The sequence below is a fragment of the Primulina huaijiensis genome, chromosome 3, assembly GCF_012295235.1.
Source record: "Primulina huaijiensis isolate GDHJ02 chromosome 3, ASM1229523v2, whole genome shotgun sequence".
Classification (NCBI taxonomy): Eukaryota; Viridiplantae; Streptophyta; class Magnoliopsida; order Lamiales; family Gesneriaceae; genus Primulina; species Primulina huaijiensis.
The window spans coordinates 5,649,412-5,774,812 of NC_133308.1; the positions used below are offsets into that span (position 1 = coordinate 5,649,412).

At 35.3% G+C, this 125,401-nt stretch overlaps 8 protein-coding genes and 1 non-coding gene across 17 annotated transcripts in view; 6 read left to right on the top strand and 3 right to left on the bottom strand.

The window, feature by feature from the left end:
* Nucleotides 1-1,255, top strand: part of LOC140973339 (uncharacterized) — a 5,830-nt gene extending 4,575 nt beyond the window's left edge. For 3 of the 4 annotated variants that reach the window (XM_073436045.1, XM_073436046.1, XM_073436047.1), the window contains 3 exons: nt 345-417; nt 534-714; nt 857-1,255. In XM_073436045.1, the coding sequence (XP_073292146.1) occupies nt 345-417; nt 534-714; nt 857-942 (340 nt within the window). In that variant the 3' untranslated portion in view covers nt 943-1,255. Of the gene's footprint in view, nt 418-533; nt 715-856 lie in introns of those variants that run through there. The other variant, XM_073436048.1, reaches the window with a different exon arrangement.
* A 25,135-nt stretch (nt 1,256-26,390) lies between these two features.
* LOC140973341 (autophagy-related protein 18a) lies at nt 26,391-31,606 on the top strand. Its single transcript, XM_073436053.1, has 4 exons — nt 26,391-27,301; nt 30,329-30,533; nt 31,093-31,219; nt 31,294-31,606. The coding sequence occupies exons 1-4, from the start codon at nt 26,417-26,419 to the stop codon at nt 31,382-31,384; spliced, it is 1,308 nt and encodes a 435-aa protein (XP_073292154.1). The 5' UTR covers nt 26,391-26,416; the 3' UTR covers nt 31,385-31,606.
* Nucleotides 31,607-32,913: 1,307 nt separating this feature from the next.
* On the top strand, nt 32,914-33,996 carry LOC140973343 (glutathione S-transferase-like). Its single transcript, XM_073436055.1, has 3 exons — nt 32,914-33,060; nt 33,158-33,206; nt 33,471-33,996. Exons 1-3 carry the CDS (start codon nt 32,914-32,916, stop codon nt 33,914-33,916), a joined length of 642 nt encoding a protein of 213 aa, XP_073292156.1. The 3' UTR covers nt 33,917-33,996.
* A 138-nt stretch (nt 33,997-34,134) lies between these two features.
* Nucleotides 34,135-35,748, top strand: LOC140973342 (bifunctional protein FolD 2-like). Of its 2 annotated transcripts, XR_012174619.1 has the most exons (6): nt 34,135-34,380; nt 34,535-34,718; nt 34,795-34,952; nt 35,054-35,266; nt 35,355-35,644; nt 35,680-35,696. XR_012174619.1 is itself a non-coding variant. In XM_073436054.1 (5 exons), exons 1-5 carry the CDS (start codon nt 34,276-34,278, stop codon nt 35,583-35,585), a joined length of 891 nt encoding a protein of 296 aa, XP_073292155.1. In that variant the 5' UTR covers nt 34,135-34,275; the 3' UTR covers nt 35,586-35,748. The 2 variants fall into 2 exon arrangements, 1 of the variants encoding a protein (XP_073292155.1); XM_073436054.1 differs by having other exon boundaries at nt 35,355-35,748.
* Nucleotides 35,749-54,532: 18,784 nt separating this feature from the next.
* LOC140973344 (cysteine-tryptophan domain-containing zinc finger protein 7-like) lies at nt 54,533-62,937 on the bottom strand. Of its 2 annotated transcripts, XM_073436058.1 has the most exons (13): nt 62,643-62,937; nt 62,386-62,514; nt 61,788-61,860; nt 61,571-61,701; nt 61,081-61,455; nt 59,702-60,975; nt 59,243-59,439; nt 57,557-59,106; nt 57,322-57,476; nt 56,883-57,043; nt 55,887-56,035; nt 55,286-55,777; nt 54,533-55,198 (listed from the first exon to the last, which is right to left on the bottom strand). In XM_073436058.1, exons 2-12 carry the CDS (start codon nt 62,485-62,487, stop codon nt 55,583-55,585), a joined length of 4,362 nt encoding a protein of 1,453 aa, XP_073292159.1. In that variant the 5' UTR covers nt 62,488-62,514; nt 62,643-62,937; the 3' UTR covers nt 54,533-55,198; nt 55,286-55,582. The 2 variants fall into 2 exon arrangements, with proteins under 2 accessions (XP_073292159.1, XP_073292157.1); XM_073436056.1 differs by having other exon boundaries at nt 62,386-62,937.
* A 6,631-nt stretch (nt 62,938-69,568) lies between these two features.
* On the bottom strand, nt 69,569-78,230 carry LOC140973345 (peroxisomal ATPase PEX6). 4 transcript variants are annotated; one of them, XM_073436060.1, is made up of 16 exons: nt 77,830-78,230; nt 76,971-77,603; nt 76,621-76,864; nt 76,349-76,490; nt 75,963-76,101; nt 75,222-75,413; nt 74,616-74,888; nt 74,296-74,367; nt 73,861-73,947; nt 73,627-73,749; nt 73,414-73,524; nt 70,728-70,766; nt 70,480-70,601; nt 70,255-70,399; nt 69,936-70,013; nt 69,569-69,830 (listed from the first exon to the last, which is right to left on the bottom strand). In XM_073436060.1, exons 1-16 carry the CDS (start codon nt 78,100-78,102, stop codon nt 69,735-69,737), a joined length of 2,769 nt encoding a protein of 922 aa, XP_073292161.1. In that variant the 5' UTR covers nt 78,103-78,230; the 3' UTR covers nt 69,569-69,734. The 4 variants fall into 4 exon arrangements, 2 of the variants coding, with proteins under 2 accessions (XP_073292161.1, XP_073292160.1); XM_073436059.1 differs by having other exon boundaries at nt 75,963-76,146; nt 77,830-78,229; XR_012174620.1 differs by lacking the exons at nt 69,569-69,830; nt 69,936-70,013 and having other exon boundaries at nt 70,480-70,585; nt 75,963-76,146.
* Nucleotides 78,231-97,040: 18,810 nt separating this feature from the next.
* LOC140974697 (small nucleolar RNA R71) lies at nt 97,041-97,147 on the top strand. The gene has a single exon (XR_012174853.1). It is a non-coding gene; the product is annotated as a small nucleolar RNA R71 (small nucleolar RNA).
* A 13,309-nt stretch (nt 97,148-110,456) lies between these two features.
* On the bottom strand, nt 110,457-115,751 carry LOC140973346 (uncharacterized). The gene is made up of 15 exons (XM_073436061.1): nt 115,375-115,751; nt 114,959-115,031; nt 114,757-114,778; nt 114,562-114,640; nt 114,447-114,479; nt 114,124-114,272; nt 113,806-113,962; nt 113,396-113,636; nt 112,889-113,130; nt 112,508-112,771; nt 112,307-112,417; nt 111,779-112,003; nt 111,509-111,709; nt 111,057-111,233; nt 110,457-110,965 (listed from the first exon to the last, which is right to left on the bottom strand). Exons 1-15 carry the CDS (start codon nt 115,648-115,650, stop codon nt 110,768-110,770), a joined length of 2,448 nt encoding a protein of 815 aa, XP_073292162.1. The 5' UTR covers nt 115,651-115,751; the 3' UTR covers nt 110,457-110,767.
* A 2,272-nt stretch (nt 115,752-118,023) lies between these two features.
* On the top strand, nt 118,024-120,469 carry LOC140972076 (uncharacterized). The gene is made up of 7 exons (XM_073434546.1): nt 118,024-118,347; nt 118,418-118,561; nt 118,652-119,233; nt 119,368-119,531; nt 119,606-119,774; nt 119,862-120,131; nt 120,209-120,469. The coding sequence occupies exons 1-7, from the start codon at nt 118,345-118,347 to the stop codon at nt 120,467-120,469; spliced, it is 1,593 nt and encodes a 530-aa protein (XP_073290647.1). The 5' UTR covers nt 118,024-118,344.
* The last annotated feature ends 4,932 nt before the right edge of the window (nt 120,470-125,401 follow it).

Below are 125,401 nucleotides of genomic sequence, written 5' to 3' on the forward strand. Positions count from 1 at the left end.
CTATGGGTTTAATGATAGGGGAACACTATATGGTGTCCGAGAGGGGGAGAGGAAGAGGGTTTTAGGGTATATCCGTGTTAATCCTTCTTTCTATTGCCAGAGTACATCCTTAGAGTTCTGTCTAATAATGATCTTGATCAATCAAAAAATTAGAACTAACCAATTGAGAATCAATTTCGTTTTCATTTGGATTCCCATCCAAAAAGTCCATCTTTATTTAGATAGCAGCTTTTCCTGTAAATATTAATTACATCATCTTGTTGATTCGGTGCTTTGTAGCCATTTCTTATGAAATAGGAAGGCTTAGTGTGTTATACTTATTTTTCAGTTTGACTTTTCTCTAGGGATGACGCTGATCTAGACAGAATGCTGAAGGAAAGAGTTAGATGGGGTGATCCTATGGCACATTTGGTGACGGTAGGTTGTATATCATTTATACTTTGTTTTCATAAAATGGGTACTTATATTCTCTGAACTACACTGTTATCAACCCAACTGGTTCTTGGCTTACTCGAATTGATTTGCTCTTACAGAGGAAGCACTCTCTGCCAGTTCTTCCAGACCTTGGCGAGAGTGAGAAGATGAAAGAATCTGGATTTATAATTCCCCAGGAAATCCCGAGTCACAGCTGGATAAAGAGAAGACTTGAAGCTGCTCCAAACCGGTATGGAATCAAACCAGGAAGACACTGGGATGGTGTAGACCGCAGTAATGGTGAGCTCTTTGCCACCGTTTCACCTATCCACGCTCCTTTTCTAGAAATTTTAATAAATAAGAATGCGGTATGTAATGTGCGTTGAATATATATGAAAATGGATGGAAGTTTATAATGTCTTTTGCCGCTTCTGTTGTGTAGGATATGAGAAAGAAATGTTTAAAAGGACGAATGAAAAACGAGCTACAGAGATGGAAGCATATATGTGGTCTGTTTCTGAGATGTGATCTTTATTAGAAGAACGCAATTGCTGCCCATCCAAATTGAGTTGGGCAGATTCTGAGAGATTTAATACTTCTGGTACACGGGTTTTAATGTTGTAAAGAACTATACCTTTTTCCCCTCATTGCTAAGCTCGATCTGATTCGAGACAGCTTTCATCCACCATAGCTTCTGTTTTGGCAGGACTGATTCTATGTTGTCATATTTTTTGTTGAATTACTTGTGATATTCGCACAATACCCTGTTTTTCGCATGTAATTAAAATTTGGTTGGATTTGAATTTGGCATTTAAGAAACTAGTTGCCATTGGCTTCTTTTGTTGGTCACTTTTTTTCTTGTTGATTCTGAATTTCTGCATATATTTTCAAATCCAATTCTTTCAATCTAAAAGAACCCTAAAGGTGCACTTGAGAAGATAGATTTAAAATTTTTTAATTTTGATTATTATTTCATAGTAATGAAATAATAAATCAAATTTTAAATTCACAAATTAATTATTTACACATTAATAATATAAATATAATGTGTTTCAAATACTCATTATTGAGTGAACTTGAAATACATCTTAATTAATATGAAATACTATATAAATATATAAGATATGTATTTCAAGTTTACTCAATCTTTTGTGAAAAGTTTCATATGCTTGTCATTCATATCCTTTTCCACTTAATGTTGTATAATTTTGGCTCGGTCTATAGGTATTTATAAGCATATAATGTTACGTGACGAATCATACCTACAATAAAATATAGGTAATTCAAAAATTATAGAAGTTATTTTTTTCGATATAACGCGCTCCCATCTCTAATTCTCCTATTTTATTGAATTTTCATCAATTTTCACATTCAAACTTCCTCCACAAATAAATATTTTTCCTCTTGAAATATTGGAGTTTTTGCAACCTTTAAGCTCACAAAAATTACTTCCCTCAAAATTTGGCAGGAATAGTTTATAAGTTTGTAAAGTTAGATAGTTGATGTGATATTTCGAAAAATTTAAAAGCAGGGGATAATTTGTGACCATTTGATAAACTCCACTCGATTTTCAACTTAGGCTCAAAGGGCAATCTAAGGGTAAAAGAATTGATGTATTTGATTGCTTCGAAAGGCTCAAACGGATAAAAATCGCCTAAATCATTCATAAGACATCACCATCCATATTTTCGTCTAATTAGGAAAGTTCTAAATTATTTCACCTCTCTTTCAATGTTAGATAAGCTCACATCTCTCATTTATGGTGTATACATATTCCGATTCACAATTGATTCATATGCATTGACCTAACTCTTAAGTGCATGCAATTTATTTCAATATCTTGACCCAAAACAGTAAACACCATGTATCTATCACTAACGTGGATTTACGTTTGTTAATGCCATGATTCCCACCAATTTGTGTTTCCATCCACCATCACTTTGAGTCCAAGTCCTTTATTATCATCATTTCTCCACCCCATTATGAATATAATCTGTTAGGAATTATGTTGTTTGACAGTTATTAATAAATACGTAAACAGCAATTAAAATAGCAACTCTGTGTTTTATCAGAATTAGGTGTTGTGCCAGATGTTACAACATCTCGGACAACATGCAGCGGAATATTAATTTTTATAGTACAAATCGACTTTAAATAAATAAATGGACAAGATTAAATATGCACAAGTATAAATACCTGTGTGGTGCCTTGTGGCAAAAATTAATCACTAGAAAACCAAATCGTTTACAAAAACATATCACTAGTGATTAAGACTAAAATCAATTTCCTCAACAAGTTGAGAAAACAAATGCTTTCTAAAAACAAGTAATCAAAATAAAAACTAAAACAAGAAAGCCAAAGCGTGATGCCAAAAAGAGAATCCACGAAAACGATCTTCAGCCAACTTCTTCACAGATGTTGTCTACAGATGTTCCCAACATTCAAGGCAACACGCGATATCTGCACTCTTCAAAACAACATGATCCTTGACAAATTATTTCTTTTATATTCTCGACATGCACAAGTGTGTGTATGACTGTTCTCAATGAAGAAGCCGAGAAAGGAGAGAGCCCAACGATGCCCTTAGTCTCTTATTTATAGATGTAAACTTTTATCTCCACAAGGAAACCTATAACATAAGGAAAGTAAGAGTTTTATTATAAATAAACTCTATTTAACCAGAGATATCATATCTCTATAAATCATTCCAATAAATAACATATATAGACTACTTTTGAATGATTATCTCTTTATCTAAGAAATGCAAAATCACATAAAATAATCTACTCAATCAAATCAACAAGGAAAAATAATTTTAGAGAAATACTTACAGATCTAGGGAATTATAACAATTAAAGTCGAGAATATTATTTCCCTTCAATCTCCTCTTTTTTGCCTTTCTTGGACAAAAATGAGATCAAACCCTTTTATCTTTGATTTAGCTCAAATACACTTCCCCTGAGTTAGTAAGCTTTTCTCCCCCTGAATAAAATGTTGTTAGTAAGAGTGTTGTTAGTAATGTTGGCAACATTCGAGACAACACATGCAACAGTTTCATTAACAGTTTATAAGACGACTACATCTGAGGAGAGTTAACAACCTAGACCGAGATATTAGCAAAATAAGAACACAAAACAAAAACACAAAAAAAAAAATCTACACATCATCATCTTCATCACTACCGTCCTCTTCCTCATCATCATCCTTAGTCCCTGACGGACCAATACCCGTTTGAGCATCTCCCCTTTTTTGTCCGAGAAAGACACTTACGTCCAAGAGAAACCTGAGGTCAGCAACCAAATCCTCATAATACGCCAAGTCTGCCTTAAGCTGGGATATCTTTTTAATAGCATGGTCGAGATGGGCCTGAACTCCAGCTACAGGAATCGTCACAAAATCAGCAGTTGGTGTATGAGAGGTGGAACCTTGAGAAGGTCCAGAAGCAGGAGGTGCTGTGGTAGGGTCTATCCAGGGAAGGTCAATCTTGCGGTTCTCTTTGAAGAAGACAGGGGCAATTTTGATTGTTTCAATGGATTCAGACAGTCCCTCACTCACATCTCGAACAAATCCCTGAGATACCAGTATCCCATAGATCAAACTGGGAAACGGCAGCTTGGATGACTTCAATCCTCCATTCGCATACTGTATGACAGTATAAAAGATGAGACGCCCAAGGTCTAAAGTGCAGTTGTCAATTGCAAACAGAGTCAGTGCCTGGGATTTAGTGACCACCGTAGTGTTGGTGGTTGGTGTCCAGTTTCGGATGGCAATCTTGTGCAGCACCGAGTATAGGGACGTGAGATTTGAAGCGGAGACCTTATGTGGATGAGCAGGGAATGTGCTAAGCACGCCACTAGTGAGAACAGAGATTACCTCATCAAGGTCCTGTTGTGGACCTACAACAATTTCAGGTGTACTGGAATAAGTATTGATGACATGAGGGTCAAAATTATACAACCTGTTGTGTACAAACACATGACCAAATTTCACCGAGCTCGCATTACCAACACCCGACGAGAGGTTGCCATAGAATTCAAGCACATCTTTGGGGCAATAAGGCTGTACAGAGGAGATGGTGGAGAACAGTCCGCGAGACTTGAGAAAATCTATCAGATTGTTTCGAGAGAAGGTTTCCATATCAGCATTGGGTTCTTCAATAAATCTCCGGTTGGTGTAAAGATCCCAGTTGGAGAATGATGTCTCAGTATAGAACTTGGTATTGAAGCTGCTGTCTAGATCATAGTCACTGAGGTCAGTGTCGTCTGAGGTGTCCTCAACATCCAACACAACATTTGTAGCAGCAAGTGCATCTTCAACTCTTGTAGCATCAGAGACAATGTCCTCATCAGGGGCTCCCGCTGAGTGATGAGAGTGTGTACCTGAGTCTTCACTGTCAGATAGGGTGGTGGTAGTTTCAGTCTTCTTCTCAGACACATGCTGGATTGGAGAGACATGTGCAGGAGAGGCAGGGGCAGTCTTTTTTGCCTTTTTCAAATCAGCTAACACCTGGGCCAAAGATACTTCATCCTCATCAGACGAGGAGTGTTCCTTAGGTGCATCCTGTGTGGCATGAACAGGGGGTGCGAGTCTTTCGTGGATGACGAGGAAGACTTGGCATCAACCCGTGGTGCGGGCTTTTTGCGGGCAACTAACTCGTAGTCTCCGTCATTGGAATCATCTCCCGACGTCTCTGCCGGATCAATGAGTGAAGGGCGAGTAGAGGGTTGTCCTTTATAGCGAAATCGCTTGCCTGGTGTGAGATCAGGGTTATCCGGCCTGCCTTTTTGAGCGTCTTTTTGGAGGAGAGGGTGGATCGAAAACCTTGATGATAGGTGGGTTATCAATGTCCAGAGCATTTCCGGGCTCACCAGGCGTAATAATCTCCAGGGGTTCTGGCGTGAGAGCAGCGGAGATGATCTGTAAGTTGGAACCCGTGGGTGTTGCATCGAATGTTGCCGGAGATGGGGCAACATCCTCTGTGTGACCCATTTCACTACGGATATCTTGAGGATCAAAACCCTTTCCTGCCATTTTTTAGATTGTTAGAAACAAAAATTTGCCCAAAACGAAGAGTAGAAGAGAAATTTGCGAGCAAGAAAATTCAAGAAACAATTAGGTAAGTAATGATAATTTAAGCTATGTAAATCAAGAGGATAAACATGAACCTACAATGCAACGGTAACATGCCATATCAGTGATTGACTCAGTCCAATGGTAAAAAGAAACGGCATACAAAATTTAACCGTTGTTATCTTCAAAAATAATCTCGACAATTATGTGCAATTACTTTTCAAAATAAGTCCAGAAATAAAACCCACATCGAATTTTAGCTCCACTTAACATTAAAGAGCACATGATTTCGATTTCCTGCAAAAATTGGTTTTGGATAGAATTTTTCTTTGTTTTCATACGAATATCCTTATGACATGACAAAATTCACCATGTTATGTTTATGCATGACTTTTGGATGCCTAATAACAGAATGCAATAGAAACATGAGAGCAAATATGAGATATGTGTACAGATGAGGGGTTGTCCCAAATGTTGGCAACATCTTCTGACAACACCTACAATCCCAGAGACAATTTTCAGGTTTTCTTCACACTAACTTGTAAACTTTCTGAACATAGAAGTGGCAGCTCACACACTAGAAGAACAGTCTTCAATGGACTCTTCTAGGTAGCTTTTTCCATTTTCTTCTATTTTTGTGTTAACATTTAGAAGGGGTAGCTCCCGCACTAAAAGTCCAGCCTTCATTGGGCTACTTTAGGCAGCTTTTTCCATCTTTCCTTCTAATCACAGATCCAAAATTTTAATCACAAATTTTCAAATTCTTCTTGGATTACTTGTCACATTGGTTAAGGTCAAATGACTATTCTTCAATTCTTTTGTGACCAAATTCGCATGTAAAGGTGTGAAGTTTTAATAGGTAACTAGGAATTGTAAGTGCATCAGAAAGTTATGCTACATAGTTTAAACACAACATATCACAATATGTAATGCAGTATGTCTAAGTCCTAAAGATGCAAATGCATGGTAGATGTTGTCCGAGATGTTGTAACATCTGAGACAACATCCACGAATGATTAGACAGAACACATGCTGAGAGATTTCCTAAGGTTGGAGAACCTCTCAAAATCTAATACTTTGGTGAATATGTCGGCTAGTTGGTTATTTGTATCAACAAATTCCATTCGAATCAATCTTTTTTCTACAAGATCTCGAATAAAATGATGTCTTATGTCAATGTGCTTAGTTCGAGAGTGTTGTACTGGATTTTTTGAAATGTTAATCGCACTAGAGTTGTCACAATACAAAACCAAAGGTTCACTCTTTAATCCATAATCTTCTATCATTTGATTCATCCACAAAAGTTGAGTGCAACCACTTCCAGCTGCCACATATTCAGATTCAGCGGTTGAAAGTGACACACAGTTCTGTTTTCTACTATGCCATGAGATCAAATTATTCCCAAGGTAGAAACAACCACCAGAAGTACTCTTTCTATCGTCTAAATCCCCAGCCCAATCAGCATCTGAAAACCCAACTAGATTTGAGTTGGTTTCGTGTGTATACCATAATCCTAAGTCAATGGTTCCGGCTTTGTATCGTAAGATACGTTTTACGGATTTTAAGTGAGAAATCTTAGGATTAGATTGGTATCTAGCACATAAACAAACACTAAAATTAAGTCAGGGCGGCTAGCTGTCAAGTACAATAGACTTCCTATGATGCTGCGATATAGGGTGTTGTCAACATTTTCGACAGCATCGTCTTTGGATAATTTTTCATTTGATCCCATAGGTGTCTTCATGTGCTTGGTGTTTTCATTAGCAAATTTCTTTATCAGATTTTTGGCGTACTTACTTAGACACAAAAAGATGTCATCATGCATTTGTTTGATTTGTAAGCCAAGAAAGAAATGTAATTCACCAACCATACTCATTTCAAATGTAGTAGACATGCATTCAACAAAATCATTAGCATGCTTTTGAGATGAAGAACCGAAAACGATATCATCAACATAGACTTGGTAAATAAAGATCTCACCTTTGGATTTTTGAATAAACAAAGTCTTATCTACCTCACCTCTTTTGAATCCAATTTCGAGTAGGTATTCAGTCAGTCTGCCATACCACGCACGGGGTGCTTGCTTCAAGCCATAGAGAGCCTTTTTTAACTTGTACACATGATCAAGATTATGTGGATCTTCGAATCCTTTAGGCTGTCTAACATATACTTCTTCACACAAGATACCATTCAAAAATGCACTTTTAACATCCATTTGAATCAATTTGATTTTCATAAAGCATGCAATGGCTAGCAGAAGTCGGATTGACTCAATGCGGGCAACAGGTGCAAAGGTCTCATCAAAATCAACCCCTTCAACCTGTGTGTACCCTTGAGCATCCAACCTTGCTTTGTTTCGAATGATGTTCCCTGACTCATCAGTTTTTTTTTTAAAAAATCCATTTTGTTCCAATTATATTGCCATGATCAGGGGGTGGAACCAAAGTCCAAACATCATTTCGAATAAACTCTTCAAGTTCATCATGCATAGCATTGATCCAGAACTCATCTTTTAGTGTTTCATCTGCATTTTTGGGTTCAAGTTGAGATACAAAGCATGAAAATCTAACCTGTGAGTACATGGTACTCATGGACACTAGTCCAACCATTTTTCGATAGTCAACTTTGTCTTTCTTTCAGGTTTGAACTTCTTCACGCATCCCTCCAATGATTTGAGATGATGGATGGTTCTTTTGGATTTTGCTTGGAATACTTGGTCCATCATCTACTGTATCATCATCGCTGTGAGCATCTTCTTGTAATTCGGTGACTTCAGTGTCACATGTTGTACCAGATGTTGCAGTATCTGGGGCAACATCTGTATTTTCCACTGGTATTTGATTTTCCAGAAGGTCTTCAACATCATCTTCAACAGTTTTCTTCTTGAGATCTGCACAATCATCAAAAATAACATTAATAGATTCCACAATAGTCCTAGTTCGTAAATTAAACATGCGATAAGCTCGACTATTAGTGGCATATCCCAAAAACAAACACTTATCACTCTTTGAATCGAACTTAGCGAGTTGATCCCTGTCATTCAAAGTGTAACACACACAACCAAAAACATGAAAATATTTAAGGTTAGGCTTTCTTCCCATGATTATTTCATAAGAATTCATGGTTAATCCACTTCTTAAATAGACCCTATTCGAAATATGGCATGCTGTGTTAAGGCTTCTGCCCAAAAACGCTTTGAGATATTCTTTGAAGCTAGCATCACCCTTGCCATTTCTTGCAACGTTCTGTTCTTACGTTCGGCAATGCCATTTTGTTGTGGTGTTTTTGGTGCTGAAAATTCGTGTGAAATACCTTTCCTGCTACAGAAGGATGAAAATGAAGTGTTTTCAAATTCTTTCCCGTGATCAGTTATGATCTTTCTTACCTTCAAATTGTGGAAGTTGGTGATTCTTTTGATCAGGTTTTTGAATACATCGAAAGTATCTGATTTCTCTCTAATAAATCTAACCCATGAAAAACGTGAGAAATCATCAACACACACAAAGGAATATTTCTTACCTCCGAGGCTTTCAACTTCCATAGGACCCATTAGGTCCATGTGCAGTAACTCCAGATAGCGTGTTGTCCCAGATGTTGGCAACACTGGATGCGACACGCGAATCTGTTTACCTTTTTGGCAATCTCCGCACACATATGGTATACCAGAAGAGAGATTAGGCATACCTCTAACAGCATCATACTTACTCAAGTTTTTTAAGGTTTTAAAGTTTGCATGACCGAGTTTTCGATGCCAAAGATCGAGTTCAGTGATTTGTGCATGTTTGCATGAAAGTTCTTCACTTATTTGATAGCAATTATCTGAAGACCTTGTACCTGTCATAATGCATATATTAGCTTCATCAAAAACTTCACAAGTATGTTTATCAAACTTCACATGCAAATTATCATCACACAATTGACTTATGCTTATAAGATTTGAATTTAATCCTTCAACATGAAGCACATTGTGGAACCTTGGTAGTCCTTCAACATTCAATGTTCTCTTTCCAACAATTTTTCCTTTAGCTCCCCTTCCATAGGTTACTCTACCACATTTTTGTTCAACATAATCGATGAGATATTCTCGTGATCTCGTCATGTGGCGTGAGCTTCCACTATCAAAGTACCAATGACCTGCAATGTTAGTTTTCAGTGAAGTATAGACAACATTACAGTGAGTTTTTACCTTTGGTACCCAAATTTGTCTTACTGTAGGTCGATGGTTGGAGGTGTTGCGGGAAATGTTGGACAACATTCGGCTCGACTTTCGATTCATGCAGTCATCGAAGGGCTTAAAACAATAGGGCCTGATATGACCAGGCTTGAAGCAGTAATGACAAACATACCTGCGCTTTCTCTTCTTAGGAACAGGTGCAGCAGGTTGTCTTTTCGGTGGAGAGCTTCTGATTTGTGACCTGGGTTGTGGTTGTGGAGATGTATCAGCCTTTCCCTTCACAAAAACAGTCGACTTGGAAGATTCACCAATTTCAAACACACTGTCTTTGAAGCCTAAGCCTTTCTTGTCATCTCTTCCCATCAAAAGTTTGGATTCAAGTTTTGATGTGCTCTTATTGAACTTGGACAAGGTTTCAGTTGCCTTTTGAAGCTCATCCTTAGTCTTGCATAGCTCCAAATCCTTTTTACTCAGAATTACTTCAAGTTTGGCAACCACAGTTTTTAGATCAGTGTTTTCCTTCATAAGAGTAGAATTCAGCTTGTTTCTTTTGGTCCAATCTTCAAACAGCTCTTCATATAGCTTTTGTACACTCTCAAGCGTGATTTCTTCATCATCAGCCTCCAAGTCATCATCCGCACTTGAGTTTCCAGAAGTTGTGGATTTTAAACAGATTGATTTTTCGCAGATGTTGCGGCCAGGTGTGGCAACACCTATAGGATTCACCTGCAGCCAGCGTCTTTCTGTCAATAATGCAGTCAGAGAGGTATGATTTTCTTCCTCAGTAGTTTTCTCCTCTGCATCAGATTCTTCATCGCTTAGGGAAACATTGTAGCATTTATTTTTTCGCAATCTGTTGGCACATTCATTGGCATAGTGACCGAAGCCTTTACATTCCCTACACTGCACTGAATCATACCTTTTTGAATTGTATTGTCCCTTGCCTTCATCCCTTGGTTGAAACTGTTGCTTCGCATGGAGCTTTTGTGACCTTTCAGGTGCAGGAAGACTTGGAAATTTTGAGGATTGTCCAGCTTTCTTATCTCTGATTTTTTTCAAATAATCCCCAAATTTCTTTGTGATATAAGCGATGGAACCCTCACAAAGGTCGGATTCGTTAACTTCTTTGGATATTTGAAGAAGGTCATCATAGGAGTCGTTAGAGACTTGAAATGCTATAGTTTTTCCCTTGTCTTTCTTCTGCATGTCCATGTTCATTTCAAAGGTGCGGAGTGAACTCATCAATTCTTCCAGTGCCATTGAAGTTGTGTCTTTAGCTTCATCAATTGCACATATTTTTATGTTAAACCTCTCGTGCAGAGATCGGAGAACTTTGCTGACCAACCTTTCATTCGATATGGGATCACCTAGACTGAAAGCTTCATTCGCAATCTCCTTGAGACGTCAATCATAATCTGTTATAGTTTCGGTCTCTTCCATTCTCAGGTTCTCGAACCTTGAGGTGAGCATTCTCAACTTTGTCCTCCTCACACTTTCCGAGCCTTCACAATGCTTTTGAAGAGTTTCCCATGCATCCTTGGCAGAAGTGCAGTTCGTAATCAAGGTGAACATGTTCATGTCCACAGAAGAGAAGATCGCATTCAGTGCTTTTGAGTTGTGATTCGAACTTTGTACTTCATCAGCAGTCCAGTCATTTTCTAGTTTTATCAGGCTGTCTCCGTCTTCGTCTTGCTTCTTGGGTGGAGTCCATCCATTGATGACACGTTGCCATGCTCGTTCATCTATGGATTTTATGTAGTACCTTATTTTTACCTTCCATAAGCCGTAGTTAGTTCCATCGAGGACCGGTGGTCGAAGTACTGCATTGACAAGTGATGTGTCCATTTGAATATGTCTTTCAAACAAAACAAAAACCAGAATCAGCACTTAGTATATCAAGAGTAGGCTCTGATACCACTTGTTAGGAATTATGTTGTTTGACAGTTATTAATAAATACGTAAACAACAATTAAAATAGCAACTCTGTGTTTTATCAAAATTAGGTGTTGTGCCAGATGTTACAACATCTCGGACAACATGCAGCGGAATATTAATTTTTATAGCACAAATCAACTTTAAATAAATAAATGGACAAGATTAAATATGCACAAGTATAAATACTTGTGCGGTGTCTTATGGCAAAAATTAATCACTAGAAAACCAAATCGTTTATAAAAACCTATAACTATTGATTAAGACTAAAATCAATTTCCTCAACAAGTTGAGAAAACAAATGCTTTCTAAAAACAAGTAATCAAAATAAAAACTAAAACAAGAAAGCCAAAGCGTGCTGCCAAAAGGAGAATCCACGAAAACAATCTTCAGCCAACTTCTTCACAAATGTTGTCTGCAGATGTTCCCAACATTCAAGGCAACACGCGATATCTGCACTCTTCAAAACAACACGATCCTTGACAAATTATTTCTTTTATATTTATATTCTCGGCATGCACAAGTGTGTGTATGACTGTTCTCAATGAAGAAGCCGAGAGAGGAGAGAGCCCAACGATGTCCTTAGTCTCTTATTTATAGATGTAGACTTTTATCTCCACAAAGAAACCTATAACATAAGGAAAGTAAGAGTTTTATTATAAATAAACTCTATTTAACCATTGATATCATATCTCTATAAATCATTCCAATAAATAACATATCTAGACTACTTTTGAATGATTATCTCCTTATCTAAGAAAGGCAAAATCACATAAAATAATCTACTCAATCAAATCAACAAGGAAAAATAATTTTAGAGAAATACTTAAAGATCTAGGGAATTATAACAATTAAAGTCGAGAATATTATTTCACTTCATAATCACTTAAGATTTCTCGCTAGTTTTGTATCCTCTTACCTGTTAAAGGTGATAAAACTATTACATGCATATTTGAATCATCTACCATACAATAATTCAAATAAGAAAGAAAGAATTTAGATTTAAGTGTAGTAGGCTCTTTGACAAAAAAGTAGTGGATTTTGTGGCTTTGTAACCAATCCTTCCATCTTCAACGAGAGTGAATCGGTGACATCTCTTACTTGTACACTTTCACCAACACAAACATCAATAACATCAACGTGTAAGCAAGATTTTCAAAAATGAAGTATCTTTGACCTACTAAAACATATTAAACATCACTTGATCATAATTCATCATCAAGACCAATTTTCGTTTTTACACGCACATCGATTAACACCCTACTCGTGGCTAGAAAAGGGCGTCCTAAGATCAAAGGAACCTCGCAATCCTCATACATCTCAAAAATAACAAAATCAACTGGAAATATGAGTTTGTCCACTTTAACTAAGACATTTTTCGCTATCCCTCTAAAATATTTTATTGATGGATCTGCAAGCTTAAGAGACAGAGTGGTCTGTTCAAAAGATTCTACAATTAATTTCATAGCAAGTGAATAAGGTAATTAATTGATACACAAAATTAAATCACATAACACCTTATAAATGAAATATTTCCAATATCACAAGGTATAGAGAAACTCTCTTGATCTTAAAACTTTGGTGGTTGTTTTGGAACATTCTTAATTAGAGTCACCTTCTCAAGATCATTCAATTTTCTTTTGTTTGTCAATATTTCCTTCAAGAAACTATCATAAATCAGCATTTGAGCTAAGGCATTAGAATCTAAACACTTACCTTTTTAAACTGCAGTCGAGGATTTTGCAGAGCTGGGCTTTCCTTTGAATCTTCAAGCTTTGGCTTCACTGCATCCTTTCTCTTGGCAGTCTCTTCCTACTCCTCCTTTAGTGGTTGTGTCACTAACATGATAGCATTTACATACCTAAGATTCTTTTCTTTGTTTCTAGGCAATGATCTTGATACTCGTGTGGCTAGCTGGTTGGCTAATTGGCCCAAATGAGTTTCCAACTTATGCAGTATCACGTCCTGATTCTGTATCTTTGTTTCAGTCCCAACTACATATTTCATCATAACATCTTCAAAACTCAGCTTTTCACTCCTCTTGCTTGAATCATTGAGGTGTAGCAGGTACCATTGCTCCATAATGTTGTTTTGCTGGTGGTGGTGCAGGGGAGTTGTGGTAGTCTTGACTGCATTCGGGGTTGGAGCTGGTTTAGCATATTCTCCGTAGAATTCCAAGAAAAATTTGGATGATTTATCCCGGATTATAGATGTTTCCATAAGGATTGTATTGTTGTTGTCCCTAATTCCCCACAATTTTTTTTTTCGGTGTCAAACATTGCTTGCTCCTCTATGAATACTCCTTGAACTTGGTTCACTCGATTTGACTGCAGCTGAGACAAATGGCGAGTCAAAACATCAATCTTATGTGTGAGCGCTATCAAAGCAACCATTTTAAGTACTCCAGCCTTTTTTTTTTCTCGCTTAGCATCTAGCCAACTCACATTACTTTGGCCATATTCGAAATTATCTCCCAAGCTGGTGTTGGAGTCTTTCTGAACAAGCTGCCATTTGATGTTGCATCTAAAGAACGTACAGATGACTCAGGTCCATAGTAGAAGGTCTGGACTTGTTGGCATACTGAAAGGCCATGTTGCGGACACATCCCCAACATTTTTTTTGAATCTTGCCTAAGATGAATTTAGAGTCTCCCCATCCTTGTGCTTAAAGATATAATATCAAGAAGTAACTATGCCATCTTGGTCGGTGGGAAGAGCCCTCAGTCAAAATAAATTACTCCATAAATTTCGAAATAAAGAAATAAGTCCATGAAAATAATATTCAAGAAAAAAAAGATTGAAAATCTCAGCGTGATTGACATAAATGTTCCTTAAGTTGTCCTTCCTTTCTTCCAAACTCTAGCCGTCAATACGAAGTGTCAAAAGTGATTCTCCGTTTTTTAGGCTTTTTTATTTATATCTTCTTCAAAAAGCCCCAAAAAATATCTCAAAATAGAGCCATAATATATTTGAAAAGAAGAATATAGAGTTCCAATAGGTAAAGATTCAAAAATCTGATTTTTTTTCCTTATTTCGCGCACGTGCAGGGTATCCCACACTCGGAGGCATGCTCGCGTGCGTGCGTGATAGTGGCAGAATTTTCTCATTCAACTTCCTCATAAACCCACGCTCGCATACGCGCTCGTGTGGGTGCGTGCGTGATGTGACATAATTTCTCAACTTCATAAATCTCTAATCAGCGGCTAAAACACGTACGCAGGAGTTCTTTTTTGGCCTTTGGCTCAACTTCGACCACTGTTCTCCTTTTTTCCAGCACTCATTCGAGGGTCTTGCTTACATGACATCCAGTTGTTGACTTTTTCACAAAATTTCTTCATCTTTTCGAACTTTCATCAACACTACACGATAGATATAATTCAAATGAATAACTGTAAAAATAGGATGCACACAAGCCAAATAAGGAAAAAAACATCGTGTAGGAAAATAGGATGCACCCTTTAATGATTTTTGTGTAAGAAAATTGGCTCATACCATAGGAAGAAAAAACGTGTGGGAAATGACGACGGTCAATGCCTATAACTTTTGACAAAAAATGCGTACGTCGCCTCAACTTCAGAAAATTAAGGCATACAAGCGTCTCTTCTTTTTACAATAAGGCTTCTGCAATAACTCATAGATAGTATGATATGTCTATAAATATCAGCGATTGAGGTCCCTAAGCACACACCTCATAAGAAAAAAATACATTATCTATAGAGAGTGTGAAGTGCTTAGAAGGCTTCAATCGGAGGAAAATCAGAAGAATTACAAATTATTCAATGGCCAAAGGTAATGATCGATCTATTTACGCATATTATTTATCATGTTCATATATGCATAGAAACATGGTTTTTGAGAAAAGTTCTAACATTTGGTATCAGAGCCGTGATACCTCTGTCTTGAAAATTTGTTTTCATTTTTCCGATATCATAAAGTTTTTGAAAATTTTGTTTCTGGAAATTTTCATAAGAAACATGAAAATTGAAGATCGGATAAAATAACTTACCTGAGAATTTTGTTCTCGGTTGCACTTTGAAACTCTTCCTTGAAGTCTTGAAGATGATAATTGATTCTTGAATTTTTCATATGAAATGAGAAAAATGTTTAGAGAGCAAATCTTTTGGGACGAAAAGTTGCAGAAGAAGAACATTTTCATAAAGAAGAAACGAAATGTTTTGCATTCAATAATTTCAATGCATACATCTGAATATCTGATGTATGCATTGAAATTATTGAAAATTAAAGACCTACAATATTAAAGACACTTGAAACATTGTGGGTTGAAAACTTCAATTATTTATTATTATTATTATTTTTAAATTATTATTTTAAAATAATAATTTAAAAATAATTATTATTATTATTATTATTATTTTAAAATAATAATTTAATAATAATTATTATTATTATTATTATTATTATTATTATTATTATTTTAAAATAATAATTTAATAATAATTATTATTATTATTATTATTATTTTAAAATAATAATAATAATAATAATAATTATTTTTAAATTATTATTTTTAAATAATAATAATAATAATAATAATTGGTACATCAATATTCATATTATGTTCATATTAAATTATATTAAGTTGTTTATAATTTGAAATGAACATATCAAGTAAGATTTGAATATAATATTATAAAATAAAATATTTCAAATGTTCACAAATGAACAAATAATACTCACTTTATCACTACTCTGATAAAAGAGAAAACTGATGAGGAGCCCACATTTTCACGTAAATGTGATCCTCACTTTTATCACTACTTTGATTGAAGAGAAAAACTGATGGGAAATGTATTTGTTCATATTAAATAAAAATGTGAATAAAAAGTTATTTAATGAAAAATTTTTCTTATAAAGATTCACATAAATGTGGATAATTAAGTTGAATAATAATAAGGTGACGTAAGAAAACATGATCACTACTACAAAAACGGCAAACGACAACGGATTTTTCAACGACAACGTTTTTTATCCGTTATGGAAGACATTTAAAAACTGTTGTAACTGAGGGTGTTGTTGAAAGTCCGTTCAACGACAACGGTTTTTATCCGTTGTGGAAGATCAAATTTGCCGTCGCAAATAAAAATAGTGACGGTCGTTATTTCTACCCGTCGCTAATTTTAAATTAGCGACGATTACATTAACCGTCGCTATTTAAATCAGCGACGGTTATATAAACCGTAACCGTCGCTAATTTAACATTAGCGACGGTAGCAATCACGACCGTCACTATTTTTAGCGACGGTCATCTTTCAAGAGTTCTGTCGCTAATTTGTTTCGAAAAATAAAAAAAAATACTTTTAATAATTTAATAAATCTAAAAGAAACTAATAATCCAAACTTAAATCGTGTAAAAGAAAAATAATTTAAGTGTTGTGAAGTAGTAAAATCGTGTAAAAGAGAACAATTTTAAATGTTATAAAGTGGTTAGAAAAATTTTACGTGTTGTGTGAAAGTGATAAAATTGTGTAAGATAAAAAAATTTTAAGTGTTGTGTGAAGTGATGAAATGGTGTAAGAGAGAAAAATTTTAAGTGTTATGAAGTGGTGAAAAAAAATTTAAGTGTTGTGTGAAGTGATAAAATGGTGTAAAAGAGAAAAATTTTAAGTGTTGTGAAGTGTTGTGGAGGAAAATGGAACGAAAATGGAGATATTTATAGACAGTTTGCGACGGGTTTTGGTTAATAGCGACGGTAAATTATAAACTGTCGCATATTTTTATTTGGCAACGGTTTGGATTTAAACTGTCGCTAAAATTAGCGACGGTTTCAATACAATGTCGCTAAATTTAGCGACGGTTAATTCAAAACCGTCGCTAATTTAAACTTAGCGACGGTTTTGACAAACCTGTCGCTAAATTAGCGACGGTTAATTTAAATAATCGTCGCTACATATCGCAACGTTTTTCAAAACCGTTGTTGTTTGTCAAAAAAACCACGCTAAAATTAGCGACGGTTATGTTAAAACCGTCGCTACTTTAAACGTAGCGACGGTTTTTTTTGACAAACCGTCGCTCAAATTAGCGACGGTTTTTGAATTAACTGTCGCTAAATATTGCAATGTTTTCCAAAACCGTTGTTGTTTATAAAAAAAACCACGCTAAAATTAGCGACGGTTATTTTAAAACTGTCGCCAATTTAAACGTAGCGACGGTTTTGAGAAATTGTCGCTAAAATTAGCGACGGTTTTTGAATTAACCGTCGCTAAATATTACAACGTTTAATAAAACCGTTGTTGTTTGTCCAAAAAAACACGCTAAAATTAGCGACGGTTATTTTAAAACCGTCGCGAATTTAAAAGTAGCGATGGTTAGCGACGGGTTTTGAATTAACCGTCGCTAAATATTGCAACGTTTTCCAAAACCATTGTTGTTTGTCCAAAAAACACGCTAATCGACAACAGTTCATAGAACCGTTGTCGTTGACCCAAAAAAAAACGCTCAAAGACAACGGTTGGCCCCAAAAAGACAACAGTTTTTAAAAACCGTTGTCTTTGACCCCCCAAAGACAACGGTTTTTTTAAAACCGTTGTCTTTGCCCCCCAAAAGACAACGGTTTTCGATAAAACCGTTGTTAAAAAACATACGACAACGGTTTTTGTGAAAAACCGTTGTCGTATGTGCGTTGTTGTATGTAGAATTTCTTGTAGTGGATCTGAGGGAGTTCTTTATAGATCGGTTTAAACTGCCTTGACTTGCCACTGATCTCACTGAGGAATGTTGATGTGACTAGGAGTTAGGTATTTAAAGGGCCTTCGCACTACCTATCTTTTCTGGGAGTACTCTTGGAAAATGTTGATTATGTTACTAAATAATTATTATATAAAGTATTAAAGTAAAGCCAAAATTTTGTCCCGTGAACTGTATAATTTTAAATAATTGAGGAATAACCACAACATCCTTAATTATGAAAATTATGCATTAAGTTGATTTGGATCACATAATGGACATCAATTATAATTAATTATATAAACATAATAAATTTTACCCCACATGGATTTTTATTATATTTATATAACTAATTAGGATAAAATATCAAATTATATTTTTCTTAATTTACCCACAGCAGTTAAAGAAAATATATTTTGATAGTTTTATCATAAAATTACAGAAAAATCTTATTGAATTAAAATTTTATCTCACATGCAAATTTTATGTCACTAGATTTTTAAAACATGAATTACATAGCCTTCAGTAATTCTGTTATTTTGTGCAGTTATGCAACCTGCGAGTTTTTTTAATATGAAATGTGACATTTCGAAACTAAAGGGCGATAACTATAAAATATGGAAAGAAAGAGTTCTTCTTCAATTAGGGTGGATGTATATTGATTATGCTATACGGAAAGACAAACCATCTGCTATTACTGAAAACAGCATTCCGGATGCTGTTGATCTTTATGAAAAATGAGAGCGATCTAATCGACTCTGCATAATGTTCATAAAGACCAAAATCTCTGCTAATATGCATGGTTTTGTCGATCAGCATAATAATATCAGAGAATTACTGAAGGCTATTGATGACCAATTTCAGTCTTCAGATAAGGCACTTGCTAGCACCTTAATTATGAAATTCCCTTCATTAAGGCTCACTAGTGTGAGAGGTGTGCGAGAACACATCATGAAGATGCGGGACATAGCGGCTCAACTAAAGACACTTGAAGTGGAAATGTCTGAGACTTTTCTTGTGCATTATATTTTATGCACTCTTCCACAGCAATATGGGCCCTTCAAATTTTCCTACAATACACATAAGGATAAATGATCAATTAATGAATTAATGATCATGTGTGTTCAAGAGGAAGGAAGACTGTTGATAGAAACAAGTGATAATGTCTTTATGACTACACAAGGAAATTTGATAAACAAGCCAAAGTCAAGGGAAAAGAGAAATGAATAATTCCACCACAACCTGACGTCAAGAAAGAATCCAAGTGTTTCTTCTGTAAAAAGAGGATACATGAAGAAGGATTGCATTAAATTTAATGGTTGGCTTGAAAAGAAAGGTATTCCTATTTCATTTGTCTGTTATGAATCTAATATGGTTGATATGATTTATAACATATGATAGATTGATTCTTGTTCTACAATCCATGTTACAAATACCTTGCAGGGTATGCAAAACCTAATGAAGCCAATACAAAATGAGCGAAGCATCTATTCAGGAAACAAGATGTCTTCGCATGTAGAGGCTATTGGGACTTGCTGCCTTATATTGGATAGTGATTTTATTTTAAAATTGGAAAAGACATTTTATGTTCTTAGTTTTTCTAGGAATTTAATTTTGGTTTCAAATCTTGTACCTCTTGGTTATTCCTTTCAGTTTTTGGATAAATCAATAAATTTGTTTTATAAATCAAATTTTATTGGAAATGGTACAATGGTTGATGGTCTTTTCTCTATTTCTTTACAAAATAATAACATCACTATGCATGTCCAGGGAGGTATTAAAAGATGTATTATAAATGAAGATTCCTCTATACCATGGCATCGGAGATTGTGACACATCTCCATAGAGAGAATTAAAAGATTAGTAAATGATGGAGTACTCAGTACTTTAGATTTTACTTATTTTGAGACTTGTGTGGACTGCATTAACGGAAAGAAGACCAATAGGTCTAAAAAGGGAGCCAAGATGAATACAGAAATATTAGAAATCATACATTCATATATTTGTTGTCCAGATATAGACATGCAAAGTCCGAAATACTTCATCTCCTTCATTGATGATTAATCACGATACATGTATATCTACATGCTTCATAATAAAAACGAAGCACTTGAAGCCTTTAAGGTTTTTAAGGCTGAAGTGGAAAAGCAATGTGATAAACAAATTAAGATCGTGAGAACTGATAGAGGTTGAGAATATTACGGTAGATACACTAAGAATGGACAAGCACCTGGTCCGTTTGCGAAGTTTCTCCAAGAATATGAGATTGTTGCCCAATATACTATGCCTGGTTCTCCGGATCAAAATGGTGTAGCTGAGAGGAGAAACCGAACATTATTGGACATGGTGAGGAGTATGTTTAGTAGCTCTAAACTTCCTAAATCCTTGTGGATTGAAACTTTTAAGACAACGGTATATATATTAAACCGAGTTCCAACTAAGGCTGTCTCAAAGACGCCATTTGAATTGTTTAAAGGTCGGAAACCGAGTTTACAACATATACGCATTTGGAGTTGTCCTTCAGAAATAAAAGTTTACAACCCACATGAAAAGAAATTGGACCCAAGAACTATAAGTGGATATTTCATCGGGTATGTCAAAAATCCAAATGGTACAAATTCTATTGTCCATCTCACAACACTAGAATTGTGGAATCAAGAAATGCAAAATTTCTTGAAAATGACTTGATTAGTGAGAGTGTCATGACATAGTTTTTGAGAATGATCACATTAATTCACATCCCTCTTATTCAAATGACAGATTGGTCGTTATTCACATTGAAGTTCCACAAATCTCTGATGAAAATCCAGTAGATCAAGTTGTTAATGAAGAACAACAAGAAATTGTTGATCAACCAAACAACCTAAGGAGATCTACTAGAATAAGAAGATCGGCTATATCTAGTGATTATGTTGTGTATTTACAAGAATCGGACTTTAACATTGGAGCCGAAAATGATCCTGAAACGATTTCACAAGCCATGAGTTGTAATGAGTCAAAACTATGGTTTAATGCTCTGAAAAAAGAGATGAATTCTATGGCATTTAATGGAGTCTGGGATCTTGTTCAGTTGCCTGATGGTGTAAAAGCCATTGGATGTAAATGGGTTTTCAAAATAAAGAAAGACTCATTAGGCAACATTGAAATATATAAAACAAGACTCGTTGCTAAAGGATTCACTCAGCAGGAAGAAATCGATTATAAGGAGACTTTTTCTCCTGTGTCTTAAAAAAAGACTCTCTTCGTATCATTCTAGTATTGGTTGCACATTTTGACTTAGATTTGCAACAAATGGATGTGAAAACAGCTTTTCTCAATAGAAAACTAGAGGAAGATGTTTATATGAAACAACCTGAATGATTCTTCTCTAGTAATGGTGAGCAATTGATACGTAAGCTTAAGAAATCTATATATGGATTGAAACAAGCTTCCCGTCAATGGTATTTAAAATTTCATGATGTTATCTCTTCATTCGAATTCGTTGAGAACCACATGGATCAATGTATATACCAGAAGGTCAGTAGGAGCAAGATTTGTTTCCTTATTCTATATGTGGATGATATATTAATTGCAACCAATGATAAGAGTTTGTTATATGAGGTAAAACAATTTCTGTCTAAAAAATTTGATATGAAGGATATGGGTGATGCATCTTATGTCATTGACATTAAGATACATAGAGACCATATTTGAGGTATTCTAGGTTTGTCTCAAGAAACTTATATCATAAAAGTTTTAGAGAGATATCAAATTAAAGATTGTTTACCAAGTATAGCTCCCGTTGTGAAAGGCGATAAATTCAATTTGAGTCAATGCCCAAAGAATGATCTAGAGCGGGAACAAATGAAAAACATTCTTTATGCTTATGCTATCGGAAGCTTGATGTATGCTCAGATTTGCATTAGACCTGACATTGCATTTGTTGTTGGGATGTTGAGAAGATATCAGAGTAATCCAGGTTTAGCCCATTGGAAAGCTGCAAAGAAAGTGATGAGGTACCTTCAAGGGACCAAAGATTATAGGCTTATGCTCAGACGAACTGAGAATTTGGAAGTAATTAGCTACTCTGATTTAGACTACGCTGGCTGCATTGATTCACGAAATCCACTTCATGATATATTTTTATGCTAGCTGGTGGAGCTGTATCTTGGAGAAGTGCAAAGCAGACATTGACTGCTACTTCCACTATGGAAGCTGAGTTCATGGCTTGTTTTGAGGCAACCTCACATGGTGTATGGTTGAAAAGTTTCATTTTGAGGCTTAAAATTATGGATTTTATATCTAGAGCATTAAGAATATATTGTGACAATTCAGCTGCTGTTTTTATGGTTAAAAATAACAAAAGTGGTAGTCGAAGCAAGCACATCGACATTAAGTATTTAGCCATACGAGAACATATTAAAGATAAGAAGTTACTTATCGAGCACATTAGTACTGAATTGATGATTGCGGATCCTTTGACTAAAGGCATGCCACAATTAAAATTTAAGGATCATACAAAAAAATGGGACTTGGTTCCTTTATGTAATTTTTTTGTAAGAACAAATTAATGAAATTTTGATGTGATATTTTCTCATAATTTTTGTGCACACATTCATTGATTCGAGAAATATCAATAAAGTTGTACCTCGAATAAACATAAGTTTATTCATTAAGTTATACAGATTGAGATATATAATGCATTGTAATACATGGAAGATAATATTCTTTTTAAGATGACGTATCACCATGATTAATGTGTTTTGATTTCTCATATGGTAAATGATATATATGAGTCAAGTGGGAGAATGTAAGAAAATTGGCTCATATCAAATGAAGAAAAAACGTGTAGAAAATGACGATGACCATTGCCTACAACTTTTGACAAAAGATGCGTATGCCGCCTCAACTTCAGAAAATTGAGGCACACATGCGCCTCTTCCTTTGACAATAAGGCTCCTGCAATAACTCATCGATGGTATGAGATGCCTATAAATATCAGCGATCGAGGTCCCTAAGCACACACTTCATAAGAAAAAATACACCATCTATAAAGAGTGTGAAGTGCTTAGAAGGCTTCAATCGGAGGAAAATCAGAAAAATTACAAATTATTCAATGGGCAGAGATAACGCTTGATCTATTTCTGCATATTGTTTATCATGTTCATATATACGTAGAAACATGATTTTTGAGAAAAATTCTAACATTTGTAGATTTTAAAAGTCTGGATGTATTCAATTAAGACTTTTACATATTCTATAGAAGTTTAGTGGTATTCAAAATAGACTTTCATAGAGTTTTAAAAAATCAAGTGGTATTCAACATTGACTTTTAAAAACTCTATAAAAGTCTATAGGTATTCAAATTTTCAATAGACTTTTAATAACTTCATAGAATTCATTAGCATACAAACATTAAAGCCTAAGGTACAACTATAAATTGTTAAAAATTATATTTGGTTCAAACCAAAGATTTAGATGGATTTTTAAAACTTCTAACTCATACACAATCTATTTATTTCTCTCTCTGTCGCTTCACATCACTTCTCTTCTTATTTTTTCTCCTCTCATCTATCTCTATCACTCTCTCAAATTTTCGAAGTATACCTCTATATATATTTTTATCTTTCCTTTTCAAAATTTTTATTTTTTGGCTGATTGTTCATTTAATAATTTTTTATTTTAATATCATAGAAAATTTTGAATTCTAAAATTTATTTTGTGATTTTTAATTTATGATTTATACAAATTAATGTAATACTCAATAATAATAAAAGATGATCCAAAAAATGTCTTTTAATTCTTAATAATTGAATAGCTTCGCAACAAGCATGATTTTTAAAATTCTTTTTAGTATTTTCAATTAATATGTAAGCTATGATATTTTTATAAAAAATTATATCCACACAATGGTAACTAATATTCTTTTCACCTGTATATTATCAATTCAAAAATNCATACAAAAAAATGGGACTTGGTTCCTTTATGTAATTTTTTTGTAAGAACAAATTAATGAAATTTTGATGTGATATTTTCTCATAATTTTTGTGCACACATTCATTGATTCGAGAAATATCAATAAAGTTGTACCTCGAATAAACATAAGTTTATTCATTAAGTTATACAGATTGAGATATATAATGCATTGTAATACATGGAAGATAATATTCTTTTTAAGATGACGTATCACCATGATTAATGTGTTTTGATTTCTCATATGGTAAATGATATATATGAGTCAAGTGGGAGAATGTAAGAAAATTGGCTCATATCAAATGAAGAAAAAACGTGTAGAAAATGACGATGACCATTGCCTACAACTTTTGACAAAAGATGCGTATGCCGCCTCAACTTCAGAAAATTGAGGCACACATGCGCCTCTTCCTTTGACAATAAGGCTCCTGCAATAACTCATCGATGGTATGAGATGCCTATAAATATCAGCGATCGAGGTCCCTAAGCACACACTTCATAAGAAAAAATACACCATCTATAAAGAGTGTGAAGTGCTTAGAAGGCTTCAATCGGAGGAAAATCAGAAAAATTACAAATTATTCAATGGGCAGAGATAACGCTTGATCTATTTCTGCATATTGTTTATCATGTTCATATATACGTAGAAACATGATTTTTGAGAAAAATTCTAACATTTGTAGATTTTAAAAGTCTGGATGTATTCAATTAAGACTTTTACATATTCTATAGAAGTTTAGTGGTATTCAAAATAGACTTTCATAGAGTTTTAAAAAATCAAGTGGTATTCAACATTGACTTTTAAAAACTCTATAAAAGTCTATAGGTATTCAAATTTTCAATAGACTTTTAATAACTTCATAGAATTCATTAGCATACAAACATTAAAGCCTAAGGTACAACTATAAATTGTTAAAAATTATATTTGGTTCAAACCAAAGATTTAGATGGATTTTTAAAACTTCTAACTCATACACAATCTATTTATTTCTCTCTCTGTCGCTTCACATCACTTCTCTTCTTATTTTTTCTCCTCTCATCTATCTCTATCACTCTCTCAAATTTTCGAAGTATACCTCTATATATATTTTTATCTTTCCTTTTCAAAATTTTTATTTTTTGGCTGATTGTTCATTTAATAATTTTTTATTTTAATATCATAGAAAATTTTGAATTCTAAAATTTATTTTGTGATTTTTAATTTATGATTTATACAAATTAATGTAATACTCAATAATAATAAAAGATGATCCAAAAAATGTCTTTTAATTCTTAATAATTGAATAGCTTCGCAACAAGCATGATTTTTAAAATTCTTTTTAGTATTTTCAATTAATATGTAAGCTATGATATTTTTATAAAAAATTATATCCACACAATGGTAACTAATATTCTTTTCACCTGTATATTATCAATTCAAAAATAAGGTTACAGATTAATCAATTGATGTATTTTAAAAAATTTACAAACATGCATACAAACCCACATATATACACATGTAATGATTAAATGCTTTAACTTTTAAATAAATAAATTTATTTATTAATATAAATATTGAAAAATTATTTCAAACTGAATATGTTATATATGTCAATTAATTATTGGTTCAAAGATGTTAATAAAAAATAATATGTTATAATTAAGTACAGAATTTATAAAATTCTATAAAAAAATTCATAAAATTCTATAAAAATCTTGCAAAAAAGTTTATATGAATCAACATAAATCTGTTTATAAATCCGTGAGATTCTGTAAAAATCAATAAAAATCTATCAAATCCATAAAAGTATATTATTTGAAAAAATCATTAAAAGTTATCAAAACTCTGGATTGAATACACCCACTAAGTGTTCACATTCGTTTTGTTTTTAAAAATTAAAATTTTCACTTTTTTGCACAAGTTTGTGCATTTGCATTTTGCAACACACCTACACTAATTTGTGCAAACTGTAAATAATATTCAATATTTAAATAAAGAAAAGTTAGATCTTAAATTACTTGTCTTCCAATCAACGCACCAAAAGAAAGATTAAACCCAATTAATTAGAGTTTGGGACAAATCTGCGTTCAATCCCGTTAAATTACAATTTGACCCTCCATCCCTATTTTATTATTATAAATTGCCTAATCGCAGGCCCCCTGATATATATAAAAAAGTTATTCAATTAAATTTTCCTTCTACTTCAATCTAATGGCCACTCTTTCCAGCTTCTCCTCCCACCCAAACCCGAACCCGGATCCGAGTTTCATCTCGCCCATGCTCCAGCCGTACCTCGAACAGCAGCAGCAGCGGATTCAACCAGACCCGGCGCCGGAGGAAGAGAGCCCCTATAACGCCGTTTCCGATGCCCAAGTCCGCGATTCTCCTGCTAATGACAGTAGTTCCACTTTCCCAAACCCTAACCCTATTTCTCACGCTAAGTCGGTCCCTGCCCCTTGCCCAATTAAACTCCTCCACGTTTCGTTCAACCAGGACTACGGATGCTTCGCCTCCGGAACCGAACGTGGGTTCCGAATTTATAATTGTGATCCCTTCCGTGAGATATTTAGACGCGATTTCGAAGGTAACGGTGGCGTGGGCTCTGTTGAGATGCTGTTCCGGTGCAACATCCTGGCTTTTGTAGGTGGAGGCGATTCACCGCACTATCCATTGAATAAAGTTATGATTTGGGACGATCATCAAGGCCGTTGCATTGGGGAATTGTCCTTTCGGTCAGAAGTGCGTGGTGTTCGATTAAGGAGGGATCGAATTGTGGTTGTTCTCGAACAGAAGATTTTTGTGTACAATTTTGCGGATTTGAAGCTCTTGCATCAGATTGAAACGATTGCAAACCCGAAGGGACTATGCGCAGTGTCACAGATTACGGGCTCCTTTGTATTGGTTTGTCCAGGGTTGCAGAAGGGACAGGTCAGAGTGGAGCATTATGCGTCCAAGAGGACTAAGTTTATCATGGCTCATGATTCCAGGATTGCATGCTTCACGCTGTCACAGGATGGGAATTTGCTGGCAACTGCGAGCAGTAAAGGGACGCTGGTCAGAATTTTTAACACCCATGATGGGAGTTTACTACAGGAGGTACTTTATTGTGTGTTGTATATATTTGAGATGACGAGGCACAACCTTCACCAAAACCAAATTACCTCTTTTGGCTTGAAATTGGTATTTTTTGAAAAAAAATTAACTTCACAGTCCCCTTTGAGTTTTACTATTTTTAACCTTGTCTCAGAACTTAAGGTGATTGATATGCTAATGTTAGATTGTGATCAAGGTGTGTTGGATATTTGGGAAGCAAAATAAAATAATAACAAGAGAAGAACAAATTGAGATTGCAAAGATCATTATTTTATTAAGCAACCAATTAGTTATTTATATAACTTAACAAAGACAGAGTCCTAATCAAACTAGAATTATAGAAAGAGTATATTACTAGTTGTAGATACCAACTAGAATCCTAAAGATATAATAAAGATATTAAAATCCTAGAATAATAATATATAACATTAATCAGCTTCTTGAGTCATTCTAATTAACACTCATGGGTTCTGAAGATGCATACTTCATCCGCTTTCCAATGTTGAAGCCATCAAAGAATGCATAGGCTCGCTTTTGTTTGTGCATGATATATTGATGATGTCAGGAGGTTTGTTCTGGTTGGCTACAATTAAATTTGTGCCCTTAGCATATCTAGGAATTTTTTTCACCAAAAGATGTTGGCCTTCCCATTTGAAGCGGAGAAGGAGACCTCACATAGATCTACCTGGCCTCGCCAGCCAGATGAATTTCACTAGCGCAATGCATATGCTTTGTCCGCTTCATAGCACCATTTTGTTGACGAGTGTCTGAAACTTTCTTTCGTCCTCCTACATTTGTGTGGATCAATTATAGCTTTTGTGTAGACCTACAGATCTTGTTTTGTTGAAATAAAAGCCTTGTTTGTTTCACATATTGATTAGGCGACATATTTTGGGAGCTCCTCCTTCCATTTAACTGAACTTTTCACCAAATTGTTTTTATTCATGAAAGGTGCATCAACATGTTCCTCCATTAAATCTAAGACAAAAGTTTTGCCTTGCACTTTGACTTTAAATATCTCCATGCCTTTGACATCTATGATCACTCAATTTTTGTCTTCAAACAACACCTTATAGCCTTTTCCAACAACCGAGTAACACTCAAAAGGTTTTGATTGAGTTTAGGAACATATAAAACATCATAAATTAATTTCAAATTTGAGTGTCCTTCAATTGCTATAGCTCCTTTGTTTTTTTACTTCAATATATTGTCCGTTTCCAATCCTAACTTTAGAAAAAACTATCTAGTTAAGTTCTTTGAAAAGATCTCAATTATAAGTCATGTGATTTGTACAACCACTATCGACCAAAAAAATTTTTGTCGAGTTATTCAATGCAAAACATGATGCCACAAACAATTCCTCCGCTCTAGATTGATCTTCAGTAACTTTTCCTTCACCTTGTTGTGGAGTCATGCAATCCTCTCCACGTGTCCTAACCGGCCACACTTCTGACATCTTGCTTCAACACTCCACCAACATTTATTTTGTGAATGATTGGTTTTTTGCAGTAGAGGCAAGGTGGAAAGACTTAAGTGCTATCATAATTTTTCTTGTTCTTGTCATTAAAATTGTTATGTGATTTGGCTCGAAAAGCATCCTCCGTAGATGATTCCCACCTCATTAGTCTTCTTTGTTCTTTTGCCTGCAGTGCATTTAACATTATGCCAAGGTAATATTTGACATATTTTTGAATTTTCCAAGGTTGAGATTGTGGCTTCAAACTTTTCCGGAATTGTGACCAAGATATTTTGTACAATTCTAGAACCTGAAAAATTGGTATCGAGAAGTCCGATCTTGTTGACTGAGAAGTTTTTCAGAATATTTCTTGATCATTTCTAATTCCTTCATCCTTTGCATCTCAAATTCTCGAATTAAATTCAGCACTTGCATTCCTTTAATCATTTCACATCCATCATATTCTTTTTTTTTCAAAAAATCTCAGATTTTCTTGGTTTTTTTCAGTGTCATAATTCTGGTAAAGACAGAGGATGAGACTTGTGAACAAGATTTCTTTTGCTTTTCTTATTTTGCTTTTCTTATTTTGATTTGGCCAACCATTGGATTGTCAGGCAGATTTGGAATTTCATATTCTTGTTCAACAGCTTCCCACAAATCATTAGCATCCATATATTCTTTCATTTTAATACATCGCACTTGATAATTTGTTTTTCATCAAACAATGAAGGTGCAATTGTGGTGAAAGAACTTTCTGAATTCATTCTGAAAATTTTGAAATCTGTCAGATCTCTCAAGAACATGTCTATGATACCAATTTATTGGTTATTTGGGAAGCAAAATAAAAGAATAACAAGAGAAGAACAAATTGAGAATGCAAATATTATTATTTTATTAAGCAACCAATTAGTTATTTATATAACTTAACCAAGATAGAGTTCCAATCAACTAAAATTATAGAAAAAGTCTACTACTAGTTGTAGATACCAAGTAAAATCCTTTTAATAAATATATTATAAAGATATTAAAATCCTCGAATAATAATAGATAATGTTAAATCAATTTCTTGAGTCATCCAAATCAACAGTGTGGTTCTAGAGTCCAAACTCCAAATTGCGTGATTATGCCCCTCATTATAGCATAAGAGTTGAAGTTTGAGCTACATGAGCAAAGAAACAAGCCAAGCTGAGAATTGGTTTAGTTCAAGTTTCAATTTGGCTCGTCTAGGATCTAAATGAACCTTCACAATCTGCTAGAATCTTCCTGATTATTTTTTTCTTTTGGGGCTTGGGTTTGGATTAATGATGCTTCATTTAAGTTTCAGTTTTAGTAGGATAGTCCCTCATGATAACGACCTGGTTCCTGGACTATATGTGAACGAGAAAACTTTTCCTGAATCCCGAACTGGTTGGGATTGACTATATGTAGAAACTATGAGGATATGGATACTTTTGACCACAGTAATCCACCACTATAAAACTTATCAAGCCATGTGCAATGACGGATTATTTATTCAAACCAAGCATTTATTAAACAACAAATATATGAAGGGAACACTTTAAAATATGACACAGGTAAGGCGGGGTGCAGACAGAGCAGAAATATATAGCTTGGCTTTCTCGCCTACTTCCCAGTGGCTGGCAGTCTCAAGCGATAAGGGTACTGTTCATGTTTTTAGCCTGAAGGCTACTGCAAATGTTGGAATTGATCAGGCCAATAGCTCTTCAGATTCGAACCCTTCCGGTGTAATACCGAGTTCTTCACTTTCTTTCATTAAAGGTAAATAATTGGATTAAGTTGTTTTTCATGTTTCTTTTGATATTGTATTGCAAAATGATTATTTTTCTTCATGATTAACAACAAATGAAATGATGCTACTGATCAGATTGTAGTTGAATATTTTAAAAGAAGATATCAATCTTCTGATAGATTAAGGATTTGTAAAACTGGTTGGTTGGATTTATCTCAGTTGTGCCTGTAGTCCAGCTACCGGTAAACCAACAACAATTTAGGCACCCAAATATATGCGAGTACTAATTCCAGAAGTAAAGTATCACACTAATTTTCAAAATTCTTTTACCAAATACAATTTGGAAATAAACTATCGAGATCTTTGAGCTGGACTTATTCACGACATTGCTTTGATTGTGATGTATGTTGTGCTGCAAAAATATGGCATTTTGTTCCTCCAGATATTCTATTATGTTTTTTTGTTTTGCTAGTAATAGATGTAAGCAATTAAAGCTTGATATGCATAACCCTTTCTCTCAGAGGACGAGTAGTTGGCATGTAGGACCTTTTGTGGGATTTTCGGCTTTAGTTGAATTTCATTTTGTAGGAGTGCTGCCCAAATATTTCAGTTCGGAATGGTCGGTGGCTCAGTTTCGCCTGCCTGAAGGATCACAATATATTGTTGCTTTTGGACACCAAAAGAATACAGTGGCAATTCTTGGATTGGATGGAAGGTCAGTTAACGAAACCGTCTCTCCTTTTATGGTGTATAAATATCATACCCTGATTTTACTGAAATTACCTGCAGTTTTTATCAATGTAAGTTTGACCCAGCCACTGGTGGGGAAATGACACAATTGGAGTATCACAATTTCCTCAAGCCTGAAGAAGCTTTTTAGAATATACATATATGGTGGGTATATATATGTGCATAAGTATTCCCATGTTTCTTCTACTCTTTATTTTCTTCTTCTTTAAATTTCTTGCCTCGTCATGATGTAAAAAATTTCTGAGTGCGGACGTATCCAACTGTTGGAAAACTAGTTAATCTTTTATTTTTATTTTTAATAAAGAAACCTTTACAATCCTTAAAATAAGGAAAAGTTTACTGTTTCTTTGCATGCCATTTGTCCATATGTAAGTGGCCACTATCATATTTTTATACACAGCACTGATTTTTCTTTTGCAAAAAAAAAAAAATTTGATATACGTGAAAGCTTAGTCTAAAATCGTTAGTCGGTTTGGTTATTCTGATGTACGGAGCTTAGAAATGTCCAATTAAATTTAAATTGTTTGGTGTGGTTTTAAAAATAACTGAAGTTATCATGCTTATATAGAGAAACCGAAACGAGTTTAATATTTTTTGATAGAGAAGTTGGAAAGCCTCGTATTTTTGGGTTTCTGGTATTGGTATTTATAAAGGTTATATAAAGGTATTGATGTAAATTTTATTTTAGAAATAAGTACAAAAACAAATTTGTCGTATAATATTGATGTAAATTTTATTTTAGAAAAAAGTACAAAAACAAATTTGTCGTATAATGCTGACTAATTTATAGAACTGCCAAAAGTCATTTCTATTAATAAAAAAATTTCTATGTAAACACGCTGCGTCTTCATGAGCTAGTTCTAATTATTCTACTGGTTATTAATTTGTCGGGAATCCCAAGCGACAGATAACTATTGCGCACGAAATAATTTCAAAGTCTAGTGGTGATACTCTAGGTTTTTTGTGAGACGATCTCACGAATCTTTATCTGTGAGACGGGTCAACTCTACCGATATTCACAATAAAAAGTAATACTCTTAGCATAAAAAATAATAATTTTTCATGGATGACCCATATAAGAGATCTGTTTCACAAAATACGACCCGTGAGATCGTCTCACACAAGTTTTTGCCTTCCGGAGAGATCTCATAATTTTCATAACCCGATCGATGAAATTATCCACGCATCTCACACTTATTTTTACTCGGTCACATCATCTAGATTTTGACAAATAACAATTTTCATTTAAAGAATATATATTGTGGATATAAATGAGAGCATTTAGTGAATATAAAATCTGAATAATGTTGATTGTGCTATTATCCGTTGACTGTGGGGTAACAAATAAGACCAGATTCGAATTTTGAAAAAGAATAAGAAATATAACAGAACAAAATTGAATTACTCACGACAAAGAAACATAATGACTTCAAAATCAAATTATAAATGCGAGAGAATCACCAAAATTGATTCACAGATATGAAAAATCATAACTTGATTTTATTAACAATTTTGGCAACTTGTACCAGATTTAAAATCCAGTGATGGTTGATGTGCAAAATCAAATGCCATTCCCATGTTATTAATACACCATAAATCATCTTTCACATCCATTCTCAATCATCCAAAACTTTTCTTGATTTTAGTTTTCAAGTAGTTATGGCAATCAAGGTATACGGGCATCCATATTCTCCAGCAACACAGAGAGTTCTTCTCTGCCTGACAGAGAAAAATCTTGAATATGAGTTTGTGTTTGTTGATTTAACAACTGCTGAGCAGAAGAACCAGCCCTTTATTTCAATCAATGTAAAAACAAATCCCATAAATCGATACCATGATGATAAACTTGCGATTTTCGACTAATTCAATGGTTTCTGACATCTGTATGTTCATATCTTGACAGCCATTTGGTCAAGTACCAAGTTTAGAAGATGGGGATTTAAAGCTCTTTGGTAAAGTTCTTTCAGTCCCCAAAACCATGCAACCCAAGATTTTAGTTCGCAGTGTGTGGCACCTATTTGTACTTTGTTTGGGTGAAATTTATATTTTTAAAAACATTGCGCATAAAATTTGATTTTTTTTTAAAAAATTTGAATAGCAACATATCATGATTCTTGTCCTTTGGGATTTGCCAATGGCCAAAAATGCAATGTTTAACCTCATAGTTTCGAATAAACTATCTTAACAACCTTTTGACATTTTTGAACGCATTACAGAATCAAGAGCAGTAACACAATACATTGCACACCAATATGCTGACAAGGGAACCCCGCTGATACATCAAGATCCAAAGAAGATGGCAATAATCTCAGTATGGCTAGAAGTTGAAGCACAGAAATTCGATGTGTTTGCTTCGAAGCTAAGCACCGAGACTCTAATGAAGCCACTCAAAGGCATGACTGCAGATGAAGCTGCAGTGGAGCAACTGCAGAGTCAATTAGCTCCAATTCTTGATGTTTACGAAGCCCGGCTAGCCGAATCAAAATACTTGGGAGGAGACAGCTTCACATTGGCTGATTTGCATCATGTTCCTATCATTAATTACTTGATGAAAACCAAAGCTAAGACTTTGTTTGATCAGCGGAGGCACGTGAGCGCATGGTGTGCTGATATATTGGCCAGGCTTGCTTGTTCGAAAGTTCTTCAAGGGGTCAAGATTTGAGTCCGAAATGACATGTTTAAGGAAATCTACTTACATTTAAATAAAAATCGAGGATTTTACTAATACGGCACATGTCACAATCATCTGATATAAATGTAAATTCTCAAAACGAAAGCGAAACCATCCATGAAACTCAATTATTGAAAAGGTATATGGACATCCAAATAAGTTATCAATTTAAAAAACCCGTGAAACATACACAATCAATAAAAATAGTTATTGATTGAGAGAAGTAAACTAAAACAAACGTTAATTGTAGGGGACAAAACAAAAGAAAAACCAAATGCAGCCTCCATCAGCACCATATCCATTCCACCATCGTCCCCTTGCTAACTAGAGTATTCCGTCGTCACGACACTATGTCAGATCATAAAGCCACAATCATTGATGGTAAACTAATAGCCCAGATAATACAGTCTGAAATCTCCGCTGAAGTGCGCCATCTCTCTCAGACTTATGGCAAAGTATATGATCTTTGCGCCTGTGAAATCCAGTCATCGATCGATCATTTCTGCTTTTTGTTCTTTTAACTGCTCGCTATGTTTCTTGCATAAAATACCGTATACACAAGAGTTGGATATTTTTTGTGTTGTAGTTTTTGAGTCTAGATAATTTCAGGTGCCCGGATTAGCTGTGGTGGTTGTTGGGCAAGGGAAGAATTCACAAAGCTATGTGGATATGAAAAGGAGGGCTTGCGATGAAGTTGGAATCAGGTCCATAGTATTGAATCTGCCAGAGGAAGTACCCGAGGCAGAACTAATCAGCAAAGTCCATGAATTGAATGCGGATCCTGATGTTCATGGTTGGTAGTTTTCCCAGCTTGTGTATTCATTTCTTTGTTTAGTTAGATGATTTTTCTTCTTGTGTGATTGTTGAAGGTATAATGCTGCAGCTTCCTATGCCTAAACATATCAGTGAAGGGAAAATTTTGAGCGAAATATCCCTTGACAAAGACGTCGATGGATTTCATCCTTCGCATATTGGCAAGTTAGCGATGAAAGGCATAGATCCTTTGTTCGTCCCTTGCACCCCAAAGGTAGTCCCATCCATGTATTCACATGACATCACACAGGCACCCTACACGCGCAGACAGGTAATTCTAACATCTTGCGAGAGTTTGTGTTCCTGAGGAAACAGGTTTGCCTAGAGCTTCTATCGCGGAGTGGCATCTCCGTCAGAGGAAAGAAGGCTGTAGTCGTGGGTCGAAGTAACATAGTTGGCTTACCAGTTTCCCTGCTACTTCTGAAAGAAGATGCCACTGTTACCGTGGTTCACTCCCGCACCAAGGAACCAGAGCGTATAATTCGTGAAGCTGACATTATCATTGCTGCAGCAGGGCAAGCAACTATGGTATAACCAGACTAATCAACTTACCTTTCTGCAAGTTTCTTTCAGTGTTGCTAGCCTTTTTCCTTTCATTCTTGCCCATAATTTTCAGATAAAGGGCAGCTGGATCAAGCCAGGTGCTGCGGTTATCGACGTTGGGAGAAATGCTGTGGATGACCCAAGTAAAAAGTCCGGTTACAGGCTCGTGGGAGACGTGGACTTCCACGAAGCGTGCAAGGTAGCTGGATGCATTACGCCGGTTCCAGGTGGCGTTGGACCGGTGACCTTCGCGTTGCTGCTGAAGAATACCTTGGACGGAGCCAAGCGGCTTATTGAGCTCTGATTTTGCATCTTTTTTGTTCCAGAAACAAATATAATATACATCTGAAATATCTCGTGTGTGTAATTATTACCAGACCTGATTGGTATAATAACAGCTACGAGACATTTGCCAACTGTGGATTACATTTTAATTTAATGTGTGTTTTATTAAGATTAGGACAAACAACCGGTCCGAACTAGTCATTGACTAGTCTTTCTTTCTTTGGTTTTCCTCGTTTGAATCTCTTTGGTGTTCCGGATGCTATTTTTCCATCAACTCTTGGTCTTCCGTATTTTATTTTCCCCATTTGAATCTGATGCGATTCGGGTGAATTGGGTGAGCGAGGTCGAGATAATCCACCGGATACGATAAGAGTTGTGTTTAAGAAAAATGAGCAAGAGATATGGCTTCAAACGTAACCTGCAAACAAGAAAGTGAACTCGGAAATGGGCGTCGGAGAGGTATCCGGTGTAGCCACTCCGATGTTTAAGTCAGAAGGTGAAAGATGAAGAAGAAAAGTTGTATATCTATTATTTATTATATATATAAATATGTGACTTTATATGTGAATTTCCATTTGTCTCCTTATTAATTGTTTGCTTTACATTAATTGCTTATTTTAAGTGTGTCTTTTCATTCTCTTTATTCATATTTTAAATATATGTGATTATTAATATTTAATTTTTTATGTCTACTCACATTATAACGTATTATTTTTATCCAATGATATCTTTTCATTATGTAAATTAATATTTGGTTTTTTTTATGCATACCCACATATAATATGTTATTTTTAATCCAATGATTTAGATTTTTTATTTATCTTTTCATTATGTAAATTAAATTAAATAAAGTTTAGAAATAACTCATTATCGAATTGTGAATTTTCTTTGGTATCTTATTAATTTTTTTCACGTCCTCATGTGACAGTTTGCTAGAATTTATGTGTTTAAATTAAATTTTTTTGCAACCGAAATTTTTTTGCGGTTTATATTTATAAATTATTTAAATAAAACACGGCAAAAGATCGTTGTCGTTTGAGCCATCAATTTGGGTTGAGTCTGTCGGTTTGGCATACACCGCCAAACAGTTTAAGTGAGTTGGGTTGAAATTTTGTCGACTCATTAAAGGTGAGCCTAAATGAGCTCGCACGAGTTTATATTAAATATTTATATATATAATATCATCAATTTTCAATCATTATTCTTGATATAAAATGAAAAATATCAGTTTGATTTCAAAATTGTGATGTTACTGTCTTGTCCAAAAGTTGTGGGTTTTTGAGACATTTTGACAGTCACTCAAAATTGAGTGTCAAAGTTGACATTTGAGTTGTATTTTTGGATTCCTGACAATATGTTCGTCAAAATATTATTTTTAAGTTAGTTTTATCAGTATTGTGAGGGGAAAATATGTTTATTACAATATATAAATATTATCATCTCTTTAAATTAATATTCACTTTTATGTTTGACATATTATGGATCTTGGTAAAATGAGGAATAATAAATTCAAACAAACGAATACACAAAAATCTGGAGCGAAACCAGAATTATATGGTAGCGGAAATTAATATATAAATTTTTAGTGAATTTATCGATGTTAAGATGTATAACAAATCTTATATCGTAATATATAAAATTTCAACCTTATAAATGAAATAAATCAAGAATATATANTATTATTTATTATATATATAAATATGTGACTTTATATGTGAATTTTCATTTGTCTCCTTATTAATTGTTTGCTTTACATTAATTGCTTATTTTAAGTGTGTCTTTTCATTCTATTTATTCATATTTTAAATATATGTGATTATTAATATTTAATTTTTTATGTCTACTCACATTATAACGTATTATTTTTATCCAATGATATCTTTTCATTATGTAAATTAGTATTTGGTTTTTTATGCATACCCACATATAATATGTTATTTTTAATCCAATGATTTAGATTTTTTATTTATCTTTTCATTATGTAAATTAAATTAAATAAAGTTTAGAAATAACTCATTATCGAATTGTGAATTTTCTTTGGTATCTTATTAATTTTTTTCATGTCCTCATGTGAAAGTTTGCTAGAATTTATGTGTTTAAATTAACTTTTTTGCAATCGAAATTTTTTTGCGGTTTATATTTATAAATTATTTAAATAAAACACGGTAAAAGATCGTTGTCATTCGAGCCATCAATTTGGGTTGGGTCTGTCGGTTTGGCTTACACCGCCAAACAGTTTAAGTGAGTTGGGTTGAAATTTTGTCGACTCATTAAAGGTGAGCCTAAATGAGCTCGCACGAGTTTATATTAAATATCTATATATATAATATTATCAATTTTCAATCATGAATTCTTGATATAAAATGGAAAATATCAGTTTGATTTCAAAATTGTGATGTTACTGTCTTGTCCAAAAGTTGTGGGTTTTTGAGACATTTTGACAGTCACTCATAATTAAGTGTCAAAGTTGACATTTGAGTTGTATTTTTGGATTCCTGACAATTTGTTCGTCAAAATATTATTTTTAAGTTAATTTTATCAGTATTGTGAGGGGTAAATATGTTTATTACAATATATAAATATTATCATCTCTTTAAATTAATATTCACTTTTATGTTTAACATATTATGGGTCTTGGTAAAATGAGGAATAATAAATTCAAACAAACGAATACACAAAAATCTGGAGCGAAACCAGAATTATATGGTAGCGGAAATTAATATATAAATTTTTAGTGAATTTATCGATGTTAAGATGTATAACAAATCTTATATCATAATATATAAAATTTCAACCTTATAAATGAAATAAATCAAACATATACAAAATATACAAAATTTTATTACATATACGATCAAGTAATTTATTATAATTGTATTTTATTCTACAAGAATTCTTGTCAAACTCAGTGATTGTGGATTTAACATCTATTAAATCAGCAAACTAAAGAGCGTGTCTGTGGGGACCCGGACGCTAATCATCTTCTTAATCGTCATTGGGATAAATGGATCAATTAATTAATCTGGGTCTAATTTTTTTAAAAAAAACAATTGCGGAACGTAATGTAATTCAATCTAATATACATATCAGTATAAAAGTACAGGTCTTTTACAACAAACATCAAACTCAAACTAAGGTTCAACAACTAAATGTCAAGTGCGGAATCCTATATACAGTAAGGTCAAAGTCCGTATTCTCCACTCTAATCACGATCTCTCATCATCTCCTCGACCCTGATCCTGTCCCACCTGTTGCCATGCACACATACAAACACGACAACAGCCGGATAACTCCGGTGAGATATACATCCAAGTATAAATCAACGAAACATGCAATCATATAAACAACGTAAAAGCATGTAACAGATATCAGTCATATGTATCAACTCTGAAAACATAATCAATATAAAACTGTCAATCAACTCATGACTCCATATCTCATACTAGACTCATTCCTAGTCTAGGGATCCCGGTTTCCAGACGTTGGCATTCCTATATCGAATAACAGTAATAGAAGAAACTCCAATTCTATCCACTTCGATATAACCAAACATCCGGTGTCTTGACCTATCCGTCACAGACTATGGCATTTTCATCAATATACTATCCTGTGACAATGTGCAATGTGCCAGTGACGATTCCATCACTATTCGACACTACTGTCACAAGATCGCTCGTCTAATACTCGTCTAATACATGCTTTCTATAAATCAATAGAACAAGCATATCAATGTCAAACAATTGCAATAAAATAAAGTATGTGGTTTTAGGGAAACTAGAGTCCAATCTGACTCAAGTTAATCTCCCGGATAACGTCGACTTATACCTTTCGTTCGTAGTCTCGGTCTGAGGATTTGGAAGTTCTGAATTCAAGACTGCCTCTGTCAATATGAAATGATATATCGAGAATAGCAATATCAACATTCCATTCACAATTCGATACCGAATCTGATCAATCTGAATTTAATTCAAAATCAACGGCATAACGGTACCATCCCGATATTCCCGTCAATACCATATCAACATATATCAATTACCAATCATAACCCATATCCAATACAATATGTAATTAATCCATAATCCAAATCTATTCAATTTCAATCAATATAATATGCAAAAATCATAACAATTCCATAATCAATCTGTTCTTCGATTTGAGTTCGATTCTACGATGTCTAACATATCCAGAACACTATATAACGATCAAATAATAATTCCTCCAATATCACAATTTCAAATGATAACAGAACTCAATGAAACTTACGTCCTGTAGTAGCAGTTGACGAGAGGATCTCAGAATTGTCTTCAGATCGAAATTCTGATAGCCGAATCTTGAATAATCAAATTTCTAAAGGATGGAAAAGCATTGAAAATTCTCGGGAGCTCTCTGTTCTTCTTCTGAACATTTGTAATTGAAATGAAAGATTCCACTTTATATTTGCATGACAAGTGTCATATTCAAGTTTTAATATTGCAATTTAGCCTCTGAAATCTTCACTATTTGCAATTTGGTCCTCACAACTCTTTTTAATTCTATTTCAATCCTAATTAATTACAAAAACCATGGAATCTAATTCAACATTCCAAAATTCATAAATTAAATAATCTCGGATTAAAATGATAAAATCTCGGGCCTTACAATTCTCTCCCTCTGAGACATGATTTCGTCCTCGAAATCGTAGGCAGTCAAATCAGATCAGATAAGAAGATATAACAGAAGCTTAAAATAAAAGACTCACATCAGTGAAATAACTCTGGGAATTTCTGTCTCATATCTGATTTAGTCTCCCAGATAGCTTCTTCAATGCCGTGACAAGTCCACTGCACTTTCACCAGTGGGATAGTCTTCGTTCTGAGTTGCTTTTCTTTACGATCAATAATCTGAACCAGTTTCTCAATATAACTCAGAGACTCGTCAAAGCTCAGCCTCGTCTGGCTGGATAATATGGGAATCATCGGGGAGATATTTCCGTAACATAGATACATGAAAGACATCATGTATTCCAGATAGAGAAGGCGGTAATGCAAGGCGATAGGCACGATCTCCTATCTTCTCAAGAATCTTATACGGCCCAATAAAACGTGGAGACAACTTTCCTTTCTTGCCAAATCTGACAACTCCTTTGAAAGATGAAATCTTCAGAAATACTTTGTCTCCTGCCTCAAATACCAATGGTCTGCGTCGAACATTGGCATATTTGGCCTGTCTATCTTGAGCTGTCTTCATTCTCTTATGAATCAGTTTCACTTTCTCAGTCATATCTATGATCATATCAGGGCCAATCTCAGGTACCTCAGAGACATCGTCCCAATACAAAGGGGATCTGCATTTCTTGCCGTACAATGCTTCAAACGGTGCCATCTCAATACTCGTCTGATAGCTGTTGTTGTACGAAAACTCATAAGGTGGCAATACCTCTTGCCATCCAGTGCTAAAATCAAGCACTACAGCTCTTAGCATATCCTCCAGTGTCTGGATAGTCCGCTCTGACTGTCCATCAGTCTGTGGATGATATGCGGTACTTAGATGTAACTTCGTACCTAGAGCCTGCTGCAAACTCTGCCAAAAGTGCAAAGTAAACCGAGGATCACGGTCTGATACAATCGACTTCGGCACTCCGTGCAATCTGACCACTTCTCTGACATAAATTTCTGTCATCTGGTCATATCTGTACGTCATCTGATACGGAATAAAGCATGTTGATTTGGTCAATCGGTTAATCACTACCCAAATCGCATCACACCCTCGGGAGGATCTCGGTAACTGCGTCACAAAATCCATGAAAATGTGATCCCATTTCCATTCAGGAATAGACAAACTCTGCAGTAGACCTCCTGGTTTCTTTCTTTCTGCTTTCACCTGCTGGCAATTCAGACATCTGGATACAAACTCTGCAATATCAGCTTTCATTTGTTTTCACCAGAACTGTCTTTTCAAGTCATTATACATCTTTCTGCCACCAGGATGAATACTGAATCGACTGCTATGCGCTTCTGACAATATCTGTTGTCTCAACTCTGAAACATCTGGCACAACCAATCGATTATTCACATACAGTACATCCTCACGTACATGATATTCTGATCGATGCCCTGCTCTGACCATCGATATCAAGTTCTGTACATTCTGATCAACTTTCTGAGCCGCTTTAATCATCAAAATCAGCTCTGGTTCAGCTTGAATAGCATAGAGTCGCAATGGTCTACAATCTGTCTCAAATACCAATCCAGACAAACCGCAATTTTCAATCAAATTGGAAACACCTATCGTCGATAAGGATAAAGAACATACCTTACGACTCAGTGCATCAGCTGCTGCATTCGATTTTCCTGGATAGTACTTGATTTCACAATCAAAATCTTTAAGCAAATCAAGCCATCTTTGCTGTCTCATATTCAACTCAGACTGTGAAAACAGATATTTCAAGCTTTTATGATCAGAATAAATTTTAAATTTCTCACCGTAGATGTAGTGTCGCCATATCTTCAAAGCAAATACAATTGCTGCCAATTCAAGATCATGAATTGGGTAGCGAGTCTCATGTGGCTTCAGCTGTCTCGAGGCATAAGCAATCACATGCCCTCGTTGCATCAACACACAACCCAAACCTCTGTGAGAAGCGTCACAATAAACAACAAATCCACCAGTACCTGAGGGGATAGTCAGTATCGGTGCACTGGTCAATCTTTTCTTCAACTCAAGGAAACTTGTCTCACACTCCTCAGACCACACAAACGGAGCATTCTTCTGAGTCAACTGTGTAATCGGTTTGGCAATGCTCGATAAATCTTTAATGAATCGTCTGTAATATCCTGCCAAACCCAAAAAGCTGCGTATTTCTGGTACAGATGTCGGTCTCGGCCAACTGATCACGGCTTCAACCTTGCTGGGATTAACTGATATACCATCTCCGGATATGATATGACCCAGAAATACTACATGTCTCAACCAGAACTCACATTTCGACAGTTTAGCATACAGTTTCTCAGTTCTCAGAATTCTCAAAAAAATCCTCAAATGCTCAGCATGCTCAATCATATTCTTTGAATAAATCAAAATATCATCAATGAATATGATAACAAAATCATCCAAATATTTCTGAAACACACGGTTCATCAAACCCATAAATATAGCTGGAGCGTTAGTCAAACCAAATGGCATGACAATAAACTCGTAGTGTCCATACCTGGTTCTGAACGCTGTCTTCGAGATATCAGAATCCCTGACTCTCAGCTGATGATATCCAGATCTCAGATCAATCTTGGAATATACAGAAGATCCCTGCAACTGATCAAATTAATCATCTATACGAGGCAATGGATATTTATTCTTTACCGTTGCTTTGTTCAGTTGCCGGTAGTCAATGCAGAGTATCATTGAACCGTCTTTCTTTCGCACAAATAACACTGGAGCACCCCAAGGAGATACACTTGGTCTGATATATCCCTTGGCCAGTAAATCCTCCAACTGTTCTTTCAACTCTTTCAACTCAATCGGTGCCATTCTGTACGGAGCTCTGGAAATCGGAACTGTACCTGGCATCAACTCAATGCTGAAGTCTATCTCTCGAATCGGAGGCAAACTAGGAATCTCATCTGGGAAGACATCAGCAAACTCGCAAACCACTGGAAAATCCACCAATGATGGACTCGATTTCAGTAAATCAACTGAATAGACAAGGAATCCATCCGCTCCTTTCTGCAATAATCGAGTCATATTCATAGCAGATATCAAAGGAATTCGGGCTCGAGAACCCTTACCGTAAAATTTCCATTCCTCAGCCATCTCAGGTCTGAATCGTACAATCTTGTGGAAACAATCAACTGTAGCTCTGTACTTGGTCAGCATATCAATACCGATAATACAGTCAAAATCAGACAACCCAAGTACAATACAGTCTAGCTCAATCTCATGTCCGTCATACTGTAGCACACAAGATCTAACCGAAGTCACGGATATCAAACCTTTCCCCAAAGGAGAAGAAACAGATACTACAGTAGATAGGGACTCAACAGGCAATGCATGCATCAATGCAAATCTCTCAGAAATAAATGTATGCGATGCACCAGTATCAATCAATACATATGCAGGATAACCAGAAATAAAACAGTTACCTGCAACAACGTCATCAGGTGCGTCCTGTGCCTGCTCCTCAGTCAAAGCGAACACCCTGGCCTGCTGTCTAGGAGGCTGGCTCACTGTCTGGCTTCCTCTTGGCCTCTGCTGTGACTGGGTAGATGGTGTTGGCTAGAAAGAATGAACAGCTGAGGGTCGTCTCCCTGTCTGAGCCACTGATCCAGATGACTCTGCTCCCTGGGATCCCTGAGAACCTCTCTGGGGACATACTCTAGCAAAATGTCCCTGCTGTCCGCAAATACGGCAACTGCCAGACACTCCTCGGCACTGCTATGTGGAATGTCTCCCTCCACACGTGCTGCAATAAGGTCCTGTATAACTTTGGCTCTGACTAGTCTGTCTCGAGCCACTGGAACTAGAAGAACTGCTGCCATACTTCTTGAACTGTTTCCCTCGAGCTTTCAACTGATCTCTTTTTCCACTGCTGCTACTGCCACTCTCAAATCTGGGAGGAGGTTGTGGAAACTGAGCTGAGGATGGTTGCTGTGGTCTCGGCGCTGGTGCGACATACGAAGCTCCTTTTTGTCTAATCAGACCAGCTTCGGCTCCCTTTGCTCTGTTCAGGGCATCAGCAAAGTTGTTCGGTCGTCCAGTGTTCACCAGTGTAAAGATTTCAGGATTCAGGCCATTAATGAACTGATCAGCAACAGCTTCGTCGTTCTCGGCCACGTGTGGAGCAAATCGTAGTAATGTAGAGAACTTGGCCACATATTCCTCAATGTTCAGTTGACCCTGTCTCAGATTTGCAAATTCTGCGCCTTTGTCCTTTCTATATGACACTGGAAAGAATCTCTGATAAAATTCAGTCTTAAATACATTCCAAGTAACATTCATCCCTCTATGCTCCAATGCTCTCTTCGTTGTAATCCACCAGTTCTTTGCAACGTCATGCAACTGGTGCCCAATCAGTTTCACTCTCCGCTCATCTGTATAATCCAAGGACTCAAACAGCATCTCAATGTCATCTAGCCAACTCTCGCATTCAACTGAAGTCTCAGTACCCTTCAGAGTCGGTGGATGAAATGACTGAAATCTCTTCAGCCAGGTTTCCATTGGTGTTGCTGTCACATCCATTGGAGGATTCGAAGTACTGCCCTGTTCTGGGATTCGTCGGGGAGGCATATCTGCTTATCAAAAGGATTAGTAACCCAATACAACAAATCTGTTTCAATTCAGTCTCACCTCCGATCATCTTACTGCTGATCAAGAATCGGTTCTGATTCATTCTCAATTAATACAGTTTACCAATCAAATCAGATAATCAGATAAATATGTAATAATAAAAGCAGTAATCATGCTAGCAATCAGAAGCAGGAAAGAAAACTCAATCTACCCCGCTCACTAGCTTCAATCTAAGGAACCTGGCTCTCATACCACCTGTTGTGGGGACCCGGACGCTAATCATCTTCTTAATCGTCATTGGGATAAATGGATCAATTAATTAATCTGGGTCTAATTTTTTAAAAAAAAACAATTGCGGAACGTAATGTAATTCAATCTAATATACATATCAGTTAAAAGTACAGGTCTTGTACAACAAACATCAAACTCAAACTAAGGTTCAACAACTAAATGTCAAGTGCTGAATCCTATATACAGTAAGGTCAAAGTCCGTAGTCTCCACTCTAATCACGATCTCTCATCATCTCCTCGACCCTGATCCTGTCCCACCTGTTGCCATGCACACATACAAACACGACAACAGCCGGATAACTCCGGTGAGATATACATCCCAGTATAAATCAACGAAACATGCAATCATATAAACAACGGAAAAGCATGTAACAGATATCAGTCATATGCATCAACTCTGAAAACATAATCAATATAAAACTGTCAATCAACTCATGACTCCATATCTCAGACTAGACTCATTCCTAGTCTAGGGATCCCGGTTTCCAGACGTTGGCATTCCTATATCGAATAACAATAATAGAAGAAACTCCAATTCTATCCACTTCGATATAACCAAACATCCTGTGTCTTGACCTATCCGTCACAGACTATGGCATTTTCATCAATATACTATCCTGTGACAACGTGCAATGTGCTAGTGACGATTCCATCACTATTCGACACTACTGTCACAAGATCGCTCGTCTAATACTCGTCTAATACATGCTTTCTATAAATCAATAGAACAAGCATATCAATGTCAAACAATTGCAATAAAATAAAGTATGTGGTTTTAGGGAAACTAGAGTCCAATCTGACTCAAGTTAATCTCCCGGATAACGTCGACTTATACCTTTCGTTCGTAGTCTCGGTCTGAGGATTTGGAAGTTCTGAATTCAAGACTGCCTCTGTCAATCTGAAATGATATATCGAGAATAGCAATATCAACATTCCATTCACAATTCGATACCGAATCTGATCAATCTGAATTTAATTCAAAATCAACGGCATAACGGTACCATCCCGATATTCCCGTCAATACCATATCAACATATATCAATTACCAATCATAACCCATATCCAATACAATATGTAATTAATCCATAATCCAAATCTATTCAATTTCAATCAATATAATATGAAAAATCATAACAATTCCATAATCAATCTGTTCTTCGATCTGACTTCGATTCTACGATGTCTAACATATCCAGAACACTATATAATGATCAAATAATAATTTCTCCAATATCACAATTTCAAATGATAACAGAACTCAATGAAACTTATGTCCTGTAGTAGCAGTTGACGAGAGGATCTCAGAATTGTCTTCAGATCGAAATTCTGATAGCCGAATCTTGAATAATCAAATTTCTAAAGGATGGAAAAGCTTTGAAAATTCTCGGGAGCTCTCTGTTCTTCTTCTGAACATTTATAATTGAAATGAAAGATTCCACTTTATATTTGCATGACAAGTGTCATATTCAAGTTTCAATGTTGCAATTTAGCTCCTGAAATCTTCACTATTTGCAATTTGGTCCTCGCAACTCTTTTTAATTCTATTTCAATCCTAATTAATTACAAAAACCATGGAATCTAATTCAACATTCCAAAATTCATAAATTAAATAATCTCGGATTAAAATGATAAAATCTCGGGTCTTACAGTGTCAATTAAACTAATTGAATAATCACAGATTCTTGAATTTCCTAATTATTTTTTTATCTTGATAATTTGTTTCATTTAATATTTTAAATTATAAGACAACGTTACTATAACTAAAGACACATTTTTTTTAAATGTTCATAAAGACTCAATCACTAACTCATATGGAAAAACATTTATCGACATACTATATTAAAAACATTCTAATTAATTCAGCACATTTGCCTAAAATTTTCTAATTAATTAAGAAAAATTCATTTACAATAACCATATTTAATCTTTTTGGGCTAACACCATTTATTTTATAAGATATTCATTGCAATTATTTATTTGTATATTAATCTTTAAATTTAAATTATGATGTATATTGTTTTTCTAAAAGTTCTTAAATAATGATTTAATACATTTATTCGACACTTTAATATTAACATTTTAAAATATATTAATTTTATATTGTATGTGTGCACCACTTATAATCACGATTATAAAAATTCAATAAAAATTCTAAAAATGAATTAGGTAGAACATAAAAAATTACACAATTAATCAAAAGACAGAAAATAAAAATTAAATAATTATCTATTACCTATAAACTACTAATACCGACTTCTAAAGATTGAAGTCGGTAAGAGAGTGGATGCCACTATGTACTAAAAACATAAAAATTTAATGCTTGAATGAGTCACACTGCAAAGTTAGTGAAGTAAAAACGAAGGACAAAGTCGGTTAATAAAAATATTATAATGGGTTAAGTTGAATGAGACTCATATATATAAGTATCTCACTTGGTCTCACCTTATCTTTTGTCACTGTACAAAGCGAAAGTTTACGCACCGTAGTGTTCTACATTTTCTTAATTTTTCATCATCTATTGGTCTTTAAAGATATATTAGAATTTTTTCTAAACATCTAATATTAAATGTGATCAATTAACCAAATAATTATTATACTTTGTATACAATAATAAATAGATTATTATATTTGAAGATAGAAAGAGTAATATATTGAGAAGAATAAAAAAAGAATGTTAGAATTAATACTATAATTATCTAATGTCAATATTAAATTTAACATCCTACGTTCGAAATTGTGTTTATTGAGTAATTGAAATGTTGTGTTTGAGCTGTTGTACTATTTAAAATATTTGATTTGCACTGTTACCATAATCTATAGGTTTTGATAAAATAGTAAACGCTTGAGCCTACAATTGGTATCAGAGCCAAGATCGCGACTTTGATTTTCAATGATTGCAATTGGTGCAATTATTAGGAGATAGAGTGTTTGGTACAATAATTGTGCACGATTGGTAGACGCTTGAGCTGTTATATGATTTAAAGATTTGACTTGCATAGTTATTATCAGTTATAGCTTTTAGTAAAGCGACAAACGCTCGATTATATATTATTTGATTGTAAAGCTAGAAGAAACATGTTGCATCAACTTTTAGTTTTGAATTGATCCATTACATGTTACTCGATTTATAAATTTAGAAGCATTCTACAATTTTCAAATATTATTATATATTGAATTATAATTTATCCCTTTCAAATTGGATAAATATACAATAAAACTCATGTAAATTTTATTAACAAAAACATTTAAATGAAATATTGGATTTGTCGATAATCAAAATAAGAAATAAACAAATTTTGATCCTTGAGTGAGAAATAAGATATTTAAATAAAGTTATAATTGCCACAATTAAATAATGCACTCACATGCATTTATCACTGTATTTTGCAACTAAAATGTCAAAAAAATTTCCACGTATTATTTTTATATCGATTCAAAATAATTATGAATCCTAATTTTTATTATTTTGAGTTGGCCTTTGTTATTAACAATCATTGTGAATAAATTGAATTTGAAAATTCTTATATCTATGTATATCACATATTAATATATCAACCTAAGTCCAGGTAATAAAAAATTACAAAATGAACTTATTCATCTTCAATGTACACGAATTATATAGTAAAGATATATGACAATTAAGACAATGAAGTAGAATATATGCTCACATATAACAACATATATAGACAAGAAAAACAATAAATAAAAATATTTTTATAGATATAAATATTTTTTATAACTTTTTACAGTGAGTTGGAGAAGATAAAAGAACAAAAATATTAACTCTTTTGGGTTACACAAAAAAATAGAAATGGAAGAAGTATTTGTTATACAATGAATTCAGTTTCTAAATTAAATGTATACTATAAAGTTATATTTACCGTTCAAACTTTATAAATGCAATGAATTTTTCTCAAGATAATGGTACTCAAATATTCTCGTTACGATATTTAAACAATTAGAAAAATTAAATATATTATTTTTCTGGAGGTAATACAGATATGACATTAGTAATTTGATTGTGCTAATTATACTTATGAGTTAATATGAAATATTAAAATAAATGTCATAAGAGTCAGTAAAAAGGTGATTTATTGTAAAAAAAATATTATTATTATAAATTGCAAATAGATGACAACATTTAATCAATATTTATTTAAATCAATCCATCATTATTTTTTATGTGATGATATATTGTTATAATAATTAGTGGTGAGCATTCGGTCGGTTCTGTTACCGACCGAACCGAATTAGTCATAACCGGACCAAACCGAAATATTTTGCAATAACCGAACCGACCGAATTAATTTTCATAACTGATGAAAGTCGAACCGAATTAAAATCGGTTAATTCGGTAGGTGACCGAATTAACCGATTAGTTTTTAAAAAAATTGTGATTTAACTTTAATTATATATGTAATTTTTTTGAACACTACAATCTACACAAATGCATAAAAACATAAAATCACATACATAACAAATTTTTCTTTTATAATTAGGGCTGATTTTAAAATTAAAAATTAAAAAATATATTAAAATTGATAAATAATAAAAATATATTAAATAATAGTATTTATTATATCGGTTAATTCGGTTAGTTGATTTCAAAATTTTGACAACCGTAACTGAACCGAATTAACCAAATTTTTTTTAATTTGAAAACCGAATTTCTGAAATAACCAAACCGAATTTTCGAATTGACTCGGTTCGGTCGGTTAATTCGGTTTAATCGAAATTTTGTTCACCCTAATAATAATGTGTAGTTTATATGTTATCAAGTATAAGTGTCTAATAAATTAAAAGTGATTAGGAAAGTAAAAGCATCCAGTAGAAATTGTTGTCAATTTACATGAAAGAGAATAATAATCAAACAACATTGTAAATAAAAAATTGCATATCATTGATCAACAAAAAAGATTGTAATAATTGAATATTATAATAAAATATATGTATTATTGAGAGAATATGACAAATAACAAAAGAAAACAATATGATAAAAAAGAAATGAGAAAAATTTTAATAGTTCAAATATTTTTTTAAAAATTTAAAAAATATGTTTTTTTTCTAAATTAGTTACATATGCTAATTAACACGAATTGTCAAAATTTACAATATTATTATTGTTTTTTGTTGAGTTAATTAATTTTATTTCAAATTCTAACTATTTTAACATATGTTTCCCACGTGCAACGCACGTGCATTATTTCTAGTGTGAGTAAATATACGTGAATGTTCCAAAGTTCAGAATCCCTAAAATGAAATACATACATGCTATTTATAGGAGAAAATCTCACGATTATCATGTTTTCAGTGCTCTCTTACTACTTAGGGTAAGATGGATGCTCATGCCCTACTTCTGACAACTTCTCTGACACGTCAACCCCTGTGACTCTGACAGTAATGATTGTCAAGCATAAGGTAGCTCATACTGCTGTACTTAAGTGAAGTGTTTTTTTCGAGGTAGCCCGAGTAGAATGCTTCCCGGGAACTTGTATGATAGCCCAAACGTCTGGTAGCCCGAGGAGAAGATGTCCTAGGTAATCACATGCCCGGTTTCTGCAAAATTCATCTTGCAAATTGACCCTAATTTGGTCTATCCATTTGATATCCCGAGTCATCCATGACCCGGGCTCTTATGGGATATCAAAATCTATTATTGTTCCGGATGCTTCCTCTTCTCAAATTTCAAAATTAAAGATTTAATTTTGTCAGCTAAAATAAATATTTAATGAAATAAGTTTTTATTCACTAAACTTTTAAAAGTAATAGATATAATTGTATAGGACATTTTGTTATTCTCAAATTAATAGTTAAAATAGTAAAATATGACTTCGATTACTATTAAAGTTATTTTCTAATATAAAATATAATTTAATTGAATTGTGATAAATTATTAAGAAATTGAAAAGTATAATACTTTTCTATTTTCTTTTGGTAGTTGCACTGTGTTCAATTTTTGTGTTCAGATTTGATGTTGTAAGGAATTTATATTAATTGAGACATTTATCCATAATGAGTTGTGTACTATTTTGAAATTGACAACACAACAAAAATTTGTGTGAGACAGTTTTACGGATCGTATTTTGTGAGACAGATCTCTTATTTGGGTCATCATGAAAAAATATTACTTTTTATTGTGAATATCGGTAGGATTGACATGTCTCACATATAAAGATTCGTGAGATCATATCATAAGAGACCTACTCAACCAAAATTATGATGTATTGATTTGCTCATAAAATTCAAAGAATAACAACAAACACTAACGGGTAAAAATAATAATATTTTAAGATAAGAATACAATACGTACTATTGTCTATCTTAAATTTCATTGATTTTGGTAAACAATATGTATTATTTATTTTTCCCAAAAGTAAATATAAATGATATGAGTTACTTTATGATTTGATTCGTAAAGGGTAAAAATCAATATCTTGTCAAAGAAATGATTTTTTTTTTATATAATATGTTTTTCGGTTTTAGCTACCCATCACATAAAAATTACAAAAATAACCTTTAAAACTTTTGTTCGAGTGAACAGGGTTGCTTGGAGCTTCTAACATGAAGTGGTTTTTCCGTCAAAGGAAAATATGGTGTAGTCGTGGAATATAGTCTAAACCAAATAATAACAAATATGTCATTTAAAAAAAAAAATTCTTCTCAAACTCAAATGGAATATAGTTTTTTTTAATAGAAAAATAGAATATAGTTAACAATATTTAGAGCGTAAATATTGTTTTTACCCCTTAATATTTTATCAAAACATTTGCAATTTGAAATGTGGTTGTGCAGTTGTGGCTAGGGTTGAAAGCGAATAAGCCGATTAGTGAGTCTTAATGGTCCGAGCTTTCGGATAATTCGAGTTTTCGAACTTTAATATCCAAGCAATAATTCGAATAACTCGTGAATACGTTCTAACATTTCGAGCCAAACAGAAGCAAAAAAATTAAATTTCCGAGCTTCCAATTGAAGTTAAACTCGAACAATACTTAATTCGAAAAAATTCGAATCTTTTTCGGTTGATTTTGATTTGTTTATACAACTAATTGTGATTGTTTTTCATGTAAAAGAAATATAGGTATGTAACTTTAAAACCTTGTCGGTAATATATCTTAATAGAGTAGGTCTTTTGTGAGACGGTCTCACGAATCTTTATTTGTGAGACGGTTCAACCCTACCGATATTCACAATAAAAAGTAATACTATTAGCATAAAAAGTAATACTTTTTCATGGATGATCCAAATAAGAGATTCGTCTCACAAAATACGACCCGTGAGACCGTCTCACACAAATTTTTGTCATATTAATATACGGTGGAATTTCCACCGTTTAATATATTTATTAAATATAAATTTGTATTTTTATGATTTTTTCCCCCCGACAAAGAAGAGCTAAAGCAAAAGTTAATTAAAAATATGACAAAGAACAGCTCAATCACCTTTATTTTATTGCCTTTTTCTAATTTTGTAAGAAAAGAATTGCATTAACGTGCTTGCCACCATTTTTCCTCTGTACTAATCTGAATCCGCGTGACAGACACTCGGTCACTTTCCTAATCTTCAGAAGAAGAGGCCATCGGACAAAAATCAGGAATGGCCAAATCTACCTTTCTCCCCCTCCTCTCCGCCGTGTTAGTATTGATCCTCCTACAACGATCCGCCGAAGCTGGCAGCGACGGCGACTTCAGCTGGATTCCGATCAAAATGCCCGTGACCTGCCAAGGATCAATAGCTGAGTGCATGGCCGACAGCGGCGGCGAGTTCGAAATGGATTCGGAAGTCAGTCGGCGTATTCTAGCAACCACAAGGTACATCAGCTACGGGGCGCTGCAGGCGAACAGAGTCCCATGCTCAAGGAGAGGCGCTTCGTACTACAACTGCCGGCCAGGTGCGCAAGCTAATCCATACACTCGATCGTGCTCCGCCGCCACGCGGTGCAGGAGTTAAAAAAGCGAGGCAACTCGAAGTTGTATTTTTTGTAAGGGAGCTTTTCTTCTTCTTGTGTAAACGTTTCAGAGGCAGTAAATCATTCCGTTGGATAAATGTGTTCTTTTCTTAAAGTGGTGTGAGTGTGATGATTCATGTAATTTTGAATGCAAATTATTCTTTTTGGAATAAAATTTTCCACATCAAGTTCCTATTAGTATATGCTGTCGCTTTCATTCAGTGGTTAACAATTTCCTTTCTGTTTTGTTTTCGTTTTTCCCCAAAATACAGACTTGCCAACAAGCCACACCAATTAGCAGTTGATTGATACCAGAAAGATTGAAAAACGTTGATCTAGGACCTCTTATTGCATACTCTTAGGCACCCTTTTGAGATTATTAGGGATAAGTAAGTTTTTATGTAAAGGATATTTATTATTTGGGATAAAATGATTTGGCAAATATTTCACATGACCAAATTACCTCTTCCCACTTTATAATTTACCTATGAACCGAGCAAAATCTAAAATAGATCTTGTTCATCACTCTTTTGTTTTATCCAAGTCTCACCCGCCGACCCATTTTGGAAGATCTCGGATTTCAAATCTTAGCCGGATCCCCATCTGATCCGTGGACCCATCTTGGAAATGCATGCGGCATTTTGCAAGAAAATGGAGTTGGCGATGAGGAACAGCAGCGCGCAGACTTGAAGCTGGAGCTGCGGCGGATAAGTCCTCTGTACCCACAACAGCAGCAAGAATCATTGAAGATTGGAGTAAGGGTGATTAGTTGGAGTAGAGATAATTTCGAAAGATACTATTTTCTTGGATTGAAAATCTGAGTTTTGCAATACTTAAGCTTGGAAATGAAATGAAATGGAAAATTGGGTATGGGATTTCAGGATTTTCTCGTGACATGTTGATATTACAGATGAATTCGATCAATGAGAGTGATTCCACGAACTCCTGCTGCTGCGGCAGTTCTCTTGAAAGAGGGTCAGTTAGTTTGGTGTGTTTTCTAGGGCGGCGCGCAGGGTAAAATTGGGAAAAACCCTTCGTACTGTACAAATGTGGACTAGAAATACCAACAAGTAGGGACATAATTCATGAGTTTTCAAGATTGAACAGTGACTTTTCACGGGCATGAGGTAATCCATTTTGTTTCCAAAAACGAGTCAAACGCTGGACCAGTGACTAATCCTACTCTAATCACCCCTACCAACCGGGGCCAAATCTTGATCACAAACAGAATTTACTCATGCTGCATGAGTATTACAGTTACGATAATTCACGACACCGAGAACCTTTCTATTGTGAATATGAGAGAGATGGAGATATGAACATTTTAGTGCTTGATGTCTTGGTGTGTCACATCTGGTTGCCCACAAATCCCTTTTATAAAGAGATTAAATCATCTCAAATGAGATACATTATAGGTATCAAACTCTAGAATTTGATCGGGCAAGCTCGCATGAGCGACTACGTCCAGAACAGTGAGATTAAGACATCAGTTGAAGTTTGCACCACAAACTTGGGTCGCTGCTCAATAACCGGCTTTTCATGTGCATTGAGCCGGCTTTGCAGCTAAGATACAGCTTCAAGTGTCGTCAAAGCTGCCTAAGCCAAATATGAGCCACAAAAAGAACTCTACACGAAGTATGAGCCGGTAACGAGCATGACGGGGTCTTGGTTTTGCACTTGTTGAATAGCTCCCCCGCACTGTTTCCCCAGGTGGCTCATGCCATGGTCCCCAAGGCTGCTAATTGTGCGGAGAAGTGTAATCAGTACTCCATGACTCGTGCGGAGGAGAGAGGCGATGCAGTATTATTATTATTACCTGCCAAGACATTGGAGGGAGCTGCCATTCATACTTATTTATGGATGATTTGTATTTATGGTAGTTATGGCACGATTATAAACGGTCCCTGGAACGTTGATTGATCGACTAAAACAAATTTCATTTACATTTAATTATTAAAAAAAAGAAACAAGCAATTGACATTTATACGAAGAAATGCAAAAATAAATTTACATGTAGTCCTTTAAGGAGGGTAATTCCCAACCCCATTCATTAAAGAAGAGTATAAATGAACATGTCCACTGATGAATAAAACAGGTAAAATCTTATCAGTGCTGGGGTGGAAACACTATGTACGGACCTGCAAAACATTTAAGTATATAGTCTAAGAACCACAAAAAAGGGGGAATTCTGATCTAGTATAGACAATAATTGAAGGAAAATTAACCTGAGAATATAGTCCACTTTTCTTGATTGAATTTTCTGAATATATATGTATCACCGGTATTGAGTTGTGATATCTTGAGCTTGCCGTGGATTTGGCTCAATAAATCTTACGATCAAATTGTGCAGGAATTGCAGAAATTGAGGCTCATTAAATCATCCCTGCCAAACTTTTAACAACTGAGTGAATATCATTTCCCCTCTCTGCCATTTGCAATCAACCAGGTAAGATCCTTTTCAATCCGAGAACATGGAGGAAAGGGAAGATCCAAGATTGGCATGAAGAAAGGTAATGTCCACTTCAACTATTTATGGCTTCCATTGAGACTCGCACAAGGCGCAATAAACCTTGCACATCTTGGAAGTTGAAATCAAGTGCCTTTTTGAGGGAAGTGATACCATTTTTATGCAGGGTTTCTTCGAGTTTTGAACTAGCAGCAGCGTAAGCATTTCTTGATTTCCTTGAGGCTTCCAATGCAAAGGTAATATCCTGAGCCTTCAAAAGAAAAACAGTATTCAGTAAAAAACAGAGTTTTTTTTATTTTAAAAAAAGAAGTTTAAGAACAACTCCCTCAAACCACGATTTCCCAAATCCCGAGACTTACAAAGTTGAGGAGCCGCAAGAAACCAGAACGATTTTGTGAAGTGATGACATGACTACCAGGTTCTCCAACCTTGGTTAAGCCGGTAGAATTGTATGTAGACGCATGGTTTAAGTTGTCCACATCAGAAGCAGAGGAAGAAGGAGAGTCACCTAAATGGTAATCGTAAGCACAAGAATCCACAATTAGGACTGTAAAGTCGTCAAAGTTCGTAACTAAACAAGTAAGATAAAGTTCTCGCACAGCTACAACTTTATATTTTACAAATCACTAAATAAATGCTAGGTGAAACACAATTACACCATAGCCAAAAGAGGAATATAATTCATCCCTTCTCAATTTTTTCTTGGTTGCAGGGTGTTATGTGTCCTCAAGGACTATCATCGGGTCAATCCCGATAACATGAAATGAGTCACGGGCTGAACTAAGGTGCGTGTGTTAGGTGTGCTTTGCCTTCTCAAAGGCTGCTGATATTACATACCCATATCAAATTATACAGCAAAACCTAAAATGGTTAATTACCTAGAGGGTTCTCCCACCTAAAAGATTAATTTTCTAGTTTTTGACTCTCATCTTGGCTTTATGACCAAACATTTTCTCTCTCACGATTCAGTGATAGCGATTAATCTCCACAAAAGCATCAACTGTTAGCACCCGTAGATAAACATACCAATTCAAGGATTTTCAACAACTTCAGAAGAAAAAACAGCACATCATTCTGCAATTTCTATTATTGGACTCTACTATTTATAAGGTTACACAGAAGAAAACCCACAATTGCGCTTGGGCTATAAAATGGGCCAAGGGAAGTAACAAACGGAGAGATCACCCTTTACTCATTTCTTAAAAAAAACCAAAATTTGAAGGTAATATGATGATAAAATTACAAATCACGTTGTCAAGAAGATATAGTCCTTCAATCTTTAAACTGAGACCAGTGTAATAACAGTATCGTTTGGTTTTCATTTTAAATCATCATAAAGAATGACTAATTGATACCTGGGGAAAAAATCTGCAAAGAAGTTCGCAAATCATTCCTGTCTCTGCTTGCTCTGGAATGTGAAGAATAAACTACTCGCATATAAGCAACCTCGGTGCATTTATATGCCAAAGCAGCAGTAGCCATGTCTTTTGACTTTTCATATTCATGAGCACAAAACCTATCATTAAGTAACCATTAGAAACAAGAAAATATATGACAGCGCAACAGAGCAAAAAGCTAAGAAAGAAGTCTATGATGCCTTAGAAACCGATATTTAATGGCTTTAGAGGATTCACCATCAGGACAGAACTCATGTCATAACCTCTCATAAGATTTGGCCAACGTTTAAATAACCAAAAACTTTATTTTCTTTGGAAAAAAATGACTTCAAACACAAATAAATGCATAAACTTTGTTCCCAACATAAGAATTTTATAAATACTAAGCATAACTCACTCGCAAAGCTTTGCAGTGCTGCTGTATATATTCATTGAGTGCACATCATTATGCTTCGAGCCTTCAGTGCTTCCAGATTCTAACAATGAGGCGGCATGGAGAAATTTGAGGGAAGCTTCGAAGTATAACCCATTACTTTCCCCTGATCCAGAATGCTGTAACACAGAACCTTGATATGAATTTAACATTGGAACAATACAATAAGTATGTCAGAATTATCACGACAAGAATAAACCTTGAGCCGATCAGCCAGGTGTTTGAGGTCCTTTGCCTCTTTCAAAGCATTATTAGCAGCCTGACTATTGGAATCCCTTCGAACAGGACTTGGGACTTCAGCATCCCGAGCCTTGTGCAATTTTGGATTTCTAGAGCTACTGGGTTGAACATTCTGGTTCTCAGGTTTTATACTCTGTCTTAATGCCTTTAGTACATCACCATTACCAAATGCACTTTTTTCAATGTTTTCTTTATGAGATCCAGAGACAGGCTGGAGACTAGAAACTGTTTCAGTCTGAATTCTTGCTAAGGGTGGAAGTGAGAGCGAGTTACCGTTTTCATTAACCTCAACCTGTTCACTTTTCTTGCGTAATTTATTGTCATCATGTTCCTGCAGAAGATTATGCCTTTTTATGGTAACTTCTTGGCCACCATGACCTTCATACTTTATCTGACCTCTTCTTCCTTTACTGCTCTCACTTAAAGTTCCTCCTGCAGTATCTTTCTTGCAAATAAACTTCTCGGCCTTACCTGGAGTGCTGGATTCATCAGCAAACTTGTTTCTTCGACTCTTGTACTTCTCCTCATCACGCCCGTGATACAAGTAATCACGTGAAGAATCAAACACCTTGATTTTTTCTTTACCTGAGTCAGCTCCAGAAGTTTGAGTCTTATCTTTATGTGAAGCCAGCCCCTTCTCCCGCTTCTTCAAGTGAGATACACTACCATGAGCAAGGCCTGCATTTGTTTTTCCTTCTATTTGGCATTGCTCAAAAGAATTCTTCTCAGAAGCACTATCCTTATCACCTAAGGGAATATCACAAACAACTGCATCTTTTTTCACCATCCCTGTTTGATCATTCCCTCTGTCATCTTCACCAGCTGAAAACCTTTTCGGGCTCATGCCAGTCAGGGAGTTAGAATCCTGAAAATCATCTTTTCCAATGAGGTTCTTTCTTGTAGAAGTGACCTTATCAGCATTATAAAATCTCAAAGGATATGAAGACACTGATTCAACTGGGGACCCTTTAACTACCTGGGAAAAGGCTTTATGTTTAGGTGAGCCAGATACCTTGGAAGAACTTGAATTGGCAGTAACAGAAGATCGAACCAAACTCTTATCACCTTTCCAATAATCTTCAGCCTGAGAATTGCTCAGAAAATGCCCATTTTGCTGGTTTCTAGAATTGGGAACTCTAGCTTTCTTTTCTTTCATATGGTCACTTTCACACATTTCATCCACAAATTCACCAGAGCGTTGTTGGCAGTGTCCTGAAAATGAAAGAGGCTTCACATGACTTTGAGAACCATGGTGTTCCTCTCCTTTCCTCTTCCTAACGGAATCCTTGTTATCATGTATGTTTGAATGCAGCAGACAATGATCTAATGTACTAGGAGCATGTATTTCTGGCTTCAAACTGTTAATAGAGCTATCTGCTTTTATGGAAGTGCCGCCATGATCAGAAATCCCCTTTTCATAATCAAACTTCTCATTTTCCTTCAGTCTTTTAGATGCTCTAGAACCATCCAAATCAGACTCTCGTTTGCTCCTTGTCTTCGAATTCATAACTATGCACATTTGAACAAAAACATAAGAAATTTAAGGAGAAGCTGAAGATTGGGGTTCAAGGATAAGATTTGACCATTAGACTTATGTTCCCTTCATACATAAAGGACAATTTGAGGATGGTACTCATTGTAATACCTGTATCAGAACAATTGACTAGAGGCTCTTGTTTATTATCATTGTGTGCCTGAACTGAGGGCACCGTTACAGAAGTTCCCAGAGAATTGTTTATCTGGTTGAGTTGAACTGAAGCAGAAGGGTGGTGGTAAAGGGCCTGGGCCCTTAATGCATTACTTGTCTCCTCCTCTGGGACACTACATCGGTTCATCCCAGGCCTACGAAAATGGCAGAACATAAGTTTTTCCTTTTGGATTAAAGAACCTTGACAAACAAACAGAAAAAGGCCTAGCTCGATCATCAAACACACTACAATGATAGTTTTGAACTCAACTCTGTGTTTGGTTATTAGGCGGATAAAATCAGACACCAAGTCATGAACACATATCAGTTCGTCAGATTATCACAAAACACGAGAAAAATATGGTATAAGAGTGGTCACATAAAAAAAGATGGCTCAAGAAGAATGATAGAACTTACAGCCAGGTAAGCATCCTACAAAGCCATTTATTTGGAAGACTCTTGGGATTTGTACCCAGCGGAAGAAGTCTCCATTTCCCACAGTTGTCACAAGAGACCCAATCTTCATTAAGAGGAGCAGCCATTCCAGTTGGAGCTTCAGAACTCGGCCCATTTCCAGGAGGGATTCTATGAGAAGCCGACATGGAGCATACTTTCAAGGAATGTGGATTTTCAGAGTTTAATTTATTACAATTATCTTTTAATCCGTCATGGTAATCACTCTCACTTATTCTACTCATGCGTTGATGGTCCTTTATCCTTCCAGTAGATGACATTTCACCTGAAATGGATTTGTTATCATTTTCGAATCCCAAGTCTCCGTGTTTTTCCTTTCGCAGATCATGTGATTCATTTTTAGACACGAGTCTGTCACTGTCAGGATGAGAACTCTTCCCCCTTTTAGAACTCAAAGAAAAATCAACATCCAACTTATCTTTTGACATATATGCAACTTTAGAACTTATGCTGGGAACTCTTACTAGTTTCCTTTGGGCCCCAGAAGATGACTTCTCGAGAGCTGATTTTGAACCTTTCTCGCTACTAGATCCTTCCTTCTGAACAGGAAACTGTTTCAAGGAATCAATTGGTTCAGCACTGTAGTCTTTCGTCCCCTTACAATCATTTGACTCATATTCACCTGAAGCACGAGCTTTTTCTGCTTTACGTACATCGTGCAGAGAGCAAGCAGCGATGCTGCTGTCAAATTTTCCTTTTTTACTTTCTGAAAGCCACAATCCCAGACTTTCAGTTAACTTTTCAGCTCTGCAAATATCTTGAGCAGGTTCAGTATCCAAACATTTCTTCCCTGCCATTCCAGAGGTGATTAAATCTCCATCCATCCCTATTACCACATCACTGGCATAGTGTGAATTCGATAAAAGTGGAAGTTTCAAAGCACTGGATACAAGTTCATCACACTCTACTGTGTCGATATCAGTTTCATTTTCCTTTTTCAGAGCAGAGACGGAATAATTCTTATCACTGCTGCTCTTACGATTCTTTAATTCGGTGAAAGAATAATCTCTTTCAGATGGCTTCCATTTTTTTCGCTCTGTAACTTTCTGATCACACCTACTAGAAAGAGATCCATTTACCAACATCCCAGATTTCTTAGTGCCCATCTCGTCGAGTTCAGATTCACCGATTACCCCAAGATTTCCTTTATCCATCAGATGAATCAAATCCTCTGATAGAGGAGATAGAAGTAGACCCCCATAAAAGGATGTCATTGTCTGATCCACCAAAGAATCACGTGAATTTTTGGAATTCATTTAGAAAGGAATTAGCGCTACTAGACCCAAACATATCATAAATCACAACAAATTATTTAGTTTTACCTGAAGAATACTGATAGGAGAGCCCTCCTGCAAATCCAAAAGATTACGACTCTGTGGTTTACTAGTGGCTGGACTTTCATCTAACAAAGAAGATGGAGAAACTACAAGACCAAGTCCATTGTAGATATCAGCAATCTTTTGTGTCGAAACTTTATCAGATCCAACTTTGATTCGGACCTTCAGAATTCTCTGATCAGAAGTGTTGACAGATTTCTTGGAGACTCCAAGGTTTAAACTGGATTCATTAACTTGTCTAAACGGTAAGTCTACATCTACTTTCAAGGAATTTCCCATCAACATGGTTTTTCCTGAAGCGTCATGAAGCCTTGCAGTCGGCGAAACACTTCTTGAAGCTGATGAGCTTTGACTCTGATCCTGAACCAGAGAAAATGTCAATTAAAGGTCAACCTGGAACAAGACATTCTAGTCTATTTTGTAATGAAAGATCGTCAACACAAAAGTACGTAAATTTATATCCATCAGCATCTACCTCCAAATGAAACCTTTTCACGGAATTTGGCATACTATTTTCCTGGATCTCTGGAGCAGTATTTGCATGGGACCTAGATGGAGATCTCTGATAAGTAGGTAAAAAGGAACCATAGCCTCCAAATTTTGCACCTGTTAAGCCAACAAATTCTTAATCCATACTCGACACATCATGTTCTGAATTCACATTTGTTATGTCGCACTCTTTTTCAACTTACCCAAATTCTCAGCTGAAACACCACCTTCAAAATCTTTCTGAAAATGCCCCAAAACATCTTGGAGTTTCTCCCCCTTCAAACGAATGCCAATCGAAAAACGTTAATATTAATATTCTATTCAAGACCAAGAACGATAGCACCTCAAGCTAGGTGTAATGCGTGAATTTTATTTTATCTTGTCCCTACGACAGAAGGTTCAGAAAGAGCTCGTGTAACAACATTAGTGCACATGTCCTCGTATAAGAGTACAAGAAGATGCATCAAATCTGAGCACAGATATACCACCTAAATAGAACAAACTACAGATACAAAATTCACTACGGCCAATCCAAAAATGGTAACTACTATTCCCAATAAAGAACACTAGCCTTTTTCGGAGAATATAAGGAAACAGCATATTCATATCCAGAAACTGATCAAAGCCGGAATAATTACAGAGAGAACAAAAATACTAAACTACCACCTGTCAACACTTGGGAGCACACAGAGGTGCCATACAACTTAAAACAAGGTCAGAAATTCGACGTACCGTCATAAAGATAATAACTACTTCACAGCACGGAAAAAAAAGTGAAAAGGAAAATTAAAAAAATCTTACAATGTACGAGAAAGCAACATCAGGGTCAATCGTGGAATCTTCCTCTACACCATTATAGCACAGTGCCTCGCCTTCTTCAAGCTCGGTCTCTTCCATCTCCATCCCAAACTCTAACCCGTTCTCCCACCTCTGCTTCCCACATAAATCATTAAAAAACATTAACTAAAATTGAAATTCACTGGTTTCTTTCTCCGTCCACTTCTCGCCAAAAATCTCAATGACCCTTTTCACAAAATAGAAAAACACGGAGAACCCACCAATTATTTTTCTTGATCAGATTTATAATGCGATTTATTCACCCGCCACGAACAGATATCTATTAACACTCGAGGAAAAAGAAGTTGCACAATAACTCGAACTTCGATAGCTCAATTTGATTTTTGGTAGCGCGGAACGTGGGATCGTGTGTTGTGTGTTCTCGAGAGATCTCGCCGATGAGCAGAAAATTTTGCAGAGATCAAAATACGGAAAGATAAAAACAACGAGAAGGAGACAAGCTCTCTGGTTATGGCGGACGGGAACCGGGTTATTTCCTTCTTCATAAATAAATTGTTTTAATAATTATTCTTTCGTTCATATACCACCAAGTAAGAATAAATAAATTAATGAGATCGGGCTTGTAGCTAAGTGGTCTTACTCCTGTCGAAATAATCGGTTTTCTCGGTTCGATCCCACTCCACGCCTGAGTTATAACAAAAAAAAAAAAAGAACAAATAAATTAATCATAAAAGCGTGACAAAATTGAAAACGAAAAAAAATAATATTATTCGGAAAATACGAAAATGTTCTGATTCACAAAAACGGTAAAACTCGTATGAAATTTTCTCGCACACGAAAGTTTGACAATTTGTCAAACAAATTTTCAACCCAATTAGTTGTCAAAAATATTTTTTTATATAAATATAAATAGAGTTAACACATCTCACAAATATAGATACCTGATATCGTCAAACATAAAACTTTTTTATTCTGATTTGTTACACATCCACATAAAATAGTTGTTTGAGTATGTTTTTCTGAGACGATCTCACGTCGATTCGATTTACCATAAAAAATATTTTTGACATAAAAAATAATAAATTTTTATGAGTCAGGTCAAATCGGATATCTCTATCACAAAATTGAACAGTAACACGATCTCATAATTTTTTTTTAGCTATTTTCACTTTTTGCAGGTAAATGGTTATATTTCATCAAACTTAAAATTTTATTAATACTTGATATTTTTATGTATATTGACCATATCGTAAAATTCTTACACAATCTCTAATTATCTTTTTAAGATATGTCGTGATATTTGGAAGATATACATGGATCTTTTTTTTTTCAGCATCAATAATTTTATTTTGTATTAACAAGGATTTTATCTTGATTGAGACTCCATTCTTATATACAAGAGGTTGTGAGACTTAAATATTATGAAGATCACTTCAATTCATATATATATTTTTTGTTTAACGTTAGAATGACTCGTTTTTTTTAGTATCGTCTCAACCCAAATTTTTTTGTTATGCGGGGATATCTTTAGACTATTTGAATTCATTTTGAAGAAATTGTTCGTTGAATCAATGCTCGAGATATTTCAAAAGATCAGTTTTAAAGAGCAATCATATATGTTATACATGTAAAAGTAACAATTTAAAAGCCCGTAGATCTTGAATTTGACCAGTGATCTTGAGTATATAAAAATGTTCAATAGATTTATGTATAAAGTTAAATCCTAAAAATATAATCAAAATATAAGAATATTTTTCAAATTAAATTAATTATAAAGTTTGAAATCACAAAATTATATTCTCAGTTGGACTAAACTTGAATTGAGCAAGTTCACGAGATATGCTTGCCCCGGCTTGAAGCCTTGAAACCATGCACAACACATGAGTATGATATTTCCAACTAACTTTGGTATAAAACAACTTCTCTAATCCGTTCACGAATTTTTGAGATCGAAGATAAATTTGAAATCATGGATTTTGATTATATTTCTCCGTAGTAATAATCAAGGGATTGATTCCAAATCATTTAGTCACGTGACTTGTCAGGGTTTTTTTAGTCAATTGACGATGAAAAAAGCTTTTAATATATGAATATAGTATAAAGAAAAATAATGTATAATATATTTTGAAATGTGAAAAAAAAGGTATAGTCCTGGATTTGACATCGTGTGTGTGTGTTAAATGTTTGGAAAATAATAATAACACATTGAAAATGGAAATAACGAAATAAATATAATATTTTAACATTATCTAGACAAGATTGTATGGGGAGTGGGACAAAACGCGGGGTCCCATTCTTGTGTCCGAAGGTCGGCCAGCAGTTAGAAGAAGTATTCCAGCTGTTGAATGGCCACCCCACCCCCCGTCTACCCACCCTATGGGGCTGCCGTGCTGACAGAGGAACGCCTCGCAAAAGTTTTAACTTTGGCATTTCTAATTTTGTTATACGTATTGTTTTATGTATATTGTTAAATTCAACCCAAAGTTTGTTGGATAAATGAATAATTAAATGAAGAATGAAAAGTGGTCGATGAAAAAGGGAGTGAGAGTTGTCTCACATTAGAAAATTAGACAAGCTTGGTCTCCCTTATAAGCTCCAAGTTGAGCTAAGGATTTGGGACTCATGGGATATCAGAAGTTTTTAAAAAAGAGAAGATGCTGATAGGCTGTGTTTCGGTGAAACACGCACGCCGCCGGCCGGCTCGGTGCGGTGCTTGAATAATATTAATATTTTTGGATCAAATTTATTTGGAAAATAAAATTTGTTAACAGAAGCACCAGGGCTGGTGCGCGCCAAAACGCACTACAGTGCGCGAAGATGCATCCGGACAGAAGCTCTCGCGCTGGTGCGCGACAATATGTGCGCCCCAGTGCGCCTGCTACCTTTCGGAGCACATGCACAGAACCAGCACACCTGCCAATGTCCTTTTGCACACGAAACAATTTGTGCGTCCCTTCTCGAAGCTTGTGTCTACTCCATCCTATTGTTTGCATCAAACAATGTGTCCCTTCCCTACTCGCAGAGAGTTATGACTCTTCTACACATCCGGTCCGAAAATTTGTGACTTTTCTACGTATCCGGTCCGAAAAGTCATGTCTCTTCTACACATCCGATGATCATTTATAAATAATTTCTCATCCATTTTCACTGCACTTCTTGCCAATTTCACTGCACTTCTTCTTGCATCTTACTGCATAATACTTCACTTCGTTTTTTTAAATTTGCTGCGTAATTTTGTTCTCTGCTTTCGAGAGTTTGTAGTGCTACAATCTCTCGACTTGAAGTCGTTATATCTTAGGGACGATTGCCTGCAACGTATAGCATTTCATACGGACAATTTCGTCTTGCGGAGAAAGAAACATCCTTGCCTCGATTTGTTTTTTATGTAATTGTTCAAAATTGAGAGAAAGATCAACAACAAAGTTACCTCCCGTAAAGTTGAAGTAATGATTTTTATTATTATTACAATAAGGGAGAGGGTTGGTGTCGTGGTGGGGGTTGATGGCTAAAGTGTATTTATTATTGTCACTGACCATTTTTCCCAATAAAATCAAGTGTCACGATATTAAGACTTACCTTAAGTTCGTGGTGCCTAGAAAAACTTAAAATGGATATGTGGGGTTGATAGTAAAGTGTATTTATTTATTTGGGAAGGAGGGTTTTATTTGAGTGTAGAATTTGAGACTTTTGTTCCTTCGATCAAGAGGCATGGGGGTAATTAAAGTTCAATATATGAAAACTAATAGTATGGATGGAGGTAGGATTCAAAAGCATTTGGATTGGCTCTGCTCCATGTTAAGACTGTAATTGATACATTAGATTAATTGATTTGGAAATGGATGTATGTTTTTTTGGTTTGAAAAATGAGTTGATATTTTTTCTTCTCTCCATTCTTTGAGTTACCTAAATAAAAAAAAAAATTCCCGTCGAAAATTCGATTCAAATAATCCAAAAAATTTTCAACAAAGAATTATTTTTTAAATTTCGTAATTATTCGAATTCGGATTATTTCTAACTGGAAAAATCACAATACAAGCTTAATAATTATTGCAACATAAATATTTCTCAGAAATAGTAAACAATAGATTTATTTCACAAAATTAGCGACAATGGATTTTTAGGCTAAAATCTAAAATCGAAAATTAATAAACATCATAGTCCAATATTAATGCAAATCAAACAATCGCGACTAAATAGTCGACATAATTTTAGAGTTGTCTAATTTTACATCAAAGTCGCATTATTTCAGAACATAAAACAATAAACCAACCAATTAACTATTAGCGGGATATATGAGTCGAAAATCGCAAAAAAAGTGAATAGGTAAAATTATCAATAGGGGCACCAACAAATCGACTAATATATATACAAGCTGGAAATCGAGCTTCAAAACTCCAAAAATTGAAGCTAAATAGAGCAGAAAAAATTTCTAACCATCGACCGCTTGAAAAACCCAAATCAAAAATTTGGAATTGAATTGAAAGCTGTGATGGACTGACTACTTTTCGTTCTAGATAAAGATTGTGTATTATGTTACTTTGGTCTGGATAATTTTGATAACTTATTATTTAATTGCATTTTCAGTAGAGCTGTATGATATATTTTGTGGATGACTTCACATTCTCTTTATTAGAACGATAATGCGGAGTTCTTTGAAGGAGTTCAAGAAAGCCTGTCGATGGTTAGAATTATCATTAGTCACATCGACTTCATCACTACTATCAGAATTATCATTCTCAATAACATTTGCTTTCAACTTAGGTACCAAACCCATCGAAACATCACCACTGGAAAAATTGTTTTCTTTTGCCACATCGTCCAAAATATTTTTCACCACCAAATTAAGTTCACTAATTTTTTCACGATCATCATATGATCTTATCTCGGAATTATCTCCTACAACTTCATTGTTGTCCTTGTCATTCATATATATAACTTTAGAATTATTCAAATCATTAACACCTACACTTTTCTCAACAGCTAAAGGTTTTTACACCAAAAATTCATCTAACACCTATACTTTTGACATTCGAAAAGTCTTCATCATCTAGATCTTTGCGCATTAAAAGTTCATCAACAACTATTTTTCTCATTTATCCAATTCATCAACACCTACGCCTTCTCATTCATCTTCATCAAAATTATGAACATGAATATTCAAAAAATCATCAAATCAAAAGAAACACCTTCATCATGTTTCAACAGACTTCAAAGGGATCTTGCTTTTCAGCCAACGAAACAAACAAGGGAAGATAAGTACACCACATGGTACAACCAATTATGACACTCTTTCGTAAAACCAAGGCTAAACACAAAACACTACACATAAAATAATTAAAAACATAATATCAAAATAACTAATAAAAAAATCTCACCATCAACCCAATGTGCAACCATCCATGTAAGTTTTACTTCATAGATTCTATAATTTTTCGTATAGAAAACGAAAGGCGGGATCACCCCAAGCAAACTTAAAAAACGTGCTAAGATAATCTATATAAAGAAATATAAAACTATGAGTAATATGATTATCAATGAAGAATATTATACAATATAAAACTATTCAGGCTACGTTTGGTTTGGAGGATAAAATAAAATTAGTATGTAAATGATAAAAGAAATGATTGTGATAGAAATGTAATATAATGTAAAATTGTATTATGTTTGGTATGATTTTTAAGTGTGAGATAATTTTGAATTTTTTGATAAAATGACAAAATTGCCCTTTCTTCTTTTTTTTTTATTCTTCCACTCCGGCGGCGGCGGCGACGGGGTCGGCCGGAGGTTTTCGGAGGTCGGCGGTGGTCGGTCGGAAGCGGCGGTCGGTCGGTCGGAAGAGGCGGAGGTCGGCGGTGGTGGTCAGCGGAGATGGTCGACGGTAGCCGGAGGTGGCCGGCGGTGGCCGACGGTTGCCGGCGGCGGGGGTTGCCGGTGGACGGTCAGTGGAAGGAAGTGGTGGTGAGTTTGAATTTAGAAGAAGGGTAAAATTGGAAAAATATGATGAATTAAGAGTGGGATAAATAATCCTAGGGGGTGCGGATGTATTATTTTAACCTACCTAATATAACTTAATCATTCATAGGAGGGATTGACTTGGTTAAATAATCACGCGTACCAAACGATAGATAAGGTGGGTTAAAAAAAATAAACCTACCTTATCACATGAACCAAATGCCCCTTGAGTAATATGATTATCATAGTATGGGAACGTGTGGCACGATGCCAAAGCTTATATATTACTAAAAACTAAGAAGTGTCATAATAGTTAAATTATTTATTTAAAATTTTCAATAAAAGAAAACCTCTAACAATTAAATAAACGGTCTTCTTTTTCCTAAAAAAAAGAAAAAAGAAAAAGTCGCCACTTTTAATATAAACCGACAATTTTCTTATGTTTCTTTTTTATGAATAAATTTGCTGAGGATCTAACTAAAATTGTTAACATATAAGCAAGTTTAAACTATTAATTAATTAAACATTTTTATAAACTTAATATTTTAAATATTATTCATGATAAAAATCTATTCATTAAAGTATTTATTTCCACATATATCCCGAGGTCACACAAACTAGGCTGTCGGTCAAATTGCTCAAGCCTACGTAAAAATTATGGTCCTTATCTATATATTGCCTGCATCATTTTCCACTTCTTTTTTGCTATTCTTTTTTTGGCTTTCAAGATTATATGCACCACCAATTCTCAAAACGGCAGGAGAAATCCACACCGTCCACTATTTTCAATGGAAGTTTCATAGACCATGAGTTTAGCCAATCTTTTCCATACTTATCCATTAATTTTTTGTCACACTAGGCTGCCAATAGCCCACGTTACCTCATCTACATACAATAACAAAAATCTATTTCCAGATGAATTAAAGTTTCAGATTTAAATTTATTTCGACTAAAAAAGGGGCAGCCATGCATTTTGTTTTCTAGTAACAGAAATAGGGCCCAAAAGTTCCTGTGAAGTGAAGCCATGCAATTGACATCCACGAGGTTCTCACTTACAGGTAAGGTAAAATGTTAGAATTCCTGTGCAGGTGGCAAAGAATATGCTTCAAGAAATGCATTTTAGGCAATAGTTTTATGTTTAGTGACTCATAACTTTGGAATATTATTTGATTCCCACCTTTATTTTATCTCATGCACTTCTGAATTCCATCTTGTATTTATCATGCATGTGAACTAAAACAGGGGACAATTTGCAATGGAATATATATTAACTATCGGTTGACTTGAAACTTTTATATATACATCAATATTTGGGAAGGTATTGAATGTTGTGGCAACTTAAACGGAGATTATTAGGATTGTTATAAAATAACAAAATATTAAAAGTACACAACACTGAGTCAGTTCATCCTCGACGGACCTTGGAATTGATCCCGCAGCAACTCATATTTCTTCAGCTCAGCCATCGAGAGGGAAGGAGAAAGTTCTCTCAAGACCTTCAAGGTGCAGAACAATGACTCAGCCACGAGTAAAGAAAGAGAAGATCGAATCAAATCAGACGATATGTGAAATCTTTGACAAGTGCAAATAGGATATCGTACCTCAATAAAATCCTCATACTCGACAACGATGGAGTCCGATAGATCATCCAAGCTTGATTTAGAGTCAGCACTTAACGCCTATAAAAATGGTTATAAAGAAACGTTCTTAATTCACTGTAAATCAATAAGACGGTATGGTAGTGCCTTTATATCTCTGGTTCTATCTGCAAACATACTTGGAAATATCAAAGGAAGAATCTGATTCCTATAATCTCTATCTTGGTCAAGTGAGAGTCAAAGGAATGTGAAAAGTTGGCAACACGATGAAATTATTACTCAGATGTCAAGTTCGAAATGATAAGACAAGCTGAGGACGTGCCTTGTTTTTTGCAGCTCGAAACCAAGCATCAGCACAAAGAGCGTACATATCAGCACCAGTAAAATTTGGAGGGCATTTCTGTGCTATCTCATATAATGACACATGCTCATGCAGTTTAAACTTCCTCGTAAGAGCTTTAAGGACCCTGAAAAAAGAGAATGGACCAACTTTAACGGAAGTATATCGAAAACATGAATTACAAAAGAATTGAAAAACAAACCAAACCTCTCCCTATACGATGCTTCTGAATTAACACCAACATAGAGGAGCTTATCAAATCTGCCTGGCCTCAGAAGTGCAGGGTCGATGAGATCTGGCCTGTTGCTAGCACCTATTATGAATAAGTCCTACAGAACCCCACAATCACAAACTAAAATGAAGTGGAAGAAGGAAAAAAAGAAGGCGAATCAACTAAAAAAAATAGAGGTGGAAAGAAAAGTAAAAAGTCACTGCAGTGAATTACTACAACAAACCTGTGAAGAATCATTCAACCCATCAATTTCTGCAAGCATCTAGACATAAATAAATCAAATTAGGCAATCACATGATTGATACAAACTATAAATATAATAAAAACTAAAATTTCATGTCATTGACTGTTATGTGTCTCTATTGCACCAATATGAAAAGTTCAAACCCGAAGGATTATTTTGCTATAATTTTTTGTAGGATTTGTTGTTATCTTATCATCTATTTAAGTTTCAATAAATAGGATCATTCTTAGAGTGAACTTTTATTTATATTAGGGTATGATTTTCTCTATTTGACTCATTGCGTTCTATTATAAACAGAGTGTGATTCTATTAATAAAATTATCAGGAAAATTATACACAATATTGTGCCATGAGATATAAGATTCTCTCCCAACGAGCCTTTAAAACTAAGAGATCGCGAGGTTATCTCAAAAAGAGCCTCAAAACTTTATCCAAAATACATTGATCATCTGATATTATGATCCAAACCTGGGACCATTGCTATTAGAGCCAATTGTTACGGAGGATTTTCACACCTTGCAGCAACAATTTGAAGCATTTATCCAGATGTACAAGGAAGATGGGCTGCAAACAAGCGTCAGCAGCAATAACTCCATGCCCAGCTGGAAGCATTATCCTTGACTATCTCTGCAACCAGAACTGAAGCAGCAGGGGGTAAGGACAAAGGCAGAAGTACTAAGGAGCTGCGTGGCTGCGAAACCACAGATGGCAGCACATTGTCACTGTCCATTGCTGCGGCTAGACCAAGTGCACAGGCAAACAAGGATGATTGAAGCTATACAAAAGGTACGGATGACCAAAAAAACAGAGAGCTGAATATTCGGAATGGGATTTTCCAAAGCACAGAGGGATGTCCGATCCACTAGGAGGGCTAAACCGATGCCAACAATTCTTTTGGCATCAATGAACACCAGAAAAAGAAAAGAGTGGATTGGCTTCTTTTTTTATCTTGAGACCAATGTCTTACTCGGTTTTTTAAAGCTGGAAAAAGATAGTCCATGGTTACAGCATGAGGAATTTAAGAACCACCTCCACCTATGCCTAACCTTTGAAATACTCCAACAGCAACAATCATTCGTGAAGAGATCCAAGTACCTACTTGCGTGGACTGAGGTTGCCTACACTTTTCACGTGGTTGAGGACAGCCATGATCTCCAAGGAGGGAGTAATATCAAGAGCCCATTACACCAATATGGAAAGTTCAAGCGCCAAAGGAGTATTTGTTGTTATCTTATCCTTTATTTAATTTTTAAATAAATAGGATCATTTCTCAGTTAGAGTTATATTTTATTTATGTTAATATAATATGATTATCTTTATTTGAATCATTGTACTCTATTATAAATAGAGTGTTACTCTATTAATAAAATTATCAGTAAAATTATTCACAATTGTCACGAGATCTCAGGTTCTCTTCCAACGAGACTTTAAAACTAAGAGATCGCGAGGTTCTCTCAAAACGAGCCTCGAGACCCTTTCAAAATACATTGATCGTCCCATAACAGGATCCAAACCTGAGACCATAACAGGTTGGTATCAGAGCCAGTCGTCATTGGGGGGGATTCCAAGCACTATAACAATATGCACTATAACAACAATTTGAAGCTTTTGTAAAGCTGCATCAAGTATTCTAAAGAGTTATTACCGAGGTATTCTCAATCAGCGAAGCCTCACTCGAGGGCCCCATAAAGGGCCTCCCCCTAGCTGCATGGCAGCCAATGGAAAAAGGCAGCAAGATCTTGATCAATTGGAGGAGATATCAAAATGTCTGTCAACCATATGATTGGAAGAAGATCGGGGGCAAAGACAACAGCAATCAACGGGGCGCACCGACCAACATTTTGAATGACATCGCAACAGCGAGGACGACTTATCAAGAGTACCTCAAAATTTGAAGCTAGATTTTCCCCGGTACAATAGCCAATCAGACTTGATGAGATATCTTAGTCAATGTGAAAATTTTTTTCGACACCAACACGGACCGGAGAAAGACAAGGAAGTGTTGACCTCTTTCCACTTTAAGTGCGACGGTGAGCCCTGGTTCCTCAAATGGTAACGAGATTGTCCAAAGTTAAAGTGGGAAGAATTTAAGAATTACCGCATTTGCGCTTAATCCTTGAGATACTCCTACACGATTGTTCTTGAAGTGGTGGAGAATTTTTCAGAATAGAAAGAGAGCAGCAACAATTTGAAGATCCCGGAATCTCTCTTTTTCTTGCTTGTAACGATTTCCAAGGGGAGACAGATGTAATGGGCAAGAATTAAGGACAAACTGCTAAAATCAAGGATGAAATGGTGGAAGATTCAGAAATAAGGAATTAGTTAGAAGGATTTTTTTCTTTTTTTAATATTGCATGCATTCTAGCCATGGATAGGGGAATTACGGCATATTTCTTGTAGGGAAATTAATTGTCTTCCTTGTATTTAAATAACTATTGTTGCAAGGAATAAGAATATCCAGAATTCTAAATCAAATAGTAAATGTGAGATCGGTCTCAAAACGAGCCTTGAAACCCTATCCAAAATACATTGATCATTCCATAACATGACCTAAACCTGGGACCATGACAAACTGATGTTAGTCTTGGTCTCATTAGGACATTTTCTTCTTACGTTAGGTCTGGGAATTCCAATTATGTTCCAAAAGGATTGTTATTATCCTTACCTGAGAAACAACTCTGTCCATAACACCCCCAGAATCTCCAGAAGCACCTCGGGCTGGGGCAAGAGAGTCTAGTTCGTCAAAAAATATAACACAAGGGCGAGCTGTTCTGGCCTAAAAAAATAAGGTCGAATTCAACAAAACAGTTCTTAATTTGAACCTGAATATTTTGTGTAGTTAAGGTGCACCTGAGGATAGAAAAAGAGCACTTTCTACCTTCTGAAAAATGTCTCGGATGTTTTTCTCTGACTCTCCAATGTACATGTTTATCAATTCAGGTCCTTTCACACTCAGAAAGTTCAAGGAACATTCTGTGGCAACAGCTTTTGCCAGTAATGTCTGAAAATAGCACCAGAAAAAATTATAGTACCGGATTCTAATCTAAGAATTTATAAGTCTATCAGATACATCATGATGGAAAAAATTGGGGATGTTCAAAGCAGAACCTACCTTTCCAGTCCCTGGAGGACCATAAAGAAGAACCCCTGATCGTTTACGCAAACCAGACGAAAATAAATCCTTATGAAGAAGAGGAAGCTGGCAATATAAATCCAAAACACTAAGTATCAAAACAAGCTAAAGGATCGAGTAAAAGGAAGTCCAAAACATGCTCGGCCGGAGAGTAAGTTTTCATGAAGAGTCAATGTGATGGTCATTTTACTAGTCAATAATGGTCATTCATCTGAAAATAAGGAATGGGAAGTAAATTTGCCACCCTTACCAGTTGAAAGCAGACAGTCTCAATTTTAGTAAGATAGAATTTTATTGAATAGTCAAGAAATATCTTTTGGATCAACTACCTTACAAAACAGGACATAACCTCTATATATTCTTAGAAGTCAAAGACTCAAAATGATGTACATGTTTCCAGTGACTGTTTTTTACCTGAACGGTGTCCAGAATTGATTTTTTAACGTCCTCAAGTCCACCAACATCTTCCCATTTGATGTTCGGTACCTATAGTAGGATCATCAAAGATAACTAGGATTATTCCACATGGAAAATGGAAGAGTGTCTCAAAGAATAAATTATATCTCTTTGAAACAAATGAATTGCAGACAAAGGTAAGACCTAAGAGAGCTCCAATTTTCAACAGAGAAGCTCATTTTTTGTGGTGAAGTTGTTATCAAAAGCATATCACCCGCGATCTAGAAATACAATATCTGAACTATCAAAAGTTCTCATTAAGACCTTGTCTGGTTCACCTTTGGAGTACCGAGAGCTGATGCATTTCTTCTTTTGGATTGTTCCAAAGCTTTGGTTAAGTTGTCTTTCCCAAGCCCTAAATGTGCAGCACTTATCTTTTTGTCATCTTCAATCAAATTGGACTCAGATGTTCTCTCTTCCAACCCAGAGTCTGCCATCCCCACCTCAGATATTAAATTTGCACCTGCATCTGCAATTAGAGCTCGCAAATCTCTGGGCATGAAACCAGACGTCTGTCCAACTATATCTTTTATCATCTTCTCGACAGAGATCTGCAGTATGAAATGATGCAAACAATAAAAATCAAAACCTCAAAACAAAAGGTTGTTACACAGCAACAAAAGCATTGAAATGACATCGCTCTTATTCAAGTATCTACTTCTAGTGGCTAAATTATTAAATTCGGCTAGATAAGTACAACAAGCACCTTCAGCATAATAGTACAAAAAACATACTCAGGGTAAGTAAAATGTTAAGATCACTTTAATCATTTTATAAGACCATTGCAGAGAGAATAAAGGCAAGCAAAATGGTATCGACTAAAATCATCAGGGTATGCGTAGACGTCACTGCAAAAACCAGGGGAGAAAAATAAAATAACATACATCTGGATTCGACTGGAAAACACTCTGAAGGGACTGAGACAGCAATTGCAACCTTTGTTTTTCACTGAGAGCTCCCATTTTTATTTCATGACTGAAACAGCGCCTAATAGTTGGAGGAAGACCTTCTGAACTATCTGCAGCAGCTATCAAGATTACTGGATGACAGTTTATCGTTTCATCAATTTTTAAATGCTGGACAAAAGAAACAAGAGAATGTTATAATCATTTCTTCCATAGTCATTAGCTACATGCTGCATATGAAAGGTTTGCATTTCCATCCTGAGGTATTTATCCAAAAAAATAAGATCAAGCAACCGATAATATTTCAGAATGTAACTCAAAACACAAATGCATTGAGTTGGAGTTCAAAAATGGATATAAAGCGATGAAGGTTTCTAATGAACAAAATAAGTTGGCTAAATCTGCTCTGAAGGAGGCTCTAGAAAAAAAATTTCAGCATTTTACACTTGATCTTTTGCTTAATATATGCCCTACAATGCGAGTGTAACAGAAAGCATCAGAACTTTTAGTTCTGAATACTGTTTATAGTAACTGTTGCTTCTTTATTTTATATAAGATATATTGGTTGAAAAGGGGGAAATCAAAATAAACAAAGAAGCTATCATCGACCATGACATCAAATCTGATTAGAAGCAATTAATACTTGTGCGGTAGAGAAAAAGGCTATTGCACATAAGAGAGAAAATAAAGTGATATACACTCGATAACTAGCAAGCTTACAGAATCATCAGGTGAGTTTTCTTCAAAGTAGCCATATTCATCCTCGTTAAATGGCTCTGTAAACTGCTTAATAACAGATGCAACTTCTGAGTTAACACCAACTTGCTCATGAGATGACACATCTTGAGAGGTCGGTTTGCTGAAAACCTCAAAATGTCGAAGAAGAAGAATGGTTGGACGATATCTACAATAGTAATAGCATGTAAAAAATACGAGGAATTTGAATAGAAGAAAACAGAAATATCACCAGCTCAGAAGAGATAAGAACGGACGCATACAGAGCAAGGATTTAGCCAATGCCCCATTTCACCAAAACCCCATGCAAGAAAATGAAAACAGAAAGGAACTATAGCTTAACGTTCAACACCATAACAGTATCAGAATACCTGCTGGCTACATCGAAGGCTTCAGCCAGAGCAACTGATGTTTTGTTTTCAGAAGATGTCATGAAATTATGACAACTATATTCCACCACATGCAAACCCAGTTGATGAGCAACGTATCTGATCACAGTCCTTTTCCCACAACCTGCAATTAGCTTCGGGATCAGCACAAGATAGCAAATTCAGATGTTACTTCACAAATTAATTTATTCTGAGGGACTATGATAAGTACAAGGACATTTTCAAACAACCAGAGCTAAAAGTTAATAACAGACCAGGAAGACCATGCAATAGGATAGCAATCCTGAATTTTGATAAAAGTCGCGATGGACACAATGTCGGTGCAAGTATGGAGGCTAAAGTCTGCACTGTATCCTCTTGTAAAGGTGAAAAACCTTTTGTTTGTGAAATTAAAGGATCTGGAGGAACAGCAGAAGAGACGGCCCCTCCTAGAACAAGAGCAGTTCGAGTACGATTGACTCTCAGAACAGGTTCCTCTAATGGTTCCATAGCTACAACCTGAAAACCGGTAAAATATCTAATACATGATCAGGAATCCTCAAGACACTCTTGAGATGTGTAGAACACGTAACAGCGTATGCAGCGCATGCATAAAATAATTGACCTTGAAGTATATTAAATCATCACCACCATTCAACATCTTTTGGTTGCAGGAGATGCACAACTCTGATTTACAGCTCCACCGTGCACATATAGTAAAGAGATCACCTCTAGAAAGAAATCTGTCAACAGAAAAGTACGCATTTAAAGCCACATCGATCAACTCTTGACGATCTATTGCTTCAACTGATGAACTAGTTTTAAGACTTTCAAGGGTGCCACACTTTGGTATCTTTACAAAAGATGCTCTCAAGTGTGAGGCATACTTAGGTAACTGCACCCAAGGTTCAAGTCCTATGGTAATAAAAGACTCATGTACTTTCCCAATCTCTTCACCATCCCTTTTTACGTCAACCAAAGATGACAAAGTCTCCATGCCTTGCTGCACAATAGATTTTAAGCATGAATGGTGCAAGTTCAAGTTAAATGCTAGGGTCGGAGATAAAAAAGCCACTCCAGGATCCAAAGTTGCTGACTGAATTCGAGGGTAGGAGTATGATGGAAAGATCACCATCGTCCTCGTAGACTGCGAGCAGAGTGAACCATTACCCGACAAGTTTTCATCAGCATTGGGAGGGTCCAAAGCAACAGCTTGCCCAATTCTACTGATGTTCGCATCAGAATTCTTGATACGTATCTACACATAATCGAAAGGCAAAGAATTTTTTTTAAAACAACTCATCAACCATCTGTTTTCCTCTATACCAAAAAGAACACCAGATTTTAAAAGAAAAAAATGAGAACACGACATGCCACCAAACTTGAGACAGGGGAATATTTGCTTTGGCAAAGTAACTTCACAATCTGTCCAAATAAACATCACCAAGTAGCCGTAAAACACAAAAATGGCGTAAATCCATTACCAGCGATCCTGAAGTAATGGATAATCTTTTAAGCAGAGAAGCGGACAACCCAACCAATGAAGAATCATCGAGTGTAGGCAAATCTACAGTTGCGTCCTTGGAGAGTCTAAGAATTCCAGCAGTTACTTGCAGGCCGGCCGCCAATGGATATGGGGCGATCCGGTGACTTCCTGCGGCTTCTTCATCAATGTGTTTAGAAGGATTGAGCAAGGAATTAACAAGTGCTTCAGTGGAAGCAAGCACCAAGGGCTTCCTCCTCCTGCTCTCCACCATCACTCGCACAAAACCCTAAGCCTTCATCTATCGGATATTTAGCAATTCAAGGCCGTCTGCGAATGGCGTCAGCACTTCGAGTTCCGGCAGCTTTTTCCCCGACACAATGAGACCACTAAATTGCCGTATGTCCCTTATTTATTAATGTATATCAATTGGGTACTTTATGTTGAAAAATTATTTAAAAATGTGAAAAATATTTGTGTTGAAAATGTGAATGTTGAATGTTGAAAATTATGTAAAATTAGGTGTTGAATATTGAAAATTAGTGTGTGATGATGTAGGTAATGATGTATTTTATTTTTGGATTATTTGTAAAAATTTTCTATAAATAGATCTCTCATTTGTGAAGAAAATCACAATTGAGTTGAGAGAAAAATATTATAAAGTGTGTAGTGTGATAATTTTGAGAGTTTGAGATTTTTACTTTTTTACCGTAAATTTTTACTTTTTCACAACACGTTATCAGCACGAAGCTCTAAAAGTCCTCCATATTTTTCCAAGCTCCGAACAGAAGAAAAAGGTAACAAAAGTAATAATATTTATTTTACTGTTATTTATTTATTGTTTATATATGTAATATATAATATAATGTTATTGTTAGAAATAATAAAAATAATTTTTTCAAAAACTTGTTATAAATCCTGGGAGGATGTTAAGACGACATCCCACACTCCCGGTAAGGGATACGACAAGTATAAAAGCCTATAAGGTTTTTTAAACAAAATAACTTATGACACCTAATTATAATAATGTGATATGATATACATAATTATTTAAATATGACTAATATTATATACACCATATTATTACCATAAAATTATACAAATACATACATTTATTTTCTTATACACCAACGGTAATAAACGGTAACAAAACGGCTAGTTTTTGCTCTATAAATACAATCTCACAAATACATTCAATCACTCCAACTTTCTCTTCTTCTCTAAAAATTATTCTTCATCAAATTTTCGAAGAAAAAAAGAAGATGGCTTTCACGAGGTTATTTTTAATTATTTTGGTTATCATACTCACCAGTCTTGTATTTATCGGAGAATATCCTCCTCGTGTGTTTTCTTTATTTTTACGAATACTTGTACTTGTTGTTTATCCATTACTTTGTATTGCAATATTCATTAACTAATAAAATGCATCGTAATTTTTAGTACCACCATGGCAAACTTGGCAAAGCTCGAATTCATCGCTCTTGATATTACTGGGAAAAACTATATGCCATGGACTCTTGATGTAGAAATGCATCTTGAGTCATTGGGTCTAAGCGAGACCATTAAAGAAAATGGTATATCTTCATCACAAGAAAAAGCAAAAGCTATAATATTTTTACGACGACACCTTGATGAAGGTTTAAAATGTGAATATCTCATCGAAAAAGATCCCATGGCTCTGTGGAAAGGATTAAAAGAGAGATTTGAACATATAAGGGAAGTTATACTTCCGACCGCCCGTGATGAATGGAATATGTTAAGATTCCAAGACTTTAAAAAAGTCAGTGATTACAATTCAGCGATGTATAGAATAATCTCGCAGTTAAAATTTTGTGGACATGAGGTTACAGAATCGGAAATGCTTGAAAAAACATTTTCCACGTTTCACGCATCAAATATAACACTACAGCAACAATATAGAGTGCGTGGATTTGCGAGATATTCTGAACTCATCGCCTGTCTTCTTGTGGCGGAAAAGAACAACGAGCTATTAATGAGAAATCATCAGTCCCGACCCACTGGATCAACAGCATTTCCAGAAGTAAATGCTGTAAGCAAAAATGAATTTAAACCTGGAAACCAAAATCAAAGTTACAGACAAGATTTTGGTCGAGGACAAAATCGAGGTCGTGGTCGTGGTCGTGGACGTGGACGTGGACGTGGAAGTGGTCGTGGTCGTGGACGCGGCCGTGGTTTTGAAAATAATCGAGATAGTTATTTCTATAACTCATCTCAAAAGAACGTCCCAAACCACCCACCGAAAAGGCATCAAGAGAATATGAGTGTTAATGAGAATCACTCAAAAAGATTTGAAAGTTCTTGTTTCAGATGTGGTACTCCAGGACATTGGTCCCGTATTTGTCGAGCCCCTGAGCACCTTTGTAAACTTTATAAAGAATCAATAAAGGGGAAAGAAAAGGAGACCAACTTTACTGAACACAGTGAACCTTTGAGTGGTTCAACTCATTTTGATGCTGGAGATTTTCTGATTGATTTCTCAGATAATGATCAATTTGATGGTGGAATAAATATGTAAAATATTTTATTTTTTATGTATTCGTATGATAATGTTTTATAGTGTGTTATATTGTATTGTATTTTATTGTCAATAATTTTATTTCATTGCATATTTTTTTGAAGTTCAAATATGGAAAATGCTACGAACCAAGCTGAAGTTTGCATACCTGATAGTGGTACAACGCACACTATCCTCCGAGATAAAAGATATTTCTTGGAACTAAAACCAACAAAAACAACGGTGAATACAATATCAGGTCCTGTAGACTTGATTAAAGGATGTGGTAAAGCACAATTTTTGTTACCTAATGGTACAAAATTTTTGATCAATGATGCTTTATATTCACCACAATCGAAAAGAAATTTGTTGAGTTTTAATGATATATATTCCCATGGGTATGATACTCAAACAATGAATGAAGGGAATGAGAAATATATGTGTCTTACCACATATAAATCAGGAAAGAAATATGTGATTGAAAAACTACCAATGCTCCCTACTGGATTGCATTATACACATATACGTCCCATTGAATCAAACATGGTAATTGATAATTCTTCAATATTAACCAATTGGCATGATCGATTAGGACATCCTGGTTCAACAATGATGCGAAGAATTATAGAAAATACACATGGTCATCCATTGAAAGACCAGAAGATCTTTCAGAATAATAAGTTTCAATGTAAAGCATGTTCTCTTGGAAAACTTATTATAAGACCATCACCAGCCAAAATCCAAACTGAATCACCAATGTTTCTTGAACGTATTCAGGGTGATATTTGTGGACCAATCCATCCACCATGTGGACCATTCAGATACTTTATGGTATTGATTGATGCCTCCAGCAGATGGTCACATGTATGTTTATTGTCAACTCGAAATGTTGCATTTGCAAGATTACTTGCTCAAATAATAAAATTGAGGAATCAATTTCCCGATTATACAATCAAGAAAATTAGACTTGATAATGCTGGTGAATTTACTTCCCAGACTTTCAATGATTATTGTATGTCTATGGGAATCATTGTTGAGCATCCTGTTGCTCATGTACATACTCAAAATGGATTGGCTGAATCATTGATTAAACGTCTGCAAATGATTGCTAGACCAATGATTATGAAAACAAAGCTCCCTATTTCTATATGGGGACATGCAATTTTACATGCTGCTTCATTAATTCGCATCAGACCAAGTGCATATCATAAATACTCCCCATTGCAGCTTGCATTTGGTAAAGAACCAGACATTTCTCATCTGAGAATTTTTGGATGTATGGTGTATGTGCCTATTGCACCACCTCAACGAAAGAAAATGGGACCTCAAAGAAAGATTGGAATTTATATTGGTTATGATAGTCCATCGATCATTCGATATCTTGAACCACAGACAGGCGACGTGTTCACAGCACGTTTTGCTGATTGTCATTTTAATGAGGAAATCTTCCCAATGTTAGGGGGAGAACAGAAACATACCGAAAAAGAAATTACATGGTATGTATCATCATTGTTACATCTGGATCCAAGAACAAAACAATGTGAAAAAGATGTACAGCAAATTGTGCACTTGCAAAGAATAGCAAATCAAATACCAGATGCATTTGCAGACACAAAAGGGGTAACTAAATCATATATACATGCTGCAAATGCCCCTGCTCGAATTGAAATTCCGAAGAAACAAATTGAAGATAGTCATGATGTCATTAAACGCCTGAAGCGTGGAAGGCCAGTTGGTTCCAAGGATAAAAATCCTCGAAAAAGAAAATTCATAGAGAAACACAATGATCACAAAATAGAGAATGATGTTCCTGAAGAAACACATAATGATCACAAAATAGAGAATGATGTTCCTGAAGAAACACATGATGATGAAAATGTTTTGTCAGAACCACAAACTGACGAGAATCATGAAATCTCTATCAATTATATTAATACTGGAAAAATATGGAACCGAAAAGATATAGAAGAAATTGATGATATATTTTCTTATAATGTGGCAATCGACATCATAAATGATAATGAAGATCATGAACCAAAATCTTTTGGTGAATGTAAAAATCGGCAGGATTGGATAAAATGGAAAGATGCCATCCAGGTTGAATTGGATTCGCTAAATAAACGTAATGTTTTTGGACCTATAGTCCTTACACCTGAAGGTGTAAAACCTGTTGGATACAAATGGGTTTTTATTCGAAAGCGAAATGAGAAAAATGAAATAGTAAGATATAAAGCTCGACTTGTTGCACAAGGTTTTTCTCAAAGGCCTGGAATTGATTATGAAGAAACGTATTCTCCTGTGATGGATGCAATTACGTTTCGGTATTTGATTAGCTTGGCAGTATCTGAAAATTTAGAAATGCGTCTTATGGATGTTGTTACAGCCTACTTATATGGATCACTTGATAGTAATATATATATGAAAATCCCTGAAGGATTTAAGATGCCTGAAGCACAAAGTTCAAAACCCAGAGAATGTTATTCTGTGAAATTACTAAGATCATTATATGGGTTGAAGCAATCCGGCAGAATGTGGTATAATAGGCTAAGTGATCACTTGATGAAAAAGGGATATGTAAATAATTCAATATGCCCTTGTGTTTTCATTAAGAAAACAACATCCGGATGCGTAATTATTGCTGTATATGTTGATGATTTAAACATCATTGGAACAAATAAGGAAATTCAAGAAGTTGTGTCATACTTGAAAGAAGAATTTGAAATGAAGGATCTTGGAAAAACCAAGTATTGTCTGGGTTTACAAATTGAACAAAAAGAATGTGGAATATTTGTTCACCAGACAAATTATACAGAAAAGATCCTTAAACGTTTTAATATGGACAAATCAAATCCTTTAAGTACTCCAATGGTTGTTAGATCATTAAACATAGAAAAGGATCCATTCCGTCCATGTGAAGATGATGAAGATATTCTTGGTCCAGAAGTACCATATCTAAGTGCTATCGGTGCCCTTATGTATCTTACAAATTGTACAAGGCCTGATATATCTTTTGCCGTAAATTTATTGGCAAGATTTAGCACATATCCAACAAAGAGACATTGGAACGGAATTAAACATATATTCCGTTATCTACGAGGAACGACAGACTTGGGACTTTTGTATTCAAAAGATGCTAATCCAAGTATAATTGGTTATGCCGATGCTGGATACTTATCTGATCCACACAAAGCACGTTCTCAAACTGGATATGTATTTACTCGTGGAGGCACTGCAATTTCTTGGCGTTCACAGAAACAAACACTTGTAACAACTTCATCAAATCATGCCGAGATTATTGCACTACATGAAGCAAGCCGTGAATGTGTGTGGTTAAAATCAATGACTCAACATATCCAAATCTCATGCGGATTATCATTCGACGAGAAGCCTGTGATACTATATGAAGATAATGCTGCATGTGTTGCTCAAATGAAAGAAGGATACATAAAAAGCGACAGAACTAAACATATTCCTCCTAAGTTCTTCGCATTCACCAAGGAGCTTGAGAAGAATAAATGTATTGATGTTCGTCACATTCAATCAAGTGAAAACTCATCAGATCTCTTCACAAAGGCACTTCCTACGACAATATTCAGAAAGCACATATATAATATTGGGATGCGCAATCTACGAAATTTGTGAAGAATTGTTCGTGTCAACATGAGGGGGAGTTTACGTGACTGCACTCTTTTTCCCTTACTATGGTTTTTATCCCAATGGGTTTTTCCTAGTAAGGTTTTTAACGAGGCAGTATAAAAACACGTAATGTATACAATCATTATGATCATCATCACAAGGGGGAGTGTTGAAAAATTATTTAAAAATGTGAAAAATATTTGTGTTGAAAATGTGAATGTTGAATGTTGAAAATTAGGTAAAATTAGGTGTTGAATATTGAAAATTAGTGTGTGATGATGTAGGTAATGATGTATTTTATTTTTGGATTATTTGTAAAAATTTTCTATAAATAGATCTCTCATTTGTGAAGAAAATCACAATTGAGTTGAGAGAAAAATATTATAAAGTGTGTAGTGTGATAATTTTGAGAGTTTGAGATTTTTACTTTTTTACCGTAAATTTTTACTTTTTCACAACACTTTATTTATTTTCGATTGGATTTATTTATTTTTTAACAAGAATTATGAACATTACTTTTTTTAGTGAGGTATATTCAGCGATGAGATTTAATTACTTTCACTGAATTTTTTTAAATGATAGATTTTCGTGTATTTGATAGATTTTTATCGACTTTTATAGAATCTCACATATTTGTAAACAGAATTTCATGGACTTTTGTAGACTTTTTGCAAGATTTTTGTACACATTTGCAAATTTTTTTTATTAATGATACAAATTTTGTACTTTTATAAATAAATATTTTTAAAATTTTTTTTGAGCTAGTAATTATTTGACATAAATAACATCTTCATTTTAAAATAAAATTTATAATGTAAATAAATTTAATTANACTTGTAAGGCCCGAGATTATATCATTTTAATCCGAGATTATTTAATTTAAGAATTTTGGAATGATGAATTAGATTCCACGGTTTTTGTAATTAATTAGGATTGAAATTGAATTAAAAGATTGAGCGGGGGCCGATTTGCAAATAGTGAAAAGTTGAGGGACTAAAGTGCAAATATGGAAATTTGAGTGGGACACTTGTCCTTTAGCCATGCAATTGATATATATATATACAATTCATTCTTCACGAATTCAGAAGCAAGATCAGCGAGAATTCCCTTCAAATTCCCTTAAGCTTTCTTTGAGTTTAATTGGAGATTTTGTTCGATCCGATTATCAGAATTTGAATCCGAACACGGTACCGTACTCCTCTCGACACGAGCTACAACTGGACGTAAGTTTCATTGAGTTTTATTATCATTTGAGATTATGATATTGATGGAATTGAATATAATACATATATGATGTTCTTGATATACGAGACACCGTAGAATCGAAGTCAGATCAGAAAACGGATTGCTTATGGAATTATTATGATTTTCTGATTATATTGATTGGGCATTGAATAGATTTGAGTTATGGCTTGGTTACAAAATGTAATGGATATGGGTTCTGATTTGTAATTGATATCTGGTGATATTGTATTGACGGGGATATCGAGATTGTGCCGTTATGCCGTTGATTTGAATTAATTCAGATTAATCAGATTCAGTGTTGATTTGAGAATGAAATATTGATATTATGATTCTCGATATATCGTCTCAGATTTACATAGACAGTTTTGAGTTCAGAACTAATATTGCTTCAGACTGAGCCTACGAACGAAAGGTATAAATCAATGTGGATTGGGAGATCGACTCAAGTAGGATCTAATTGAGTTTTCCTAAATCACATACTTATTCTGATGTTTTATTATTGTGTTTATTGATTTGATTAAAATGCATGTTCTATGGATTTATAGGAGCATGCATTAGATGAGTAATCTTGTGACAGAAGTACCTGATAGTGGCGGGATCGCCACGAGCACATTGCACGGTGTCACAAGATAGTGTATTGGCGATAGGGCCACAGTCTGTGACGGATAGGTCAGCACACTGGATGTATGGTTATATCGACGTGGATAAAATTGGAGTTTCTTCTATTCCTGTTGGTCGATATAGGAATACCAACATCTAGCAACTGGGATCCCTAGACTAGGATTGCATCTAGTCTGAGTCGTGGAGTCACGAGCATTGTAGACAGTTTGATATGGATTATGTTTCAGATTTTGATACATATTGCTGTTATCTGTCCATGCTTTTATGGTTATTATATGATTGCATGTTTCGTTGATTTATACTGGGATTATATTCTCACCGGAATTATCCGGCTGATGTCGTGTTTTTATGTGTGCATGACAACAGGGGGGGCAGGTGCAGGGTCGAGGAGATGAGGAGAGATCGTGATTAGAGTGGAGACCACAGACTTGATGTTACTATAGATATGGTTCAAACACTTGATAAGTAGATGAACCTTAGTTTGTATTGAATGTATGCGGTACAGGACTTGTACCTTGTAATATACTAATATTTATATTAGTATGATCTCCATTACGCATCCGCGCTTTTTTTTAAAAAAAAATTAGACCCTGTTTACTAATTGATTAATTAGTCCCAATGATGATTATGAACATGATTAGCGTCCGGGTCCCCACAACATTTGGTATCAGAGCTGTAGGTTTCAGAACTGTAGGTCCCTTAGACTGAGATAGAAGCTAGTGAGCGGGGTAGATTGAGTTTTCTTTCCTTGCCTTTGAATTTTAGCATGTTTTACTGCTTTGAAATACATGTTACTTGATTATCTGATTTGATTGGTAACCTGTATTATTTGAGAATGAATCAGAACCGATTCTTGATCAGAGATATGATGATAGAAGAGGACTGAAACAGAATTGTTTTAGTTGATTGCTAACACTTTTGATTATCAGATATGCCTCTCCGACGAATTCCAGAACAGGGCAGTACTTCGAATCCTCCAATGGATGTGACAGCAACACCGATGGAAACATTGCTCAAGAGATTTCAGTCATTTCATCCGCCGACTCTGAGGGGCACTGATACTTCAGTGGATTGTGAGAGCTGGTTAGACGACATAGAGATGCTGTTTGACTCTTTGGACTACACTGATGAGCGGAGAGTGAAACTGATAGGACACTAGTTGCATGATGTTGCCAAGAACTAGTGGATTACGACCAAGAGGGCCTTGGAGCAACGAGGTACGCCTATTACCTGGAATGTCTTCAAAACCGAATTCTATCAGAGATTCTTCCCTGTGTCATACAGAAAGGATAAAGGTGCTGAGTTTGCGAATCTGAGACAAGGGCAGTTGAACATTGAGGAATATGTGTCTAAATTCTCTACACTACTGAGATTTGCTCCACATGTGGCAAGAATGAAGAAGCGGTGGCTGATCAGTTCCTCAATGGCTTGAATCCGGAGATATTTACATTGGTGAACACTGGGCGACCAAACAACTTTGCTGACGCCCTGAACAGAGCAAAGGAAGCAGAAGTTGGTCTGATGAGACAGAGAGGAGCTTCATATGTTGCCCCAGCACCGATACCACAGCAACCCCCTCCCAGATTTTAGAGTGGTAGCAACAGTGGTGGAAAGAAGGACTATTTGAAAGCCAAAGGAAGACAGTTTAAGAAGTCTGGCAGCAGTTCTTCCAGTTCCAGTGGCTCGAGACAGACTGGTCAGAGCCAAAGTTATACAGGACCTTATTGCAGCACGTGTGGGGGGATACATTCCACAGAGCAGTGCCGAGGAGTGTTTGGCAGTTGCCGTATTTGCGGACAGCAGGGACATTTTGCTAGAGTATGTCCCCATAGAGGTTCTCAGGGATCCCAGGGAGCAGAGTCATCTGGATCAGTGGCTCAGACAGGGAGACGACCCTCAGCTGTTCAGTATTTCCAGCCAANCTACTGTAGTATCTGTTTCTTCTCCTTTGGGGAAAGGTTTGATATCCGTGACTTCGGTTAGATCTTGTGTGCTACAGTATGACGGACATGAGATTGAGCTAGACTGTATTGTACTTGGGTTGTCTGATTTTGACTGTATTATCGGTATTGATATGCTGACCAAGTACCGAGCTACAGTTGATTGTTTCCACAAGATTGTGAGATTCAGACCTGACATGGCTGCAGAGTGGAAATTTTACGATAAGGGTTCTAGAGCTAGAATTCCTTTGATATCCGTATTATCTATGACTCGATTATTGCAGAAAAGAGCAGAGGGGTTCCTTGTCTATTCAGTTGATTTACTGAAATTGAGCCCATCATTGGCGGATTTGCCAGTGGTGTGTGAGTTTGCTGACGTCTTTCCAGATGAGATTCCGGGATTTCCTCCGATTCGAGAGATAGATTTCAGCATTGAATTGGTACCAGGTACAGTTCCGATTTCTAGAGCTCCGTACAGAATGACATCTATTGAATTGAAAGAGTTGAAGGAGCAGTTAGAAGATTTACTAGCCAAGGGATACATTAGACCGAGTGTTTCTCCTTGGGGTGCTCCAGTGTTGTTTGTGAGAAAGAAGGATGGGTCAATGAGACTTTGCATTGATTACCGGCAACTGAATAAAGCAACGGTAAAAAATAAATACCCTTTGCCTCGCATAGATGACTTGTTTGATCAGTTGCAGGGATCATCTGTCTATTCCAAGATCGATCTGAGATCTGGATACCATCAGCTGAGAGTCAGGGATTTTGATATCTCGAAAACAGCATTCAGAACCAGGTATGGACATTACGAGTTTATTGTCATGCCTTTCGGTCTTACGAATGCCCCAGCTGTTTTTATGGGATTAATGAACCGTGTGTTTCAAAGATATTTGGATGATTTTGTTATCATATTCATTGATGATATTTTGATTTATTCAAAGAATATGATTGAGCATGCAGAACATTTGAGAACTGTGTTGAAAATTCTGAGAGCTGAGAAATTATATGCTAAACTGTCGAAATGTGAGTTTTGGTTGAGACAGGTAGTATTTCTGGGTCACATTATATCTGGAGATGGGATTTCTGTGGATCCTAGCAAGGTTGAGGCCGTGATCAGTTGGCCTAGACCGACATCTGTGCCCGAGATACGCAGTTTTATGGGTTTGGCAGGATATTACCGTCGATTTATTAAGGATTTCTCGAGTATTGCTAAACCTATTACTCAGTTAACACAGAAAAATGCTCCGTTCATTTGGTCAGAAGACTGTGAGTCCAGTTTTCTGGAATTGAAGAAACGATTGACCAGTGCCCCGATCCTAACTATCCCCTCAGGTACTGGTGATTTTGTCGTGTATTGTGATGCTTCTCACAGAGGTCTGGGTTGTGTGTTGATGCAGCAAGGGCATGTGATTGCTTATGCCTCGAGACAGCTGAAACCGCATGAATCTCGCTACCCAATTCATGACCTTGAATTGGCAGCCATTGTATTTGCTTTGAAGATATGGCGACACTACCTCTACGGTGAGAAATTTGAAATTTATTCTGATCATAAAAGTCTGAAATATTTGTTTTCACAGTCTGAGTTGAATATGAGACAGCGAAGATGGCTTGATTTGCTTAAAGATTTTGATTGTGAAATCAAATACTACCCAGGAAAATCGAATGCAGCAGCCGATGCCCTAAGTCGAAAGGTATGTTCTTTGTCCTTATCGACTATAGGTGTTTCAAATTTGGTAAAAGATTGTTGTTTGTATGGATTAGTATTTGAAACAGATTGTCAGCCTTTGAGATTATATGCTATTCGAGCTGAACCAGAGCTGATTTTGAAAATTAAAGCGGCTCAGAAAGTTGATCAGAAAGTACAGGAATCGATTGAGATGGTCAGAGCAGGTCATCAGTCAGAGTATCAGGTACGTGATGATGTACTGTACGTGAATAATCGTATTGTTGTGCCGAATGTTTCAGAATTGAGACAACAGATATTGACAGAAGCGCACCGCAGTCGTTTTAGCATTCATCTTGGTGGCAGAAAGATGTACAATGATTTGAAGACATAGTTTTGGTGGAAACAGATGAAATCTGATGTCACAGAGTTTGTGTCAAAGTGTCTGAATTGCCAACAGGTGAAAAATGAAAGAAAGAAACCAGGAGGTTTACTGCACAGTTTATCAATTTCTGAATAGAAATGGGATCACATTTCCATGGATTTTGTGACGCAGTTACCGAGATCCGCCAGAGGTTGTGATGCGATTTGGGTCGTGATTGACAGATTGACCAAATCAGCATGCTTTGTTCCGTATCAGATGACATACAGATATGACATTATGGCTGAGATCTATGTTAGAGAGGTGGTCAGATTGCACGGAGTGCCGAAGTCGATTGTATCAGACCGTGATCCTCGGTTTACTTCGCACTTTTGGCAGAGTTTACAGCAGGCTCTAGGTATGAAGTTGCATCTGAGTACCGCATATCATCCACAGACTGACGGACAGTCCGAGCGGACGATCCAGACATTGGAGGATATGCTGCGAGCTGTAGTGCTTGATTTTAGCACTGGATGGCAAGAGGCATTGCCACTTTGTGAGTTTTCGTACAATAACAGCTATCAGATGAGTATTGAGATGGCTCCATTTGAAGCGTTGTACGGTAAGAAGTGCAGATCCCCTCTGTATTGGGACGACATCTCTGAAGTTCCTGAGATTGGACCTGACATGATCAGAGAAATGACTGAAAAGGTAAAGCTGATTCAGAAGAGAATGAAAACAGCTCAAGATAGACAGGCCAAATATGCCAATGTTCGACGTAGACCGTTGGTATTTGAGACAGGAGACCGAGTATTCCTGAAGATTTCACCTTTCAGGGGAGTTGTCAGATTTGGCAAGAAAGGAAAGTTGTCTCCACGTTATATTGGGCCATATGACATTCTCGAGAAAATAGGAGATCGTGCCTATCGTCTTGCTTTACCTATGTCTTTATCTGGAATACATGATGTCTTTCATGTATCTATGCTGCGGAAGTACCTCCCCGATGATTATCATATTATTCAGCCAGACGAGGCAGAACTTGATGAAAGTCTGAGTTATGTTGAAAAGCCGATTCAGATTATTGATCGTAAAGAAAAGAAACTCAGAACGAAAACCATCCCACTTGTGAAAGTCCAGTGGACTCGTCATGACATTGAAGAAGCTACTTGGGAGACTGAATCAGATATGAGACAGGAATTCCCCGAGTTATTCCACTGATATGAGTTTCTTATTTAAGTTTCTGTTATTTCTGATTTGATTGCCTGTGATATGATTGCTTGAGATTTCGAGGACGAAATCATGTTTCAGAGGGGGAGAATTGTAAGACCCGAGATTATATCATTTTAATTCGAGATTATTTAATTTAAGAATTTTGGAATGATGAATTAGATTCCACGATTTTTGTAATTAATTAGGATTGAAATTGAATTAAAAGATTGAGCGGGGGCCGATTTGCAAATAGTGAAAAGTTGAGGGACTAAAGTGCAAATATGGAAATTTGAGTGGGACACTTGTCCTTTAGCCATGCAATTGATATATATATATATATATATATACACACACACACACACATATATATATATATATATACACACACACAATTCATTCTTCACGAATTCAGAAGCAAGATCAGCGAGAATTCCCTTCAAATTCCCTTAAGCTTTCTTTGAGTTTAGTTGGAGATTTTGTTCGATCCGATTATCAGAATTTGAATCCGAACACGGTACCGTACTCCTCTCGACACGAGCTACAACTAGACGTAAGTTTCATTGAGTTTTATTATCATTTGAGATTATGATATTGATGGAATTGAATATAATACATATATGATGTTCTTGATATACGAGACACCGTAGAATCGAAGTCAGATAAGAAAACGGATTGCTTATGGAATTATTATGATTTTCTGATTATATTGAATGGGAATTGAATAAATTTGAGTTATGGCTTGGTTACAAAATGTAATGGATATGGGTTCTGATTTGTAATTGATATCTGGTGATATTGTATTGACGGGGATATCGAGATTGTGCCGTTATGCCGTTGATTTGAATTAATTCAGATTAATCAGATTCAGTGTTGATTTGAGAATGAAATATTGATATTATGATTCTCGATATATCGTTTCAGATTTACATAGACAGTTTTGAGTTCAGAACTAATATTGCTTCAGACCGAGCCTACGAACGAAAGGTATAAGTCAATGTAGATTGGGAGATCGACTCAAGTAGGATCTACTTGAGTTTCCCTAAATCACATACTTATTCTGATGTTTTATTATTGTGTTTATCGATTTGATTAAAATGCCTGTTCTATGGATTTATAGGAGCATGTATTAGATGAGTAATCTTGTGACAGAAGTACCTGATAGTGGCGGGATCGCCACGGGCACATTGCACGATGTCACAAGATAGTGTATTGGCGATAGGACCACAGTCTGTGACGGATAGGTCAGGACACTGGATGTATGGTTATATCGACGTGGATAGAATTGGAGTTTCTTTTATTCCTGTTGGTCGATATAGGAATACCAACAGCTGGAAACCGGGATCCCTAGACTAGGATTGCATCTAGTCTGAGTCGTGGAGTCACGAGCATTGTCGACATTTTGATATGGATTATGTTTCAGATTTTGATACATATTGCTGTTATCTGTCCATGCTTTTATGGTTATCATATGATTGCATGTTTCGTTGATTTATACTGGGATTATATTCTCACCGGAATTATCCGGCTGTTGTCGTGTTTTTATGTGTGCATGACAACAGGTGGGGCAGGTGCAGGGTCGAGGAGATGAGGAGAGATCGTGATTAGAGTGGAGACCACGGACTTGATGTTACTATAGATAGGGTTCAAACAATTGATAAGTAGATGAACCTTAGTTTGTATTGAATGTAGGCGGTACAGGACTTGTACCTTGTAATATACTGATATGTATATTAGTATGATTTTCATTACGCATCCGCGTTTTTTTTAAAAAAAAAAAAAATTTAGACCCTGTTTACTAATTGATTAATTAGTCCCAATGATGATTATGAACATGATTAGCGTCCGTGTCCCCAAAAGTCTAATGTTCGTTATTATCAATATGATCAATGTCCCTCCACATTCGATTTGCTATAGCATCCCTCCATGCATTTGCATTTACTCATTGTTGTTCTTGAGTGTCAAATAATTTTTACACAAAATATCAAGATTTAATATTAATTAATAAGCACATAACATGTGCAGATTACTAATAGTTATAACATATGTCCGTTTTGATGATTTAAGATTTTATTTTCAAAAATATTATTTAGGTGTTAGCATCCATACATAACAATTGATATTTGAAGCATACCTATTACTTTTCCCCGAATATCCCTTCACTACACTACTCGTATTCTTATGGCAAAAACATAATAAAATAAAAGTTCAAATACAAAATTAGACGAGCAAAAAATTACTCAAACATAAATATTATAATTTATGTAAAAATTATTATCCAAATTTAAGTAATCGATTTTTTAATTGTTGAATCATTGGTTTGAGAAAATACAGAAATCAAAACAAATTATTTTTTTAAGAAACTGAAAGTCTGATGTACAGACTTCTCCATATCACATTATATGCAAAAATTTAGAGCATACACATAAACAAACAGAAAAAAACAACGAACGGAACACAGAAAGAGATACATAGAAATCATAATATGTTTTTGTAATCAAATCAATAATGATTCAAGAAAGGAATCATACATCTGAAATTCGAGGAACCCTCGACTTGTCTTAGAGAGGAGAAAAGTTCCGTTTTTGAATGAGGAAGAGAGATATATGAGTGAGAATGATATTTGTTTGATTAAAAGTCTATCAAAATCTCTAGGGTGAGTAGAATACAATTTTTGAGTTTTTAAAGTTGTACATAGAGTTTTAAGGTTTGTACTTAAAGAATTAAATTAGAATCATTGTAAATCTATGAAAATATTGGATACCTATAGATTTTTATAGATTTTAAAAAAATCAAGTTTGAATACCTCTAAACTTTTTAAGACTCTAGAAAAATCTAATTTGAATACCACTAAACTTTTATAGAGTTTATAAAAGTCTACGTTCAATATTTAAATTTAATATCGATGCTCTCGAAGCAACGAAAATTTAGTTTTATGTTAATGTTTGTGGTTTTATATTAATGTTCCTAAAGTAACACAGATTTAATATCGATGCTATTGAAGTTCCACAGATTATAAGTTTATATTAATGCTATTGAAGAAACACACTTTTGAAATTTTATGTTGATGCTCCTGAAATATCCTAAAATTTAAAGATTTGTCAACAATATTTATCTAAGATTTAAAGTTTGTCAATATTTATGAAGAATATTGACTAAATGCACACTAGAAACACTTTTACTTTATGTATATCTATAATTATGATCATTTTAGTGTTGAATAGATTTTTATTGCTTCACATCTATGGTAATATAGCAAGATTTGAACTAATTACAACAGTTTACTAGATGTCATGAATCAAAAATAATATACATTTTATAAGTAATCTCAAATCAGAAGTAAAATCAAGGACATATCAGTTATACATCAAAATTTTTGGGAGACGATCTCATATATCAATTTTGTTATATTATTTTCAATTTGATCCGACTTGTGAAAAAATATTATTTTTTATGTCAAAAATATTATTTTTCACTGAAGATATGGATTGGATAAATATATATCATGAATATAGATTTGTAAGATCGTATCAAAAGAAATTTAATTTTACATAAATTGATTTTACCGATGAACAAATATTTTATTTGTTATTCGTGGCTAGGAAGCGAAACTTGTAATCTTTCTTTTAGAGCTTCTCCAATCGTGCTCTAAATTAGCATAAAAAGCAAGATGATGTAGTTTGTTCCTTCTCCATCCCAGCACTATGTTTGACGCCAAGATAGAGATTTGCTACAGTGTTGCACCAAATTTGGTGCAACACTGTAGCAATAGCGTTGCTTATTTTTTTTCTTTTCTTTTTGTTTTATTTTTGTAATTCTTTTTTATGTTATTTTACTTAAACTCTAAATATTATATAATTAGTTTTATAATCTAATTTAATTATTAAAATGTATTATTTCAAACAATAAATTTTAACAAAGTGATTTTAAAAAACTTGGATATTTTAATTTAATACATAATTAATAAAGATAATATTATTATGTTAATAAATTATTTGTGATAAATTAGTTGTAGTAAATAAAATAGTATAAAATATGCCATGAATATCTTAATTATGTAGTTATAATTAAATTAATTAATATTGAATACAAAGATACAAGTATAAAAAAAAGTAAGATTCAAACACTAATTTTTTGAAAATCAAAGAAAATGATACAAAAGTAAATAAACAAACATAAAAAACACTAAATTATTAAAATTGACATTACAATACAACATAAAATAAAATAAGATGAAACACTTAAAATTAAAGATAATGATACAACATAAACCTAAACAAGATAATAAACAACAAAATATTAAAAATCATACCACAATACAATAAAAAAAGGATGAAATGATTTTAATATAGAATGATTTTAGATATATAATGAATTTTAATATAGAAATGATTTTAGATATTAGTGATATTTTAATCATTGTGTTTATAAATATTTTGTGAAATAAATTATTTGTTGTTAATAAAATAATAAGGAATATTTCGAGAATATTCTTTTTAGTGTAGAGTTTAGAGTTGATGGGTTGGAGATGAATTTGGTATTTGGTGTAAGAATTACACTATTTTAAATTTAGTGCAACACTAAGATAACGTAATGGGTTGGAGATGACCTTAGAAAAAAGTAAACAGAGAAACTGAGTAATAGGTAAAACAATAGAAACAAAGTGTGCAGGTATACTACATAAATAAAGAAAATTCAGGGCGTACATTTTAGGTTATATTATGATTTACATTTTTTATTATAAATTACAAAATTACTCTTAAAATCCAATTACATCTATTTATTTAATTTTTTTTTATCTATTACTCTCGGAAAATAAAAATATCATCATGAGTGTAACATTAAGTGTACATATCACATAACTCATAGAAATAATCGTTAAATGATCTTTATTTTTGTTATTATCTATAATTGCATATTTAGATTGACAATATGTGGTTGTTTTGCATAATTTGTTATGTTATTTAACTTATTTATTTTTATTGATAGAAATACAATTTTATTCTATTAATGTTATTGAAGTCGTTAATTACAAGAAACATTAAATGCAGTGCACTATAAAGAGAAATTGACACGCTTTTTTGGCAGATGCTAATACATATGATCATCAGAAAGTTTATTATCATTAGAAGAATTCTTAGTATAAATAGGCAGATTCAAGATTGAAGAACAGATCGAAGCTTTCACAATCTGTTATCTACATGATCTCGAGCCAAATTTCCGCTTCTTTTTCTTTTGACTTGCTCTTTTCACTCACCTCTTGTTCTAGAATTCTTCAACTTCTCAATTCGATGGACTTTACTTGCTCTTTTGGGTTGGTTTTCGTTTTTCTTGGAAAGGTGCACGCCTCTCTACTAGAAATCATCTTGGCCAACTGTCCTATTTGATTCTCCAATTCTTTAATCGATGCATCCTGATTTTGTAGCCCAATTTCAATAGAAGGGATAAATTTTGACATCATATGGTTCAAACTAAACTTTTCCTCTTGAGGTTCAGACTTGTACATCGACTGTTTCCCATATTGTTGGCCTCTTTTTGGGCGATTCCGATGGTTCTAACCACCCCATAAAAAATTTGGATGTCAAGATTGTACGTATTAAAATAGGAGTTGTTCCTTTGGCGATTCTGGCTACCCACATGATTGACTAGTATCCTATCAGGCACATAAAAAAGATTTACGTCTTGACAATCCTTTGTAAAATGTTCACCCCCACAATCACCACGGAATATTTTCTGTAAACGCATAGCAGTACCACTCACACTGATATTATCAATCTTCAATTTCAAAGCTTTCAATTGTGTGTTCAAAGCAGTAAAATCATTCACTTGGTGCACTCCAACATCCCTCATCTAACCATTTCTCTCTCAATGAGGATGATAACTGCTAGCAACCATCTCTTCCAACATCTCATATCCTTCTTCCGCAGTCTTTTTCAAAAGTGTTTCACATGCAACTGAATTTATCATGGTACGATTAGACGTAACTAAATCATAGTAAAAAATGTGTACCACAAGTCCAACAGGCAATTCGTGATGTGGGCATCTTCTCAATAAGTCTTTGTAACGCTCTCATGCTTCGTACAATGATTCTTGATCATATTGAGCAAAGGTGGTGATGTCAGCTCTCAATTTCATTATCTTTGACGGAGTAAAGTACTTAGTAAGAAACACCTTGGTCATATCCTCCCAAGTTGTGAATGAATCTACATGCAAACAATTTAACCAAGCTTTAGCTCTATCTCTTAAAGAAAATGGAAATAAACATAAATGAATATAATCATTAGAAACTCCATTATGTTTGAAAGTATCATAGATCTCAAGGAAATTTGCGATATAAATATTAAGATCATCAAGCGCTGTTCCCCCAAATTGAACTATGTTCTGAATCATCTGTTTAATGGCTGGCTTGATTTCAAATCGGTTTGCATTCACAACTGGTCAGACTACGTTTGGTCGTGCCCTATCAAGAGAAGTTTGTGCATATTCCAACACGGGTATGCGTCGTGGTCTATCGACGTGCTACTCTTAATCTTGTCCAGGTCCTTCCATTTTGTCCTTGTTTCTTTGTTGTTATCTTCTTCTTCGAAAAATTCTTTCGATCTCGGGATCAAAATTCTCAAGATCTAAAATTTCTGATCGTCACATGCACTGAGAAAGATATCTGAAGCAACAGAGTGGGCGTTGAACCAATACAAATAAATATGAATAAGGATAATAAAAAAAATAAAATTGTGAAATAACAGTCTCCGACAACGGTGCCAAAAACTCGATCGAGCTTTTCTTGCACTGTAAATTCTCAAATATAATTATATCTTAGCTTGAATAAATCTCAAGTGCATGAGTCAAGTTGTAGTATAATGTACGAAGTACGAATATCGTCCCAAAGAGACCATCTCACACAATTGTTATTTTCAAAAATCAATCTTTAATAAAGTGTAAACAATAGATTGGTTTGTGATTTATTCTAACTTCAAAGTGAAATATACTTCATATGTTAAATGAAAATAATTAATATAAAAATAAATGTTAAGAATCAATTTAAAACAAATTTATTGGGAATTTTGGTTCATCTACTCCTTACTAGTTCATATAATTAAACTCAACTTTCGTTCAGACTTTGATAGAATTCTCTAAATTATTAACACACTCTCTCAAGATATACTAAATTAACTTAACAAAATGAAATAATCAAACGCCTTTAACTATTATCGAATGTAAGTTGCATACATGATTCATGGAATCCTCTAACTTCCGATCTATTGGTTTATGACTATCAATATATATTCAATTTCATATGTTTATGAAAATTATAAATCTACCGATTGTGTTACTCTTTTTTAGTGTAAACTATTCTTTCGACTTCATTCACAATATAAAGTATTATCAAAGTTAACAAGACTTCAATAATTAAAAGAAAAACAATAACACAATCAAGCATAACTCAATAGTCGAATGTTTAATCATATAAAACAATATCTCGCAGTATGATCCCCTTAAATCCCAACAAGTAAGAAGTTAAGCTACTCAACGACATAATAAAATCTTGAAAAAATAATTAAAAAATATTCTTAATCTTAAAATACTAAAAGAAATGAAGAAGAAAAAAAAACATTGCGCGAAAATCCCTAGTTCTTCGCTCGTCTCTTCAACTTCGGGCATCTTTTTCTCTCATTGTGCTTGTTGCTGCTACCAAAGTGATAGAATGCCCATCCAAAGCGTGTGCTAAGGTTTTTAAAATACGTAGCCATCAAGAAAATTGGAAAGAAATAGCATACCAATTTTTTCCTTATAGATCGCGCTGGGGCGGACAAGTTTATCCAATTTCTTCCGTGCCACTCAGGCGTGCTAGGGCGGCTGAAAACACCCGCCCTAGCGCACTATGCTCACTGATTCATATTTCTTCTCTTCTTATTCACGCTGGGGCAGGGTAAGTTTGACCTCCCACTTTTCTTGATCAACTTGCTTAAAATTCAAACCAAACACATGAGGAACAATTATTATACAGAATATTTAACTAAAAAAACAACTAAATATAAATGTAATATAAAAAAAACATGCATAAATGATACTCAAAATGACACAATTAAAACACTTAAAAACGATGCACGTCAATTGTCCTGTCGAACGATAAAAGAATATTGAAAGAGTTTCAAATGGGTTAAACTATTTTATGGAAAATGGTGTATTTTCTGCTACTAAATGTTCAAATATCAATGAAATTTAAACAATACTAGAACAATAATATAAAGTCATGATCATCCAATCAAGAAACACATTATGAAACCTAGATTTAAATAGATTTGATGTGGATAATCAATTCTCATTTAGAGATCAATGGTAGTAGAACAATTATTCATTTTATATCTACAAAATACAACCACTGCATTCTTGTGCCAATGTACGTCATTTGATACAATAAAACCCTAATTATGCAATATTAGACATTAATTGAGTACTTAAATAAAATATTTGGCCAGTAATATTTTACCATATGTCAGAAATTTGGTATGATCAAACCTATAAAGTACTGCAATTAAGTATCATATATCTGAAATTAAGAATTATTTATTAATTCTAGGATTACCTCGACATGGTAATAAATCATTAAATTCTAATGTAAGAGTACGATTTTTATAAAATTATACAATGATTATCTATTATCAGTTACTTTCTTGACACGTAATATGATACAATATGTCAAAATTATGTACTATTAAATCCTAAACAATTAATTTTGAAATGTATCTAGGATATAGTGGTAAATATTTGATCCTATGATACAATATGTTAAACTCGAATTCGAAGCTCTTGATTTAATTGGAAAACTGCTTCACCTTATTTCTAAGAATCTATGAGATATAATAAAAGAAAGAAATGAAGAATCCATGCAGGATTGTGCAGGAACACTTATATTTATTTGTCACCATCTCTATGATGGATTGAAAGCTGAGTATCTCATTATGAAAGGACCATAAGAACTTTGAAAATTTTGAAAGAAAGGTTCGACCATTAGATAATGTCGGCAATATGAGCATTAAATGGACGAGTCAACAAAGGTTGGCATTTTTGACTCAGATAGAAAGGAACGCGTTTTATACGCGGTAGGATGCGTTCATACGGAACGCGTTTTTAACGCATTTTCACACTGGCAGGAAGTTCTATAAATAGAGCTCTATTCCTTCATTCTGATATCATCCCTTCTTCGAGTTTTCTCTCATCTTATAACATTCTATAATATTTGTGAGGTGTTTGTTCTCCTATATTAAGAGAGTGTGTGTTCTCTTTGGAAACACAGTGAGTGAGTTGTACACCACAAAATATTATAGTGGAAATTCTTTTCATCTTGCCCGTGGTTTTTACCCTAATAATTTTTAGGGGTTTTCCACGTAAATCTCGGTGTCCAGTTTATTCTTTATTTCGGGTTTTATTATCTCAAATTACCGCAAGTGGGACCAAAAAGTGGTATCAGAGCCTTGGTTTAAAATTTCTTAAAATTCCGAGTATGCTCTGTGGTTGCAGCCTAGACTGATCTTCCACATCAGAAAAGATTTTTTTGAGATTTTTTTTATTAAGGCGGGATTATTTTGTCCAGTCTACTAAATTGTTGTAGACATAATGGCGGGAAGGTACGAGATAGCAAAGTTCAACGGAAGCAATTTTATGCCGTGGAAAATAAAGATACAAGCAGTTTTAAGAAAGGAGAATTGCTTAGCGGCTATTGGAGATAGACCGCTGGAGATTACGGATGATGGAAAGTGGAATGAGATGAATGACAACGCTGTTGCCAATCTACACTTGGCTATAGCAGATGAAGTTTTGTCAAGTATCTTTGAGATAAAAACAGTCAAAGTTATCTGGGATACTCTGACAAAGATGTACGAGGTCAAGTCGCTACAGAACATGATTTTCCTAAAGATAAGGCTTTATACTCTTCGGATGGCGGAATCTTCATCAATGACCGACCATATCAACACAATGAATACTCTATTTGCCCAACTCACTTTCATGTAGGAATGGCAATGGGTAGGGTATGGGTCGGATTTCATACCTCCATCCCCATACCCATTTATTAAATTCATCCACATACCCATCCCCATACACATCGGGTATTGAATTTCATCCCCATCCCCATACCCATCGGATTATCGGATACTCATACCCTACCAAAATACCCAATTATCATATACAATTGAATTTTTTGAAATTTAAATTATTTCAATGAAGATATGAATATTTCAAAAATTATTTAAATGAACAATAAGAAAAATTATTCACGCTTTTTAATATACAAAGCATCGTTTTCTTTAATTTTCAAATTTATGATTATATGTATTGAAAACTCTGAAAATCGGTGGATTGACTGATGAATCTTTAATATAAATAAATATAATTACTATATATATATATATATATAGACACACATATATACATATATTATATATATTAATTTAAACGGGTATTCGGGTCGGGTGTGGGTCGGATTATATCAAACCTGCCTCCATACCCGAACCCGAAAATCCCCATACCCAATTACCCAATTATTTAATCGGGTCTAAAAATCACTCCATACCCTCTTCTATTCGGGTCGGGTGTCGGATCCTCCAACGGGTTCGTAGGAAATTGACATCCCTACTTCCATGGGGCATAAAATAAGGGAAAATGAACGTGCGGAGCTTTTACTTCAAAGTCTACCAGATTCATATGATCAACTTATCATCAACATTACCAACAATATTCTTATTGGCTTTCTAAGATTCGACGATGTCTTAACTGCGGTTCTCGGTGAAGAAAGCCGGCGCAAGAATAAGGAAGATAGTTTGGTAACCTCGAAGCAGGCATATGCTTTACCGATGATAAGAGGAAGATTTATGGACCGTGACTCCAGTGGGAGCCAAAGACGAGGTAGATCAAAGTCGAGAAGTAAGAAGAAAAATATTTACTGCTTTAAATGTGGCGGTAAAGGGCACTTCAAGAAAGAGTGTACGAGTAGCGAGAAGAGTTCTCAAGGAAATGTGGCCAGTACTTCAGGCAGTGGTGAAATTTTAATCAGCGAAGCGACAACAGTTGCAGAAGGCAGACACAAATTTTGTGACACATGAATTATGGATTCAGGAGCGACGTGGCACATGACGTCTCGGAGAGAATGGTTTGATCATTATGAACCAGTCTCAGGAGGATCTGTATTCATGGGAAAGGATCATGCCTTGGAAATCGCTGGGGTCGGTACTATCAAAATTAAAATGTTTGATGGCACCATTTGCAGCATACAGGAGGTACGGCATGTGAAAGGACTGACGAAAAATCTTTTGCCCTTGGGGCAATTGGATGACATCGGGTGCAAAACTTGGATCGAGAACGGGATCCTGAAAATTGTGAAAGGTGCGCTGGTGGTTATGAAGGCAGAAAAGATTGCTGCAAATCTGTATGTACTTTTGGGAGAAACACACAAGGAGGCAGAACTAGCTGTTGCATCAAATGGTTCAGAAGAAGAATTAATAGTGTTATGGCATAGAAAGCTCGGGCATATGTCAGAACGGGGGTTGAAAATTCTCTCAGAACGGAAGCTGTTGCCGGGACTTACAAAAGTGTCACTACCCTTTTGTGAGCATTGTGTTACCAGTAAACAACACAGATTAAAGTTTGGCACTTCTACTGCCAGGAGCAAAAGTATATTGGAGCTGATTCATTCGGATGTTTGGCAAGTACCGGTTGTATCCCTAGGAGGAGCGAGATATTTTGTCTTGTTCATTGATGATTTCTCTAGGAGATGTTGGGTGTATCCAATCAAGAAGAAATCAGATGCTTTCCAGATCTTCAAAGATTTCAAAGCGCGGGTTGAACTTGATTAAGAAAAGAAAATCAAGTGTTTAAGGACTGACAATGGAGGAGAATATACCAGTGACGAGTTTGATGCATATTGTCAACATGAAGGCATCAAAAGACAGTTCACAACGGCTTACACACCTCAACAGAATGGAGTGGCGGAGCGGATGAATAGAACCTTGTTGGACAGAACAAGAGCTATGTTGAGGACTGCGGGTCTAGCCAAGTCATTTTGGGCGGAAGCAGTCAAAACCGCTTGTTATATTATCAATCGTTCTCCTTCAGTGGCGATTGATCTGAAGACTCCGATGGAGATGTGGATTGAGAAGCCGACATATTATTCTCATTTGCATACATACAATGAGCAAGAAAGATTGAAGTTGGATTCGAAATCAAGAAAATGTATCTTCTTGGGTTATGCTGATGGAGTAAAGGGATTTCGCTTGTGGGATCCTACTGTTCACAAGCTTGTCATCAGCAGTGATGTTATCTTAGAGGAAGATAAAGTAAAGGAAGATAAAGACACACTGAATTCAGAAACTATTATATTTCAGGTGGAAAATAAGACGGACGAAGGTCAAGTTTCTTGTGAAGCAGTACCAGAGCACGAAGAACAAGAACATGTTGAGTCTGAAGTTTCCAATGTGAGGCAGTCAACTCGAGACAGAAAACCACCAGGTTGGCTTTCAGATTATGTCACTGAAAGGAACATTGCATATGGTCTATTATCAGAGGCTGGTGAGCCATCGACTTTCCACGAGGCTACGCAAAGCTCGGATGTATCCTTGTGGATGATAGCAATGAAAGAATAATTGGAAGCATTAGACAGGAATCAAACTTGGGATCTTGTTACACTACCACGAGGAAAGAAAGCCATTGGAAACAGATGGGTCTATACGATCAAGCGTGATGGCAATAACCAAGTGGAACGGTATCGTGCTAGATTAGTCGTAAAAGGGTATGCTCAAAAAGAAGGCATTGATTTCAATGAGATATTTTCTCCCGTGGTTCGACTTACAACAGTCAGAGTAGTGTTGGCATTGTATGCTGTGTTTGACCTACATCTAGAACAGCTAGATGTGAAAACGGCGTTTCTTCATGGAGATCTTGAAGAAGAAATTTATATGCTCCAACCAGAAGGTTTTGCGGAAAAATGCAAAGAGAACTTGGTTTGCAGGTTGAACAAATCTCTGTACAGTCTCAAGCAGGCGCCGAGATGTTGGTACAAGAGATTTGATTCCTACATCATGAGCCTTGGATACAACAGACTAAGTGCAGACTCTTGTACATATTTCAAGAGGTCTGGTGATGATTATATTATTTTGCTGTTGTATGTGGATGACATGTTGGTAGCAGGCCCCAACAAAGATCAGGTCCAAGGATTGAAGGCACAGTTGGCTAGGGAATTTGATATGACGGACTTGGGACCAGCAAACAAGATTCTAGGAATGCAAGTTCACCGAGACATATGTAACAGAAAGATTTGGCTTTTCCAGAAAAATTATTTGAAGAAAATCTTGCAACGCTTCAACATGCAAGATAATAAGCCAATATTGACCCCTCTTCCTGTTAACTTCAAGTTATCCTCCGAGATGTGTCCTAGCAGTGAAGCAGAGAGGATGGAGATGTCTCGAGTACCATATGCATCAGCAGTGGGGAGTTTGATGTTCGCCATTATCTGTACAAGACCGGACATTGCTCAAGCAGTGGGAGCAGTTAGTCGGTATATGGCGAATCCTGGACGAGAGCATTGGAGCACTGTCAAGAGGATCCTTAGATACATTAAGGGTACCTCGAATGCTGCATTATGTTATTGAGGATCAGATTTTACACTCAGGGGCTATGTCGATTCAGATTATGCAGGTGATCCTGATAAGAGGAAATCTACTACTGGTTATGTGTTTACACTTGCAGGAGGAGCAGTAAGCTGGGTTTCAAAAATGCAGACAGTTGTGGCGTTATCTACGACGGAGGCAGAATACATGGCAGCTACTCAAGGTTGCAAGGAGGCAATATGGATTAAAAGGTTATTGGAGGAGATCGGGCACAAACAAGAAAATGTTCTTTTGTTTTGTGACAGTCAGAGTGGCTTGCACATTGCAAGGAATCCAGCCTTTCATTCCAGGACGAAACATATTGGAGTACAATTTCACTTTGTGCGGGAATTAGTAGAAGAAGGAAGCGTGGATATGCAGAAGATCCATACAAAGGATAACATAGCTGATTTTCTGACCAAGCCAGTGAACACTGATAAGTTTGAGTAGTGTAGATCCTCAAGTGGTCTAGCAGAAACGTAAGCAGCAGGAAATGACAAGATTGAAAGGATGTGTGGAGATGTGTTTGATTCTCAATCAAATCTCCAAGTGGGAGAAATGTCGGCAATATGAGCATTAAATGGACGAGTCAACAAAGGTTGGTATTTTTGACTCAGATAGAAAGGAACGCGTTTTATACGCGGTAGGATGCGTTCAGACGGAACGCGTTTTTAACGCGTTTTCACACTGACAGGAAGTTCTATAAATAGAGCTCTATTCCTTCATTCTGAAATCATCCCTTCTTCGAGTTTTCTCTCATCTTATAACATTCTATAATATTTGTGAGGTGTTTGTTCTCCTGTATTAAGAGAGTGTGTGTTCTCTTTGGAAACACAGTGAGTGAGTTGTACACCACAAAATATTATAGTGGAAATTCTTTTCATCTTGCCCGTGGTTTTTACCCTAATAATTTTTAGGGGTTTTCCACGTAAATCTCGGTGTCCAGTTTATTCTTTATTTTCGGGTTTTATTATCTCAAATTACCGCAAGTGGGACCAACAGATAATTGTAGTTCAATTCTCCCAAGAGCTAGTAATGAATAGATTCTTCTTCGCCTGCAGTATTTCAAATTTGGAATCAATTATAACTCTGCTTTATTCAAGATTAGTTCCAAGTACACACTTTGTGGAGAAAAAATCATTGATCAAGATTTACTAAAAAAAACTTTATTCACTTTTTATGTATCAAATATTCTCCCGCAACAAAAATATCGTTATCATGAATTTAAAAAACACTCCATGCCTACTAGTTTATGAACAAAACAATGTGCTATTCATGAAAAATGGTCAGCTTATCCCAACTAGCTCTACACCATTTCCTAAAGCAAATAAAATGTAAGTGAATGTTAACTCAACTCAAAATCATAAAAATGGAAAGGGTGTTGGCGTGATTATGGCCAAAGGAAAAATTATCAACAAGAAGATGGAAATATATATAAGACAAACCACCAACCACGAAGATCTAATAATGAAGAAGCAAAAGAGAAAAGCTCTAAATAATATTAAGATAAATGTTTCAATGTGGATAGCATAGGCCTTGGTTGTACCTTCCGTACAGAAAAGCATTTTGTGGATCTCTACCAAAAATTGATCAAATAAAAATGAAAAATAGAGATAAATTTTACTAATGATGATGGGCAGATTGAAATAATTCACTTGGTTGCCTCTTATTTCTTTGCTAATCCAAGTGGGAATATTGATTACCTGATTGGTGGTAGTGTGATAGAAAAAATGGAATTAGTCACTTTTAATTCTAGTGTTTTTTCCCTCAAAGTTCAGTTTCCGTTTAAGTTGTCATTGATGTTTGAAGAAAGTATGGAATAACTATCATTTGGTTTAGTGTCTTTTCGAAGTTCAAACTTATTTTCAGTTGTAATCGAAGTTACTACTTTCGAGTTTCATTTAATAAAGTGTCTTATTTATAAACCTTGGATTTAATCATCTTCAAGTTATAACTAATTCAATTATGCATTTGTTTTTTTTAGATTAATGGTGGAATATCAAGATAAGTGCTAGCAGATAGTGGTACGACACACACCGTCTTTCAAAGCAAAAGGCATTTTTTGGAATTAACATTATTAAAAATAATGCTATAACAATATCGGGTGGATCAAAATTCATTGAAGATCATGGAAAAAAACCATTTTACCAAATGAGACAAACCTATTTATTGAAAATGCACTTTAAGCTAGCAATTTCAGTAGAAATTTGCTTAGCTTTTAAGATATTCATCGAAAGATATAAATTGAAACACTGAATGCAAACAATGTTGAATACATTTTCATTACATCTATTATATCTTACCAGAGTGGATAAAAGAAAGATTGTGCACACTCTCTTATGGGATGTATTGCACAATAATAAAAGAAATTGAGGCAAACACAATCACAAACAATAAGTTTGTTGATAAGAAACGTTTTGTAATATGACACGATCGACTTGGTCACCTTTTTGGGATAACAATTATGTAAATAATAATCAATAATTCATATGGACATCTTTTAAAGAATTAGAAAATTCTTTTACATGATGATTTTCTTTGTGTGTCTTGTGAATAATTATAAAAAATTTCTCCAACAGAGGTTGATGTTGAAATTTCAACCTTCTTGGAGAGAATTCATGTGGATATTTGTGGATTTATACATCCATTATGGACTATTTCGATACTTCATGATATTGATTGATGTCTCAAATAAATGGTCACGTATTAATTTGCTTTCATATCAAAATATGGATTTTGCTAGACTACTTGGGTAAATTATTAAATTACGACCTCAATTATCTGATTATTCCATCAAGACAATTCGTCTTGATAATGGTGCTGAATTCAAATCACAAACATTTGATGAATTTTGTATGCCAATCGGGATTTAAGTTGAGCATTTAGTTTCCATGTACATACACAAAATTACGTTGCACAATCATTTATTTAAACGATTTTAATTAATTCCTAGACCACTACTCATGAAAACAAAACTACCATATTCTTCTTGGGGTCATGCCATAATACACTCTGCATCATTGATTCATGTAAGACCAATTAATTATCACCAATACTCATGTTTGAAACTTGCATATGTTCGAGAATCTAGAGTTTCTCGCCTTCGAGTATTTGGTTGTGTAATACAAACCCCCATCTTACCTACACAACAGACCATAATGAGTCCAAAACGTAGACTCGGATTTTTTGTGAGATATGATTTACCATCTATTATTAGATATTTGGAACCTTTAACATGTGACTTATTTACGGTAAGATTTGCATATTTTCACTTTGATGAAGGATTTATAACACAAAAGGGGGAGTTGTGTCGTAAAGTGAAAGAACAATGAAAATTTTGTTGGAATGAGAAAACATTATCTCATTAGGATCCCCGAAGCAATCAAAGTAAGCAAGAAGTTGAAAGAATCATTCACTTGCAAAGAATCGCAAACCAATTATATGAAAATTCACACATACAAATAAATAATACTCCTGTGCAGGACCATGTAATATTCTCCTGCAAATGAAAATAAAATAGACTAGAAGCGTGGTCGACCGTTTGGTTCGAATGATACAGTACCTCGAAAGAAAAATGTACAAGAAAAATAAGAACTACAAACTCCAGAAGAAACAATTTTACATGATACGGTAACACAAATAAATGAATCAAATGTGGATAATATGATTCATGAAGAATCACATGCACATGAAAATATTAAGATTTCAACAAATTATTTGATATCTCATAAAATATAGCATCATAGTAATACAATGAATTGATAATGTTTTCACCCCTTAATGTGGTCTTTGATATCGTGCACAGTAATGAAGATCCCAAACCACAATCTGTTAGGGATTGTCAACAAAAATACGACTGACCAAAATGGAAGATATCCATATAGGCTGAATGGCTGAATTGGAATCTCTAGAGAAACGTTAAATATTTGGACCCATAGTTCGAACACCAAAAATGTAATCACTATAGGAAACAAATGGATATTTGTACGAAAAAAAAATGAAAATTCCGAAATTGTAAGATACTAAGTCTGATTTGTAGCCCAAAGTTTCTCTCAAAAATGAAATCAACTACAAGGAAACATATTCACTTGTTATGGATGCCACTATTTTTCAATTATTGGTTTAGCTTGGTTGTTTCAGAAGAAACTGAACATATGACTTATGGATGTGGTCACTGCATATTTATATGGTTTACTTGATAGTGACATATATATTAAAATATATTAAAGATCTAAACCACCAGAAGAAAATGACACAACCCCTATGAAAATCTTCTCAATAAAATTGCAAAATTCGTTATATGAATTAAAAAAATCTGGGTAATCTGGGTGCATATGGTACAATCGCTTTAGTAAGTATTTAATACAAGAAGGTTACATAAATGATTCTATTTGTCCATGCGATTTATATATATTAAAAAAAAGAACATACGAGGGTTTTGCAATTGTGGTAGTTTATGTTGATGATCGTAATTGTATAAGAAGTCCGAAAAGCTCACCAAAATTGCCAATTATTTAAAAATTGAATTTGAGATGAAAGACATGAGAAAAACAAAATTTTGTATTGGATTGCAGATTGGACATTTATCAAAAGAAATATTTGTTAATAAATCCTCATACGTTATAAAAATACTAAAACATTTTTAAATGGACAAAACACATCCATTGATATCACCAATGTTTGTTCGATCGCTTGACAATAAGAAATATAATTTTCGTCCACTTTAAGAAATATTTATTGGTCATGAAGAATCATATCTTAATGCAATTTGTGCATTATCATATCTTGCAAATTGAACTATACCAGATATACTTTTTTTATTAACCTTTTAGCAAGATATATCTCTTTTCCAACCCAAAGACATTCGAATGGTGTAAAGTATAAATTCTGGTATCTTTTTGGTATAACAGACATGCGATTATTTTATTCGTCAAAATTAAATTCAATTTTAGCAGGATATGCAGATGCAGACTATCTTTCAGATCCACATAAAACCAGTTTTCAAACAGGTTATGTATTTACACGAGGATGCACTGTTGCATGGAAATCGATGAAACAATGTTTAACAACAACATATCAAATCACTCTAAAATAATTGCAACGCATGAAGCAAGTCGAGAATGTAAATTGTTAAGATCCATGACAGAGCATATTCAAAAATAATGTTGTTTGCATTGCACAACTAAAAAGAAATAGAACAAAGTATATTTCGTTAAAGTTTTTCTATACACAAACTCCAACAAAAAGATGATATTAATGTCCAACAAATTTATTGTAGCGACAATAATTTATTCACAAATGCACTGTCGACGTCGACATTCAAGATATTGATGTCTAAGATAGAGATGTATCATATAAAGGATACTTGGTGATTGAATTCAACGAGAGTAATTATTTTTGTATTCTTTTCTTTCGTTCGTGTTTTTTTTATTAGATTTTACTGACAAGATTTTAACGAGACAACATTTAAAATCATCTAAATTGAAATATTATATATATTTGTAGGTTGTTGGTTTGATCGATAACACTGTAATCTTCATTTTATGTACTAATCTCTTTGCAAGAAGTATTTTAACCTTACAAATATATTGAAGTGTTTAGTTAAAATAATACACAAATCAATTTCCTCTTGATCTTTCTACAATTAAATTTAACAAATTAAAGATTTTAAATCCTTTATACATTTAAAAAAAATCAATTGATAATGAATTTAAATTCTCAATTAATAATTTTTTAATTATTGTGAAAATTTCAGTTCATCTCGATTTTCGAGACTTGCTTTTTATCTCCCTTGAATTTTCAGATAAATCAAAATGCTTTTATGTATTATAAATACAAAAGCAAAATTTCCCATGTCCGTTCCGTTGTGCCAGCTGCTGAAAGGAGATAGTGTGCAAATAGTATTCATATTGAGTCGTCCGAATAATTGGAAACTACTTACCAAAATCAGCACAGCACTGATATCTTCAACCATTGTTCATATACTTTTATAAACCTCTGTTCTTAAGTTGGAAGTTCCAAAAACAAGATTCTTCCTGTCTGGGATATCATATTACATTGGTACCTAATATCTTACATCGATTCCTAGTATAGTTGTACGCTGACATATTCGCCTTTAGATATGGGATATCTTCGAGAGCAGAGATTCGAGAGCAGTGGGATCGTGCACCGGAGGACTGCACGTGAAATTTTGGCACACTATAGCCACTACCTTGCCGGAAGCAAAGTTGTTTTTAGCCATCATGGCGATCTTCTGGTTCTTGTCCTCCCAGAATCCCATATCTTCGGCATTCAAAGGGTCTATATGAATCACCTGTCGTCAATACCAAAAGACCACGAAAAGATCTAAGGACGTAAATCAGAGAAGGCGAATCGAGTAGTACTGCTTGTGGAGAGGTGCTTACTGTTTTGTTAGGATCATAGGATGCATGAGCAGAGGCTAACATGCTGTCAAATTCCGGAGAAAACATGTTCCCAGATAGGACAACTTGCTTTCTTGAAGGTACAGCAAGCATATCTGCAGCGCAGCACATCAGAGGCACAGCCATTGGTGATTCTTTCAACCTTTTCTCGAAGACGGCCTGTAAGATCACAAATTGAGAGGTAAAAGGAATAAAACAAAGGCGACTCCAGGAGCGCTTGTCTATGCAACTCGTGCAGAAGTACTCCTTGTACATTGATTATATCGGGGAGCAACTTCAATGTATGACTGTGTCGTATAAGATATAAATGCAACCCTCATATTGCTATGCAGTTTAAAATACTTTATTACCAACAGAAGCATTAACAAGACCTTCAGAACTTATGAGGATTAATTTAGTGCATAATAGCAGTATTTAGCATATCAAGAGCATACCAATAGATGTTCTGCGTTGTGCCTGTAGTGGTCGGAATTTGTTGCAACCAAAGAAGCCAATCTTACTAAATTGATTACCGAAACAGAGTTTCCCGAGGGTTCTGCGCCATCATGGTTTTCCTTCACACGAAGGAGAACTGAAGGATCGTCACCTTGAGTGTTGAAGTAACCTCCGCCATCTTTATCAAGAAACAGTTCATCCTGAAAAAGTTTGCCATCATGTGACACGTATAAGAACCAAGACTGAGAAATAGGTACATGATTCATTACCTGGATATGTTGTAGTTCGATTGCCCATTTTAACCAAAGTATTGAACCGCCAAATTCGTATAGATCAAGAAGACCAGAAATCAAGAATGCGTAATCATCCAAAAATCCAGGTGCCTTGGAGGGGCCATTCCTGAAGCTGTGATTAAGCCTCCTAGTTTGCTGATTGTAAAGATGATTCCTGATAAAAGATGCTGCCTTTTCCGCAACTTCCAGGTATTCTTTTGCCTAGGTTCACCGAGGAGAAAATAATTTACAATTATACAAAAAACACTTGAGCTGATGATACTGGTTCAATTACAAAACATGATATAATCTCAAAAGTTCCTTAATAATTTTTAAAAACCTTATATATCCTTAAAACATTTACAGGAAAGAAAAAAACGGTAGGTACACAGGAAACAAAAAATATTATACGTGTAAACCATTTTACAAGTTCTATTAAGAGAGGTGTGTACACATGGTAAACAAAAAAAATAATAGGTGTTAACCATTTTACAAGTTCTATCATGAGACAGTAAGACATCTTACATCAGTACCGACGACTGGAAAGTAGTATTGTGTTCCTTCTTGTTCACCCTTCAGAATTTTAGAAGCTCTCGCAAATGAGGATATCGCAAGTCCATTCCAGGACACAATAACCTGGACAAAGAAATCACGTTGAAACCAGATAGAGATGAAGGGAAATAAAATAATAATTTGAATAACAATGTCCCGTAAAACAGGTGATACCTTATCATCCAAATGTGGCCTGGGGCGTTTCGATCTAACATCAAAAAGCTTCTGTCTACACATTCCTATGATTTTCATATACTCATCAACAGACATGCCAAACTTTGAAGCCATTGCAGAGGTGCTAGTTCTCTCTATTAACACATTTCTACTATTGAACTCGTTGTCAGGATCACTCATCCTCGAGAGATCACAGTTACCAGATTGTTTAATGTAGTAGTGCTCTTTAAACAGAGGTGCATGCTCTCCAAGTACGTCATCAACCTATCAAGACAACAGACAAATTTGAAATCATTAAACAATCATCTGAATACCGAAGAAAAAATAGCTGCAATAGTGTGTCCCTTGAAGTTGATCTCAAGAAGCTACCAAATACTGTACCTCTTTACTGGTCCAAATGTAGAATGCACCCTCCTTTTTTTTGGAGGCACCTTCAAACTCTGCACTATCAGCATCCTCTGCCGAAAAGATTTCACCATCAGGGCCAATCATCTCTCTCCTTAGATAATCGAAAATATCCCGAGATACACTTGAATAGATGACATCTTTTGTGATGGAAAACACATCCAGATAAACATTAGCAAGCTGACCTTGGTCGTACAACATCTTCTCAAAATGTGGTACTGCAAAAAAATAAAGAGCATCTTCAATAGAGGAGCCAGGAATAGGACGGCCTAAACTAAAATGTTAAAACAATTAGATAGAGGAAGGTGAACATTATAATTGACATATTTCATATGAAAATCATAGGAATGCAACAGGACGGGGGTGGCCTCAAATGCTGCCCCTTCCCCTGCCTCTCTCCATCGCCAAGCATCCTCAGCAGATGATCTAATTACCAAAATTCACAATTTCACTTAATTTAGAGAATTAATGAGAAGAACGAACCATGCCAACATTCATCGACACTGTATCTGTGAAAACCACCTCCAACATGATCATGAATACCACCTCTTGCCATGCTCTGAAGTGTGTACAAAACCATAGGTAAGTTTCCCTTTGATTCACCTGACATCCCATTCTCCCGAAACTTCTTTGAGTGATATAGCATCAACTGTATTTCAACTGGTCTAGGAAATTTTGGCGCTGAACCAAAGCCACCAAACTTTGGATCATAGTTGTCAGAAAGCTATGAGGAATGAAAAAAATATTAGGCGCTTGGAAAGTTAACAAGAAAATTCTTGGAAACCAAGCAAAGAGATTAAGATATCTCAGCACAAAAAACGAGCTTACAATAAAACCTGAAAACGAATNCCCCCCCCCCCCCCCCCCCCCCCCAAAAAAAAAAAAAATAATACCTGTTCAGCACATTTCTGCAATGCAATTTCTTGAAGCCCTTCTGCCAGCTTTTCCGACCTTGTGGTAGCAGTTAGTGCCTCGGAAAGTTGTTCTATGGCGAAAGTCCCACTCTGGACTAGCTCATCCTTCTTACTGTCCCAAGCTTCTTTCACTTTCCTATCAAATAACAGAGATTTATAAAAGCTCTTCCGACTTTTATGCAACATCTGAAATTAAAATACTGGCCAACAAGATATTTCCATACAAAAAAAGAAAATCTACTTAAAAATATATTATCAATCTGAATAAAAACAATGTTACGATGAATGTACTGATACCTAAGCACAGTTTTAAAGCCAGGTCTGCCATATTTATCATCTGGAGGAAAGTAAGTACCACCCATCAAAGGCTTTAAGTCGGGTGAAAGGAAAACGCTTAATGGCCAACCACCACCACCATAGAGCGCCTGCACATATGTCATGTATACCTGAAGAAATAAAAAGTGGAAAAATAAGCGCTTAAGTCAGATATTTCTCAGAAATTTTGGCAATCGAATAATATAAGAAATCAAGGTGAAATTCTGAAATCGTTTAGTAAGAGTAATGGGGAGAAAAACTAATGGCTAGGATAAGTTGACAGTTGATACAATATGTGGGATTACCTTATCAACATCCGGTCTTTCTTCTCGATCCACCTGCCAAGAATACTTTTAAAGAACACCATTTTATAGGGAAAAAAAATAGGAAAGGACATTTCAAAGAAGTCGAGAGTTCCACCTTGATACTGACAAACCAATCATTGAGCAATTTGGCCACATCTTCATTCTCAAAAGATTCAACCTCCATAACATGACACCTCAATTGAAAAATTGTTGCCCAAAAAAAAAAACTCAGATCGAAATATTAAATATATGACGCCCAGTGACGATAAAAGAAAAATAAACTTCACATGAGACTGATAAAAAATCATACCAATGACATGTGCTGTATCCAACTTCAAAATGAAAGATGATCCCATAATTGCACGAAAAGGCATGAAGTAAAAATCCAAAAGAAAAAAAGATATTAAGTTAATGATTTTGCACAAATTTTAAAAACTCAAGAGACCAGGCTTGATAATCTAGGACTAAGGAATGAACCACAAGTGCGGAAAGGAAAAATAAATAGGCCGTACTTGACAGAAAGATAGGAACATCTCTTCTACGAGCTACTGAAAATGCCTCTTCACTCCATGGATACCAATCAACCTATTTAAAAACCAGATCAAAAAACACCAACGCCCATAAAATAAGAGCTGAATATAGGGCCGAAGACAGTTCCCCTGAAAGAAATATTATTAAAAATCTCATGCCTGATTATTCAATATTGTGAGCGTGTCTGAAATCTGACACGCCGTTACACGCAAAGAGCCGCTAAACGAAGGAAATCACCAATACACATGCAGAAAACAAAAGTCGAACTCTGAATAATGTAACATGTATCATTTTGATCTTCAAACAGTGTATGTGCCCAGAACTAAGCTTATCACACACCCATAACTCCACAACACCTAAAAGATTTAATCTTCACGGAGCTCCGAGGAATACTCACAGGATTATGCGCGTGCTGAAGAAGGTAAGGACTGTGCTCCAGAGCAAGGCGATTGCGCTGCTTGTGGGTCTCCGACGACGTCGTTTCCGAAGTCTTATCCGCAGCCATCGAAAAGACGCCGGAAACTATAATGGGCCTCCGAAAAACGATGGATAAAGGCCAGGAAAACGGAAGAAACTCCGAATTATTGAATTTCTTCAGTGAATTATTGGTGGGTATAATGTGAGAATTGAATTGACGTGACCGGGAGGAAGAAAAGATCCATCTTTTGAGCATAGGGAATCAATTATTAATAGGGAGAAGTTAAACGATAACGAGAAAAGGAGAATTTATAGAGCTCTTTGTGAATTGAGGAGCATTTTTGCCACGGAGTTTTGACATTTGGTGCCGAAGAGTAACATGCTCTGCCACGTGGCATCTAGAAGGTTGATTTCAATTATCAGTAAACCGAAGTTCGAAAGCAGTGGTTCAAGCCCAAAATAAATGAAAATCATTGGGCTCGTATCGGTCCAATTATCTTCATGGTCGGCCCATTAAGTATAGTTGGATTGGGAACATCGCCCCCATTGTCTACTTAAGCGCTCGAATACTAAACTTTTAAGAAAAAAGCATTTGATTTTTCAATGCCTCAGGCAATGTGCTGAGGGGCACCTCAGCGCCACATATGCTGCCTCCTTTGTGCCCTTGAGTTCTCCAGGACCATGGGAGAGGTGCCTAGCTGCTCGTAAAGTGGCGCTATGTACGAGTTTTGCATGATACAGTACATCTAAATGGTGTTCTTTGATGGTTTTCATCTGAGTTTTGGATGAAAGAACATCTCACCGCTGGAACAACATGTCCCTACAATTTGATATCTATAAATACATGATCAAGGATCAATATTAAGAATTTTTTATCAGATTTTTCTGAACATCTTATGTACTCATATTGTTTGCATATTTTTCTTTGTATTCTAAAAGAGACTTTGCTTCATTTCTGGCTATGAAACTTGTGATTTATAGTGTTATTATGATGAGTCGAAAATTATTGTATCTTGGAAGACGGTTGTCATATCTCGTGAGTACCAAATACAGGACAAATTCGTTTTAAAGGCAAAGAGTTATCTCTTACATCGACTTCAAATTTGCTAATATAATTTTATAAGTCTATCATATTCAAGTTGAGATCAATGAAATAGATTGGAGAAAACCCTACCAACAACACATAGCATGTGACACTTGCTTGAATAAATTAACTATGTGAAATATATATATTTTATTCTTATAAGTGTAATCGTGAAAGAACGTAACACTTCAAAAATTTTGAGTTGTTTAGTCAAAATTTATGGATTTTAATAATAATAATTTAATTATAGGAAATAAATTTTATCGGCAAATTGTCCATAAATCCCTATTGAAGTTCTGAACTTTACGGTCAGTACCCAATAGTTAATATATTTATATTCAATGCCTGAAAAATTGTATTTGTATGTTTAAACTCCCCAATGAAGGGGAAAAGACCGAATTACCCTCATATTTTATTAAAACCCATTACTACCCCTCTACTTATACTATTTGCTGATATTTTTAATTTATTATTATTGTATTATATATTCTCTCCCTTCTTCTACAGATTGCTTCGACGGGAGAGAGCTTCTGAGACGCAGCAAATGGGGGAAAAAATGGCGACAAACAAATCTGCAGAAGCTAGCACCTCGAATAAATGTCGAAGAACTAGAAATAAGAAGAAATCCAAGCAAGGTACGAACGAGAAATCCAAGCAAAGAACGAACGAGAAATCCAAGCAACGAACGAACGAGAAATCCAAGCAAGGTACGAACGAGAACCACCTTTTCCTCAATGTCTAGGGTTTGTTAATTGTGGATACTTGTTTGTGGTTTTGAAACTGTTATTGTTTGTTTTAGGTAATTGACAACCTTTTTTCCCCAATTTATAGGCTTTGTTCTTGATATTGTTATTCATTCGATTTTTTTAGTTGTACTGTTAATATTTTAAGAAATTTTGATTAAATTCAAAAATTAGTAGTTGTGCTTGATTTCGTAGCTGCTGTTCCAAATTCCTTGTGTTATGCACAATTCAATTTTTATGTGATTATTTATTTTTGCGTCTACTGTGGTGGCCAGTGCAATTAAATTTTTTGCGTCTAATACCATGGCTAGATTTGTTGATCAAATAGACATGTCTAAATGCTATTTTATTGTTTTGTGTATATGCAATTATGTTCTGTTTCTTATTCTTTTTTGTAATTGTGTTTCTAATAGTTATTGTATAATTGTTTTATGTTTGTTAATGTAGAAACTACTGCAGAAGACAAACCAACTCATGATTTTCATGAGAAGAAGAGTGGTAAAGAATATTTTTCACGATGTTCCCCTCCTTATTTTAAAACTGTGATGAGAGAATTGAAGCCAATTCTAGGTGAGCAGCATATGAGTCGGATAAATGATACTCCTTTCGCCAAATGGATTGATATGCCAGTCCTTGCTATTAGTAGTGGGCGGATCGATTATTTTTTGAACAGATTTCAGGGTGATTCGTGTTCTTTTTTTGTTGGTGATAACATTACCATCCTTTCAAATCAGCTGATTTCTCAATTGTTCTCGGCCTACATCACATTGGACAGCCAGTTGACTTGGACCTGAAACTGGAGTCCAAATTTTTGACTCGTCATTTTGACGGCAAGGTCACCAAAGCCAACCGAATAGGCATTTATGAAAAATTGATTTTCCTTGCAAGTAGTGACGATGAATGTGATATTGATGATTTTGTGAGAACTTTCATTTTGTTCATTTTCAACAGCATAATATTTCCCACGGGCAATTATATCACTCCTGGATTTATATTTCCTTATCTCGATGATCTTACGATATTTTTTAAATATGCTTGGGGAGATGCTGCTTTCCGATTTTTATATCGAGAAATATGTCAGATCGGGAAAAAACTTTATGTTGATGGATGCACGGTTGGATTGATGGTTAGTATTCAGCTTTACTAATTATGATCTTAGTATTTGTCATTAAATTTTATTTTATTTTTTGTTTTAGGCTTGGTTATATGAGACAGTCCCAGTTTTAGGAGTAAGGCGTGGTTTAAATGTTTACCCTCGGTTGTTTTCTTGGGGGAAAAGCAAGATCCCACTAAATGCAGCTGGCACTGAAACATTGTTGAAACACATAGATTCAACTCAGGTACTTATAATTATTTTAGTTTATTAATGTAGTTGTGCAAAATTAATGTTTAGTTGATTGAAAGTTGTATTTATTTTTATTTGTGAATAGGTTCTGTCGATACATCCATTTTGTGAGGAGGAAAAGTTGTTAGTGGATATGAATCTTGTTTTAAACCAAGAAACGAATAGATCTGAAGTAAAACGTTTTGAGAAACTTGTCTTGAAACAAATGAATGATTTAAAGATACTGAGAAAGAGATGTGCTGAATTAGAGGGTGAAAAGGTTCGACGTAGAATGAAGGGAAAAAGGTCTGTGGAGGATAAACGTGACAATGTTGTTGAATCTGAAGAAAAGGTTGATAAAACAGAAGAAAAGATGACTTTTGAGTCACCACATGATGCAAGAGCTAACTTTGGTGATTTTGTTGACGTAGTGGTAAATGCAGTTGTTTCTGATTTGGCTAAAGAAAAGAAAGAGTTAGATGAATCTCATTCTTTGAATGCTTCGGTTGATGAGAGCATTGGTGGTAGTTTTGTTGCTACTTGTGAAGTGGAGAAGAAAACTATTTCTCAATCTTCAATTGCGGATCATGTGAGGGCTAGGGATGATCGTGTGAAGAAAAAAAAAGGTTCCATGTTTGTGACTCCACCTAGCTCAACACCAAGACGTAAGAGGAAGATGACGAAACAGGTAAATGAAGTGTCAATTATTTCCAAATCGATTGTATTAAGTTTAATTTAGTTTTTCTGTTTTTCAGTACTATTGTTGTAAATGATGTTTGGATTTTCTGTTATATTGTTGAATATATCGCCGCTTTTGGATAGGAAGTTATAGACGTTGAGAAGAAAGGAAATACTCCTGGCAAGGTTGCCATGGATGAGTTTCAAGGTAGATCAGATTTTTGTGGACATGAAGAAGCTGATGATGAAGAGAGAAAATTGGTGACAAACTTTCTTGCTAGAAAAGAGTTGGAGTACGTTGATCTTCCGTATGTTTCTTCTTCTTATTTTCGTAATAATTTGTCCTAATTTTTCTAATGAAATTGAATTTTCTATTTTGTAGTGTTGTCGTTTGGCAAGATACGGTTATGAGTTTAAGTGGACCGATATTATGTCATTTTCTTTTTGGTGATCCTGTTGAGTCTGAGATAATTAATGTTTACATGAGAATTATGCAAAAGCAAAGTTTGCATCATGGATTTGAGATTTATTGCATGGACACAATGGTGCAGGTTCGTAGTAGTCCGAGTTTTGCGTTTTTTTTTGTTTTTGTTTTACTATATTAAGATAAATTAGTATATGTGTTCTTGAATGTGTAGAAAGAAGTCCTAACGAAATTGGAACAACATGGAAAAAGATCGATGGTACATCGGGATGATTATGGAGCTTTTCTTTCACTGATGACCTCTTTCACGATGGCTAGACTGCAGGAACTGACTGGAGAATTATTTAGAAGATGCAGATACATCATTTTCCCTATGAATGACAGGTGGCATTGGTTTTTGTTGGTTTACAAAAGAGATGAAGGGATATTTAAACTGTGGAACTCCATGCATGATCCATTCTCAGTTGGGAAAGCCAAAGTTTATGTAAGTTTACTTTGAAATGTTCAAAGTTTATGTAAATACAAATTAAGATTAAATTTTGAAAGTATTGTTTGTTGCAGACAAAGTTTTTGGCTGGTTCCATACGTCACTTATGTGGCTTCGACCTTGTAAGTGAGCTAGTGTTAAGAGAACCTTGTCGTCAACAAGATGCAACCCTCAATTGTGGCGTCTATGCATGCATGTGGTTGGAGTGTCTAGCCCGTGACACAGATGAGATCTGGAGCTATGCACAGGATGTGAAAATGGACACTTATCGAGCACGTTTGGCAGCCACAATATTATCTGATGAAAATGGATTGTTGAAAAACAAGTTTGAGTAATTAATTACTCCTCACTATTCTGTTGGTTAAGAAGTTACAGTAGTACTGGAGTTTGAACATTTCAAGTCTATGTTTAATTGTTGGTTTAAATTATGTACTGAAGACACACCAATTGATTATTATCGTGTTTGTGTTAGCTGTTACGAACTTCAATATCTATTTCTGTTAAAATTTATTTGTTTCTGGGAAAGTTTGGCGTATCATTTGTTCAATTTTCAGAGATTGGTTAACGTGGTATTTTAAATGGTACATATCAATTTAGAAAATAAAATTGAGTACAAAAATTGCATTATTGGGTATATTACGTGTAACTATGAGTACAAATGTTAAATAATCGAATATATCTAACTAATCTAATATTTAGTCATACATTAGTAAACACACAATAGTATTTAACTAATCGAGGACAATGTACACACAAATTGAGCACAATATACACATGAATTGATTACAATGTACATATTTATTGATTACAGTGTACGATTAAATTGAGTACAATGAACATATGAATCGAGTACAATGACTTGTCAATCCAGCACAACGTAGAGTAGTTCATCTATTCATGCTAGGATCACCAAGTCAATATCCGACGAAGTTGTTATTAGTCAAATTTCGAAGACCATAAGATGTCTGATTGAGTATACATATGAAATAATAGAGCACAATTCACAATCAATCGGGTATAAATATGTTAAAATCATGTATACATGTAAATAAATCGAGAACTGAAATTGAAGATGTATGAAAATCATGAAATTGACATATAACATGAATTTGAGTGCTCGATTAATGTACATGTATACCTGATTTTAAAACATGTATACTTGATTTATTGTAAATTGTGCCTCATAACATACGACATATACTTTCACCAAAATATAGATGAATATGTTGGATTTACCTTGAAAATAACCTACGTCCACTAGAAAAACACAGCAAGAAGAGAAGTGATCTTGTACGCTTTAGAAGTTCTTGTACAAAACATCAAGTGATGGTACTATAAATTGATATCCATCCTTCTACTTTACTTGGTGAAGTATTGTGTATCCTATGTATTCGTTATTATGTCAAATTTCGAAGACCATAAGATGTCTGATTGAGTATACATATGAAATAATAGAGCACAATTCACAATCAATCGGGTATAAGTATGTTACAATCAGGTATACATGTAAATAAATCGAGAACTGAAATTGAAGATGTATGAAAATCATGAAATTGACATATAACATGAATTTGAGTGCTCGATTAATGTACATGTATACCTGATTTTAAAACATGTATACTTGATTTATTGTAAATTGTGTCTCATAACATACGATATATACTTTCACCAAAATATAGATGAATATGTTGGATTTACCTTGAAAATAACCTACGTCCACTAGAAAAACACAGCAAGAAGAGAAGTGATCTTGTACGCTTTAGAAGTTCTTGTACAAAACATCAAGTGATGGTACTATAAATTGATATCCATCCTTCTACTTTACTTGGTGAAGTATTGTGTATCCTATGTATTCGTTATTATGTCAAATTTCGAAGACCATAAGATGTCTGATTGAGTATACATATGAAATAATAGAGCACAATTCACAATCAATCGGGTATAAATATGTTAAAATCAGGTATACATGTAAATAAATCGAGAACTAAAATTGAACATGTATGAAAATCATGAAATTGACATATAACATGAATTTGAGTGCTCGATTAATGTACATGTATACCTGATTTTAAAACATGTATACCCGATTTATTGTAAATTGTACCTCATAACATACGATATATACTTTCACCAAAATATAGATGAATATGTTGGATTTACCTTGAAAATAACCTACGTCCACTCGAAAAACACAGCAAGAAGAGAAGTGATCTTGTACGCTTTAGAAGTTCTTGTACAAAGATCAAGTGATGGTACTATAAATTGATATCCATCCTTCTACTTTACTTGGTGAAGTATTGTGTATCCTATGTATTCGTTATTATGTCAAATTTCGAAGACCATAAGATGTCTGATTGAGTATACATATGAAATAATAGAGCACAATTCACAATCAATCGGGTATAAATATGTTAAAATCAGGTATACATGTAAATAAATCGAGAACTGAAATTGAAGATGTATGAAAATCATGAAATTGACATATAACATGAATTTGAGTGCTCGATTAATGTACATGTATACCTGATTTTAAAACATGTATACCTGATTTATTGTAAATTGTGCCTCATAACATACGATATATACTTTCACCAAAATATAGATGAATATGTTGGATTTACATGTCAGGAACAACCGGAAAAGTAGGAAGAATGTCACATAGCCTATCCGGACCTCTAAACGGACCCCGTGTAACGGTCCGTGCCTTCAAAGCCAAAAGAAGAGTTTGACAGAGTATACACGGACCCAATGACGGACCTGTACACGGGGTCCGTGTCCGTTAGCACCAGAGAAGACAAGTTTGATAGAGTCTACACGGATCTCACAACGGACCTTTGCACGGGGTCCGTGTCCAGTGTTTTCCCAAAAATGTATATTACAATAGATACACGAATGTTTACCCGGATCCCTACACGGGGTCCGTGTTGAAGCATTTCAAACATGCCGATCTCCAGAGTGTACACAGACCTTGAAACGGACTGGTACACGGGGTCCGTGTATAGCACTTTCAAAATTTTCTACTTCGCGGTAATACACGGACCTATACACGGACACCTACACGGGGTCCGTGCATTCTAATTCCAGCTGATATCAGATTTCAAAATCGCGATTTCTTTTCTAAAATCCCTAAATCCCTAAATTCCCAAATCATTTCTCTCCTTCGCTCACGCCGCTTCCGGCCGCTCCGCTGCCTCCCTTGCACCATCTTCAACACCGAGCACTACTCAACTCCCATTCTCCTTCACTCACGCAGCCTCACGTAATATCCCTCCTCCACTAGCTGCGCCGCCCTACTTCCGTCGCCGGCCGCCATCCACCATTGCACTATAACACCTCATTCTAGTTCCGGTAAGCGTGGCTTCACACTCACTCCCTAGGATTATTGCCTGTTCTTTTGGAAATTGATTGGGTATTTGTTTTCGGTGGTTGGGTGCTATTCTCCGAGTAGAGGGCTTTTGGAATTTGATTGTAGACAGGATTGCATTAATATTAATTGAGTCTTGATCACATCGATTGTGGATTGATTTGCATTAAAGTTTGGTTGATTATCGTTGCGGTTAAATAGGCTCGTGCATTGTTTCGTTTGTTTGGGATCGGTTTGGATTGTGTTTCTGAATTGGGTTTGTTGTGCTTCATTAGTTGCATATTTGAATCTAGCTACCTCGATCGCCATGCCTCCTCGCCGACACACTAGTAAGCGCGCCCGAGGCGGCGCATCATCATCCTCTGGGTCCGCAAGGTTAGCAATTGATCCCACTAGGTTCACCAACCGCGATAATTTCGAGTGGTACTCCGCACTGCATGAGAACTCCGTCATCATGGAACGTTCTATTCATCCACGAATTGACCATGAAGTGCCACTCCGAGCAGAGTTTGATAAATTTGGTTGGGGACCTCTATTAGACATCACCGGGCCTTATTACCCTGACTTGGTATGGCAATTCTACGCCAACTTTGAGGAAAAGGACAAAACTGGGATGCAACACATCCGTACGTACGTCAAGGGGATTACTATCGCGTTGACTAGCGATTATCTGGCCGCTATATTGAACGTCCCCAATGACGGGCCCCCGGTAGTTTTCAACCAGTTGGACCTTTTCTTGTCAGATATCACATTCCGAATCCCTCAGGCACGAAGCCGGCTCCAATACCACACATCTCCCACTGGTTCCCGCTCCAGCGTCCTCCCGACGTCCCTCCCGCTGCTGGATCGCCTCATCTGTTACTTCACAGGGGCGAATGTGATTCCGAGGAAAGCTGGGAACAATGAGGTCCGCCATTTGGATCTCTATATCATAGACAAGATGTTGAATGGCTTGGGGGCCATTCCAGCTATTCCGGTGGCGTCGATTATGATCTCCCATATGCGCTCAGTCGCCCACATTGATCCCACGAAGAATAGGACGCCATACGCCCCCTTTCCTATCATCATCTCTCGGATCTTGGCGGCCCATGGTGTCGATCTCACGGGTGAGACCTCTCTCCTCCCAACCTCTACGCAGATGCTATCACCCCAGGCCATGCAGGGTATGTATTTCATTTTCAGGCAGGGTGCTTGGTACCGTAACCCCGGGAGTCGCCATATCAATCCTCATCCCCGTGATCCACCGGTGCCTCCCCCTACAGTCGACGAGCGCGTCTACGAAGATCGAGTGGCGGAGGAAGCCGCATTAGATGCCCGAGCAGGACCTCCGATTCATTTGCCGTCGCGACAGCGCGCGCCGAGAGGTACTCGTCATGTTTTCTCGGCCAATTTTGACTGCATGGACGATTTGCGCACACGATTGGCTCGGCTAGAGCACCATGCCAGGACGCAGTCGTATTCGGATGACATTTATGCGCCGCCGTTTGACAGATCCGCACTCGATGGCATGGAGGACTTGGAACTAGGATCCGACGAAGAGTAGTTAGATATTTTATTTGCGGAGTTGTGGATACCATTATCGGTTTTCTAGATTTGAGCGATTTATTCTTATGTTGTTGATTGATGTTATGAGATGAACTATTATACGTTGTGCTAGATTGACAAGTCATTGTACTCAATTCATGTGAACATTGTACTCAATTTATGGGTACACTATACTCAATACATATGTACATTGTAATCAACTCATGCGTATATTGTACTCAATACATGCGTCTGTTGTACTCAAATCAACGTATAAATTGTTCTCGATTGTTTAACTTATATACTCAATTATACATTTTATGTACCTCGAAGGTGACAACACATCAACTCTGACGAATATTTTTTTTTGACTTTATCG

Bases quoted from the DNA above. Each gene is read 5' to 3' on its own strand.
- LOC140972076 (XM_073434546.1), top strand. The intron at 118,562-118,651 runs GTACTTATAATT...ATTTGTGAATAG, and splicing joins AACACATAGATTCAACTCAG to GTTCTGTCGATACATCCATT. The intron at 120,132-120,208 runs GTAAGTTTACTT...TGTTTGTTGCAG, and splicing joins TTGGGAAAGCCAAAGTTTAT to ACAAAGTTTTTGGCTGGTTC.
- LOC140973344 (XM_073436056.1), bottom strand. From the start codon at position 62,544: ATGTTTTTTAATGATTTATGTGGGAAGCAGAGGTGGGAGAACGGGTTA. The intron at 61,702-61,787 runs GTAAGTTGAAAA...TTGGCTTAACAG, and splicing joins TGTTTCAGCTGAGAATTTGG to GTGCAAAATTTGGAGGCTAT. The intron at 59,440-59,701 runs GTAAGTTCTATC...CCATTTTCGTAG, and splicing joins TGTAGGATGCTTACCTGGCT to GCCTGGGATGAACCGATGTA.
- LOC140973341 (XM_073436053.1), top strand. From the start codon at position 26,417: ATGGCCACTCTTTCCAGCTTCTCCTCCCACCCAAACCCGAACCCGGAT. The intron at 30,534-31,092 runs GTAAATAATTGG...TTCATTTTGTAG, and splicing joins TTCACTTTCTTTCATTAAAG to GAGTGCTGCCCAAATATTTC. The intron at 31,220-31,293 runs GTCAGTTAACGA...AATTACCTGCAG, and splicing joins ATTCTTGGATTGGATGGAAG to TTTTTATCAATGTAAGTTTG.
- LOC140973342 (XM_073436054.1), top strand. From the start codon at position 34,276: ATGTCAGATCATAAAGCCACAATCATTGATGGTAAACTAATAGCCCAG. The intron at 34,381-34,534 runs GTATATGATCTT...AGATAATTTCAG, and splicing joins TCTCTCAGACTTATGGCAAA to GTGCCCGGATTAGCTGTGGT. The intron at 35,267-35,354 runs GTATAACCAGAC...CATAATTTTCAG, and splicing joins CAGCAGGGCAAGCAACTATG to ATAAAGGGCAGCTGGATCAA.
- LOC140973346 (XM_073436061.1), bottom strand. From the start codon at position 115,650: ATGCTCAAAAGATGGATCTTTTCTTCCTCCCGGTCACGTCAATTCAAT. The intron at 113,637-113,805 runs GTATTATTTTTT...CATTCCTCATAG, and splicing joins TGCAGAAATGTGCTGAACAG to CTTTCTGACAACTATGATCC. The intron at 112,772-112,888 runs GTACAGTATTTG...TTGTCTTGATAG, and splicing joins ACATTTGGACCAGTAAAGAG to GTTGATGACGTACTTGGAGA.
- LOC140973343 (XM_073436055.1), top strand. From the start codon at position 32,914: ATGGCAATCAAGGTATACGGGCATCCATATTCTCCAGCAACACAGAGA. The intron at 33,061-33,157 runs GTAAAAACAAAT...ATATCTTGACAG, and splicing joins AGCCCTTTATTTCAATCAAT to CCATTTGGTCAAGTACCAAG. The intron at 33,207-33,470 runs GTAAAGTTCTTT...AACGCATTACAG, and splicing joins TGGGGATTTAAAGCTCTTTG to AATCAAGAGCAGTAACACAA.
- LOC140973345 (XM_073436059.1), bottom strand. From the start codon at position 78,102: ATGGTGGAGAGCAGGAGGAGGAAGCCCTTGGTGCTTGCTTCCACTGAA. The intron at 76,865-76,970 runs GTCAATTATTTT...ACCGGTTTTCAG, and splicing joins ATGATTTAATATACTTCAAG to GTTGTAGCTATGGAACCATT. The intron at 74,889-75,221 runs GTATGTTATTTT...TTCATACTGCAG, and splicing joins TTTTCCAGTCGAATCCAGAT to ATCTCTGTCGAGAAGATGAT.